This window comes from Acipenser ruthenus, chromosome 2 (assembly GCF_902713425.1).
Source record: "Acipenser ruthenus chromosome 2, fAciRut3.2 maternal haplotype, whole genome shotgun sequence".
NCBI classification, from domain to species: Eukaryota; Metazoa; Chordata; class Actinopteri; order Acipenseriformes; family Acipenseridae; genus Acipenser; species Acipenser ruthenus.
The window spans coordinates 25,168,572-25,312,750 of NC_081190.1; the positions used below are offsets into that span (position 1 = coordinate 25,168,572).

General features: G+C 36.0%; 3 protein-coding genes across 9 annotated transcripts in view; all 3 read right to left on the reverse strand.

Moving 5' to 3' along the window:
* Positions 1–5,826: 5,826 nt before the first annotated feature.
* On the reverse strand, positions 5,827–59,967 carry LOC117427495 (peroxisomal multifunctional enzyme type 2). Of its 2 annotated transcripts, none has more exons than XM_058992595.1 (24): positions 59,810–59,967; positions 58,937–58,990; positions 57,172–57,279; positions 56,208–56,267; positions 54,192–54,213; positions 52,863–52,909; positions 51,624–51,708; positions 51,062–51,249; positions 46,633–46,724; positions 45,761–45,785; positions 45,225–45,353; positions 41,053–41,159; positions 39,720–39,956; positions 39,153–39,204; positions 37,190–37,261; positions 35,667–35,770; positions 24,279–24,344; positions 18,847–18,916; positions 18,007–18,113; positions 17,152–17,238; positions 16,851–16,940; positions 14,773–14,911; positions 8,603–8,730; positions 5,827–7,244 (listed from the first exon to the last, which is right to left on the reverse strand). In XM_058992595.1, exons 1-24 carry the CDS (start codon positions 59,865–59,867, stop codon positions 7,155–7,157), a joined length of 2,217 nt encoding a protein of 738 aa, XP_058848578.1. In that variant the 5' UTR covers positions 59,868–59,967; the 3' UTR covers positions 5,827–7,154. The 2 variants fall into 2 exon arrangements, with proteins under 2 accessions (XP_058848578.1, XP_034759301.2); XM_034903410.2 differs by having other exon boundaries at positions 14,773–14,914; positions 59,810–59,965.
* A 2,620-nt stretch (positions 59,968–62,587) lies between these two features.
* Positions 62,588–96,979, reverse strand: LOC117426311 (tumor necrosis factor alpha-induced protein 8). 2 transcript variants are annotated; one of them, XM_058992601.1, is made up of 2 exons: positions 96,774–96,979; positions 62,588–64,578 (listed from the first exon to the last, which is right to left on the reverse strand). In XM_058992601.1, coding segments are annotated over exons 1-2 (567 nt in total). In that variant the 5' UTR covers positions 96,775–96,979; the 3' UTR covers positions 62,588–64,012. The 2 variants fall into 2 exon arrangements, with proteins under 2 accessions (XP_058848584.1, XP_058848582.1); XM_058992599.1 differs by lacking the exon at positions 96,774–96,979 and adding an exon at positions 75,270–75,779.
* A 3,174-nt stretch (positions 96,980–100,153) lies between these two features.
* The window catches only part of LOC117426775 (dmX-like protein 1), a 78,639-nt gene continuing 34,613 nt past the window's right edge, over positions 100,154–144,179 (reverse strand). The window contains exons 9-47 of one of the 5 annotated variants that reach the window (XM_058992610.1): positions 143,762–143,951; positions 142,396–142,564; positions 138,287–138,493; positions 137,589–137,824; positions 136,389–137,079; positions 133,507–133,628; positions 133,084–133,173; positions 132,477–132,588; positions 131,753–131,869; positions 131,198–131,413; positions 129,356–131,053; positions 129,085–129,195; positions 128,677–128,846; positions 128,110–128,207; positions 127,607–127,772; positions 126,467–126,737; positions 124,991–126,087; positions 124,261–124,452; positions 123,961–124,037; positions 122,846–122,973; positions 120,954–121,202; positions 117,488–117,556; positions 115,833–116,014; positions 115,519–115,661; positions 114,610–114,695; positions 114,161–114,362; positions 113,590–113,707; positions 113,148–113,210; positions 112,017–112,103; positions 110,993–111,114; positions 110,365–110,506; positions 106,445–106,495; positions 105,966–106,026; positions 105,633–105,760; positions 104,578–104,655; positions 104,400–104,491; positions 104,073–104,125; positions 103,351–103,568; positions 100,154–102,609 (exon numbers count right to left, since the gene is read on the reverse strand). In XM_058992610.1, the coding sequence (XP_058848593.1) occupies positions 102,385–102,609; positions 103,351–103,568; positions 104,073–104,125; positions 104,400–104,491; positions 104,578–104,655; positions 105,633–105,760; positions 105,966–106,026; positions 106,445–106,495; positions 110,365–110,506; positions 110,993–111,114; positions 112,017–112,103; positions 113,148–113,210; positions 113,590–113,707; positions 114,161–114,362; positions 114,610–114,695; positions 115,519–115,661; positions 115,833–116,014; positions 117,488–117,556; positions 120,954–121,202; positions 122,846–122,973; positions 123,961–124,037; positions 124,261–124,452; positions 124,991–126,087; positions 126,467–126,737; positions 127,607–127,772; positions 128,110–128,207; positions 128,677–128,846; positions 129,085–129,195; positions 129,356–131,053; positions 131,198–131,413; positions 131,753–131,869; positions 132,477–132,588; positions 133,084–133,173; positions 133,507–133,628; positions 136,389–137,079; positions 137,589–137,824; positions 138,287–138,493; positions 142,396–142,564; positions 143,762–143,951 (8,527 nt within the window). In that variant the 3' untranslated portion in view covers positions 100,154–102,384. The remainder of the gene's footprint in view (positions 102,610–103,350; positions 103,569–104,072; positions 104,126–104,399; positions 104,492–104,577; positions 104,656–105,632; positions 105,761–105,965; positions 106,027–106,444; positions 106,496–110,364; positions 110,507–110,992; positions 111,115–112,016; positions 112,104–113,147; positions 113,211–113,589; positions 113,708–114,160; positions 114,363–114,609; positions 114,696–115,518; positions 115,662–115,832; positions 116,015–117,487; positions 117,557–120,953; positions 121,203–122,845; positions 122,974–123,960; positions 124,038–124,260; positions 124,453–124,990; positions 126,088–126,466; positions 126,738–127,606; positions 127,773–128,109; positions 128,208–128,676; positions 128,847–129,084; positions 129,196–129,355; positions 131,054–131,197; positions 131,414–131,752; positions 131,870–132,476; positions 132,589–133,083; positions 133,174–133,506; positions 133,629–136,388; positions 137,080–137,588; positions 137,825–138,286; positions 138,494–142,395; positions 142,565–143,761; positions 143,952–144,179) is intronic. The other 4 variants (XM_058992613.1, XM_058992618.1, XM_058992614.1 and 1 more) reach the window with 4 other exon arrangements.

A 144,179-nucleotide genomic window follows, 5' to 3' on the forward strand; every position in this document is an offset into this window, starting at 1 on the left:
CTGAACTTAGTGGAAGTTGCCAACGCGTTTTTAGAAGGCTCGGAACACCGCCGATATGTCTTTGGCAAATTCACTGTGTGTACCGTGGACTAGACAAGCTAATTGGGCAAGTATCCGATTTACATTAAAGTTTCAGTTTCTATTTCAATAGTTTGAATGATATTTTATTTGGTATGAAAGCAATTTGATGTGCAGTGCTTTTTGATGCTGCCTCTTAAAAGGCGCTATATAAAATAAAGGTTGTTGTTTTGACTTGCGATTTCTGCTTATTATATCACTTTCCTTATTGAGATTCTAAAAAAAATACTAGTGCATATGTGCTTTTCAGCATTTCGGTTTTATAATAGAATAGAAATGGCACTCTCACTATATAACTATGGGAATGGGAACAAAATTGAAGTAAAACAAAATATACAAAAACAAGGTAACAAAACATTTCCAAAAATCTCAAAAGAGACACAAAACACTGTATTGGGAGACAATCACAATCACATTCAGTTAATAAAGGAGAATGAAATAGTAAATAATAAAAATATTAAATAGATAATAAATAATAAATGCAATTTTGAGTGCTTTGAAAATGACAATTCACAACAATAAATCTCCTTATTTCTTTTTCAGTTATTCTTAATATAAAATCGCCATTCTAACAGAAGAAACCCAGTATTGAACGGCACACTTTATTAGCTACATGGCTACATATTGCTATTGACTCACGTAGTATGGCCGTATCACTTTCAAAATGCTTCCTACGGGCCTGTGCTACAGTATATATGTAAATTATATAAATGTACTAATTAGAGATTTGGTAAAACAAGGTTTAATCCAGGCTTATGTTGTTGTATTTTACTACCCTGCACTAGCACTAATCTTAGACTACCTTACCTAAATTAACATTAGGTAGTCCAAGACCAGTGCTAACCAGAGTCTCTGAAACCAGCCATTACTGTTCAATTAATCACATAAAAAGAAATATATAATTTCTTTGTCTGTTTTTCTACTTGCAGACTCATAGTAAGCTCTTTGAAATCTATAAGAAAATGTATTTCGTTGATGTAACTGAATACGAAATAAGCCTTTTGTAAGAAACGAAAAATGATACACGATTCAAATATGTCAATGCTATTATACTGTAGGGTTTCATTTTAATTCAGCTTAGTAACACATACGGACACAGTATATTAAAACCATCCCCTGAAGGAAGCTTCAGAATATAAATATACCTAAAGAAAAAAAAAAGCACAGATTGCAGTGTTTAAATATGTGTGAATCAGAGGTACCTGGTGAAGATGGACTTTCTTTTGTATTATGGTAAGTATACAACAAACAAAATAGCCTAATAAATAGATCTGCAGTGTCACACTGAGTGCTTCTGGGGTTGTATTCACATCATCGGAGTACTTTTGCTGTATTACTACTGAATACTGTGCTGGGTCCTCTCCTGTTCTCTCTCTCTCTCTCTCTCTCTCTACACCCGCTCCCTGGGCCCCCTCATCGCATCCTATGGTTTCTCATACCATTTCTATGCTGATGATGCTCAGATTTCCCTCTCCCCCGACCCCACCATCCCTCACATATCTCTACCTGTCTGTCTGCTATCTCCTCCTGGATACACTCGCATCACCTCAAACTCAACCTCTCTAAATCTGACCTCCTTTTCTTCCTGTCCTCATCTTCCCACTCCTCAGATCTCTCTATTTCCATTCCTCTGGAATCTACCACACTCCCTCCTCCTCAGCCAAGAACCTCAGAGTAACACTGGACCCCTGCCTCTCCTAGAACCCAGCACATCTCCACTCTAGCATGCACCTGCCAATTCTTCCTGACCAACTACTCCACGCAACTCCTCGTCCAGGACCTGGTACTCTCCCGCCTAGACTACTGCATCTCCCTTCTGGCCGGCCTCCCTGCGTCTGCCACCTGCCCGCTCCAGCTCATCTAAAACTCTGCTGTTCACCTGCTGTTCTCTCTGCCTCGCTTCTCCCACGCTACTCCACTGCTCCACCCACATCCAGTTCAAGACTCTTGTACTTGCCTACCAATGCCTTGGGCAGACTGCACCCAGCTACCTCCAGACCCTCATCTCTCCCTACACCCCCACCCGACCTCTCCGCTCTGCCTGCACTAGAAGACTGGCCGTACCTCCTCTACGCTCCCCTGCCTCCAGAGTCGGCTCCTTCTCCACCCTCGCCCTGCAGTGGTGGAATGACCTTCCTACAGATGTCAGGACTGCCCAGTCCCTGACCACCTTCCGGTGCCTCCTCAAGACACACCTCTTCAAACAACACCTGTAAAACTCAACTCTTCCCTTCTGGACAATATAACACAGTGCCTTTAATGTACTGTAACTTGCACTTCTCCGCTCCCTATTTTACTGTATTTAATCCTGCACTTAATCCAATTTGTAGTATTTTATATTTCACTTGCACTCGTATCTAACCCTGATGTAACTAATAACACTGTTATCTGCTCCTGAATTGCCCTGATATCAAATCGTACTGTGTTTTGTATGTGCTCTTATTGGGCCTGAAGTCATTGTATTTTCTATCTTGCTCTGAATTGTACGGTAATTCTTGATATGTATTTTTCGTATACAACTGTAAGTCGCCCTGGGTAAGGCCATCTCTGCTAAGAAATAAATAAAATAAATATATAAATAAGTAAATATATAATAATAATACAATATCTTTATTTTTATGTAGCGCCTTTCATAGTGGACCACCATCACAAAGCGCTTTACAGAGGTAGGCTGTGAACTGTGCATTATATGCTGAGTCACTTACAATAGGACATTGATTGGTTTTGGACAATGTCATAACAGAATGTTACAAATGAATCTCCCAAAACATTAACGCATTAATCTGAAGATGTTAACTGCGATTAATTGGCAGCCCTAATTAATTATCTACAAAAATCTTAACCACCACCCCCCCGCAACAAAATTCTGGCTACGGAACTGCCTGAAGGATATATAGATGTGTTTATTCATGGAGCACATTGCAGCTTCTGACAGACACAGTGGTCATGGGAATAGTTCTACAATGTGCAGAGCTGTTCAATTTGTATCCAGTTGAGAATGAATCGCATTGAGTTCATACATGTAAAGATAGCTGGTGGTGGGGAAGAAGTTACAGCTGTATATTGAAATAGTATTTCTTCCAATTCCAACTAACATCTTTAAAAATCAAGCAAATATATCAAAAGAAAGGAATGCTTTGAAGTTGCAGCTCAATGCCAGCAAAACTCTGGCTGCCTTTAAATAGGCATTTATCTTAATGTCTGAAGAAGGACTGATCCCCTTAGGGTTTTGGTTGAAATGTGAAATTTTGTGAAGTACCTTGATGTCAAACATGGAAAATGTTTCTATTTTTCACTTGATATATCTTTACAGTGCATGAGACAATTCCCTTGGAGTTCTCAAAGTAATTAATTTTTATGAACATTAGAGCACAGTGTTCATTTACATATGTAATGCTATGACATAGGAATGAGTAATCTTTAAGCTAAAATTTGGAAGCTGAGTTTATTAAACCAGCTCTGTTAATGTCCACACACCTTGCCTGAACCTTCACTTGTTTTATCTTGATAATTTTTGCAAACTGCTAGCTCATATTTCACACCTTTTTAATGTTTGGATTTTTAGCTAAGTATAAATTGGTGTCTTGTATACAAAAGTGGTGTAATGCTTGTATTCTTCTTGTCATGAAAATACATGTTTCTGCACTAAAATGCTTTCTGCACTAAGGAACTACATGCAAACCTTTTACATAGATATGCATATTAGTACACTAGATGAGTTCACTTTTCTGCTCTTTTGAGTGGAGTTACCTGTTGAATGAGTTTGAAGAGTCTGGATTTGTGCTTTAATACAATCTTTTTACACACGAAGATCCAGTGGTTTATCATCAGAAGAAATACACGTCTACTGTCAATTGAATAGTTTAGAAGATGATCCCAGGCATTGATTTGGTATATTGTCACATCATTGTATTTTGACTCACTTTATAAGCTCTTGCTTCACGCTTGTGGCATTACATGAATACTTCTCTATAAACAGCACTGACAAGGACATTCTTTGAAACAATATGGGCCTCTGCAATGCTGCAATCTCTTATCAAGAACATAGCTGCAATATCTAATCAAGTGATTTACTGTTTAAAGTCTGGAAAATAGATAAATATAAGAACATAAAAAACATTGGTTGTAAAATGCCTTTCAGCCTTTGTATTTTTCATGGCCTACACACTCTTTGTTATGCAAATATGATGGCTAATACAAATACATTAATAAGCTCAGAATGGTATGCAGGTATTACTGTTTTTTTAGACAAAATACCATAAAGGTTTTGTATTATGCAGTCAATTTATATATATATAAAAAATACCCATCTCATTTGTTGGCTGCAAACATGAAATAAAAATGGATATGTTAAAAACCGATATTAATTATCCCCAGCGCATAATCTAAGGGGATGTCATATAGACTGTGGTTTGTACACCAACTGTAATAGAACCTTATTAGATAATCTAAGAATACAACAATGTACCAACTTTAAATATCTGTTTCATTGATATGGCAAGGTTTTTTTGGGTTTTTTTTTTTCTGGACGACACTGGTAATGGTAAAATCAAAGAATACAGCTGTGTGTAGCAAACAAAGACAATAACTAAATGTAGCACCCATCGAAGGTCACCGATCAAAGTGAGTAAGATTTGCAAATTCATACAATCTCCTTTCACTGAGATGATTAAGAACTCACACTATTAGTTACAAACAACCTTCTGTTATCTTTTACAGTAAAGGGTCGGGGGTTACATACCAGAGTTGATTTCCTCTTCATGAAAGTTCTTATTGGTATCTGCAGCCTTTGTGAAACAAAACTATGAACTTGGCAGTCAAGTTTTTGATTGGGCAAATCTTCAAATTACAATTGAAATATATGCATCTGGAACAGTCCGTTAACAGAACTAAAAGACAAGTATTATAAGGCTAAGGCTCTGACTATGACTACCGTCATAAGAGATGGGCTGAGTCGATGCACACTGCTGGGAAGATCACCAAAACCTGTTGAGAAGAGATTAGACCCCAGAGGTGTCATCCTTTCAAGATCACCAAACTTATCTTTAACCCTTTGCGTCGGACCTCCGACATTACAATTTTTCCTTTCCGGTCCTACATCATCAAAAAGACGTCAAGCACAGGTCCCAAGTCGTTTTTTTCTCCGGGAAAAGCCGAGAAAAGCTTTCGATGGCTGAGCAATACGCATAGTCCCTTCACCACAGACATAAACAAATTAGATAGCTGCTTCCGCATCCAGCGCTCAAAGACTATCACAGACATTTGTCAAGCTTTTTGAGATGTTATAGTAATAAAACAATGAGGAGTTTGGTGATAAAATGAGTGATCAGGAGATGATTTATCAGTATGGACTACTATGAAGAGATAAGTGATAAATACAGTGAACAAGGAGTGGGGCAGGGCTGGAGATGCAGTACGGAGTGTCCTGTTGATATGCAGTGCCCTTTAAACCTATTTTACTGTGAATAAAATTACTTTTAAAACAGATTATGTAAAATAAACCGCTCGTGTGAAAATAAATTGGGCCTGACAGGCGCTGAATAAATGGACCGCAAAGGGTTAAAGCGCACAAGTCTCATGTGCAAACTATCTGGATGAGACACTCTAACCCATCTAGGTGCTAGGTTTATGACATATACTGTACTTGGTGTCATGTTTTAAAAGGTATGTGTTGCTGCTTTTCGAAAACACTTTTCAACTTTATCGATATATAAAAAATAGCATTATGAATATCATGAAAAAGACACCTGATTTTAAGTAGATTTATTCTTGTCACAATTTTGTTATCAATTCCATTCAACTTTTCAAACATTAGACAATATAAAGTTAGTTACAGTAAGATATGTATTTTTTACACAACATTATAGCTTTAAAGTCTGTTTCAAAGCTATTTTCAAAATGGCTGCTCTAGTGCACTGGGGTTTGAGATCTGTCCTCTAAATCACTGGTTCCCAACCCTGGTTCTAGGGACCCCCTGTGTCTGCTGGTTTTCATTCCAAATGAGCTCTCAATTACTTAACTAGACCCTTAATTAAACTGATCATTTGCTTAATTAGACCTTAATTGTTTTCAGCTATTAAAACAGTTGCAGATTTCAAGTTAGCTATACCATTTTATAAGTAATTTGAACTCTGCAACTGTTTATGACCTGAAAACCAGCAGACACAGGGGGTCCCCAGGACCAGGTTTGGGAACCGCTGCTCTAAATCACTACAGGAAAAGCAACAAAGAAAAATAAAATAAAAACATAACAAGTGCTCTGGCTTTTCTTTTCCATAACACATAATGGATCGTTATTGCTGTGTTACCTGTTTGACGATGTGGGCAATAATCCTTACATGATCAGTGCACTATAGCGGCCATTTTGAAAAGAGCTTTGAAACAGACTTTAAGAGGTTTATGTGTAAAAAGTTGTAAGGATGTTAACAATGAAAAGAAAAAAATACAGGTACGTTATTGAAACAGTTGTAGCACACGTGGGGACGTGCAACGCTATATTTTTTGGAACCTGCTACTTGCTCGTTAATGCTTTGTAAAACATAACAGCATTTTTGTTTTGTGGATGCTCCACTCCACAGAATGTAATGAGGAAACTGGAATTCAAAGAAAGATGTTGGGGTTTTAATTATTTCTCCATGTTGGTGCAAATTGGCTGCCATTAATTGTATTCCATGTTCATTACGGCAACAACAAAACACAAAATTGTCCAACTATATAATGTAAATTGGACTACAAGCAACATCTATATTGTATAGAGGTCTGAAATTATTAATATATTCAATCTTCAGATTCACTCACAATTGCAGGTTATGTTTGCAGCCCAAAAGATCTAAATCTTTATGAGGGACTTTATTTTCTCTTTATTTACTTTATGACATTTTCAATTAAAGGTTTACAATAACAAAAAGAAAATGATGCTGTCCTTTCTGAAACTGTTAGTCAAGTTGATCATCCTGGTTGGTTACAGGTGAAATTAACAAGTATTTAACACAAACCCATTTGACTTGTTTCACTCAAGAAAACAAAGGCATGAGCGTTTTTTGCTAGCATCCGTAAGCAGTGGTCACAGTGTAGTCTCACAGTTTTGCATAGTCTTTCAGGATGGTCTCCAGTTTTTGGCTCAGCATTATATTACCTTTCACTTTCAACTTTCCTGCAAAGAATGCCTGCGGAATAAAAATGCGATGCTGTTTAACAGGAATATTTAATGATTGCAAATGTATTATTATTATTATTATTATTATTATTATTATTATTATTATTATTATTGTCACATATTACATCATTCAAATAATGTGGGAGTTTTCAGATTTAAAAAAAAAAAAATGGTGTTGCCAAGTCTTAAAGCTAAAGCCACATTTTTATATATTTACATTTCTTTATACGTATATGTAAATCAGATCCATTTACAATTAAAATGAATCCTGTTAGAACATAATTCTGTTAAGAACGTATTCAAGTGGTAGATCCCTGTACGTGTGTTTCAAATGGAAGCTCTTCTTGTTAAAACGGATTAGATTATAAAGTACACACCGTGTAAAACACATCATGTTTCTCATCCACAACAGATATTTGCTGCAAATAACACCTTTATAAATTGGCACAGAGGCAGCAATCTCATTGTCAAGTGTTTCAACCTGTGCAGAAATCAACATAGCCTGGAAGTTTCATTCTGCCTGACTTGGCATTAAACAAACGGTGACAAAGCCCTCTACTGCACTGACAGAACTGCACTAGTTTGTTAAGCAAAGGGCCAAGACTTTTTGCATTATGCTGATCTGCAGATTGTGCCTCAAGAAAAGCGATTACTCATTATTGAGAAACTTTTAAAGTAGGTCTTAATTGGAGAACTGATAAGCCACCCACAGGGTTAAATGTACACAATATATAACCAGTGGGAGGCTTTCTCTGTGCTTAAACAACTTTCTACAGGCAAATGAATCATCTTGGTGTAGTTTTCTTACACAGAAAAGGCTATTTTGTGCATGCAGAATACATTGTACCTAAACCTAATGTATTTCAGTACTACTGAAAGTCTCAATTAAAGTGTCTGATGGGTTTGATGGGTTTGAAGGGCTCCCTCTATTTGGATCACCCCCTGGGCTTGTTGTGAAAAGCATTCTTCTGGAAACAAAACCATACCCTTTATGAAAAAGTAAAACTGATCTATGAAACATCTCTCATTTATAAAAAAAATATCGTCTTGTGAAATTGTCAGCACCTGAAATGGTTAATGACATTTTAGCAGTTTATGTAGTGGAATGTGAATGCTGAATAAATACCAATAATTCATGATTTTACAACATGATGATTTCAATATTCTTTGTAGCAGTTTTAGGTATTTTGTAAAGGTTTTAAATCGCATGATATTATCCATCATTTAAGTTTAAGAAACACACGTGTGATGTCAACCAAGGAAACAATCTACTGATATAACAAACTACAATGTGGTTTCTATAATACTGTGTTAATTCAACACGTTACCAAAGCAAATCATTAAAAAAAAAAAAAGAGCTTTTTTTACCTTCTGTGGATTGAGCTTGCCCAGAACAACTTCCATGAAATCTTCATCCGAGAGGCTAAAGGTCACATCAGCTTTAGCTTGAGGGGCTCCCTTATACAGCAACCCTGACCCATTCTTCAGATCGATAGCTATCAAAGGAATACATGGCATTATGTTACATTTGCAGTAAATGTTATAAAATTAAGCTTACAGTATAATAAAACATTAAAAATGAAAGATGCGGTTCTTTGACACAGGTATTCACCTTTCTTACACTAAGGCAGGATACACTTTTATCCTGCCTTTAGCTTGGCATTTGGCACAGTGGCATGGATCACAGGTGAGAGATTATTTTTTAAACTGACATATAATTTGCATACACAACAATGCAATGTATTTCATGCACTGTTTAACATGTTCTTTAGGCTTTGTTCCTTTGCATACTTCACAAAGTCACGATAAACTGTTATAATTTTAGAAAAGGAACAAGGAATATGTTCTGGACCTTGCAGTAAAAAAAAAAAAAAATCCCCAAACTATAATTAAGAATTGAGGATTATCAAAAGAGAATACAATCAATTCTAGTAAAAGCCAGTACTGATTAGAGGAGAAACCTCAAAATGGAGTGAGGTAACCAGTGGTGTACCACAGGGATCAGTATTAGGTCCTCTGCTATTCCTAATCTACATTAATGATTTAGATTCTGGTATAGTAAGCAAACTCGTTAAATTTGCAGACGACACAAAAATAGGAGGAGTGGCAAACACTGTTGAAGCAGCAAAGGTCATTCAAAATGATCTAGACAGCATTCAGAATTGGGCAGACACATGGCAAATGAAATTTAATAGAGAAAAGTGTAAAGTATTGCATGCGGGCAATAAAAATGTGCATTATAAATATCATATGGGAGATAGTGAAATTGAAGAAGGGAACTATGAAAAAGACCTAGAAGTTTATGTTGACTCAGAAATGTCTTCATCTAGACAATGTGGGGAAGCTATAAAAAAGGCTAACAAGATGCTCGGATATATTGTGAGAAGTGTTGAATGTAAATCAAGGGAAGTAATGTTAAAACTCTACAATGCATTAGTAAGACCTCACCTAGAATATTGTGTTCAGTTCTGGTCACATCGTTACAAAATGGATATTGCTGCTCTAGAAAGAGTGCAAAGAAGAGCAACCAGAATTATCCCGGGTTTAAAAGGCATGTCGTATGCAGACAGGCTAAAAGAACTGAATCTACTCAGTCTTGAACAAAGAAGACTACGCAGTGATCTGATTCAAGCATTCAAAATTCTAAAAGGTACTGACAATGTCGACCCAAGGGACTTTTTTGACCTGAAAAAAGAAACGAGGACCAGGGGTCACAAATTGAGATTATATAAAAGGGCATTCAGAACAGAAAATAGGAGGCACCTTTTTACACAGGGAATTCTGGGAGAACCAACTCCCCAGTAATGTTGTTGAAGCCGACACCCTGGGATCCTTCAAGAAGCTGCTTGATGAGATTCTGGGATCAATAAGCTACTAACAACCAAACGAGCAAGATGGGCTGAAAGGCCTCCTCTCGTTTGTAAACTTTCTTATGTTCTTAAGGAAGCTAAGACAGTGGAGTTATTCCATTGCTACAGCCATACAGTAGTTAAGAGAAGTGTTTTTATACCACTCTTGATTATTCACTTGATAGTCATTAACTTAGTGATTGAAAGATATTCAAACCAGTTTAAGCAGTGGTGTCCAGCAAGTATGAAAGGTTTTACATCAAGATATTCATTGTTAGCATTTGCAGAACGTCTTGTGACTGTCCATTTTTTTTCCCCCAAAGCTGCATCTCAGCTCTGTAGTATTTCCTTTAGAATGGTTCATAAAACCCCCTTATTAAATATTTTAAAATAAGCACACGGCTCCTTTAACATAGCTGACATTTGGCATTAATACAGCAGAAAATTAATATTATATATATATATATATATATATATATATATATATATATATATATATATATATATATATATATATTATAAAAAAATCATGTCATAGTTCATTTTGGGGTCACCGTAATTCCATTAGGTAAAGAGTTTTCTAGGACCACATGATCTCAATATGGTTTTCTAAGTGAAATATTTTTGATAAAAGTAGCTCTCTTTCAGAGCTTCACACTCGCAACATATGAACAGTCTGTGGATTGTAATCCTTTGTTTGTCCAGTGCAAGCAGAACATGGGTTACAACAACAGGGGCCAGGATATTTCTGCAACGATGGATGCACTGCCTGATTCTGTTATCCGTCAAACTGAAGAGGTACCTAGTCATAGGTGTCAGGTATTCAGACTGAACAAATAAAACACTCTTGCCAGACATAATGAATAATATATGTGGAACCTCAAGGTGTTGCTGCTTTGTGACCTTCAAGGAAAAATTTAATTTTACACCTTGTCAAATTGTTTACGAATTCTACACTTGGATATAGCCTGATGAGGACGACTGCTATTGCATATCTCTCAAAAAAAACTGTGCAGTACACACATGCCTCAGACTGAACACAACCCAGTGCTACAGCAGAGTAGCTGAAACTCATTTTCCCAAATCTATGCTACTGCTACAATTTGTACAAAATCCTCCAAAACAGACACCTTGCGAGGTCCTCCCCATTTTTACTGTCTAACTGTGTATGCCTTAGCTGCAATATACATAGGCACTGTTAGTTTTATTTCGTACTGCACATCACAAACAAAAATGTACAAAACAAAGCATTAATATCATACTGTTATCATATACACACGTATTGCACAATACCACAAAGCAAATTAAATATCTAATGGCTGAAGCGGTTTTTATTTTAGTCAACAAGGTGTTCACGTGTGGCAGCAATGCACCAGCAAAAGTCGCAAGGCAATGATGTCAGCTCCCTAGCAACAAGCCTATGTTGGGAATTGATTCTTTCAATGCAGCGGTTTGTGCATTTGAGAAAGGAGAGGAAGACTCATGAAATTGGAGACTGAAGTTGATAAGAAGCAATTACCCTCCACAGTACGAATTAAAAGAGTGTGCTGCTTTTTATATGAAAAATGAGAAAAAGCGGGTTGCGTAGAGGATTTATATTGGACCCTGACACCTCTGATAAAACGAGGGAGTGGTTGTACAGTATTTGGTTTTCTATGGGTCTCTCGCTATATCGTGGTCCTCGATATATAGCGGATTTATATTGGACCCTGACACCCGCGATATATTGAGTGGGTGGGGTATTTGGTTTATTTTGAAAAGCTTAGGTGGCACAGAAGAAAGATCCTTCGTGAAAAAAAATAAAATAAATCTAAATCGAATAAAAAAAGCCTCAAGCACATAATGGCTGCTTAATGCTTTGTTGAGCACATTGAGATGCTTCAGTACCTAACAATCACTGTATCATTTGAAAATACAGCCATTGCTTTGTAATGGAACAGTCAAAACATTTGCCATTTCATTGTTTTATTCTCAATAAAGTGCATGTGTGGTCCAGTGGTTAAAGAAAAGGGCTTGTAACCAGGAGGTCCCTGGTTCAAATCCCACCTCAGCCACTCAGTCACTTAACCTCCTTGTGCTCTGTCTTTCAGGTGAGATGTAGTTTTAAGTGACTCTGCAGCTGATGCATAGTTCACATACCCTAGTCTCTGTAAGTCGCCTTGGATAAAGGCATCTGCTAAATAAACAAATAATAATAATAATTCAAGAGAGTGCAGTGAAGACCTTTGTTTTCAATTGATCCTCCCATTCACCTGTTTAACTCACCTGGATGAGTGCTGCTTTGTTTTTTTTTTAATTAAAAAATTCAAAGTAATTTAATCTCACCAAAATGCTTCAGCAAGAAATGCAATTTTCATATGACCAGTGACTTTGAGCCACAAGGCAAACTTGTAATACTTTGAAATGAAAAACACTAATTTCTTCCAACAGGCACGTCTGATAAACACCTGTCCGGAGCCCTCCGAGATGTCGGTCACGCCATTCAAGAGATATTTGATTTGCTATTGGAACCGAGCGGGTTTGTTGAATCATTGACTGTATGTTTCCTCTGTATACTTGCGAGATTGCAATCATCACACCCACCCGAGCTCAATACAAGTTTTAATTGTGGTGTCTGGTGGAATCTGCATGCTCTGTTAGCAAACGCAATCAGATGTTTCTGTGCATACGTATGTGCATTTGAATGCTGAACTGTAAATGTGAGTCACATTTGATTCCTGACCTTTAAAACCTTCTTTGGTGCAGGAAATACCAGCCAAAGGAATGCATGCATGGATTTTCTAAAGCAAACCGACATGTTTTACACATCTAAAAACCTTCCTGAATATATATTGTTATCTCTGTAGACTGGAGTAAGGCAAGGGACTGTGCTATTTAAAGAGGGACTGTAGCAGCATTACACTCAGGTCAGTTAATGCACAGCATGTTGAAAAAAAAATCTTTATAGTGGTGTTAATCAAACGATAGTGAATGTCAGTGTACAGTTTACTGCCTTCCTGCCAGCTGAAATTGAACTGGGATTTTTACTGCACAAATGCAGCACAAGGAAGCCAATATGAACAGGCAAAAATAATAAACATTTTAAAGATAGGAAAAAAATGAAAACTTTAATGTTGTGGGGTAGAATTTTTTTTAAGCAATGCAAAAGGAGCTGAAGCAAAATGCAAACTGAATGTTAACAATGCATCAAACTGACTTTTTTAGGTGGATACTCACACATTCATATATCACTTTACATAAATCTTGATGTCAACTTATCTTCAGCACTTCCAACTACAGATGCATTTTTAAATGTTGTACACTTTAAGGATTTTATTTTTTCATTCCAGGGTTTTTTCTTAAAACAAACCATCTGAATCGTCAGATTTAAGCATTCCTTTCAACCAATATGTAAACTTGGATTTGAACTAGTTTTGAAAATCCATATACACTTGTACCTTATTTTTATTGCATATTATAACCATGAGTTGAGTTAATAATTCCCCAACATTTAGTGATGGTAGTAAGAGGTGCAGTGCATTACCCCTGGCAAAACACAAACTGAACAAAACATTTCCATCTCTTGCGGTTTACATTATTATTATTATTATTTTTTTTTTTTTTACTCCTTTCTTGGTTGGCTTTTTAACTGACACCATGCTCAAGGATATTACCTGGAGATGCCAGAGATGTACATGACTGGAATAAGCTAAAAGTCACTCAGATTATTCCTGGGCCTGTCAATGTCTGCAGCCTATCTAAGGCAACCAACAATGAGTGAGGGTAATGTGTCATAGATTAAAAGATTGGACAGCAGAGAAAATTGAATAACCTGCCAGGGTTAGGCACAATAAGAATGATAAAACACAGCCATTGACAACCCTTTGGACTGAACCCGATTGTGACTTTTAGAGGAACAGGGAACAATAACAAGAAACAATAATGAAACAGACAGGCACACAATGCTATCAGTGTTAAATGAAATCTGTCAAATCCCACATTTTGCATGGTTTGCTGCTAGAAGAAATGTCAGCAGTTTAGTGGTCCAAGGCTGACTAAACTATTTGAAATATGCCACTTTGGTGGCAGTCACCCAAGAACACTTCCGAATGTTCATTACCTTGCACTCTTTCTTCAGCATAAATTACCATGTACCAAGCTCTCCCACTTCCACTTCAGTTGGTGACACTTCAGATTTATCCAATTTTGCGATTTGTATATATTTTAATATTTAATTACCATGTTCTACTTTCAACGTTTACCAAACAACTGTTAAACTCTGTCAGCCCCACCTACTCAACCAGACAAAGAGAGGAGGTGGAGCTAGCCCGGTTTAAAGGCCATATTGTCACATGATTTTTATGGAATGAAGGTGGCAGTTCAGCACAGGACCTAAGAATTCCCTAGAGATGCGCAAAGCCACGTACAGGCAGATTGAGAAGAACGATCAAAACAATACCGGATCAAAACAACCCAGAACCCCTTAAATTGATTGCAGCCTAGAAAATGCCATCAAAAAGTAAATAAATGTAAATGTGAACAATTAGATGAGACACACTACTTACTTTAAATGTACATATTCTATGAATAACACAGACATTTGTAAAATGTGCTCCTTGTACAGTACTGCAGTTCAATAATATTCCTAAGAGAATATATTTTGACTATATATATATAAAACATGTACATCAACAGTTTTGAAATACTTACTCCACTGTGCTGCATTATTCCCATCTTTAGTGATTTCCCATTGAAAGACAGCATTCACTGTCTTTACCAAATCTTTACCAACATCTTTAATGCGGCGGCCAATCTCTGCAAAGACAAGGTCACTCTGGAGACCCCCAGCCTGCTAAACATAGGAAATAAAGGGCATATATAAAATGATATAGGACTGTCAAGCGATAAAAAAATACTATGTTAAACTTTGTTTTAAATCACATAATTAATTTATTCAATTACTGCATTAATCTCATTTAAGTTAGTTTTATTACTGATGCTGCTATTATTATTATTATTATTATTAATAACAATAACAATAACAATTATTATTATTATTATTATTATTATTATTATTATTATTATTATTATTATTAATAAAAAATAAAAAAAACAGCATAAAAACCATGTTTTCCTATTTCTGCATTCTGGATCCTCTTTGTAGTTTTATATTTATTTACAATCCAGCATTTGTTAAATTGTTTGAACCAACTGCTAACTCACAATGGAGTCAGTTTATTACTCACTTTACAATTATCAGTTTCCTTTACTCAAACTGATGTTTTTCATTGCTGTTTAAAATAATAATAATAATAATAATAATAATAATAATAATAATAATAATAATAATAATAATAATAATAATAATAATAATAATAATAATCAACAACAACTTAAATTCTCTTTTATTAATAACTTAATTGCCGAAATAAAACAAAACATTCACTGAGTAACGGTTATATCCTCCATAATTGTAAATAATACCGTTTAAAAATAAATGTGGTTATTGAAATAAAACAAAGCTACAATGTTAACGTGTCTGCAGTTGGTATCTATCGAGTTTGCAACAGCACTGGTTATAGTATCAGATTGAGCATGATTCATGGGTTTGCAGCGATATTGAATTACTAAAAGAGTATTCTGTTGAAACTGACAGATTTCATTTGTTGTAATGTTGTTGTCTGTAGCAGAAGAACTACTAGAAAGTGTATTTTGAGAAGTGAAAACATGTTTAGCACGCAGGTGGTACAGCAGACTAGATGTGCTTCTGTGATACTGGAACTCACTTTGACAGTAGATACAAGTAACCCTCTTTCTATCTAATGAACCGTCAGACAGTTTTTAAATAAACATACCATTCACAAGTCCTTCAGTTTGAGTGCTTTACTACACAATGCGGTTCTGTGACTAATATTATATGCAAACAAAGACTACACTCATTCAATCCTGGCCTGCACTGGAGTGTATTAAAATGGTGCCGCAGGAAATGAATTACAGTATGCTAGTGGGAACGTGCGTTAAATTTTTTTGTGAGATACATTAACACGTTTAAATCACAGCAGTTAACTGCGATTAATTGACAGCCATATATATATATATATATATATATATATATATATATATATATATATATATATATATATACACACACACACACACACACACACACACACACACACACACTATATATTACATTTGCAAATGTTTTGTGATCTGCTTTTACCCCCACTTAATTTGCTGTAATAAACAACTTTTTAAAACTTAACTTGAACACCTACCCAGTGCAGCTGTAAGGGAGGGGAAGATCACAGGTGATCAGGTACCTCCATTTTTACAATTAAGAAAGTTTTATGTAAAAGCCAAAAAACGTTATGTTGCCTATGCACACGTCCAATGCCCTTGGCAACAATGGGAGATTCAATTGGACAGTTTGCAGGGTGGCTTATTGGGTTACCTTGTCACCTTTTTGGGGTGACAGTGTTTCCAATCAGGCTACATATGGGTGGAAGAGACAAACCTAAAATATCTTGAAGAAATCACTGGAGAGTGGAATTTAGAAGCATGGAATCGAGCATTCAGCTACGAAAAAGCTTTTTTTGGTCTATTGTGGTTTTTGAAGGAATAATTACACGTTTTCAATCAATTTTTGGTTTCTTTTCATTGTTCAAATGCAAAAGACTTATTTAGGGCACATATACAGTTCTGGTTGTGTGGGATTATAAACAGGTTATCAGACATAAGTCAAAAGCATGAACAATATTCACTCAGAACAGGTCATCATGTCCTACCACAGATGGTTCTTTAGCTGCAGTTTTATCCAGAGTGCCCTTCAGATCAACATATGCTCCTGCTAAAACAACATCTCCAGTCTCTTTAATCTACAGACAAAAAAAACAAAAATTATACAATAACTATGCAACAACAGTTTCCACAGGAAACAAATTCACATTGGTATTTACACAGATATAAAAGACAAAGAGGAGTCATTATTTTATTTTAATGTGAAATACAAATATAGATGTGAAATGACACAATACTATGTGGACTATGAATACATTAATAAAACAAATTAGTAAACGTTCTACTAACTTTTGTTTGAATGTGGACTCTGTTTCCTTCTTTCCACATTTCAGTCTGTAGTGATTGTCCTGGAATGACTGGTTTTACAAAGCGTACCTAAAACGTTCAAGCCCAGATGGGTAAAAATGTACATGCATTTTAGAATAAAACAGCATTAGATGCAAAGCATTTTCTTTTTAAAGCGAGTACAGAGGTAGTTTTACACATATTGGCAAATCCCTTGAGATAAAAGTTACATTAAATAAACTCTACTGGTCCACACCTATTATATTACACTACACTTCTGTTTCGTCTACAGATATATATTCAGGGTCAGTCCAGCAGTAAACCGAATTCTGGTACTCGACCCTCTTGAATTTAATAAAAAATATATATCTATATATCTATCTCTATATCTCTATATCTCTATATCTCTATATCTCTATATCTCTATATATATATATATGGGTGAAGTCCCCAAATTCAACTCGGACAGCAAGGTATATGATTACATTATTTAGAGCCCCATCCCATCAAAACATTCACTTTCATGGCTACACGGGAAAGCAATGACGTAGAAATTACATTGTATTTACTGTGCATACTTGAGACATGTCCTTCGTTCACCTGCTCTGTATCTTAAGCTAGGTAATGTTACAAAAACAATTCTGCAATAATGTTAGAAATATGTTATTAGAAAGAATATCTAGCTTACTGGATGCGATTGGGAAAACAACATCTAATTTATTAGGTATAAAGGTTTATAATGGCTATAAAAAAGATGGTCAAGTATGAGACAGAAATGTCCTCTAATCAGGGTTCTTGACAGCATATAGCAAACCATGTGGTATTGACTCTGTACTGCTGGTTAACTATGTTACTTACCTTAATTGCCTTGAATTGCAGTACATCATTGTCTGCATATTGCTTCAAAACATGTCTAGCAGCAAATCCAAAGGAACACAGCCCATGCAATATAGGCTTTTTGAAGCCTGAAAGAAAAATGCTTGCTTAGGCTTTACAAATCATTGTAAAACATATGGTAACAGAAAAATCAAGGAGGCTACTCTACATTGGGGGACTTTGTCTCCGAGGGAAGTGAGCTTTCAACCCTAGGCCCCAGCCGTTAAGATCATGATCATGTTACAGTAAAATATATGACCCACTTTTCAGCAATGATAGGTAACAAAAGCCTAGTGCGGGCTGGTAGGAGACCATGATTTGTAATCCCATTTCATCTACAGACTGAATTACTTTAATAAATGAAATGTGGCATCCAGATTCAGCTCTCCTGTATAATTATTTCTTTCAGGACAAAACAAAAATGACAATTCAACAGCCGCAATTGAATCAGGTCAAAATTACATTGTGTCCTGTTTTTTTTTTTTTTCCAGCAGAGAAACAAGTCGAGTAATTTTCTGTGGCTGAAGTTATTTTTTAAAGCCCAATATAATAAAGCTATTGTTGTAGTGGTATGAATGTTATATGATTTCTTGATGTCAACCATCAACTTGTCATTCCAGTTATTGCACATTCGTGACTGAGGTAAATTTCATGACCCCCCCCCCCCCCCCATTTCCAAAGCAGTCATTCCACAACAAAATGCATTGCATTTTAATGGGCATTTAATTGATGGATCTGGGCTCACAGCCATCACTTTTAAAGTGGAAATGTAATGCAAATGCCACCGCTGACTTCTCACTCAAAGCAGTACATTCATCTTACCTCCCATAGCTGCGAAACTGGGATCAATGTGCAGGGGGTTCCAATCCCCGCTGAGCCGATATAAAGCAGCCTGTTGAGGGAAATAACATAATGAGCCTTAGCTTTTCTTTTAATTACAAGGCATGCACACAGCTGAGCAAGAGTGAGTCATAATGAGTGTGTCATATAACCCAATTAATTAACGTTTTATTTTAATAAACAACTGACGGCAAACACAACTGTGTAGAATGAAAGTTCTGTTTGCAGCACCTGCTGCTACAATCTGCAAGTCTAAATCAAAACCACAAGGAAATCATCTCTTTAGTTTTGCAAAGTAAATCCAGAATGCAAATAGTGAAGCTGAGAATTATTTATTTATTTTTTAAAAAGGTACCACCTTCTAAACTTTAGGTGTATGTAAAATAAATGCTACTAAACCTCATTATGAAGCTGTTAAACAACATTATAATTCAAGTGGTCCAGAGGGCTGCTCAACTTATTTTGTAGGAAACAAATGGTGACACACTAGATGAAATGAAGACTTTGCTCAAGTTATAAATATATATTATCTTGTAAAAAAAACAAACATACAGATTAGAGATACATTTTTATCCTGTAGTATCTGTGTAAGAACAGTCTAAGATAAGAAAGTAGCAGTACCACAATGTTACAGTAAGGAATATTTTACAACTACGCTTGCAAGTTTGAATAGATTACTAAAAATAGCTGAGGATCTCTGTGGTATTTAAGCAATAGCATTGCCGGGGGCTATGGAAAAGAGTTTTGTGGTGTAGCGATTCCCATGTGAATTGGCTCATTAGCATGCAATGTGATGGAGTTTAGCCAATCGCGCACTGTGGTTTTTACACGCCTCACTACATGTGAGTAGCAATACCTTTAGGTAATGGTATTCATTCTACAGCTGGATTTTTAATCCACTTTTGGTTTTTGTGAACTTGGTTACTGAAAACCATGATTTGACTGTCAAAATACAGAAATAGCACAATATCAATCTGTGTTTTTGTTAAACAGATTTGACGAAGGTTTTCCATAGATGCTGAAATCCCTAAGATATCGTTGTTATTTAAAGTGCTGAAAATGTGCACTCAGGTTCAATTATTCAAATTCCCCTGCAAGTGGTTTCATACTAGTGCATGAGCTTCTAAGGTGGCTTATCATGGGTGACAGGAGGACTGTTATCCCTGGGGCAAAGAGAGATGGATTGTAAGATATTTCACAAAAGGTTAAGGAAAAGCACATTGGTGATTCGGGAACAGCCACAGCGGGTGAATTTTCAGTTTGTTCATTACCAGGCAGGTAATACAGGATAAATTGGCCATTACAATAGCTGGTGTACAGTACCCATTATATTGGCAACAAATAAAATGCTACTACCCTGAAAGAAAGAATCTCACATCACAATATGTATTCAGTGAACTTCATTTAGTACAATGATTTGTAAATTTGGTGCAAAAACTTTCCTAATCCCATGCAGAACTGGGTATGGAACGCAACAGTGGCTTTTGAGTGTTTGTATGCTCGCATATGCTTGTTTATTATTATTATTATTATTATTATTAATTATTAACTGATTTTTTGAATTCTTGACTTAAATCTCCTGTCCCAAGTAAACGTGTTTTACTGCCTGATGTTTAATATTTTACTGTTGTCAATGATTGTTTTAGATGTGGGAGCCATGCTATCTCACAGTGAACAGCAGTGAGGAACAGGGCAATAACCAGAGTAAGCACAGCTACAATGTGAAATGTGTTTTTCAACAAAATAAATAAATGATAAGGGCAGAAATACAGAGTTTAAAGTTAGTATGAGACTCTACCAACTGTCAAGAGTTCAGGACTTAACAGTCAAGAAAGTCTACATCCTTAGACAGTCAGCGAGGAAGAAAGAGCGAGATAAGAAAAGCAGTGAGGAGGGGGCCAACTGATGCAATCATACATATGTAAACGGACGGGGTATTGAATGCTGGAGAACAATGTCAGAAAGGTGGGGTAATTGGTTGGACATAGATCGTTAAATTGTTCCAGATGTATGCACAACCATTGCTCAACAATTACTGCGGTCAAGTCTGTTCTTTAACCCAGGCGCAATGCTTCATGTGAAAAATAAGTTAAATAGTGGCATAGAGAAGCATCTATCAAGCCAGCTCTGGCGATCAACCCCCTATCAAAGCTTTTCAGATTTGTTAGTGTGCCCATCTTAACTATAACAGACCTTCAGCGGTGCATGTAGCTTTTATATATTAAAGAATACATATAGGGGATGCAAGGTGTGTCTACTTTTTTGTCTATTATTATTATTATTTATTTCTTAGCAGACGCCCTTATCCAGGGCGACTTACAATCGTAAGCAAATACATTTCAAGTGTTACAATACAAGTAATACAATAACATCTGTATAAAGAACGTGAAGGGGCTTTTCAGTTTCTCCTCATTCACTAGAAAACCCACATATTTGCATGTACAGCATTCAAATTGAGCGCAGAAAATGTTAATCCACCTGTGGCCAAGTGAAAATAGTCTGGAATACAAAGATCAACAGTAAATGGTGTTGTTATGCTTCTTAGTGCATGTCTGTGTCATGCACGTATTCTTCTGGCCAGTATTCTGGATAGCCGTTTCATTTTCTCCTTTCCTGATACAAACACCATGGTCTATATTAAAACGCAAAAGGTGTTTTAGAAAGGTACTGTATGTTAAATAACTGTCTAATTTTAGAATTGTAGGCGACTCCATAAACTAAGCAAGCATTTTACATAAACGAGCGAGATTATGAGCAGGCCCATGATCGCTCTTTTCCTAAGCTTCACTCCCATCAACAACTACCCACACATTTAAACAACTTAACCAAAGTCATGTTAGATTCAATTCTATCATTCAAACAATATTGATGAAAATGCAATTTATGTTAAATTCCGAAAAATGCTTGTGACTAAAATATCCGGAACGATATTTTTTGTACACAAAAAAAAAAAAAAAAACAGGCTATTTGAAACAAATACCTCAAATCCCTAAAAACACATTCCTTTATTTGCTTCCCTGAAATTCAGTAACACATTACTGAGGAATAGTCATATGCTGTTCAAAATAACTCTTGATAAGAAGGTTGTTGTATTTTGCATCCAAACCTCCATCCGCATCAAAATCACAGAACACATTAATTTATATATTTACAATACCAAGACTTATACAGAACCACTGTCTCACACAATTAATAAATATAATTTAGGTCACCTCTGCTTGTGTGTTGGATTGCATGACAATAAGCAGGCAAGATTTGTATGACCATAAATCGGTAAAGTTAGGAATAACAGACGAGCAAATCCAATCTATGTGATAAAGTAGTATGTACACATTTTAATCAGGATGCAATTTGCCTGTGTGCTTAACGAGATTCCCATTACAGATATTTAACTAAATATATCTTGACCAGTTACACATCAGTATAGGATGAAAGTGAATGCTCTGGAATCTCAAACATACTCTCACTGCAGAAAAGCACTTTGTTCCACTGACAAGTACTCTAAACTGAAAATGTTAATCCCTCAGGTTTGTGGATAAGCTCCTTCACCACTGGATTGAAATGGTCAGGAATGCCTACCCCTTTTCACAACTCTCTTCTCCTATGGGAGGGCCTGTCTAATTGCTTTTTAACTTTCCTGTTGCATGAGACTCACAGGAGTGATGATTATCTCCAAGCCTGTTTATCTGAGCTTTTTTTTTTTCCAAATAAAAAAAAAAATCATTATGTTTTATATGTTCTTTTTTTTACCAAATTATTAACGTTAATGGTCACCCGTGGTTCTTAATTAAAAGTGTGAAAAAGAAAGCTAAAAGAAGATATCACTGATTCATTCCTCTTGATAAATGTTAATTTAAAAAAATCTTCAGCAATTGACTAAAGAATAGAACCTTTAACTAGTGAGTATTTGCCTTAAATACTTTTATTTAAAATATATTTTCTGATGTCACTGCCTGATTTATCACTAAGAGGACATCAATTACTGATTAGAGGATAAAACTCAAAATGGAGCGAGGTAACCAGTTCAGTATCACAGGGATGAGTACTAGATCCTCTGCTATTCCTAATCTACATTAATGACTTAGATTCTGGTATAGTAAGCAAACTTTTTAATTTGCAGACGACACAAAAAGAGGAGTGGCAAACACTGTTGCAGCAGCAAAGGTCATTCAAAATGATCTAGACAGCATTCAGAATTGGGCAGACACATGGCAAATTACATTTAATAGAGAAAAGTGTAAGGTACTGCACACAGGCAATAAAATGTACATTATCAATACCATATGGGAGATACTGAAATTGAAGAATGAATCTACAAAAAAGACCTTGGAGTTTATGATGAGTCAGAAATGTCTTCATCTAGAAAATGTGGGGAAGCTATAAAAAGGCCAACAAAATGCGCAGCTATATAGTGAACAGCGTTGAATTCAAATCAAGGGAAGTTATGTTAAAACTTTACAATGCATTTGTAAGACCTCATCTAGAATATTGTGTTCAGTTCTGGTAACCTCACTACAAAAAGGATATTGCTGCTCTAGAAAGAGTTCAAAGAAGAACGACCAGAATTATCCCGGGTTTAAAAGGCATGTCATATGCAGACAGCCTAAAAGAACTGAATCTACTCAGTCTTGAACAAAGAAGACTACGTGGTGATCTGATTCAAGCATTCAAAATTCTAAAAGGTACTGACAATGTCGACCCAAGGGACTTTTTTGACCTGAAAAAAGAAACGAGGACCGAGGGTCACAAATTGAGATTATATAAAAGGGCATTCAGAACAGAAAATAGGAGGCACCTTTTTACACAGGGAATTCTGGGAGAACCAACTCCCCAGTAATGTTGTTGAAGCTGACACCCTGGGATCCTTCAAGAAGCTGCTTGATGAGATTCTGGGATCAATAAGCTACTTACAACCAAACGAGCAAGATGGGCCGAATGGCCTCCTCTCGTTTATAAACTTTCTTATGTTCTAATATAAAAGTGCTTTATTTTTATTATTTTTAAGTCCAAGGGGATTTTGATGTTCATCATTTTAAATAAATTATTTTACATTTAATATATGGTATGGGGAAAAAAAAACAAGGAGACACACATTTTTAGTATTGAACACTAACAAGAAATTATTTTTTTGTTGTCTTGTTTTATATATACCCTTACCCCTAGGGTGGATTGCCCTCCGATGTGTATTTTTTAAATTTTTCTTAAACTGACAGTGCTTTTTAAAATAATTCACACACTAGAAAATCAATTCAGTTTTTCACAGAATCGCACACTTCATCTTACTGCTGTATGTACAAGAAAGGAAATCAAATACAAATGTTCACTATTGCTCTAGAGTTCACCGAACTGTACAGTATATGGGCTTATACCAGCTAAATGGGTAAATACTAATGAAAAGACTGTGAACACTCTACCTGATCCCTGCTTGTCTCATCAGTCATCACAGCATCTGGCGGTCTGTTTGGTGGATTTACTGTACCCTGGAGAAAGATAGAGAGCAATGATTTAAAACCAGAACAGCAAAAACTCATAGTCTGACTATTTATTAGGATTCTTATGGCCACATTGTGGAGCACTGTAAATGTACATTTTTAGACAAGAACATCTAAACCATCTTAAAAAAAACAAAAAAAAACTGTTAACATTCTTGTAAAAAAAATGTTAAAATTGTTGTATTCCTTCAAGAACAATTATCCTTTTTATCCTTGCTTTTAAATGTGCCCATGCATCATCCCTCAGCGTTTTTTTCTAGTTACTAAAAACTACATCAGTTGTAATAGCCTAAATTTTACAATTTTACAATTCTACAGCTTTACCAGCCATTGTAGACATCATCTGCCCTTGGGCAAGTGCTGTTTACAACTTTGATCTAAAACATAAAACACCACTTCCTGATTGAAAACGTACACAAATCTGCAGGAAGATCTTTTAAGCATTGTTCAATAAATTGTGACAGCTATCGAGACGTTTTTTTTCACTGGCTGCCCAGTGTTGTGGGGAGCTATCTGCATTAGAGGTTGCACGGATCTCATTGTGCTTCCAAGGAGTGGATTTACAGCTCTATGGTACATAGTCTTGGATCCTGTAAGAAGAGCATTTGCTGGTGCAATTGGCCCTGATAATGCCCGTTGCCATACTGCCAGGATTGTCATGGATTGTCTTGGGAGCAGGAGAAGTTACGGACTGGCCATCAAGAAGTCCGGACCTTAATCCCACAGAATTCCTTCTAGGTTTCCGTCAGCACTGTACCCACCAACGTCACATCAGAAAGCTTGGTGCTGAATGGGACAGATTCCCCAATACATCATCTGCCACCTGATTAAAACATGTTTTAGCAATGTAGTTATTGAATCACCAGAAGAGCTCATACTCTATACCGAGATGTATATATGGACCCTTTTCAAAACTGTATGAAAAATTTATCTACACAGACCAAGCCTATAAGCATTTTGATTTCCATTGGTCTTGTATTCAGATGCGTGTCACTGATGTAGCACACAAAATAATTTCAGATGTGTAAAGCGTGCTCCCTTAAAATACTCAAATTCGATTCTTCTGTTACTTGTGTTTTGAAACAATTCAAGTTTTACATGTTTCTCCTAATTTTGGAGTGATGTATTACGGATTTATTTTTATTTAACAGTTTGATGTTATTATATTTTAATAAGGCATTTAGTGTTCTCTAGTAATGCTATTAGATGTTGTTTTGTGGGTTACTGGTAACTCAGCTTTTGTATTCCAATGTATAGAAGCTGGTTGTTCTATAGGCACAAGGCAATATCAACTATCTGTGGCAGATAAACAAGCCATCCCTGGAACCAGAAATCATAGATTTGTCCCTTTAAGTGGGTTTTCAGATAGTTTTTTTATTTGAATACAAATCCCGAACCATTTTAATGTAATCACTTAAAGAAGTCTCCTGCAGATACACATTATAACTAGATTTAGTATCTGACAATGTGCAACAGACTACATTATAAAGGTAAATCTGGTTGAAGCTACAGAAACCACTTTTAAACACATTTTGGTATCCAGATATTTTCTCTGTTTAATATGGTAACATACCATGCGTTTCTCTGTGATATATTTGTAGATGTATCTCTGTATGTTTGGAAGACATTTGGTTGAAATTGGACAGGGTACTTTTATAGAACATATTACCATAAGCAGCTGGGCATTTGTTGCATGAGGGGATGCTCATCAATTATATATACACAAAAAAGCTTGGATTAATTAAAACTGTAAACTATCTTCGCTTCGTAAATGAGGTCCTTAGATTTATATAAAGTGGGCCAACTTTATAAAAAAAGCTGTTGTGTGAAGGCTTTTTTAGCCAAGTTATTTTTCAAGTAATTTGTTGGTACAGAAACCTTAATATGTATAAGCTGTGTTAAGATACAGTACATTTATCACTGAAGCTTCAACACTGGTGAACAAGTATTGTGTCTTCCTGCAAGCATTACATTCTACCAGAATTAACACATCAATGCTTTAATTAAACTGCTGACAGACCATTTCTCACTGTAGCATGCAAGACCGGTACTGTTGGCTATTGTGGTTTTAGGTTGACCTTTGGATTGGCTGTCACCCAAAAGTTCTTGAGAGTTGTTACTATGGCTCTTGGTCCCAAGTCTCCTCTGCTACCTTAGTTAATGCATTGCACCACATCCAATGAGCTTTTACCCCTTAGGGTGGGCTGGGACATAATGCATTAATCATTCATTTTAAAAAGCTGGGACTTGTCAACATCTGGCAAAGAAAGTAAATCTAATAGGTTGTACATAACTATAAAATACTCAATGGAAGTTATACTAAAATAAGCTTTTTAGTATAACTTTTTAGTGGAACATTTTTCAAAGAATTGTACTGTATTTCAACAAGAAAATTTAATATAATCAACTTTCCCCAGGCCCTTACTAGAACATGATAAATTCAAGTTTTTATATGTAAGGTATAAACCACGACAGGCCGTGCAGTTCCCATGAAATATATGCAAGCCTAGGTAAAGCCAAAAGGCCTTTAACCCTGGATGCGGAAGCAGCTATCTTGTTTGTGTATGTCCGTGTTATCTAGGTGGTGTCGAGTCTATCAGTATTCATGAGATACGCCCCCCCCCCCCCCCTTTTTTTTTGGCTTTTCTTGGCTCCTATTGGTCTCACTCGGCCATTGAATAGTTTTCTCAGCTTTTTCCGGAGAAAAAATGACTCGAGACCTGTTTTTTGCGTCTTTTTGATGATGTCGGACAGGGTCCGACATTGGACCAGAAAGGGAAAATTGCGATGTCGGACTGGGAAGCCTGCTTGTTAGTAAACTAACAGCCCTTGTTATGATGATGCGAAAGCTGTCACCAAAACGGCATCAAGATGCTGTGGGAGGGATTCCCTAAGCAACCATCTGCAATATTAGACAAAAGCAAAATGAGAATAAAATAACTCCAGCCGGGGTTATTGCGATCACAAGATGATCGCTTCTCAAGTATACTGTAGTAAAACAGCACTCTGCAGCCTTGAGTAACATAATCGTTATCATATAACAAGCTGCTTACCCCCTGAGGACTTATTTTGATTGTTTTGATGTATTGTCCTCAGTGATTGAGCACCATTGACATTTCTATACTGTATTTAAACTGCTGATGGGAGGAGGTCCTTTTGCTAATTGTAATTTGACATAGCAGAGGGCAGTGTAAATGACCAGGCTGGAGTCTTGATTTACAGTTTAAAACCGTGTTTTTTTTTTTTTTGTTTGTTTGTTTTTTTTACAGTGCGGTGGGGAAAACGAAAAACAAAATAAGCCTAGCTCTCAGCTGGAGCACTAACAGGACGGATAAGCCATTTACCCAACTAAACAAATACAAATCAAAACAGTTCATATGTTCCCCCCAGAACTACACATATACTGTGATTACTTTACTTAATTACACAGTATCGTACTGGAACAAACAGATCTCTTACTTTTTGGTTTTGGTTTCTTTCTCTTACTTCTGCAATTCACACATGTTTCCACTTCCTTACTCCAAAGCTACCTTTTTATCAAGGTGTCATTAACTTTAACAAGCAGTTAACCAACTGACCATTATCCTTAATTCGTTAAGGAAACAACTATAGATTTTCCAGAGGCGTGCATACATGCGGGAACCTATGACATCTAGTGGTCAACCCGTTACACTGCAGGGAACAAAGCTCTTATTCTCATACTGACATACTGATTCTGCAGCACTTCACCACAGTAATCATATTGGTCTGCTTTTAAGAATCAACCGCTTACAAGAATCAAATCATCTGGGATGGATGCGATTCTTATAAAACGGAGTGCAAGGTATTTTATTTTATTCAGGTTTCGGGTCTTTAGGAGGTAAATACCCATTTCGGTAATGGTTACATTTTGTACTTGAAAGAGAACTGTGTGTTTTCTCAAGAAAATAAAAAAATATTGAAATTCTATGCTGATTTAAAAATAATATTTATAAACAATTGCTTCTCTACTATAACCTGACATTTCCTCCTCTATAGTCTGAACTACGACATCTAGTACACCATAATAGAAGGTCCAATTTTATTCTACTTCAACATCACTGCCAGCAAACACCAATCAGATCTGACAACTTGCTATATGAATGCAACAATGAATGCAAAGGTATTTCTCTTTAGGCGATCACATAAAATGCTGTCACTTTTAGAATATAACATGCACCCTGTGTATAAAGAACATCCCTTTTAAACTGTGCAATCAAAAATACCATATTATACTATTTAAATGATAACAACCAAAGTATACTGTACATATCATTTGACATGCAACCTCTATAAACACAAAACATGCTTACAAAATGTGAAAAACTGTTATAGATTCTGAAAACTATGATTCATACTACAATCACAATACTAAAACAAGGAGCAACTGGAAATGAGAAGCAACGCATAACTGTAATGCTCTGTGTGACAGCAGACGGCTGCAAACTACCTCCATACGTCGTTTTCTTATATGCATAATTGAGGGTGCATCTTTGTAATGCATCTTTATGTGATGTTTTATTTTTTCCTCACATTGAGGGTGGGAAATGTGGGCTGCATCTTAAAATTCAAAGGAATATGGTATTTCTAAATAAAAGCAATATTCTATTGATAGACCATCAACATCATGGCCGGACTACAAGGCAAATCTGAAGGTATGGCTACACCTAGTGGTGGCTTCTGCGAGTCTAAGAATACGTATGCCAGTCCTCACTGGAACAAATGACAGGATGCATTCCAACTTATAATCTATTAGGCTACTCTGCCTTTCATTTTTTCTTATATATAGTACTAGTGCAGTTTTAATATATTTAAAAGATAGCCTTCTCTTTCTCTATGAAAAAAGGAACCTAAGCAGTCCCTGAAGACACCTGTAAATACTTCAGATAATTACACATAATACAGGATGTGATTGTTTTTCAGCAGCAATATTGAATCTATAGCAATTCTACAGCAATAAATTGATTATCCAAACAAATCAATGTTACACTACCTGGTCCAAATTAACAAATATACACACACACATATATAGAGAGATGGGTTGTGCAGCCAGTTACATCTAAATTATAAACAGAAAGGTCTGAGGGTGGAAAAACATGCCTTTAAGGCACTGCAGTTCACTGTCAAATCACAACACATCAGGAATGTATTTGCAAAACAGAATTGCTGTACACCATTTGAGATTCAAAATTGACAAGACAGTGTTAAATGCATGTTAAATGAGCTTTGCCCATGTCTGATCAGCAGTGTCTTTTTTCTTTTTTCTACAATAGTAAAATACATCAGGTTCAATGACCTTGAAGAAAACATCTCTGAAAAGAAACCACATAGAACAGTACAAAAGGGTACACTTGTCAGTAACCATTACCTTCCTGTTTTTTTTTCTACTCTTCAGCAGTTGAAAAGCATTAATGTTACTATTGACACTAAAAAAACTAAGGTTTTAGATGAAAAAACGTAGATCTACAAAGCAATGTCTAAATGGGATTTGACGCATTTAACCTCCTGTAAAAACCACATGAACCAGAAATCTACAAATTTCTCATGTGCTGTGATCTAAGTACATAGTATGTTCAATAATTAACTGTAACAACATACATAAAAAAAATTCAAGGAAACAGTTACCCAGATATTCCCTTCACTGTCTTCAGATTCTGACCCTTAAGAATTTTTGGCAAAGAATGTGTCCAGTATACGGGTACAAGGTTTCACAACAGTTCAATGAGTGGTTCACATGGGCTGACAGATCACGATCTACTTCCACACTATGTTAAATAACTTGACACAAATGCAGACTAGTCCAAACACATAATTAAAACAGAGATCCCTTGAGGGTCCCCGAGTGGCTCATCCAGTTAAAGCGCTGCTGCGGGGAGCGCAGGATGAGTCACACAGCTTGGACGGTGCCAGTTCACGTCCAGGGTTTGCAAAGAGGCTGAATTCTGCTGGGGACCCCGAGGAGGGCGTCACTTTGGCTCTCTCGCTCCCTGTGTGGGGGATGGGAAACCGGCAGGGATTGCTCCTCCTCATCGCGCAACAGCAAACCCTACTGGCCAGACACCGAGCACATTCAGAGTGGATAAGAGGCAGGGCTGCTCTCCGTTTTCCTGGATCGGTAGCCCGTCCACCTCGGCTCTGGACTGCTCTGTGTAAAAGCGATTCTGGCTTTAGGCTTGCGAGATCGGAGGACGCTAACACGCACTCATAATGTCTGTGCTGTGTGAGGACTCGCTGCTGTGAGGAGAAAAAGTATTCAGACCCCTATGTCTTGCAAAAGTATTCAGACCCCTGACCAATTTTCTCATATTACTGAATTACAAATGGTACATTGAAATTTCGTTCTGTTTGATATTTTATTTTAAAACACTGAAACTCAAAATCAATTATTGTAAGGTGACATTGGTTTTATGTTGGGAAATATTTTTAAGAAAAATCAAAAACTGAAATATCTTGCTTGCATAAGTATTCAACCCCTGTGCTGTGGAAGCTCCCAGTTTACACCGATGAAACAAATTGCCCTAACGAGGACACAATTACCTTACCATTGGCCTCCACCTGTGAACCATTAAAGTTGCTGTCACATTTTCTGGATAAAAACCCCACTGTTGAAGGATCATTGGTCAGGCTGTGAATCTGATGGAAAATGAAGACCAAAGAGCATTCTACAGAAGTTAGAGATAAAGTAATACAAATGCATAAATTAGGGAAAGGGCACAAAATAATATCCAAGTGTTTGGATATCCCAGTGAGCACAGTTGGATCAATAATCAGGAAGTGGAAGCTGCATCACACCACCCAGGCACTGCCAAGAAAAGGCCGTCCCTCAAAACTCAGCGCTCAAACAAGAAGGAGACTTGTGAGAGAAGCCACAGAGAGGCCAACAATCACTTTGAAGGAGCTACAGAGTTCAGTGGCTGGGAGTGGAGTAATGGTGCACCAGTCAACCATATCAAGAGCTCTGCATAACACTGGCCTGTATGGGAGGGTGGCAAGAAAGAAGCTGTTACTCAGAAAGTACCATCTGAAAGCACGTCTGGAGTTTGCCAGAAAGCATGAGAGTGACCCAGCTGCGATGTGGGAAAAGGTTTTGTGGTCAGATGAGACCAAGATAGAGCTTTTTGGCCAAAACTCAAAGCGCTATGTGTGGCGCAAACCTAACACTGCCCATGCCTCAAGACACACCATCCCTACAGTGAAGTATGGTGGTGGCAGCATCATGCTGTGGGGATGCTTCTCATCAGCAGGGACTGGGCATCTTGTTAAAATTGAAGGCAGAATGGATGGAGCAAAATACAGGGAAATACTGCAAGAGAACCTGCTTCAGTCTGCTAAAAAACTGAAGCTCGTGAGGAAATTCACCTTTCAGCAGGACAATGATCCCATGCACAAAGCCAAAGCAACATTGGAGTGGCTCAAGAACAAAAAGGTGAATGTCCTACAGTGGCCCAGTCAAAGTCCTGATCTCAATCCCATTGAGAATCTGTGGTACTATTTGAAAATTGCGGTCCACAAGCGTCGTCCAACCAACCTGAACAACCTGGAGCAAATCTGCCAAGAAGAATGGGCCAAAATCACTCCGACACTGTGTGCAAAGCTGGTACATACTTACCCCAAAAGACTTAAAGCTGTTATTGCAGCGAAAGGTGGCCCTACCAAATATTAATGTGTGAGGGTTGAATACTTATGCAAGCAAGATATTTCAATTTTTTATTTTTCTTAAAAATATTTCCCAACATAAAACCAATGTCACCTTACAATAATTGATTTTGAGTTTCAATGTTTTAAAATAAAATATCAAACAGAACGAAATTTCAATGTACCATTTGTAATTTGTAATTCAGTAATATGAGAAAATTGGTCAGGGGTCTGAATACTTTTGCAAGGCACTGTATATTATATATGTGTGTGATTGTCTATATATATATATATATATATATATATATATATATATATATATATATATATATATATATATATAGACACACACATACATACACACACACAGATCCTTTGAATCTGATATTTTCAAGAATTTTATCTAATGCATGTCAACACCGGGTTTCATCCCCATTGGGCAGCGAGTTTATTTTATATCAAAATGTGTTTAAGTGTCTCTACTACTGTATATGCCATTGCTTTTTCCACAGGGGACAGACAGACATTAAAGTCAACCTGTAATTAACTACATTTCCAATATTAAATATTCAGATACAGCCTCTAAATATTTCAGAATTAATGTATGACTTAGCACAGATTGAGTCACTGACCAGAGGGCCTTGACTCATCATTGCAGAAGATACCATTTTTCCTTGAGCAAGTATGTCTTGGAGCTATGAAGGTCATAATTTATATGGGTAAAAAAAAATACATTAGTAATCAAAGAAGAATACATATGCATGGATAAATGTACAGACAGACAGACACCCCCATATATGCAAAAAATGTCTGACAGACATACGACCGCCTCAACTATATCCCTGGGAAGGGATAATATAATATTAAAGTAGAATCCTGTTTGATTACACACACACAGCTGGTTTCAATGACCCCGACTATCTTGGTCTACCTAATATTACCTTAGTTAAGGTAATCCAACAAGCAAACACCGGGTTAACGAATTGATCAAAGGCACATATTGTATTGCTCCTCAGTTAAACTGCAATGGGTATCTAGCTCTCCAGTCTTTAGTTCTAACCGCCAAGTTATACAGCCTCTGAAGCTGCATCTTTCTTTTCAATTTTGTCATACAACTGCATAATAATAAAATATGATAATATCTTTATTTTTAGATCACGCCTTTCATAGTGTACCACCATCACAAAGCGCTTTACAGAGGTAGGCTGTGAACTGTGACTTGCTCAGGGTCACACAGTGAGTCAGTGGCAGAGGTGGGATTTCAACCGGTGACCATCAGTGGTAGAAGTGAGATTTGAACCAGTGACCTTCTGGTTACAACCACTGGACCACACTTCATCCTAAAGCAGGGATGTTTATAGAAGCCAGGAGCCGGGAAGAATCCATGGCTATTTTCATAAAATTCCAGCTATTTTTATGAGATGTTACTGGAAAAACACAAACTCTTCTCAACTGTCTTCTGTCTCTGTGGCGAAGACAAGCGTACGAGCGGTTCACTGATTGGTTGCTGGGGATTAGGCGAATTCAACTGGCTATCTCCGTTAACATTTACCGTCCCGCAAGTTTCAGTGGTGACAAGAAGGATGTCAAGATGTAATGAAAGCGGAAAACGAAAAATGAGAACTACATGCTTTTTTTTTTACCCTGTTTAAATTAGGAATATTTTAATCTATCTGATGTTGTGTCATCAAAAATGCAGACTTTTTAGAACTAAGCTATTTGGTACCTGCTTTTTGATAGTTCTGATATTTCTATACTATTATAATTAGTTTTTTGATAATTTTTAATATTTAATTTAATATTTGCTGTGCTTTTTTTTAAAGTTGCAATTCAGAATCCAGTGTACTGCACCCTCCACTTTATTATACCACCAGCTATGGTACACAAGCTGTATAACTAGGGCTTTCTAAAAATGTTTAGGTTTTACTGCTTAAGATGTACAAACCTCCAATATAAAAATGCCACTATGAAGATATGATTACAGCATACTGTACCATTGATGGCAGCCCTGCTGGTGTCATCACTCATTGCATTGGTCTAATAGTACTGTAAATGAACATTGATGATCAAAAATACACTTTGATAATAAGCCGTTTTTGTAATTTCAAAATAAACCTTTTACCCCACCCAAAAGAGATGATTCAAATGCTCGGTATATATTGAATATTTGTATGGTGAATTACCTGCCAAAATTTTGTGTTTACAAAGCACAAAAACAGTAACCTGAGCCACAGATTGACAGCAAAAATGAGGTTGCCTTGGCCTTGCATAGCTTTCCAGACTCCCCCAGCCTAGAAAAATGTTTCGCCTCGCTATGTTTAGCGGAAGTTTGCACCTTCTCCTTGCCCCCCTCCCTTCATCTTCTTTCAATCTCACAGTACACACAGCTCCTAATTATGAAAAACAGTCTGCATTCATAAAAGGAGGGAAAAAATATGATGAAAACATACCTCGAGAGCAGAGGAATACTAATTAGTCACACAGGACGATGTGACACCTTGAGGGAAATAGGACTGCTGTAATGTAGCCTCTGCTCATTCAGGAGGGATTAATGTTTTACTGAGTGAATGAATACAGCATGTAACCCTGGTATGACTCACACAGCAGGGGGCTGAAATTGGGAAAGTGACAGAATGCCTGTCAATGGCTGCATCTGCTAATATAGCCTGTGCCATGAGGCAGCATCTCCGAAACACGTTCTGTCATCCAGCTTGATTCGCTCATTTATAAAAGTGTGCTGCAGCAAGTAAATAATGCCACTGTCAATACATAAGCAAGAGCAGGTATGTATTTAACCACTTAAATGTCATCTGCTGTGTCACCGTAAAAAGTAAATTCACAATTTATTTAAAAAAAAAAAAAAGATTTTCAGACTAAACAACAATTACATATTTATATAATCCGTAAGAAAGCACACAAAGGTACCAGAAACAGTGGCTTACAAATATGCAGGCTGCTTGCAAAAAATGCAGCAGTCTGCAAAGTGATGTTCATGCATTGATTTATTTACTACATTGAGAAATCTGAAAATAATATTTTATTTGTATGTACTGTACTCAGCAGCCTGGCCCCAACTTGTCAATCACTGTGTGTAAATAATATGTTCATCAAGCCTGCTGGAAGTGAACCAGAGAGTTAAATAAAGATGGGTTGTTGTTGATGATCGCAGTTAATTTAATGATGGAAGCCAACACACCGAAATTTGACATGTGTGCCAGCATGTTTAAAATCAAGTTTGGCTTAAATCGATTTTTTTTTTTTGCATTAAGGACTTTCCCCAAGTTCTTGCTATGAGTCACAAATCAAGTATTCAGGGAATACAACAAATCTCATTTTAAAAGACCAACAATACATTACTTTAGGATCACCATCAGCAGCAACATCACAGATGAAGATGGCAACATCAAATCTGTCAGTCAGTGCAGGAATGATAAGATCTACTACCTTTAAGGTGATGCATGAATGTTTCCAGGTGTGATGTACAGCAATTGACTTTGGTTAATGATTACACCTGCTCAGCAAAAAAAAATATATATATACATTTGAAGCTAGAATGTCTTAGAATCAGTGTCCGGTTAAATGAGTCACACGTTCCTATTAATGATCAAAATTACAAAGACAAAGACAGGAAACCCCCACCCAGTTCAGATGCTTTACCTTTGCTTTTTCTGATGTCCTCTTTCCTCCAAATCCTCCAGCTCCCACTATAAACAAGGAGAACTGATTGTAGCACAGCAGGTCCTTCTCATCGTATGTGTGTACTGAAAAAAAAAATATATATATATCCCTGATTTCTAAGGATGTTGTTACACAACATAAAAAACATAAATAAACAAATACTGTACTATACTTTTTTTTTGGGGGGGGGGGGGGGGAGGGGGGGGGGGACACCGAGTAGTTTTGGTAGAATCTATGTGTATAATATACAGGTGGCACATTTTGTAAGAGATGCACAATATACTTACTGTAGGCAATACTATCCTACTATCCAGGATGTTTTTGAGAGGGTATACAATAGGTGTGTATTATACAAGGGATGTAACCCAAGACTGTGCTGTCAAGCACATTATACACAGAACGTGCTTTTGTGCACAGTGTTGATGTTGTATACCCAACATTACTGTATGCAAAATCGGATATGTCATTTGTTCAGGTATAGTGTTGGTGTGTTTACAAGAAACACATGACTTTACTTTTGCTGTATCTTTTTGCATTGTTTCAAGAAAGATAATTGGTATGCGAAATAGAGGACGAAAAAAAAAACCTCAATATGCTGAACCACAAAAAGGATATTTTATTAAACTTTATAGTAGATTCTTCTTTCAGAGAAAAGACTCATCAAATACAGCTAATAGATTCAGGGCTTACCACACACCGCCTACATCACTTATATTAATTCAGACTAGCCTTCAAAGATGTTTCAGATTCATTTGTAAATGTATTGTACATGCAAATGTATTCTTGAACCTATATATCCAAACAGGAGTTCAGAGTGTTTCCAGTCATTTAATTTGAATCAAATGGTACTCCTGTGTGACAAATTTAAATGGAACTAGTTTCATAACTAAAATTGATAGGAAGATTTCTGTGACTCAGGGTCAAAAACAAATGTAGATATAAACCTTAAAACCAATTCATTCCTTTTGTTAATCTATACTAAACACATTTTGCTTGCACTACAAAGAGATTATTATCACAGTAGTAGTGTATTTGCTATTTGTGAATGCCTCAGAACAGAAAGCAAACTTAAATCCGCTTTTTGAGTCATTAGTTTTTACACGGCCCTCTGAAAGACTGAGAAACTTTTCCAGTTATCACATCCTAAATATCCATTGTTTTCCCAATAAAATAATATATATTTTTTCTGAACATGATTTAAAAGACTCTTAAGTTCACCTAAGGTTGCTTCTTACAAGTTAGTAATAACCACTGCTGTGTTTTCCCTTTCACAACTAAATTGTGTAAATTGCTTCCAGGAGTACAAAGCCTTTGGATAAATAGGGACCACAGAATCAGAGCTGCGCGATAAATCTGCAGTGGTCTGGCAACTGTAGACACTCTAGGGATCTGAAATAACGGGACTTGCAGGAAATAAAGATTTCATGAAATCAAAAACCTACTGAAAAAAGTAAGCCATGGTTTAATATGTAGACAATATCCCACCTACTGGAAAAGCTTACCATCTAAGAGTATGACAGCTCCAGAGCCCTTATCAAGCACATCTGCAATCGTAGCTTGTGATGTCAGTTTGCCTGTGATAAACATGGGAAACACTTTGAAATTCAAATTATTCAGAGAATTTCTGGACATAGCATTAAAAAAAAAAAAAAACATTGAGCTTGATTCAGGGTTAGAAACTAACACTCGCCCGTTTGCCCGAGGCGAATTAAACCTGATGAGGACTAGATGTCTGGTGTCTCAGTAGTCCTGTGGGCGAGTGCCTAAAAAAAAATACAGATACAGTCTCACGTTCACAGGCTTGCCTTTAAAAAATGCAGGAAAAGTCAATTTTCTAACAGGGTGTAGCGGTGGTGAACAAACATTCATAATGCTTACAAAACTGTCACTCAGAACTGAAATGTACTTTCCTCGCCCCTTGTCATGCCAAATTTTGCATTATGCGTCTGCGTTTCATTAAATTTTGTCCATGTGACTACTTACACTATTCATCGGCATGGTTTAAATGTGAACATTCGGTATGAACAAAATTGACTTTTTAGACACCAAAACAGTATAAAAACGGCCATTTTCACAATTTACATTTCATTTTTAGATTATGTATTTCTTTTTTGAAAAAGCCCAATTGCTTGAACACAAGACGCTTATTTGGTTGGTCGGTCTTTAAAATCAGTGTAAAATATTAAGTATTTAAAACTATATAGATTTTAGGGATGATTGCTTAACTATGTCTTCTTACAAGATTTAGCATAAAATATCAGAACAACAATTTCATATAATCCGTTTCAAAGAAACGTAATGGGAGGAAATGGCTTTGTTTATAATACCAAAAGTTTACATTTAAACCACGGCGATGAACACAATTATTAACATATTGCATCTTTGAAGTAATTGTAAAGTACTTTTACAAAAATATGGATTTTTATACTGGGTTGCGACACCCCCAAAAAAATTTGGCTTTCACGATTTGACTGGCTGCAGGAAGTCTACGTCTTCAGAAAATAAGACGTACTACAAGGTGTGTGTCCAGTATGACAAAAGCCAGAGTGGCACATTTGTGACGGGGTCGTCTAGCTTTAAGACAGAGTCGATTTTAAAGCCCATGAAAAATCAAGTAATCATTATACTTTGTGAAACTGATGAAGGCAAAGACTGCCAAACAAGGCACACCAAAAGTGTAACAATTACTACACCCCATAAACACCTCTGTGATTTTAAAGATAAAAGTGCTTTTTAGAACCGCTCACACCCTTGCAAAGCATGCATGACCATATTCTGATTTTGAATGGAGGTGTGACCTGGAGGAGGCAAAAGGATTAAATGTGGGGAAAACCTATAGAAATTCTAAACAGGCACAGGAGTGTGTACACGCTATTGCGAGGACCCAGCGTCCAGCCCAGTTAACCAGAATCGCAACTGCTAAATATGTGTCGGCTATCTTGGAAGGTTCTACAGATAGTTCCATTACTGAGGCAGTGATATGCTATGTGAAGTATGCTGCCAGCGGTGTTGTTCACACAGACTTTATTGGGGTTCAGAATGTGGCAAAGGCAGAAGCAGAAACCCAATCCATGTATCTGGGAATGAGCATTAGTGTTTATTGTATCTGTTTTTTTTTTTTAATACAAATACAAAAAAATCTAAATTCTTAAGTTTATTTTTTAGGATAAAATTTAAGCCTAATATTTTAAGGACCCCAGCAGCTGTTGTTGATTCCGACCCAGGAACTTCACATGAGGACTAGCAAGTTTCAAAAGGTACTGGTCCTTAGGAGTAGTACCACCATTTTGTTAGTTTCTAACCTTGGCTTGATTTATCAATATTTTTACACCATTTTTGTAAATGGAAAATCAAATCTCCTTAGTCATTCCGTTAACTTGTTTGTTAAAATATTATTGTAACTTGTTACTAGCGTTATAAAATTGGACAGTTGAATTTTCCATATCCATATCTTGTGCTTTATACCTGAAGTTGGTAACGGCTTATACAGCTCCAGGTATTGCTCCCCATGCAAAAGCTATAGGGAGAAAAAAAAACACATTACAAATGCTTGACAGATATAAAATGTCTTTCAAGCATACCCAAATCAAGTTTCCTCCCTTCACACTTTCTTCCTTTGGTAAAATACATTTTTACATTTCAAAGCATCTGTCAATACCTTGTTATATAAAGCTAAAGGGGTTTGACAGGAGCACAAAAGGCTGTCCCTCACATGATTAATTAATTTTATTTTGTGAAATAGCAACAGCGACATGTATTTTGCAGTGTGTAAATCTGCATCTTTCTATTGTAAGTGAGTTTCATGATGGCCAGACGACATCTGATCACCTTTGATAGAGGGATGACAGAAGACACTCAGTTAAGAAATGGGACTGAATCCATCCAAATCAAGTTATAAATATCTTGCTGAATTGTCACATCAAATCATTGCTGACCTGGCTGGCCACGGTGACCCTACACCTTATTAATGTTATTCTTCCATGTGTGCACAAACAAAAAAAATACTGCCCATGAGAATGAGTTCACACTTACCTTGGTAAAATCAAAATTGAATCCAGGGACAGCAGCTAGCCCACCATCCATCATGGAGGCCTGGGATGGAATGACTCCAAAAGTAGGCAAGCAGCTAAATTCTTCATGCCCTTCAAAAAGAAACTTCATGTGATCTGGGTCTTTGGTTGACATGCCAACTCCAAGGGCATACAGAATACACTGAGTTTGTGAATAGGTAAAGACCATCTCAGGCAATTTCTGACCGACTGCCTGGGCCTGTGGAATCAGAAAACATGCATTTCATTTTAACGACAAATAACTTTGCAATTGCCTGGCAACTGGGTTTGAAATGACTTCGCTCTCTAAACAAGGAAATGTATTTTGAGGATAAGTACCCTATTAGCAAGATACAGATAGATTATCATATAAAAAATAGTAACACACACCAGTATAGTGTATTTGCCGCAGCATTATGTGTTTCTAGGGACCTGTGTAGTGTCAGGGAACTGATGGTTGATAACAGCATCGTCTGCAACGTTAGCACTCAATTCTCTATAAAGTTTGCACTGAAAACATCAATGGTGATTGTGTCATTATGTTATTGTATGTGCATTAATGTTATACATTCCCCCTGCTCAAAGCCGTAGTACTAATTAAGGAGAAAAATATTTCTCCCACTCCATCTGCAGAAGTGCTAAATAAAAAAAAGGGCAAAAGCACTCAATAATGTTTTTATGTCCTACTTGTACATTATTAGAACAAAAACAATCTTGCTACCCACAGGTACCATGGGACTGTTGCTAAATTAATGTCTTGGAATTGGATTGGTGTTCCGGGGTTGATTTTTAGTGTGCATTACACCTGCATAATAAGATTTATTTTCTGCTAAGGCGAAGTAGAGAAAATTAAATGGTTAGCCAAAAGTACAAAAAGGACTTTTAAAAATTAAAAATGTAAAAATTAGCCGCGTGAGCGTCAGTGACACCGCTCAGAATCACCACCTCTTTATTTCCCTGGTACTTAAACTAAATGTTCATGAACTGCACCTACACTGAATGCACTGCCATCAGGGAAAAATAGACAGCCTCGATATTTCTTGGATAAGCCTGAAATAGAAATGGGTAGGCAATTCTCATTATTGTGTGGGGCGGAATTTAGAAATTATACAATATTGGATTGCTAATCAAAGGTTTTTTACATTCCTTTATCAACACTTGCATGACACATCTTTCAAAGTAATGTACATAGTCTTCATGTAATAATTTGTTATGTTCAGAGTGCGTTTCAACTTGCTTGAAAGAAAGAACCCTAATTTGACCCTTTTTTTGTAATTCATTTTTCTGCGATTTTATTTTTTTAATATAGCACTTACTGGATCAATGCCTGTGGTGCTGGTGGATGCCATGGCGCTAGTAGGATTAGCTGAAAGGTTTTCAGTGTCGACTCTCGAAAGCACATCAACCAGAGTAGTTATTGACTCTTCAAAAGGGAAAAGAAGCAACAAATAGTTTGAGGACCTGTCACACTCCCTACCAGCTGCTAATGTTCTCCAGTAAAAGTGACTCCTTGAATAACACAGTTGCTCTACTTTTTCCAAATAGTTTTCTTACTTTAAATAAGAGAGACCGGAACAGTTTATTTGATTGAATTATTTTATAAGACGTAAGTAAGTAAAATAAAGCACATTTTAATTTGAATTATAGTAAGACAAGTCATACATTTTTAATTGATATGTATTCCCACAAAAACACAATTACTTTTTTCATGCTTTAAATCATTTTGGTGAACCATTTCCTGCGAATAACAGCTTGTTGAGAAACACAGTGCCCTCAAGTGATTACTAAGCCTGGTCACCTTTTGTTCATTTGGTGGCTAGTGAAGTTTAGTCTGTAGATTTTTTTTAGTAAGATCTGCAGTGAGTCAAGAATACCTTCTGAAAAGAAAACATGCTACACAGGAATGGTCACATTTATTTCAGTCCTTTCTTGGTGACTAAACTGAACAGTCATACCTTGCCAGAACAAGCTGTATTTTTTCACATCATATCCGAGAAAAACCTATCAAGTGATGTCAAAAGCAAATTGCCAGAAATCTGGATCACCTGTATGTTCTCTAAACAATGAATGCAAAGTAAAATCTTCAAAAGAAGGTCTTCCTTGGAGAAAGTACAAATGTCATGTCACCAAAACCAATGTTCTTCTGCTCCTAGTAATCTGAAGATAAACTCCACTTTGTCTGAAAAGTAATTTTAGGTCGAACTATCATCTATAATTGAGGTACTGTCACACAGCTCCTTTAAAAGACTAGCAAATGTATTTAGGTTTTTTTATTAGTTTAAAAAAATTATAAAAGGGAGCTTACCGTTGTTGTTTATTTTTTTATTATTATTTTTTTTTTAATAAATTTAGTCATCGCCAATTTTTTTACCCCGGTTTTCTCCCCAATTTAGTATGCCCAATTATTATCTGTATCCTCAGCTCACCGCTCGCAACCCCCCCGCCGACTCGGGAAACGGCAGCTGGAACACGCGTCCTCCGAAATGTGCTCCTGCCAAGCCGTCATTTTTCGCACTGCAGGTCCACAGCAATGCCACCAGACCTATAGTGCCGGAGGACAACACAGATCTGGCGGCTCCACTGCAGAACCACAGGCGCCCTATCGGTCACAGGAGTCGCTGATGCGCGGTGAGCCGTGGATTCCCCTGCCGACCTAAGCCCTCTCTACCCGGGCAGCGCTCAGCCAATTGTGCGCCGCCCCCTAGGAACTCCCGGTCACGGTCGGCTGTGACATAGCCTGAATTCGAACCTGCGATCTCCAGGCTACCGTTGTTGTTTTTAATACTCACATTACTTTTGAACAATTTATTTTGGTTAGTTTCCTTTTTTTAAAAAAAAAATCTCTACTAAATAAATGTAAACAAAATATCCCCATAAAGCATGACTGTGCATAGTGTCCTAATCTGGGATCTTGCTGACCGCATTAAATACAGTGATTGTGTTCATGAATCCTCTTAACGTTTTACATGCAAGTCTTAATAACTGAAATAGAAGCATGGTATTCGTGTTGAGAGCAAGCATCCTGCAGATAGTGATGTCATCTTATATTAAAGTACCACACAGGCAAGTTTCTAAACATTAACTTTTATTCAAGCAGCTCTGGTAGGCCTCACCGTCAAATTAATTATTTGCACATCCCAAACCAAAGTACAGTAAAATAATATACAGATTTAGTATTTAAATAACAGCTAGTTGCACAAGGCCTAAACTGTACGGGACTGAAAGGATGGTTAATAACCTCTATGGTACCTCAGTTTTGTGCACGCCCAACTGATCGCTATAGAGTCAATTTGCACGAGACCACCAGAGCTCTGCTTCTGGTCTGCAAAACATTGCATCAGAGGAAGCAACATCGCACAGCCATGCTTTACGGGGATATCTTTTTTACAGTCTTTTAGGAGAGATGCTTAAAAGGATTTTATTGTTAAAACTGCATATAAACGCAGAAACAAATTAATCAAAGTAATGAGAATATTAAACAAAGGTAAGCTGTTTTGTTAAACTTCCATGCCTATAAGCACCCACTTGAAAACAAATCAATATTATACACTTTTTACACATTCAATTAACAATATGCTTCTCCTTTTAAAACATCTGCATTTGTAAAACTCTAGGGAGAAATGTAAACATGTTTTATTAAATCCAGGGCTCGTCTTTAATCAGTCAGAGTACACTTTAATTAAGCATTGCTCCAAAAAGCAGAACTCCCACACATAATGGAAGTGTGGAAGTGCACTAACCCCGTTTCAGAAGATTGTAAATTAGATAGATCCCGGAATCTGGCTAGTGAGGTAGTACCTTCACTGACTAATCTGGATCACTGCTGGTATATCCAGTATGAGTTAATGAGGTGAATATGAGAATAAGAAGGATGGCAATGCATGAGGGGCAGAGACAATTATGAATGTGGCACTCAAGGAATTGAAATTACTTATGTTAGAAGGCGGCACATGTCTCAAAGAAAAGAAATGGCATTGCAGTCTTCAATAATATTCTCATGTTATTAAAATAAAACAAATATTACTTTGGTCGCTGTAAAAATTGTATTTTCTTTTTACTAGCATCTGCCAAGAGGGAGGACAGAATGTGTATTTTTTCTTTCTTTTGCTTTTGAAATCCCCCAACTATATCAAAATATGGTTAATAATGATGTTATACTTACTATTTATACACTAGTAGGTGTATAGTGTAATTTAATTTTTATCTATATTTATACAGCTCTTTTTGCAGGTACCTCCTCTAAGGTTATCAACAGGTTACAATATGTTCAAAATAGTGCTGCCTGTATTCTCAGGAAGACCAAGAAACATGAGCATGTATCTCCTGTCCTTGCTTCTCTCCAGTGGCTGCCAGTCAAATATAGGATTGATCTTAAGGTTTTGTTACTAACTTATAAATCCTTACATTCTCAAAGTCCTGCCTATCTTAGGGATCTCCTTCAGTACCACATACCAAAACGAAAATTGAGATCTGGTAACAATGTTCTTGTGTCTGTGCCTAGGACTCGTCTGCGCACTGTGGGTGATCAGGCTTTCTGCTCTTTAGCCCCACGCCTATGGAACGCTCTGCCGGGCTATTTGAAAAATTGTGACTCAGTTGATGTTTTTAAATCTAATCTTAAAACTTACTGTAAATGATTTGTTGTTCTTACTGTTTGTCTATTGAAAAGTCTGTTTTTATGCTGCTTTGTGATTTTTAAATGAAAAGCACTATATAAATAAAATGTATTATTATTATTATTATTATTATTATTATTATTATTATTATTATTATTATTATTATCAATGTATTTTCCATATATGCACAGATGCTGTACAAATGTAATAATTTATGAAGAAAAATATTGGGTTGCCTGATTCCAATATTTTTGTTTAAAACGTATTGATTTGTTATTAAAAGTTGAAAAATGTAGGAAATCAAACAGAACCCAAGTAAAAACATGTAATTTTGTTAATAATGAATATACCCTAAAATCCCAAGAATACAATTAAAATGCAAGCACAACTGCAGATATCCATACAAAAAGTAGTAAACAAAAACACAGTCCATTTTACAAAGTTTATTTCACAACTTCTATTTAAAACTGAAATGTTTAGTTTTTTTTTTCTTCTTTGGGGCATATGTGTAGAATCTAGATCATTGATATGGCAAGTGATTAAAACAGTTGTACAAGAGCAAGTAGCTGGGTTCCTAAACATACAGCGTTCCTGGAATTGTTCTTTTCATTGTTAACATCTCAGTGTTAACAAAACAGAAACAAAAAAAACAACTTCAAATGAAATGAAAAATACGTCTTTGCAATTCTGAAAACAAGCAGCAGCTTGGCAAAATATATTACAAAGCCAGATAAATGATAAGCCCAGGACAGGCATGTTAAAGGTTGGCAGAGGTGGTTACTCGATGGACGTATAGTGGTACCAACATCAGGAAGGAAAACGAAATGACAGACAATTCAAATGGAAAACAGTACAAAGTTGTTTTTATTTACCTTGGATATTTTGGGGTTTGTTTGCATTTCTGAAATCACAGACTGTCTCCCAATTATCTCGCACTGCCTCAGGAGTCATTTCCTGGTTCTTGTGCCTCACAATGGCACCCTGTGTTCTCTCCCAGCGCACTAATAACAAGACAGAGAACGGGAAATGTTCACTGAGATCACAGAAACCAGAGATTCAGAAACCAATGTTTTTCACAGAACCACAAAATACAATGCACCTGTGCTTAATGAGGAAAACACTGTTGTGCTCATAGAAAACTAAAATAACGTGAAATGTGGTATTGTTAGCGCTATTTTTATTTATTTACAGCCATGGCGTGGCAAGCATGTTCCTTTGCCTGTCATTACCATAAAACCTAGAGCACCGTGACCAACATCCACCACATGTATGTATGTATGACACTCTTACGTATGGAACGACAGACCTTGTCCCAGTAAAATATTATTTAATTGTTTTTTAAATGTTTTCTACATTGTTTAGCTATAATTCAGCAAGATACAGTAATTTTTTTTAATAAAGTACTTACATTTACCAATCCAGCCTGCACCCGCCTATTGAGACAGAGGAGAAAAAATATATATAAAGCAGTTTTCATTTAAATGACACTGAAGAAATTGCATTATTTTTGTTTTACACAACACCAGCTCAGTGTTAGGAACAGTAAATCCCTGCTGTCTAATATCATGCATGATTCAAAGTGCTACGTACCCCCCCACATATCAAAGCACTTGCAATTTGCATTTTTCCCTGAACTACGTGCACTTCTTTGTAAACAGAAAAAGCCAAAAAAGTAGTTCAGTTCTTGACTCTCTTTGTAGCCAAGGCGGTATAAAGATCACACAGCACAGTATAAAGAAAGCTGTTTTTAGATTTCAGATACGAGTGCAATTTTGAACACACTAGGTGGTTTAGATAAACTCTTCTTTTATACTCTGGAGGCAAAAAAGGAGAATATATATTTTCTGAAGTTTAGGCTTTGAAGATAATGGTCTAGTTCCTTAATTTTGTATCATGTACGTACCCTGCCAGTTTTTATTATTATTTAATTATGTATTTATTAAAATTGGTTTCACAGTTGTTAATTTAGTGCAAATAAATTAATACAAATTCTGAACAGGTAATTAAGAAGCCTACTGTAGTCTACACTAATTAATAAATATACCTTTTTTTGCAGTTATTGGGGGGGGGGGGGGGGGGGGGGGGGGGCTTTTTCTGTTTCTATGCCCATGTTTGAGCTTTTTCTTTTTTTTTTTTAAATATACCTGCACAGCTGTTTGGTCTATGGCGGTTTTGTGATGTGGAATACTAAGCACTCCGAGTGATGTTAATAAATGGAGCTAATTAATGCCAAACCAAAAATCTACTGGAATTGTATTCGCTGAATTGTTTTGTTTTTACCTCAAACAGGCTACCATTTTCCTCACAGCTCTCATGGCACAACCACAGAACAAGAGGAGCTACGTACTCTGCTTTAAGGGACTCCAACAGATCTAGGATATAAAAGACATACAAATATTTTACAATACAACCGTTCTATAGTATATCATCATCAACATGTACAATTTCAGACACTTGAAGACCTAAAGAAGTACAGTAACAGAAAAACATAAACCATAACTTGAACACTAAAATCATAACATTTGAGTAAAACAAAAGAAATGTCTTTGTCTTAAAGACTACTTGAAAAAAGCTGTATTTTCCATGTTTCACCTTTTATATCACTGTATGAATGTAAGAAAAGTTTGGGAATGAGAAGAGGTCGTTCCCTTGTTTGCACACAGTTTGCGCCTATTTCCTTACAGCTTGGTTTGGCCGTTGTATGGACAACCAAGTTCGCTTGGCAAACAAACTGCACTGAGAAAAACATCTGAAAAAGGGAGTCTTGGTTTCTTTAGCAAACTAACCAAAAACTGACATTCTTCAATTTACATTATAATATTTTATCAAAGCCTGGTCTAGCCTACATTACACACAGTATGACTAATGCTGGCAACAAGAACTGAAGAGCAGTTCATGTACTCATAGTAAAAGCTCCTTAACAATACTTACTCTTCATGGGTAAATACTGTAATCCTCAGGTATATTTTTGAATTTTAGTTTTTGGAGCACAGATTTTGCACTAGCTTTTAAAATACAGTACAGTTTTCCTTTGGGACATTTTTTTTCTTCTTTTAACTGCACTTTAGTCAAGTTGACATATAGCACCAATATTTCTGTATTAACTGTCAAACCAAGTAATGTGTAAATCAGACTGGAATGCAGGTAAATATTTATCTGTACACCCTCCGTTTACCCCCACATGCAGGAGTGCAATCCTATTACTGTGAATAAAATCATTCACAATGCAATGCGCTTTTGCTGCCTATTCTGTGTACCTTTTGTGGGACCTGAGAAGGTGGGTATGAATTGTCAGTAATTGAACACATGTTTCTGTAATTAAAAGATTACAGATGTCTTTAATTTCAATTACAATTAAATATTACAATGATGTTTTTGGGCGATTTCACAACTGTAATTACCATTAGAATTACAAAAAACTATAAATCAGTAACAATTACTCCAACCAAGAGTACAACAGAACATTGTGTGTACAGTATGACAACATTCTGTAAAAAAAAAAAGACAAATGTTATGCATTAAAACTAATGGATATTACACATTTCACAAACTACAGTACATTTAGTTAATGAGCAGTCATTTCCTGGTGTTCACAAAAGCATCAGAAAATGGCATAGTAAAGGAAAGTCTTAATGTACATCAATTATCTTCATTATATGATTGCTCAAAAGGATGCATAGCACTTTCTTTTTTACAAGTTACTCAATCCTGTTTACTGAAAAGCTATCCCAGATCATGCTCAATTTGAATACATTACATTTGCACAGGTGAAGAAATATGCTATTCTTAAGCTTAAATGGTTTCCAGAACCGAGTGATTGAGTTCTGTTGCAGGAACACATGACCAGGTACAGCAAATGCACTTTCACTGGCATTCATCTAAGGAGAAGATCTATTCAGATCTAATGGTTTGTAAAGTAACGGTCTCAAGACCAAGATTTACTTTTGACATAATACTTTATGCTCAAAAGACTTTTAGATTACACATCTTTATACTATATAAATGCAGAGATATAAATAATGGTTTAAACCCGATATGAGCCCATTTAACTGGGATTGGATACAGATTAAGATCGTTTCTTTTATTGTTTTATTAGGAGACTTATCTGCATTTTAAAAGCAATACAATTTAGTTAACTGGAAAGTGTATTCGAATGATTTTAAATATATTTTAAAATGTCAATAAATGACTTTCTTCAATTCACTTACTAGAGCAAGTGGTAGTATATATAAGGGGCAGCAGTGTGGAGTAGTGGTTAGGGCTCTGGACTCTTGACTGGAGGGTTGTGGGTTCAATCCCAGGTGGGGGACACTGCTGCTGTACCCTCGAGCAAGGTACTTTACCTAGATTCCTCCAGTAAAAACCCAACTGTATAAATGGGTAATTGTGTGTAAAAATAATGTGATATCTTGTAACAATTGTAAGTCGCCCTGGATAAGGGCATCTGCTAAGAAATAAATAATAATATATCATTAAAAATGCCCATAGAAAAATTGCTCAACACACAGATTGCTACTTGGCTAGTGTCAATAGGTGACCAATCTCTCAGTGCAGTACTCCATTAGGCTTGATGGCAAATGACTCGATTAATAATTGCAAGCCCTACTAAACCCCCCTTTATCAACTACAAATCAGCCATAATTAAACCAAAAAATGTATTGTTGTGACAACAGAAGTCTAGATTTTTTCTTTTAACTACATACAAAACAAATACTGAATTTAATTATTTCCACTCCTAGAGAGGCCTATTTTTGACTGCTTTCTTTTCACTGATTTACTACAAATGCAATAGGAAGCAAATGTTGTACAACATTTTAATCCTATCGACTTAACTACTCCTACATTACCTACACTTGTGATGATAGTCCTGCTATTCTGAGATCATGAGGAGTTTAAAGGTAAAAGGTTTACCATAATCCCTGTACTTCACTTAGTTTACTTTTGTGACAATTACCTCCATATCTCTGTGAGATATGGAGCATGAATTATATTACTTTGCATGACTGAAGATAGATACAGACCAGACCAGACCATATCCAATCCCAGAACTGCATGTTTGTCTCTATTCCCTTTCTATATGTTATGTAAATAAACAATAAATCATTTCCAGAATTCAGGAAAAGGTTAGTACAAACGCAGAGAAGATCACAGCTACTGTTCACACAAGTTCTCTGGTGGCTTTCAAACCTTGATTATAAACAGAATAGTTGAGTCTTGAATATCCAGAATACAACCAGAAGACATTGTTTAAATCTCATAAACTAGAACCTAAACCGAATTGGTTGCTTTTTGGTAGTAATTTAGGATTCCCTATAGGCAAAGCTCAGAGTTAAACTCTGGTGCGAGATGGTAAAAATCACACTACTGTAAAGCTGGAGATCTCATACAAAACTATCTAAAATTACACAGAAGTCATATTTGTTAAGGTGGCTAGCTGATAAAACCTGGATATGTTGTTATGTAAACTCATAAACCAGGAAAATACAGCTGGCTCGAAATACTGAACCATAGAACTATAGAAAGGTTCCTAAATGAAAATAAAAATAAAATACTAGCAGTACAGGGATGGAAGTAAGACTCCTATTGCATATCGGTTTCACCCATTCCACGTTTTACTATAAGCTTGAGTAGACACAGTGTATTGGAAAGAAGCTCAGGTGTGTCTTATTAAACTCATATTAAAACCAGGAAAGGATCAAACTGCTATGCAATGGGAGTCTTATTTCCATCCCTGAAGTAGCAGAACTATGTAGAAGCATTTGCAAGATATTCTCAAGCACAGCTAAATAGAAAATGACTGAAAGGATACAAATCTGTCACTTAGAAATTCTGAGCATGTAATACATTACCTGTAAATGATTTTATATATTTACTGTATTAACTCTTTTCACTGGTAAAGTGAAGGTATGTTTTTATATGATAAGATGTACTGTATATTTGTTATGTAAGCCCATGAAATGCATAATAAATACAGAAATGATGGTTTGAAACTAAACTACAGTAAATCCTAGAAATGGGATTTTATAATATTTACAAAAGATAATATGTCAGGGTAGCTACTTCTAAACTGGTTTTTCTGTGAAAAAGGGCTTGTTAAATTGAAATTTAGCACAACATTTCATGTCAAAAGCATGGAAAATCCCCATGTAATCCCATCTAACTGCATTTTATTTGACACCTGATTAGAATGTAATGAAGACATGGACATCCTTATTATATTGAGACATTATTTCATATTCACAGTTTGACACAAGTAGAAGGTTTAGAGTGGGAATGGCAGATTGAGAAATACTTTAGGATAACATTAAAACTGACAGCTACATTAACCTACTTCATGTTTAAATTATTTCTTATTTTATTCACAATGAAGTGCTTATTACTTTTTCTTACCCATTACCAATGGACATTCAAATCACCTGACTACATGACCATTCAACTCTGGAACTTAGGACCTTCAGCCAAGCTCAAAGCAAGCTCTAAAAAATATACAATTAAATAATGGAGCTACAGAACCAAGAACTACCCAGAATGACTTCAAAAATCATAAAATACTAAGGGAAATGCATAAAAAATAACACATTTTAAAATGTTTTGGGAATGTTTTATTTTGGAAATTTAAACATCACCACATTTGAGGGCACACATTTATACTTACTGTCAAACTGCAATAGTGCAATATAGTGAGACATGAAATTCTCCTTGTACCAACCTGGGGGCATGACAGTCTGTGTCAGTCTGGATCCTGCAGTCGGTGCGATAGTGTTGCAGTGGATGTTGTACTTGTTTCCTTCAATGGCCAATGTGTTAGAAAGGCCTAAAAGCCCTAATTTTGCTGCACTGTAGTTTGCTTGACCAAAGTTGCCATATATCCCGGCAGCAGATGATGTCATAATAATTCTTAAAGAAAAAAAAAAAAAAAGGTTCAGTATCTTCAATGAATACCGAATGTACATTTAGTTAACCTGCTCATGCCATTTTTTTTTTTTTTTTTTAAACAATTTTTAGGAGTAAATAGTGGTGCAAAATAACTGGGCTGTCCTTAGGCTAAATAAAGCTATTGCAATTACCTGCACAAGTCAAGCTGACATGTCCTAAAAATGAACAAAGCTTTTACTTCTTTGTATTTATAATCCCTCCACTAAACATGATTTAATCTGTCTGCTTAGACTGGAATCTAAGGTTTCCCTGTATACTAGATTAAATTGTTCCCCACGGACAACTCTGAGGTATTTAAAGTTTTAAAATAGTACACCAATAATCCACAATATTACCTTCCAAACCTCTGGCTTTTCATATGATTCCATGCAGCTCGTGTCACCATGAAAGATCCTCTCAGATGTACTCTGTGAATTAAATCTAAAATCGGAAGAAAACATAATGTAATAAGATGCGTGGAAATGTGTTAGAAAACACATATGTCAGTTTAAGAATGAAGAGGGCAATGTTCCCAGATAACTTAAAAAAGGAAGCACTTGAACGTGTCTCTCACAGGGTTAATTAGCTCATTGTAGATGAAGTTAAACTGGCTCCAATCTGGTAATCAAGGAACATATTGAAAGGGGTTCTTTGGTTGTGCTTGCTGTTGGCAAACAGGAGATGGTTTGGAGACATGTGTGTCGACTGGGTGAAAGGAGAACATTTTATTATTATTATTATTATTATTATTATTATTATTATTATTATTATTATTATTATTATTAATAATAATAATAATAATAATAATAATAATAATATAATTGTGGAAAAGAAGAATTATTAAGAATTATTTCTTTGGAAAAGTAGCCCTGTATGAGTACAAGCTGGCAGATAACCTGTGTAAATTAGAACAACATTGGTCACTTGGAAACTGCAACCAGTATCGATCAGTGTGTGTGTTTTCTGTTTATTTTTGTTTTGTTGGATAATCCAGTCAGGGAACATGGTGTTTACTTACTACTCTGGAGTGGAGTTAGGTTTTTCTTTTGATACCCTTTGGGGTGTTTTTTTTTGTTTTTGTTTTTTTTTACTGTAAATAATAAAGCACATGGTTTGTTTTGGAAGATCAACTTCAGCCTCCAAGCACTTTATTTGGATTTCTGTACAACAAATACAGACACTGTATTATAAGGCTGGGGGGATGCCTGATTTTTCACTATGTATATATCATTCTCCAAAAAAAGACGATGCATCAATTCATCAATGTTACGAAAGGGTTAAAAGCAGTAATACACGTGGAGCTGTGGATTACTGTTCAACTAAAACTATTATGCATATTAAAGTGATGCATATACAGTAGTAATTATATATATATATATATATATATATATATATATATATATAAAAATATTGAATACATTTAATCCCAATACTAGGTGTTATAGTAATCAGATATTAGACTTTAATATTGTAAGTTGCTTTATTTCTGTGCAACTGCAATCAAAGAAAATAATTAATAGCAACTAATTTAATATTTTTAGTTGTTGCCTATCCCATGGAAATATGAAATAAAAATAAAAAATGAAAACACTTACCCCAATCTAAGTCACTTGTTCTAGCAAAAGAACGGTCTCGCAGAATCCTACATAAGATGGAAAGATTATTAAAATAAAAAATCCAATTACATACTCGTCTTTTAGGATTCACATGATTTAATTATATTTATTATCAGAATTCTTTTTTTTTTTTTTTTTTTGCAAGATCAAGAGAAATTAACATTCATGCATATTTTCACTTCTTTATGTTGTGGGATTATGAGTCTTTGAAAAGCAAAAACTAGTTTGCCTGCTTCATAATTTCCTTGCTAGACAGCAAAAACATAAAAAAAAGTAACCAATTTCTATTTTTCAGGCTTTTTAGAAAACATGTGCATATAATGCCCAAATAACAGAGAAGTCATGCTTGTCAGCATTATTTAAACAGAGAAAAAATGACTATACAATAACATTTTTTTTATTTTTATGAAGCTTCATTTTCTGCACATGTAGCAGACTATTTATCAGAGCTCTAATCAAATCACGCTGTGAATGCCTCTCAGGGTATATTTCCCTACGCACTGAACCGACAAGTTTACCCGCTGTACTATTTGAGTAATTATTCATACTACAAGATGTCGCCGCCTTACATTGGGTCACTGGAATAGGCACTAATACAGTATGTCACCCTGTCATATTCACTTACTTGACAGACTAGTTTATCTTCCAAGGGGAAAATAGCTTTTCTCTGTGTTTATCTCCTACACGTTCAATTTATATGGCAGGATTAACATGCACAGATCCTACTGGGATAACTTCAGAGAAGCACTGCTGTGACCTAGATTGTGACTCTCTTCAATTTAAATACAAACAGGTGCTCTCAAAAAACAAAACAAACAAACAAACAAAAAAAACCTTATCAACTTTCATTGTCCCACACAAAAGAGTAGATTCACACACAACAAACTAACTAAATAAACAACTGCTAACTTGTGTCACCCCTACCTTCGTGGGGGCAATGAAAATAAGACATTAAAAATGAAGGCAACTTTGAAGACAAGACATACACCACCCAATTTAATTTACTGGATTGTAAATACTGCAAGTTGTTTGAAGGATGCAACGCTGGGAGTTTGGTCAATGTTCCAAAAGAAAGACCATCCCAGAGGCAAATGGCTTAGCAACACAACGTTTTAAGAACTCTGGTGTGAAGGCAAGATAAGACTGCCACAGCGAATTACAAATCATGAACATCCATTCAATTGTACTGATATTACTGGAACTCGACTCCACAGAACAGAAAGAATCTTTACATTTTTTGGACTTTTAATGTTTCCATTTGAAATGTAAGCAACTTCCCCATCAGGTATGCCACAAACGCTGACTTACCCTGCATTGTTAATTACAATATCTGAAAAACAAAACATTTACAAAAGCAATTTAGAAAACAATTTAAATGCCCTCTAAAGCTATGCACAACTTTCTAAGGCCTATTGTATGTAGAAATAAATTAAACACATTTATCAAAATACCTTAATTAATTCAAAGCAACTTTTGGCTTCCTAATATTACAGAAAATGTGATATTACCCTGACTGGGCATTGCTAGCTGTCTGATAATATTCATAAAGGACAAATGAGAAAAAAAGAACCATCGATCAAGATCAAGGCTTAAGGGGATAAGAATAAAGTAATTATCACCCTGATCTCCCTCTCCTTCGTTGCTTCTCCCCATCTCTGATTTATCCTCCCTTCACCTGGACTTAACCTCTGCCACCCTATCTACTGCGCTATCCTCTTCCCTCAACTCCCTAGCACCCCCACGTCCTTATTCGCCTTCACTTAGGCCTCCTCAACCATGGGTAACCCCTTCCCTTAAAACGGACCGACGTTCCTTGTGTCAGGCTAAGCGACTCTGGAAGCCCTCCCCCTCCCCTTTGAACTTCCAAGCCTACCACGCCCTCCTCTTCAATTTCCTCTCTGCTCTGGAACTAGCCAAACACTATTACTTCCTAACCCTCATCACTGCTCCGGCCCCCCATCCCCGACAGCTCTTCTCAACCCTCAATAAGCTACTCTGGCCCCCTCCCTCATCCCAATCTCCATCCCTCACTGCTAGTGATCTCTCTCACTATTTCACCACCAAAATCACCTGCCGTTTCCACAAAAACATCAGCAAAATACACCTCTCCATTTCCTTTTCTGCTACTAAACTCCTGGTGCACTCTCTCATTTTCACCCGCCTCGACTACTCTACCTTCTCCTTGGCCTCCCTTCCTACGCTTTTACACCATTACAACAAATTCAAAACGCCTCTGCCCGTATCATATTCAACCTCCCCCGCTCCTTCCATACCTCCCCTCTCCTCCTCCAGCTACACTGGCTCCGTCTATTATCGTTGCCTGTTCAAATTCCTTACCCTTGTGTACAAATCTCTCTATGGTCTTGCCCCACCTTATCTGGCTGCACTGATCACCTACTATGTTCCTCCATGTCCCTCCATGTCCCTTACGCTCTCAATCCCTATTGTCCCTCTCTGTCCTACCCTCGTCCTGTGCCCAATCCAGTTTCTGTTCCTTTTCCCTTCTTGCTCCCCTTCATTGGAATAAACTCCCACTTATCATAAAACAGTCACCCACACTGTGTAGTTTCCACTCCTCCCTCAAAATGCATCTCTTCTCCCTAACCCATCCTAGTGATAATCCTGGCCCCTGACCTCCTGTTATGACCCTGCTTGCCTGACCCTGACCTAGCCTCTGGCCCTCTGCTCTCAAAAGCAACTAATTTGTATCTGTGATACATTCTTTCTTCACCCATTTTTCTTGATAGTACCATTTTAATTAAAATTTTGTAAAGCGCCTTGGTTAAAAAGCGCTATAAAAACGTAAATAAATAAATCAGATATAGATATACACAGCCATTTTCTTATAATCCGACAGGTAAATGATATGTTAATTATATCATAAGTTAATATCTAAAGGCTAACATTTAATTATGATATGTCAGTTACTATAAAGCCCCCCCCCCCCCCCCCCCGCAGATTTCCACCCATAACAATTATTGGTGGTAAATCAACAGCACTGGTCACATCTCATTCATTTATTTACACCTTTCAGACTTGCAACAGTGCTGCCCAGGTTGGCTCTATACCCTCTTCACAGTGTTAGGCAAGTGTTGTTTATGTTTAACACTACCCTGCCTACCAATAGTTTTAAGTTTCAAAGACTGGACAAAAAAAGAAACAGATCCTTTTTTCTATTTCAGTTTTTCCTGCAAAATATAATCTTCACTTGATCTCCTGTGCATCAGTCACAACTGAAGAACTAGTTATTAGCCATACTGAAAATAAGATTTGCCGTCACCACAGCTTTACTGAATTAAAAATAAATTAAAATAAAATCTTTACCAATTCTCCCAAATGCATCAAGTGCCGTCTGAACCAGTTTGTCTCCATTCTCCACAGAATCTGTACAATACATTTAAATATTTGTTTAAACTGAAAAGAAAAAAGCATCACATCTTTCTTAACCTTCTTATCCTGGATACATCTGCAGGTACAGTTAGTGTTACAGCTGCTTTTGTAGCAAACAAGTTATTTTTGTTTGTCTGTACTATGCATCTATTGGGTAGATTTCTGCAGAATTTGAAAAGGGGTTAACATAAATTTTGTTATTTGATGCTTTCATAAACAAATTATTTGCATAGTGCTTATCAGTATAGCTGCAGAAATATTCTTTCTTCATTATTTTGTTAAGATCAATAAACTATTTAAATTGTATTATTTATTTGGACTTAGTTGTTTTCTCTACGACATCAATGTGATCCAGGAGAAAATTAAAAAAAAAAAAGAATACAGTATAAAACAATATAAAACAATCAGACTAAATGGGATTGTAAACATCCTGTTTAACTGATTTTAGGAAACCCTGAAGACCCCACCTGATAGCACAATGCTGTAATGTACCTTTGTTGCAAATCAATTTAAGCATGTTTGGGACCTGGCAGTAGTCAAAGGTGTTACTCATTTAAACAACACTCTTACTTTTACTAAGATCCAAACTAGGCAGACTGACATTTACATTACAGGGATAAACATTATTCTGTCAAATTAAATGTGGAACTATTAAAACAAAGCAGACTGTGGTTTTAAATTCAAACAAATAAGTACCTGCTTCACGCCATTTTGAAACAAGAAACTGTAAGCCCCATTCCACTCAGAACAGGTGAAACTAAACCATGTATTACAGATGTGTAATGTAGGATGTTTGGTTCACAATTTCTAGAACCATTACAAAAAAGCTCATCAAAACTAGGGAGGCTATGAACACCATGCATCAAACATAATACACTAAAGAAAACATAAACTGTACCATAATTTGCCACAGCTTTGCCTCCTTTAGCTTTTATTTCTTCAACAACTTTGTCAGCAGCCGATGAACTTTTGCCCTCTCCTTTAATATCACCCCCAAGGTCATTTACTGTAAAGGAAAAAAAAAAAGTATATATATATATATATATATATATATATATATATATATAAATAAAATCAAGCCTGGTGGGAAGGACCTTACAAGGTACTATAACAGAACTTGTGGGCATATTTTCAAAACTTTTTGTACTCCGGTTAATAATCGACTGAAAATAAAGGAAATAACCTGTTAAATAAAATAAAAAATAGGACCATGCATCTTAATAATCCAATTCAAGCTCTCGTCTAAGAACACGTAAGTATGCTTATCATTTATACATAATTAACATGAAATATGGCAATATATATCAGAGCCAAAACAACACTAACGAAAAATACTGTGTCTGGTGTGTCTACTGTTTTTTTTTTTTTTGGTTGAACCAATACCACCACCTAGTGGTTCATCCCGAGATACTTTTTTTTTTTTACCCCTAACAATATTTAGTTTCCTATTACTGTAGTTATGTTTTTTAAAATGCATTGTAAAGCAGCATAAAAAAAACACCCATATTTGAGGTCACATGAACTCTAGCCATTTAATAATGTATTACTTTTTTTGCAGCTGTTGGTTCTTGTCAGAAGCCAGAGATACATTAAACAACTCTTCTACGGTTATCCCCAGAGACATACAGCATTATACCCTGCAGCAGTTGAAGAGCGTGTTTGTGTGAACTGCTTTTTTTTTTTCCTTTGGTTTTCATGGTCATTATTTTGGAGGTTGTGGACATGTCATTTGTATACAGAGTGATTGTAATGTCAGTGTACCACTTTGCAATACTGTCGTTGGGGGTTGGACAGTCCTGTGTATCTTAATGTTCGTGACCTGTGGTGCCCTGTCGAATTTCAGGTAAAACTTATCACAGACTGTCTGTGAGCCTTTGAAAACACACACTGACCTAAAAGGCAATGCAGTTATTTCAAAGAAAATGCTGTAGAATTACACATGCTGCTGCTTCTGGATACCAAATCACTTCCTATGTTGTAGCTCAGTTTCTCTCAAATGGTCTCGATGCAATCAGATGCCTGTCACAAAGTAGGTGATTGACACAGGAAGAAGTGATAATGTTGGCAGTGCAAATACTGTTGGTAATAGATCTAATTTTATTTTGTTTGGCTCAACGAAAGGCCCAAGTTTAACAGATTTCTGGTATGACAACAAATTGTATGTTTCAGGATTATGTATTGAAAACTGTACTGAGATAAATTATCTGTTCATGTTGTTTCTTTGATTGTAGTAAAAATACATAGAAATGAGCGGTCCTTATAACACAAGGAAGAAATGAGAGTAAGCAGACTTGCCATGCTCCGACAACACAGTTTTTACCAGTGCATAATACAGCACTGACACAGCAATTCTGATTGACATGACACAGAGAAATTGCAATTAGAAATTAGAGGCTTTATAGGAAACTCAAATAACAGAGCTATACATTTGATATACAGGATATCGGTCTTAAAATGATGATTAAATACAAATTGTTGGTAAAAAATGGGCATGATTCTTCCAACTCAAAATGTTAACATTAACTAAACTGTTGGAACATTTACTGGAATTAATAACACTAAGAAAAATGCATGGTTGAGACAAATTTGATCTCAGCTAACTAGTATTAATCTCCATCTCTAAATCTGTCTATGAACCCAAGCACACACAATCAAAAACTTACCAACAACAGAGGCCCCTCTTTCTGCAAAAGCCAATGCATATTCTTTTCCCAGTCCTGCAGAAAATAATTAAAATGAATAAGAAGCAATTTTATGTCTCACTCAGAGTGTTAAGATAACCAGTGCTTCTGTATTACTCTATTGAAATTATTAGACGTTATGATTATGTACTTTTTTGAACTACACAACCATTTTTTTTTAATCCCATATTTTTTAAACTGTATTCAATGGTGCACTAATATTGTGACTACAACTAATAAATAAACACACAAAATCGTACCTTGAAAACTGGCTCCAAAAATCCATACTAAGGAACAACAAAACTTAGGTCTGGCCGAAACACAATTTAAATTTCTACAGTTTCCCAGTTCATCTTCAAGTTATGAAATCGTTGCCCTTTAACACAGTTTTTACGTGCACTTTGTTCTTTGTGGCAAAGGACAACGAGGGTATAGCAACTGTGTAACGTACTTGTTGTATTCAGAAATATGATAAAGTGAAGCAATTTAACATGTGATTAACACATTACATTATTTTGCTTATAAAACCATATGAAACACTTGCTGCATTTTGTCTGGGTCACTTACTGTTATGTTACTGCACAGTTACCAAATAACAGATCGTAACCTGTTATGGTGCATATTTTTTAAAAAAAACAACTGCTGATATCCATGTACTTAAGTTATATCTCGAAAAACAGTTTTGTGTATTTTATTCTTTATTTTAAATTAGTAAATATTCTTACTCTACTGTTTATCCGTCTCATGTGCCAGTAAAGTGCAATTTACCAATCTGGACACTGTACTAGGCCTCAAATTAAACAAGAATTAACTTCAAAGAACATTTTGCATTAGGTGATAATTTAATGTACTAACCTCCACCAGCCCCTGTGACCAGGACAACTTTTCCATCGAACCTGAGAAAAGGAGACATTTCGTTTCAGAATCTTTACACCAAGGTGGACGGGCTGTATTACAGCTGCGGAGTTCAGTGTCACAGCGTTCATACGGAGACTGCGCAAAGACGAGCGGAATTCTGGTAAATGTAGTTCATTTCTTGGAGCCATTGAAAAAGGCGTGTGAGAGTCACATTTCTTCTTTAATGAAAGGGTGGCTGCTCGAATCACTGATGTGACTCATTGATACCAACTACTGGTCATAAAAGAGAACAGAAATATTTATTTTATTTCTAAATGGAGTTGTATCTCCCTGTATCCTTTATGAACTTAATTATTGTGTTTTGTGATATTTGCTTTGTGGTAATATGTTTTAAAAAGTCTAAATATACAAGACTCTCCCTTTTTCATCAGTTTTCTATTGTTCTTGCCATTTTATCAAAACCTTCCTCTTGACAATACTGTGTACCTCTGTCCTACCCAATGAAATGTTCATGTCTATTGTATCCTGTTGTGTTGCATTTTTTTTTTTTTTTTTGCCATTAAATCTGCTCTTTCATTTCCCCTTATTCCAATATGTGCAGGAATCCAAATAAAACTCACACCAATCCCTTTATAAAATAACTAATTATACATATGTCTGATTTCCTATACTGAATCCTGTCTAGCTTTAGATACCCCTGATTCAATTGCCATAATAGAAGCCATAGAGTCTGAGAATATTATTACTCTGTCTGGTCTGACGTCATTTATCCATTCCATAGCTTCAAATCACATTTTAAAACCCCAGCACAGGTTTAAAGCAGTAATAGTATAGTATAGTATGATACACTAGAAGACTAGCTCTACCTCCGCTACGCTCCCCTGCCTCCAGAGCCCGCTCCTTCTCCACCCTTGCTCCGCAGTGGTGGAATGACCTTCCTACAGATGTCAGGACTGCCCAGTCCCTGACCACATTCCGGCGCCTCCTTAAGACTCACCTCTTCAAAGTAGAACTCCTCTGTTTGCATCCTGGGACACTATCACCCTTCATGTAAATGTGCTTTATTTTGCTCTTATCTGCCCCCTATTTTACTGCATTTAATCCTGTACTTCAGAATACTGTAATCTGCCAAGTGTTTAACCTGTAGTACTTTGTATTTAATCACATCCTGATGTAACTATCACTATTTAATCATATCCTGATGTAACTATCACTATTATCTGCTGTTTTATTGAATTGTGGTTTGTCACACTTGTACTTTGCTTGAACAGAAGTTATTGTATTTCTTGCTCTTATTGTATTACTTGTATTGTAACACTTGAAATGTATTTGCTTACGATTGAAGGGCGTCTGCTAAGAAATAAATAATAATAATAATAATAATAATACTTTAAATTGAGTGTTATTGTTGTTTCAACCTCATGTAACCCAGTGCTACAGAACTGTGACCAGTCCAGTTCTTGGCATTAGTGCAATTTGAAACAGGACAAGGTTTTGTTGCTGGATCACTAGTACTGGTTCCCCTGCAGTCCCTCCATTCTTTATGCACTACACAGAGTCCAGTTTATTACCACTGTTACATACTGTACAGAAAATGATTAGGTTACAGGAAGCAGCTGTTTAACTTTAATCTTCTGTAAGGAGTTACTGTTTTTGAACAAAACACATACCCAGAAAAAGCAAGCCCAAAAAATAAAAAAAATACCAGAATGGGACAGTTTGCTAATATGAAGTACAAATGATTGAAATATTTCCTAAACATGATGACTCTGTTCAGTGTTCTGGACATTAGAATTTGCTGCACATTTCCACCCTAAGTTTCCTTGATGGGGTTACTGGCAGGGATCTCCAAGGTACGACCACATATTCCTTCAGAACATTTAGAAAATCTGTGCTGTGCTGGCAAGCTCTGAACTAGTGTTATGGAAGAGATTGTCTACGTTACTGAATTTCAGCAGTACCATTCTGTAAGGTTTTTCTTTTTATATGTGAGGATTACATACACATACACAATTACTAGTTTGTTTTTTTTGTAATAGGCTACACAAGTGTCAATCTGACATTAAGTCTGCAAGTAGATATCTTATCCTAGACTTCTAAACGCAGCACTGAAAATGTGAATCATAAATCATTTGGTGTTAGACCCCAAATGCTCTAATCTTGGACTAACATAGTCCAAGATTGTAGTAACTTCTTCTAAAGTAAGCAAGCATATCTAAAACCTCTGTGAATCTGTGTTTTGTTAATAATAAGTATTGCTTCAATATCACTTATACAGCATGTTAAAATAGCTTGTAAAAAAAAAACTGGTGTGTAATATTATACAAAACAATAAATCTTTGTTACTGGTTTTCCACGGGACGCCTGCACCTTTACTCTTTGTTTGACAGCTCATAGGTCACACTAATTACATAATGTAGTGCTATAATGTAGAGAACAGAGTCGAGCTCTTTCTGGATATAAATGAAGACCTTGAAAGGTAAGATATGCATGTGTTTGTGTAATCGGCTTTTGTTTTCGGATAGCAAATATATATGCCAGATCAATTTACAGTTTATAACCTGTTTTTGAGTCATTAGAGGACTGGCTAGTGGCTGCTGTACATATTGTTGCAGAAAGGTGATGGGTGATAATACAGATTTTGAAAGTTATGACATTGACACATTTTCTGCCCCCTGCTGGATATTCAGCTCATTACTCCTGTATACACTTTAGGCATGTTTGAAACTGAGCAGGTCAGTGACATTACTCAGAGGTCTTAAGTAACTGACAAGGTTGCAACGGCAAAGGACTGGACTTTATTTTCTCTGGCAAATACAAAGTGATAATACTTGACAGAAATGTGTGTGGTATAAACAGAGACTGCAGTACAATGCCCTTTCTTACTCCAAACAGCTACAGTGTTTTTTTTTTGGTTTTTTTTCTAGGATATGCAATGGTGCTCCATTAGCCTGCTTTCAGGTGTCTGGTGTTTCTAAAACTTTCTGATTCTTAAACAAACAAACGCAATTTTACCACTCATAGTATAAAAGGTCTCTTGCCATCTACTACAAGAGCTAAAAAAAAAACGTAAAAGGGGACCAATCATAATTCTTAAATATTGTAGTAAAAACTAAACTGTGAAAGGCTCTTGACCTTTAGTATTGAATGTGGTGCATACACACACTTGGAAATAATCATGCTCCACTCTGTCTATGACATTTCACAATTAAGGTTAGCATTACTTCACATTGGGAGCTTTGATCACATTAAAAGAAAGAAAATGGCAAAAAAAAAAACAGGGTAAAAAAAAGATCAATTTAAAACATGAAATTAAGGAAAGAAACATATTAATCATTAAATAGCAAATATACTTTTTTTAATAGGTTAGGCCCCCGCAAAAAGCCCCCCCCCCCCCCAAAAAAAAGACATATGTTTTAAGTACAGATTTTGCTTTTATAAAAATGTATTAGCTTTACAGCATTGGCCAGCTGTGTTTTTATATATTTTTTGTTAGATAACATTTGAAAAACAAACAAACAAACAAACAAACATTCTAAGTTAAATACTCTCCTATTTGCAACATAATATTTAATATTACAGTATATGGTTTTTGTACTTGTTTTATTGCATCATACAGTATTTGCTTTCCACATTCAACAGATGGAGGTCAACAAGTTTCAAATCCCGAGTACTTATAAAAGGAATGTATTATTAAAACTCTTTATAAATATTTAAGTTTGTAACAACAAAATAGAATTTTGGAATCATAATGAATATTACACAACAATGTACTGTTTTAGATTTAGCAGGACACAAAATCTAACCATCTGTAAGACAGGGCAAATTAAACTGTACAGTAATACTGAGGCGTGTTATTTATTTTTGGTACTTTATGTTTTTGATGGATTATGAGTCAAGTTTGACCAGTTTTCCTCAGTGCTAGTCAGCCAAGACCCCCAGTCTAAACCACTGTTAAAGCAATGCAGTAAAATATATATATCTTTTCAGCATAGCACAGCAAAGGCATTCATGCTTCTGCACAACAATACACACATTAGCATATATAACCTCATCACAAAGAAAAATACAGCAAGTGATCAATTGTGACTGTGCACAGAATACATGTACTTTATTTCCTGCAAATGTCCCTTGCTCTCTCATAAGTCTGCAGTGTTACTTATGCAAGAAAAGTAAATCAGTAGAAAATATTGGAAGTGCTCATATGTGCCCCTCGTCTAGCATTTTGTTGACACCATCACAGAGTTTCAGCAAATGGGGTTTGTAAGGTCCAAAGGGGTTGTACAAAACAGCAAGAAACTCGCAATCTGAGAAATGATCAAAGACACTATTGACTCGCCCATGGGATTTTACTGTTAGATGGCGATTGATAACCTGGTGGAGTAACTCCCTGCATTCATTCAAAAGTTTGGACAAAACATTCCGGTCAAAAGTAAAATCAACTTGGTGGAAACTGACGACAGTCATGGCCAACCCATGGACTTTTTTCTTAAACTTCTCCATGAGTTCGAGCTCCTCTTGGTTGAACTGGTTGTTCCTGAAGAGAACGGCCAGTTTGATGACTATCTTGATGAGGTTTTTGGTGATCTTCTCCGCCTCCTTTTTGTTTTGCGTGAACTCTCTGGTTACTCTGTACAGCTCATCCAAGACCTCACTGCTGGTGTCGTCTATCAGTATTGTAGCGATCGACTTGGAGGCCATTTTCCCCAGTATCTTCTTCTGAGCCTGAACTGCCAGGCTCTTGGAACTGAAGACATCTGTGGCCACTGAAATACATAAATAAATAAAAACATTGTTCATATAATGTCCCACTGTTGTCTTTTCTTACAAAGCAAACTCTTGACTGTAAGGTCACAAAAAAAAGTGGCAAACTGTTAGCCATAATTACCATAACACTGAACGAAGTCCTGAATTAACAATCAAATGTTGTATTTACTGTAATAGATCACAGGGCTAACCTAATCTAAACTTCATTTCAAAATTACCTACAATTCATGAACACAACCTCCTGCTGAAGTTACAGAGATGCATTTTTGTCTGAGCAATATGTCTGTTTAAAATTGAGTCAGCAACCAGAACCAGAACTTTCTGCCAACTTCCATTTTGATCAACATTTACATTTTTTGAAAATCTATATTAAAAGGTTCACTGTATTGAGAAATAATTTATTTTTGTAAAGCACCAATGCAGATTCCAACCCAGTAACCTATACCAGATAGCATAATCACTGAACAAATGGAATTATAGGGCATTATTATTTAAGCTAATGATTTAAACATGCAGTGTTAGAGTCAATACCACATGTACAGTAAATATTTAAAAATAACGAACTACTTCAACTAGTTCATTCTAGTTCAACTACTTTGACATTTCAGCAGTTAGATACCCATGATAACCAAAATGATAAGATGTAGGCAAATTGAAGAGGTAATAATACAAAATGTAACAAAAAAAGTTCAGTCTAAAAAGAGAAACCAGGGTCTTCATAGAGTAATCGCATATTCAAATGTGTTGTAAAACGTGTATAACAATCATTCCCGTACGTTTACTGTGTTTTGTACAGCTACAGTGCTGTGCTGTTCTGTGTTACTCCACTGTACAAGCATGTTAACTGCAATCTGGACAGTACAAGATTCACTTGCTTATTCAACACTCTCAATATTTCAGTATTTTGATGTATATAGTAAGTTAGATAGCAAAATAACAAGTGGAGCAATGAAGATGGTATTGAAAGACTGCATTGTCTACAGTACCTCTTTACCAAATAGTTTTAACTGTAGAATTACGATGGCACTTAAGAGACAAGCAGTCATAGAAGTTACATGTAGTGTATTTATTCTCTGGAAACACGTGTGTTTAGCCCATTAGTGGGCTTACTTCAGTAACTGACACCTACTAAATCACCAGAAGTCTCTGCTTTGCAACATAACTCAGTATCACGATGCTCTAGGGATGCAACAGTTACGCATTTCCCAAACCGACACCTTTTGAATAATATTCCAAACTGAACAATACCAACAAAAGATAAGACCAAAAACGATTTTTTCTGTTCAATTAAAAAAAAGCGTTGGCACTAAGCTGGCAGCATTTTAGGGAGCTCTTTGCTGCATGTAGACAGATCATATTAACATCGTTTAATTTTAATATGGTAACATACATTAGAAGTTAGGACAAGACTTAACCGATTGATTCTGACTGCCCTCAGTGGGGATAAAAGTGTCTTTGTACTTAGTCTGAGCATTCAGGTTTGCTGATGAAAGGTGCTGGTGTTACTGTAGTACTACCAGACACAGAAACACTTGGCCTGCGTACCCAAACCTAAATATCTAAGAAGGGAAAAGCTGAAGCTGTATGTTTTTGAGTTTAATAAAAAAAAAAAAAAAAAAATGCTTACTGTAAGCGTCTGTTAAATTACAGTGTAGACCAAATACAAATTAAAATAATAATGCTAAACTGACAAAAACGGCCAAATACAAAAGTATTGAAAGAAAGTAACATGTTAGTTGTTGTTAGATGTCCTGATGACCTGAACCATTGTGAAGCTGGAAAAGCAGTAAACTGAGCAAAGCTGCAAAACAAGCGAAAGGATATCTGGAAACTGCTTTAAAATTAGATGCTTCTCTGAGCAGGTTAGTTTATTCATTTTAAGGAAGTTTCATTTACTGTGTATGTATTGAAATGAGTTTAGTTTGTCTGATTACTTTGTTGCTGCATTTTAAAATCGACATATTGATTTCATTAAAAGTGTAAGGGCATTATCCATAGAGTCGTGTGCATTATAATAACGGGCTATATATAATAAACCAGCATACTAAACAATAACTGCATATGTTTTTTTGAGGGGAGTTCTAACTTTAACTTGAGGCTAATATTTAAATAAATAAAAAAAAAAACTAAACGCATTTCTTTAACAGCAGCAATGAACTCAATCAGCTCATCACAAGGCAACTGTCAGTAAGGAAGCTTGCACAGGTGTTGAAGGCTAGACTAATAGTTACTTTCTCACCTTTTGTCACACGTTGAGGGTGCAAAATTAATTGTGGGATACTTGTGGCTGCCGTACTGAGCTTACACTGTTAAACAAAAAAAAATTCTACCTTTAAAGCTCTGTAAAAGGTTTCGATATTGCAGAACTGTTTTAGTGCCTAGTATAGAGAAAGGGAACACAGATTTATTGTTAAAACACAGACTTTATATGCTGGTCCTGTTAGAGATGACAAACTGGAACAGTTGTACACCACATAGCCTCAAGCTGGAGGAAAAAAGGGTTTCTGCAATATAGATATAACAAATAAAAATACAAAATCCTGTACGAAGGATCTAAAACACACAATAAAACGTGCACATTAGCGAGGGTATCTTTCCTCAAACTCATAGTATTCTGGACACTTAAAATTCATTATTAAATAGAACTGTGAATCCACTATCTTAACAGAGATATGTAGTACATAGACTTGGTGTTATCCAAATATTTATACAGAATTTCAATGTTTTTATGTGCAAATCCAACTTGATTTTTACAACCCCCGCCTTCATTTGTCTACAAGAAGTGTCTGACCTTTCGCGATACTTCAGCTGTTTTCCATGTATGGTGAAGTCTGATAATTAAGGAATTTTGTAAGAAAAACAGACTTATTTGGAAACCTACTTGAATATAAACCTTGTCATCTGAAATTTAACTGAAGACCACCCAATATACTTTGCCAACATTTCTATTGCATGGACAATTCCAAGGCACCTGGGATGTGCTAATCATATCCTGAAAGATTCATATATTTAAAAATGTGCTGTAATTAGCACACACCCTATTTTTACATTCAAGATATTTATATTAACCCACATTAGGGTTGCACTGAGTCTACAAGGGAAATAACCATCTTCTGCACTTAATGTTGGTGGAAGTACTAAAGGTTTTTTAAAAAATCATGACAACAGGAGGTCTTTATCGAAGGCCAGAACAAAGCTATGGAGGTCTAAACATGTAAAAAGCTAAAATGATATTGGGATCGAAAGAACTCTGTCCACTTCAGCGAATGCCAGACTGAGTAAAGGAGCATGGCAGGCAGCTCAGACACGGCAGTCATGAGTTTCTGAGCTGATATTTCTTATGAAAACAATGCCAATACAAAATAAAATGTCAACACAGAAACTGTGGCATGGAATATAAAACACACTTTAAACAGTATCATATAACACATAATCATTTGACAAATACACAGTCAGTTATGAGTACTGTTATCTTCAGCAAAGCATGCATATCCCAGGCAACAGAGATATACAGCAAGGAAGATGTCTATAAACACTGTACTGTACATATGTCATTATTACCCATTTTGTACTTCCTACTAGAGAATCAGTTATCCATTGTGATCAAACTTGAAAAAGGACATTATTTAATTTAGCATATGTCTTTAGCATACGTGATTTCACAGACCCCGATTAGCACTAATCTTGGTCGACTAAATGAGAAATCAGGGTCTGTGAAACCAGCCAGAAAACCTTTTGTGTAAACAAAGACTAGATGGGAGATTTTAGTATGATTCAGTTTATGATCAGAACAAATCATTAAATCTGAACAAGGTCTAGTGCCAACTGGTTTGGATTAGCAAGAGTAATTTACACAGTACTGATTCAATGTAATTTGATCCACACGTAATTTAAACCCACACGTGTGTGTTAATGTTCTAGCTGAGTTGCCGATCATGCGTACTTTCAATTACAGTTCAGTAAGACTGTACATTTAAATTCAAATGAATATGCTTTACAGCGAAATTCTTACACCAACTTCAAATTAGCGAAAAAGAAGAAAAAAATAGTAACTGCTTCTATATATATATATAATATATATAGTAACAGCAGGAAGGACGTTAATATCTTCTCTGCATGAAAAACATGTGCAAATGCACATTGGTTTAATTTAATTGTTTAATTTAATGTTTTATTGTTTATTTAGATTTGTTAATTGTTTTATTATTAATAGTCCCTTGCACCTGGTGATCATTGTAAATTAGAGCCAGGTGCAGGGTATTTGAGGAAAGCCGCCAGTCTGTTCTGGGCTGCTGGTGTGTATAGGAGCCTGCTTGATAGTGTGCTCAAGCGTAAAAAGAAAGGTAGTGTAAAACCTGTGTGGTTTGTTTTGTTTATTTGTCAGGTAAACGGCTTAGCCGTCCTGCAAGATAGTTTCGGTTCCTGTGTTTTAGTTATTGCTCGAATAGAGCTAGGTGTTTATTTTGTTTTTGTTATTATTAAAATAAATAGTGTAAAAGTGCTTTAAAACCTCCATTCCTATGTGTTGGGTCTGCTTTTAAAGGGGCAACGAACCGCAGAGAGTGCATCCGGTTCACATTATTTATATATATATACACACACACAAACACACGGAAAATAATAGAACTCAACTTCCTCATTATTAAAGCACAACATATGTCACTGCACAAACATGCTTGAAAAGTTTGTTTTTCTTACGAAAAAAAATGGAGAATCATGAATCCGGCACAATACAAGCATTGACTAGGGCTTTTCAGAAAACAAATACTAGGACCACCCTACTCACTTCTGACAAATTGCCAGACGAGGGGTAACTGGCAAGTTTTATTCGAACTTCAGTCTAACCCTTTACCCTGTAGGGGATGTGGGTCCAAAACTGTAAGTATTGCTGTAAGACCCTTGGGTACCAGTCTTACAAATTCTGTAAAAAACATTTGGTCCACTGGTCATTAAACCCCCTTGAAATTTGAATTTCTGCTATTTGTACCAAGTTTAGGCCGTAATAACTTGCGTGGGGGGGACTCCAAAAAATCATATGTTTGGATCTACAAGCATCAAGCAAAATATTATTGTATCCGGGGATTTGGGATTTTTGAAGTTGCATTTGTCATGCATTCAAGAATTGCTTATGGCCACTTTGGGGACGCTAAAGTGCCACATAGTTCTATCCAAACTGGCTATTTCTTCAATTGTGCATTCTGAGGATTGATCTAGAGGAAAAAGTAACAGTATGTGCTTCCACTGGCACTAGCTTGGAGCTGAGGGGTTATGAACTCGCATGGGACTTGGAAACCAAACGTTTTTCACAGAATTTGTAAGACTGGTTCCTAAGGTTCTTACAGCAATACTTACATTTTAGGACCCACATCCCCTACAGGGTAAAGGGTTAGGCTGAAGTTCGAATAAAACTTGTCAGTTACCCCTCGTCTGGCAATTTGCCAGAAGTGAGTAGGGTGCTCCTAGTATTTTTTTTTCCTGAAAAGCCCTATTCAATACAAGTAGAACGAGGTGCCACACATGATGGTAGCATCTAAATTGCACCCAGGGTGTTTTTTTCTGGTCAAGGTCCCTTTCTCACTTAAGGTTGACATTTGCAAGGTCACAGGTTGAAGGGGAAATAAAAAAAAGAATAATGGCTATCAGTTCTGAACTCAGCGTGTCTGAAAACCCTCAGGTGAATTTTTCTAGGAAAATCTGAGATGGACGGGCAACGGCACTGGTTGAGTTGGCATGGAATGACCCAAAATCATATAAAGGCCTAAAAACTTGGGGTGTGTCATGTATAATTTGTATGTTATCAAATTGTACATTTTGTTGTACAAACCCATTTTCTTTAAGATGCCTGATTTAAATAAGCACAGTTTAAAAGAATGGAGACATGCTGAAATGTTTCTGTCAAATGGTTAGACCAGCAAGTATTTTTTTTATATGAAATTCAAGGCCAATTATTATTTATTTCTGTCTGTCAAGTGTTCAGTTATATTCTGTTTTCATTGTTCACCTTTTTTGTTCCATGGTTCCAACTATCAGTGTAAAAACAAACAAACAAACAAACAAACAAACAAACAAACAAACAAACAAAAATATTAACATATGAACAAACCCATTATTTATAGGCATCAAACAGATCTAGACCTTTTATAAAATCTGCTGGCTTTTTTTTTTTTTTTTTTTTAAATAGTTGGCCGTCACCTACACAGCACTGAGCCTTTGTGACATACATAATATGTTATCAAAACTGTACTGGGGCCTGTTATCGCAGGATATCTGGATTTCAAATTCCATTTCAAAAGGTTTCTTGTCATATAATTAAGAACACTATGTTTATTTCCCTCTATATAAAACAGACAGCTCCACAAAACAGGGGCTCAGAGGGTATTGTATGCTGCACAAACAATACAAACTGGAGTGGGGCTAATTCAGTCTCTTCTTGGCTTTAGCAGTGTGGTCAGATGGTGTATGGCTACTAAAATAAAACATCCAAACAGCACATCATACACTAACAGAAATCAAAATATGCATTTTAGTTAAAGCATGATCATGTTCTGTTTCCCTTACCACGGTCCCATTAGAGTTGCCCTATATTTTTCAAATCTGGTCCTTTTTGCACTGGCTTGGTGTTTAGAGTAATATCCCAGATACTGTACAAGGCTGACCAAAACTGCAAGTTTATCTACAATAAAAGTAAAATGAATTATGAGTACTGTATATAAAAAATGATGTCCTTCCTCTCCATATTAATCCTGCCAGTGGTTTCCCCAACTTTTCAGAAGTCTTCATCATCTTTATTTATTTATTTATTTATTTATAATAAATAAATAAAAATAAATACATAAACAAGCTTGCTAAGTTCAACTAATACAAAACTACAAACAAAAAAGTGCTGTATGAATTGAATTGTATCACATAGATACAAACACTAACTATTACTGGAGAAATATCCAGAATTACAAAAAAGGTCTACTTTACACATACCGGTAGTTATTTTTCACAGTGACTGTGTACTTTGGTTTGAATTACAAGTGAACACATGCCTGTGCTAGAAATCAACACATAAATCAAGTTCTATCTGTGGTCATCTGTTTTAGCAATACAGCCACAAGCACCATCACACAAAAAAGCAGGCCTCTGACACATTTACTGTTTCGGTACATGAATATGTTTAAGCAGAACTTGAATCTGTTACTCAAAAACAAATAACGTGCAGTATATTGGAGGGATAATTACTTGTCCATGTTTTTTTCCCCCTCAACAATGTTCAAAGCTTTACACCAACTAGTCATTACTCTGTCACAGGAACCACTTTTTTCTTGGAATGATGTTCATTTTCAATTATTGTCAAGTTTCTCGACTGCAACTAAACTTTAGAAGAGATCTCAGCTTGCAGTCTATAGTGTAGACAAAAACAGATATTTTCAGAGGTCAGACTGTAAATTCAATTCAGCAGTTAACCTTGTCTGCCTGCATTATCGTTTCAGGAAATTCACATGTATAAGAACAGAAGTATATTTGTATATGCTGTTGTAAGGCCCCCCGGATTAAGACTGGTCTGCGCCCTTGAAATGTTACCCATACTAAAAAACTGTGGTTTAAGTGCTCTTCTTCATTCATCTTTCTCCACTCTCTTCACCAGGGGTGTCAAACACCAGTCCGAAGGCTGCAGGGTCTTCTGGTTTTCATTCAAACTTAACCTCTCAATTAACACCATTGATCTAATTATTTGTTCAATTTGACTTTTTTTTAATATTTACAGTTGATGGTTTTAAACATGCACTTGATTCAACGTACGCTACCTATGAAACATTTTGAGACCTGAAGAGAAAAGTGTTAAACATGTCCAGTTAATCAAATAATTAGACCAGTTAAGCAATTTAGAGCTTGGGTGGAACGTAAGCCACAAGACACTGTGGCCCTCCAGGAGTTTGACACCCCTGTTCTTCACTCTCGGTCTCTCGTCACTCTTCATCTCTCTCCTACACGCTCACAAACAAGCACTCTTGTTCTTTTTATACCATGAGGCCAGGGGTTGATCGACAATGAACCAATCAATCACTCACCACCTGGCCACATTCCACACTCTCCCAATCAACTAATAAAACAAATCTAACAAAATACCAATCACACAATTTATCACTTAAACAATTAAACAATCAAACAATGCAATGGGCTGTGCAAATGCAGCCATCTTGGCCCCAGGCTGTTTCTCTGCATCCGAGTCAAGATGGCTGCCAAACACACACCCACACCCACACCTGTGTCCAGAGCCTCTGCTCTCACATATACAGTAACATAAAAAACGCTGCCACCATTATTTATTTATTTCTTTTTTTTTAAGCCTGGCTGATTGCTAACCTTGCTTGATCTGTGGCACTGTGAGACAAACCAACCCCAGGTGATTTTCCTCCCTAGCCCACAGGAGCGCAAAAGGCCAATTACAGCACTCTGTGGTTCCCTAGACAAGATCAGATAGAGCAGCAAGCTCCAGATCAACTGTAGTGCCTTTACTACTGTAGGCCAGCCCCAATCAAATGTATTGCAACAATTAGGCCTAGTTCTCGATAAATGTAACATGGGAAACACTTCTGACATGCAATACAATATTTCATGTTAATTATGCATAAATGATAAACTTCTGTGTTCTTAGACGTGAGCTTGAATTGGATTATTAAGATGTTTGGTTCTTTTTTTAAAATTTTACTTAACAGGTTATTTCCTTTATTTTCAGTCGATTATTAACTGGAGTACAAAAAAGTTTTGAAAATATGCCCAGAAGTTCTGTTATATCCAGTACCTTGTAAGATCCTCCCCACCAGGTTTGAGATTATATATATATATATATATATATATAGTAAACGAGCTGCAACTCACTCACGGTTTGTTGCCCCTTTAAAAACAGACCCGGGACACAAAGATGAAGTTTTCCAGCGCTATTTTTAATAAACACAAAAACAAAATAAACAAAACAAACACCTAGCTCCTTCAGGTCCCTGACTAACTCGCAGGACGGCTAGGCCGTTTACCTGGCATAAACAAAATAAACTGCACAGTTGTACCACAACACCTACTTTTTCAATCAACTGCGCGGACACAGAATCCACCATCTGTCTCCGTCTACTCAGCAGCCTCGAGCAGACTGACTGCCTCTCTTAAATACCCTGCACCTGGTTCTAATTTACAATTACCACCAGGTGCAGGGGATAATAAACAATAAAACAATTAACAATTAAAAAGAACGTGCATACGCACATGTTTTATGCAGGGAGGCTATTACCCCCTCCCTGCTGTCTTACTAATATATATATATATATATATATATATATATATATATATATATATATATATATATATATATATATACACATACATATACACACACACATATACATACATATATATATATATGTATGTATATGTGTGTGTGTGTGTGTATGTATGTGTGTGTGTGTGTGTGTGTGTGTGTATATATATATATATATATATTATATATATATATATATATATATATACACACACACACACACACACACACACTCCTTTTAGCACATATAAAAGAATAATCTTTTCTTAGGCCAGTGTTATTTAATTTCAACACATAATATTTTACTATTCATAACTACCTCCTTACTTCTGCAAAAATAAAAAAAGGCATGTTACCGGAAACGCAAAAGTTTAATGTTAAGAACTCTGCAACTATAATGTTCTGAATCTTTCTTTCAGCAATGTATCGCTACTTCCTCAGAATGAAACAGCATTTCCCCAAAATGTTCCCTCACTCTCTCTTACACAAATACAAGCTCCCTTTGTACATCAAAATACTTCCAAAATATTAAAAAAGTCACTAGCCTTGAACAACTGTGTTTTTGTTGGACATACTCCAACAAGCTCTTTTTACTATCACAGTAAATTCAGTCTTTTTTTGGTACACAGCTGTGGCCAAAAGCTTTGCATCACCTAGAATTTTACTACATGAACATCATTTACATATTTTATTTACCATCATGTATTCAAATCAACTGCAAAATAATATCGCAAAAAGTCCTAATAGCAGTGCAGCATTTCATGTACTACTATGTCGCATTTTTCAATTTGTTAGCTTTTTCGTTAAGTATATGGAATACTACAAAGCGGTATGCAATTCAATATGTTAAAGTAACATTCTTCACTTGGTTTCATTTAACTTTATGAAGCAAAATTAGTTAATTCAATAGGGTAATGCAAAACTTTTGGCCATAGCTGTACATTAAGATAAATGTCAGCACCTAAAACATATGTTAAAGCTGAAAACTACACAGAAATCCCTTGAGCTTTTACCTTTCCTTGCTCCTACCCTTGATATATAAAATACATAATAATAATAATAATAATAATAATAATAATAATAATAATAATAATATAGCATTAATACATAATCCTAGGCTATCAAGTACTGTACACTTTTCTTTAAAACAGATTTATTACAATAGCGTTCAATTCACTGCCAGGCTAGAGCAAAATATGATGTGGAAGTGCTTTCTGAAAATAAATACAGCTTCAGACCAATAGAAACAATATAGTTGGTCTGATTCAATAGCTACATACACGTTTGCTTTTGAAACGCAGCAGTAACTATAAGAACATTCTTAACACAAAACAGACTTACCTACAGGTACTTATTCCTGCTTCAAACAAGTTTACAACATTGCAAACATACCTTCTTTTGATTCCTCAGCTTCTGAGCCCATGGTTTCAATGTAACTCACTGGAGATTGGATTACAGCTTATGTGCACTTAAAGCAAAAACAGACAACTTCTCAAAAAAGAAAGAAAACAAAGCCTGAGCTGGATAGTTCTGTAATGTCAGCAAATGAGAAATTAGCTCAGGAAAACGGATTCCACTTCCCCTCAATTCAACTTCCAGGCAAGTGCCTGAGACACAGTCTGCTGTTTTCACGTGAAGGCCAAATGGCAGCAGATACTATTTCTTTATCCTTCTGCTACTCCGGCTCCTGGATAGGGTGGAGTTAATTTGTCGGTGCTTTTTTTTTCTGGAGTAAGTCATCACTATGAAAGTAATGTATTAAGTAGAATGGTACGGACGCTCAGCAGGGAGTGCCTTCCTCGCAGTTTAATTAGGGTCAGCACAAAAAGACCTCTGACTGCAAGGGAAATACATTAAATACTTTCAGTCAAATTGCACCTCTCAGCACCACCAACTATCTGGAAATGTGTGGCATCTGCCAACAGCAGACTTTTAAAAAGGAGAGACATTGTGAAGTGTCTAAAATGCATTAAAAAAAAAAGCCAGCAGAGATCATTATCATGAAAAACAAACAAGGAAGTCTGCATATAATTGTTTTGTTTTGTCTACAGCGGATTACCTTCTTTTTAAAAGTTGATCAAAACATATTCTGATACGTAAACCATAAAAAATTACTTTAATAAAAATAAAATATACAAAACACTATGAAAACAACTGAAAATGCTGAAGCCTTTACATTTGTTAACTAAATACACAAACAGAATGCACCTCCTCACTGCAACATGGAGAGAAAAAAAATCTCTGAAATACTTATACTATAAGTGGTTTGCAAATACATAGACAGCTATTAAGTAACTTCTGGCTGTTGGTGGTTTCCACTCTGGAAGTTCTCCACTGCCATTTTACATTTCTAAATGACTGGTTAGAAACATTATCTTTTAATGGTGCAAGGAAAGGTGTTGTGTGGATTCTCAAGGTCACAGAAGGGATTAAAATATAAACATTAAATATGGTGGTTGTTGGAAGCTTATGTGTTCACTGGATTTTCCAAATTGCAAGTTACAGAAAATGTAGCTGGTCACTAAGATCACCATGGTAACATTTCAGTACAGTTTACCTGGATAAATAATGGTTGCTATAATTTCTGCCTCGTCCCCATAGAGTACATTGGCTGGACTGTGTTGGTATGCCGCCATACCTGCTCTGTTGATAAACAAAGGACTTCAGTCTAAAAAGCAGTCGCTCTGGCACCAATCAAGAACACAACATTAAATCACCGAGATGGAATGTGAAGTTTCTGTTTCATCGTAACAGGGTTCCCTCAGCTTACAATCTTAGATTGGCTACCTGTTAGCCTTTAGTCATGAATTAACAATTGGTGAGAATTGTTTTGTAATAACGACAATACATGAGCATACTGACACTGCTAAATATAGCCCTTCCTGAAGGGGAAGTAGCAGAAAAACAAATGTTCCTTACTATTGCAGTCAGCCTTCAGCTTGCAAGCATTTGTCAAACTGACATTTCATTCCAAAATATACTTGTGCTGCAGTACATTAGTATAAAAAAAATTACAGTATGTGTTGTTCAGAAAGGCAGACCCAAGGTCAATTATAGTTACAGTACCTTCCAAATGTCTTTGCGTTACTGACAGCACAAACTGTACAGTACTATTCATCCTTGCCAAGTAACTACAATATTGCACCACCCTGTACATTCTACAACCTACGTCACGGTTGTGTCATAAACAGCATTGTATTTTTACTTTTTGATAACCTAGCATGTTTTTATTATTATTATTAACAACAATGAGATATAGTCAGATATTCTTAATTTTGAAACATTTCATTTGCACTGTACTTTACCAGACCAGAAGATGTATTTTTCACCACTTTGATTACTGATGGGATGACCAGTTACTGTTCAGGCTGCTTTTCCCCAGATTACTCAAATCTCAAACACTAAGTTATTACACAATCACTTTATTGGTCGTTCCATTTTCAAGGTTTTATCAAGATTACAAGTTAATTTAAACATCCATAGGACCAAAAACAATTGATCTCACTGGAAAATCTGGATCAACCTGCATCGCAGTTGTTTCAGCTAAATAATAACAATGGTTCCAAACAATTTCTTAGTAACAATAAAGTGATTTAGTGGAACATACTGTCCTCCTTTTAAAGGCTATACAAACACGTCAGTCTTGCAACACTTAGTGCCTTGGCCTGAGCCACCATGGGCAGTCAGGAAGGCATCAATTCAAAACGCAACTCCATCCTCAGCATTACTGATTCTCAGTTCTTCATGAAAGTTGGGACTAAAACCAAGCACCTACAATCAGAATCAAAGCCTGTCAGAATAGATCTCTCTCATAGTGAATGAAACTGGCTAAACAGGGTGATGCAGTTTCTAAATAATACACAATGCATTCAAGTAGCACACATCCAAGACACATTTGACCTTCCACAGTCAGTACTGTGTTACTGGACATCAAACAGGACTAACACTATAAAACAGTCACACTGTCAACCATCTTCCATGAGAACACTTTGAAGAAAGGCTCAACCTTAAATGCAAAAACATTTGAAGACAAATCACCAGCATATGTCTAGCAATAATAATAATAATAATAATAATAATAATAATAATAATAATAATAATAATAATAATAATAATAATAATAATAATAACAACAATAACAATACCACTACTACTACTACTAATAATAATAATATCAAACTATAACCATAGTTTCTATGGTTTGACATACTCTACTACGTTTAAGCTTTAAACACGAACACACATTTTAGTGGGCTTAATTTCACTTTTTTTTCTAGTTGAGTGATAACTATATTTATAAAAAATGGTCCCTTGCTTCATCAGAAATTGGAGTGAACAATTAAATAAAATTCAGCTAAACTATTACATTGAGAATAATTACATATATTCTTGAAGCCTTTTTTTAATGTTGATACAAAAACATATTTGGTGTAAAGCCGTAGAAAACACACACACACACACACACACACACATTATATATATATATATATATATATATATATATATATATATATATATATATATATATATAATGCCATAGTGTTTTCAGAATGAGCACAGTTTACGGATTGTTTTATTAAACCTCTTAGAAGGCATCAGCCTTACTTTTTTGTACTTGAAACCAACGTTTTCTAATTGATTGCATGTTAAACCTCTTTACGCTAGCACAAAAACTCCTTTCTGATAAATATCTTTAGAAAACCAGAATAAAGTGTACCGGTACCTACTTATTTCCAGACGTCACGCATATAAATGTGAATAAAACAAATGTAACAAAAGTAGATTTGTTTCTGACTTTGCTATGGAGGGCATGTAGGGCGGGGAATTCAAAAACCAGACATCCTGCTATGGGCTCCCTAATTTGTTACGTGATTTGTAGGGTGGGGAATACAGGCTGTCAGTTTTTATGCCCCAGACCAGTGGTTCCCAACCTGTGGTCCATAAGTAAACTCCAGGTGGTCCTCAAACATCTCCCAAAGCAGTATTACACAATCACATGTACTGCTGCAAGATCTGTATTACTAAGCAACACAAAACACAGCTTTAACCACATCATGGGGCAGCAGTGTGGAGTAGTGGTTAGGGCTCTGGACTCTTGACCGGAGGGTCGTGGGTTCAATCCCAGGTGGGGGACATTGCTGCTGTACCCTTGAGCAAGGTACTTTACCTAGATTGCTCCAGTAAAAACCCAACTGTATAAATGGGTAATTGTATGTAAAAAATAATGTGATATCTTGTAACAATTGTAAGTCGCCCTGGATAAGGGCATCTGCTAAGAAATAAATAATAGAATTATAAGACATGTATGTAGTCCCCCCCGCCCCCCCTTAACGGTTTTATTTAAATACAGGTGACTTTATAATTTATATTAGCTGCCTTTGATACAATACCAAACATCGTCTTCAAAGCCGCCATTAACTGAAACATCTTTTTAATGTGAAACAAATACTGAATAACTGGCACACTTGTCTTATGCATTTATGTGACCAGTAAGTCATGTAAATGCACATCTTTCTATCCTGTGCTCTCATTCTACTGCTTGTTTTCACTGTTCAGAAAAAAAAAGAAAAAAGAAAAAGAAATCTGTCTCCAGCCTTTTCGCACAGCAAAAGGAGTGCACCGCATGCAATATTCCTAACTTGGTTGGAATGACTAAATTAATAATAATAATAATAATAATAATAATAATAATAAATAATAATAATAATAATAATAAAATTAAAACCAGTGTTTTTACATTTTCAAACATATAAATGATGTGCTACACTGTTGCCATATAGGACTATTCCTATTATTTCCATATTAGACATTTTTGTAGAAGTTAATGTGAAACAAAAAGAGGCTGTATTTGTTGCTTGACTTGTGAGTTGTACCGTAGTGTGAATGATTGATTTCATGTTTAATTTCCAAGTTTAATATCTCACAACACTATACGTCAAAAGGAAATTCTCTAAACACTACCTCTGGAAATAATGTGTACAGTCTGTTCTTGACACCGTCATATTTAACAAAAACAGGAATTGATGAATCTCAGCCACAAGAAAATAAAGCCTCTGTGTCAAATACAATCCAGAATATTTAGCACTTGTATTTACATTTACTGGATCCGAGGACAACCCAAAGCCCCAGTGTGTTATTTGTCAGGAGGTTTTATCAAACAAAGCTCTTAAATCTGCAAAACTGAGACGTCATTTATCTACAAAGCACTCAGATTGTGAAAAAAAACCAACAACTGGACTTCTTTAAACAAAAGAAAACAGGAACTTTGCTATCAGCAACTTTCAGTACGCAAAATGACAACATTGCTTAATGAACTGGTAGCAAAGATTCCACCACAGGGATCTCATTAAGTTAGGTTATAAGATAGGTTATATAATACTTTACTGTCTACATGTACTTATACATGTACACATACAAATGAGTTTAAAAATGCTGTTGTGAAATAATACGGGGCGCATGCTCTGTTGGAAAAATCCAAACACCAAGATGGTCCCTACATTGAAAAAGGTTGGGAACCACTGCCCCAGACCAATGGTACTACTCTGTCCCATGACATATACAGGAGTCCAACTCACTGTATATGTTCCAATCAACATTTAAAAGACACTCATGATTGCTCAGGTCCTTTGCTGTGCTCAGTGATTTGGGGGGTTTGTTTCACATTGTCATTCCATCCTGTAACAGATACAATAGGCAGTTCTCTTTTATTGCTTCACAGTAGGTCTCTGTGGTGCCAGGGTATGCTCACATCAAATGAGCTAATCCAGATATTTTCTGGTAACTGCATGGTAGTTGCATGTGACATTTTCAAGCAAAGTGACTCAGATGAGGACTTCTGAATTTCACCTACAATAACTAAATTCCTTCAACAGGTGTCTGAAGGTTCCACTTAATAATTACTAGATTTTCTGTAACATGTTGTAGGTTCACTGAAATATTCAGAATAAATGGCAAGGTGTAAGCGAAGATCTTTTCATCATTCTTCTGACAAAAAATGTTTCCAAAACCTCACTTCAGTTTTGCCAAATACACAGGAAAAGATGAGAAGATGTACAATCATAGCTAAAGTACACATAGAGGACTTGGCCACATGATGACACAATTAGTGACACAATTTCCCCTGGGAGCTATTTCTCAACAAAATGAAAACACTAGTTATTATTAACTTAAATATAAATAGCACAGCTACCAGAGCAACGCTGTTAGTCAAACACAAGATACGTTTACAGTACAGTATTTATTTATTCAGTTAACCTGGAGATTTGCCCATTGAGACTAAGGAGTTATTTATAAGGGTGTCCAGGAAAACGATCAAGGCAATGTAATCAAAAACAACAAACCCATTAAAACCAGTATGATTGAAACTTAAAAAACAACAACTTCATAAGGAGATCAAAAGGTCAGAAAAACAAGATTGGCAAAATCCATTTAACAATGTGGACTGAGGAAGAAGCATTGGCAAGAGGTTCTGAGCAATTTCCAAATGCAATCTTTAAACTCAGAAGAAAAGATGGTTAAATTCCATATTCAAACTATGATGACAATAATTTCACGACTTCATGAGTTAATCTGCCAAAGATAATTCTCTCTCATACCGGTTCGAACCCTGGGAACCTAAACCACACCCAGTGCTAGTCCGTACCACTTACTGTAGATACGATGGTGCCAGGCCTTCAAAAGGTAGAACAAATATGGCAAAAGGTGTCCAATCAGTCCTCGAGGGCCATTCTACTCCAGGTTTAACAGGTACAATTATAAAACTACTTCAAGGTCTGGATGAAGGTTCATTCAATGAGACAATTTAGAACACTGTTGTGCCAAAGACCAGGACTGGAAGGGCCCACTTTGGCCACTTCAGAAATAAGGTGCACAACATTAGATAATTTTCTCAGAGGTATCACTCATGCTATTTGGTTTCCAGTTCTGTTTTCTTCACATTCTTGAAACTATGTTTTTTAAAAGTCTGGGTTTAGCAAGGTTCATAGCTTTCTGTAAAGAGCACAACGTGCTGCTTCTAGTTAAATTACTCAAATACAGTTTACATCAATGTGAAACTAAAGGTAGTAACGTGAGACTCATTTGATTACTAGTCTCACCTTCTACAGCTGTGTGAGCCTCCTGCTGACAACGGCATTCCAATGGGCTAGCCGAGTTAATTTCAGCTTCTAGCGAGATGCAATGAGTCTGTTTTATTTTTTCATTACAGGTAAGCTTGCACAGGTGTTGAAGGTGAGACTAAAATACGTTTCAAGCGTGTAATGAATACTGAATCAAAGCAATGGAAGAAGTGGAAACCAAAAAATATAATATTATGCAGGTGTGAGAATTATTTAATTTTGTACAACCTATTTATTCTACCTTTAAGTTATTATTATTATTATTATTATTATTATTATTATTATTATTATTATTATTTATTTCTTAGCAGACGCCCTTATCCAGGGCGACTTACAATCGTAAGCAAATGCATTTCAAGTGTTACAATACAAGTAATACAATAAGAGCCTTAAACATGAAACAATGCCAATAAAACAGCCAACACCTTAAAAAGGTGAGGGGGGTAATCTGAGTACACATCACTGAAGATACATCAGAATCAATATTAACTAATTATACAGAACCCTCAAAGATAGTAAGCCTATGAAACTATTTGTATGCTTCATCTCTGTAAAGAAAACATTTTTTGGGGGGGAAACTTAAAAGTAGAGCATCAACAGCAGAACTGGTGGCATCGCCCAGGATTACAGTACTGTATATGGCAGTAGAGCCCTGGATAGATGCAATGCAAAAAAAAATGAAAGAAAAATAATAATAAAAAAAATACAGAAAATTAGAAACATCATTTTGGCTATGTTGTCTCTTCTTTCCTGGAACAAGTAACTACTAAAGCTAGTAGGAGTCTACAAGGGTCTCAATATTTTAAACCATTAAACAGAAACTCCCTTTTTAAACTGCGCATCTGTTTTTAATACATGCTGGTCTCCATGTGGTACTGTATTGAATAAGTGAATTAGGAGGGTTTTTTTTTTTATTATTTTGCAGCAGCAGCAGCATGATGAAACACACTTTACTGATGAAAATAAATAAGAAAATACATTCACATTTTGTATTATAATTATTTTAGAATTTAGAATTAAAGTGATGGATTTTATATAGCGTGGTAAAAAGGTGAGACTTAATTTTTACATGCAAACAAAGCTTATATCACAGTTTATCCCAATGTGTAAAAAAATGTGTTTAATTTACATTATGCTAGTTAATTCAATGAAGCATTTGAGATTTTTTATAACATTACATTTTACTGTGTCAGCTTTAATGCGGAGTTGATGTGGAGCAAGTCTGAATATTTATTATTTTCCAAAAAATGCCATTTCAGTTGCAGTCTTACTTAATTCCAAACGGGGGAGCCATAAACACAGGCTCAAAAGGGATCAATGACAAAAACAATGGATGCATCTGCAGTAAGTGTACACACTTTTGTGTACTGGGAATGGGCTTTCCCTAACATTCATTTGTGTTGTAAATGACATCCCCCCTTGGCTAATTTAAGACATCAAAGCTGCATCTTGCTGTTGCAACTCAGTTTCAATCACAATGGACACACCCTTCACTGCATAAAAGAGGAGTTAACATGTGATCATTTGATTTACATTTACAGAAGATAGTTAGATAGTATAAACTACATGTGTTGTAAATCACTAAATGTACCACTTCCTTCTGCCAAAGAAAGGTTTGGACTTTATTACAACAGAGGTACAAACAAGAGAAAGCATACTATTGCATACTGTTGTCAGTATACTTACTATATAATCATTTAAAATCTATAATGCATTTGCTAGTACAATGATACCTGAAAGACATGCATCTTATTTGTTTCACCTTCTCAAATGAATTATTGTAGTACCATATCTCAAAATGTCTATAAAATGGTATTTGAGAAAACAAGAGTCAAAGGATTATTTTCTGACGCAGATATTTTACCAGCACTCAGACAACTCAGGCTGTAATTAACTGCCAATTGAAGCTCTTACACAAGCTAGCTCATTAAAAGTAACTTAATGCAAAATAAACATGTGTTACGCCTAATATCAATGCTTTAGCTAATGATATTGTTTTGTTTTACTTAATCAATGGGGTATGGCTGTTACCTGATTGATAAAATGTTCTTGTGCACAAAACCTAAATCACCTAGTGATTAAAAAAACAAACAGATGTGGGTTAAAATCAACTTCCATACTTTTTGTTTGCCAAATGATCACCACTATAATCAGATTCATGACTGACACAACTGCTTTGATAACTTTACAGTCAGAGAATCCATAAATGTTATTATTATTTGTATTGTTCTGTTGTCTAGTTTGACCTTTCATGTCATCCAACACCTTCAACTGCAATCATGTTCCGAATGTGATGTCAGTAGAAGGGAGCTGAAGGGTTAGATAATGTATGGAAACTGAAATAGTGAAAAAGGGGGGGGGGGTTAATAATTCTATTATAATAGTAAATAAACTAATTGAGGAGTGAGAGATCTGAAATGATAAAAGTTTATGGTAAATCCTGGTGCTTCTTTATTAGCACAAATCAAGAGTGGATATTTGATCTCTGCCAGACATAGGGAGATGTAATTATATAGTGTAGGAAATTGCTAAACCAAACGTTTGTATTTTTGTTAACAAAAACACAGAATTCCCCATCTCCCAGTATTAAGTGCATTAACCCACTGCATCACCTATTGAAGGCCTCTGCATGCCCGATTCTCATAACACTTTAGTTTTTGTTACAAACCTGACTGACAGTTTTTACTTGATTCACTCACTGTACCCCACTCTTAGTTACCTACATAGTGTATAATTAGGTGATACTGTAGAATCAGTAAACATTTATGGTAAGCAATTCATTTCATGGTCACAAATCAGTTTTGACTGCTTATTTTAGTTTCACATTGGTTAAGCTTCAGGTCTTTCTGTCAAAATGTCTTCTGAATTTATAACATCTGCTGCTAAAATCCAGACGGTTCAATCAGAAACATTACATTAGTTCCCGACTCCTCTCCCAAAGTTCAGCATTTTGATTGGTTCATCTGTCCAACCTGCTCGCTCCGGCACTGATTCAGAGGGGCAGGAACAGGTTTATGAATATGCACCTCTTTCAAGCTACAGTCTTTGCGTCAGTGTCTGAATTTACAAGTCACTGGATAAACTCTTGAACAGTACAATCACTTCTTGGCATACCGTCTTAAACTGGTTCTGCAACTCTGACTCACAAACATTTACAGAAGCAGGTGTTAGAAGATTTGCTGTTTGTAATATTTTTATATTTTAGGTGTTATGCTTTTGTATCTATCTTGCATTTGAAATGTTTAAGTTCTCAATGTAGGCAAGCTTATGAAAAGCGATTGATCAGAACACATTCCTTATCTGGGAATAATATACAGTATGGAGGTTGTCTGTGCCTTGTACTCTTCTGTTGCAATCTCTTGTAGCAATATATCTTATTAGCAGGATGTGTGTATCAAATGCATGAATTGTAAATTTATTAGAAGGACCAAAATGATACCCAGCTGCAATGGAGAAAAGTTACAAAAGAAAAGTGTCGAAGAATGATGTAACCACAGGTTTGGTATAAAAAAAAGCTTATTTTTAGATATGTTTTTAGACCAGAGAAGAAATTAAGGCTGCACACTCTGTCTCTGATATTGGTAATTACACACATTAATACATTTTTCATATTACATGCTGACATTGAAGTTTAATAAAGCATTAGTTTTAAACTGACCAATTGTTATATTGAGCGAATCATACCCAGGTTAATCCACAAAGCCAGGTAAATACAGGCAAAGAAAAACAGAACACGGACTGTCCCATACCATTCTATTTGTCCCACTGTTCACGATTATATTCAAATAAAATTCCTGAGTTATTAGTTACTAAACAACTCCCACAATTACCCTTTGTGCATCAGAAGCCAGGCCAGTCCACTGTCCAGACTGTTTATAAATTCTCAAAATACACTCTTCACTGTGGGATTTATTTTTCACCCCCAATGGACATTTGCCTTGCAAGAAAAAAAAAAAAAACAAACAAACAAAAAAAAAAAAGACGACACCTTTGAATGTTTAGCTGAATGTTGATTTTTAGTCTGGAAATGTTCTACTGACCCAAAGGGCAACATGTGGAACTATTACTGTTCATGCTGTTTTACAATAAATAATATTTTAACCCTCACCTTTAGCTGTAGTGCTAAGCTTAACAAATAGACACGGTTTCTACAGAAACAACAGCAGTGTTGCCAGACAGGCAGTAATTATGGATGGCAATGTCAAAAGTCAAATGGAAGGCACACTTAGGAGGAATAAGCAAAACAGTAAGGTAATGAGTAAAAACTCAGTGTGAACATTAAGCCCTGTAATAATATACATATAGACTTCTTTAACTTAAAGTCACTTGTACTTGTCTGCAAAACCTTAAAAAGAAAAAAGATGTATTCGATATTTAACCCTTTTACTTTTACATTCCGGACTGTAGCATTCATCTGAAATGCCCAGCTTGAACAAGGCATGATTCATTAGAGAAACATTGCTACTGTTTATGTGTTCACTGCTGCAGTGTGCAGATAGGTTAGGGGGTTTAGTCAAAATCAAATTACTTTTAAGAATGTACACTAGCAGGGGACAAACGGCATATTTGGCCCCTTCGTCCAGCAAAGCTGGCAGTTCTGTTAGTTATGCTATGATGTCTAAATATAAACAGACCCAACTCCCTTTCTCTGAGACAGCGCAAATAATGTAAAATAAAAATGACTGCAGATACTTAAATCATATACACACTGTAATGAGGAATAATTCCATATCTGGCAACCATTCCATCAATCATGCTTCTAGCATGTGATCCCTGGGGATACTGTGTTTTTTTATTCACAAGAAAAAAATACAATGCTGTATATTTTTAGGACAAAAAATAAACTAAATAAATAAATAAATAAATAAATAAATAAATAAATGAATGAACTTGCAAATTAACAATTAGAAAAAATGAAAATGGTGGGTTTAAACTGGGGTTGAATAATGTTCTGGAGAAAACAAAGGGGGTTTAAACCCAAGCCAAGACATCCATTACCAACGTAGCCCATGGCTGTAGATCTAGCTAGAAAAGCTATAGGGAGATAGGAGGGGTTTAATGTGCCGCAGTCTACAGACTAAAGAGGCAGAGTTCATACACAAGAAGGCCCGATTTTAAAACAAATGTACAGACACATTTTCTGAGAGGAATTAAACAATATAACATCTAATTAAGAAGAAGAAACTAGACAAACTAGAAATGTTTTTTTTTCGTTCATGAACAACAAATTATCCCCAGGTAAAACACGTTAGGGCGGCAACATCATTTATGGAATAGTTTGTAAAAAAGATCTGTATCATTGACATGGCCAAGTTGTTGAACAAGTCAAATGGTTAATGTGTACTGGATAACAGTTTGTGGCCTGTTTTTTTTATGTGACCAAAAGTTAAGTCAATGTGGCAGTAAACCATTCCAAGTCTGATATTGATGATGACTTGCTGTATCATGGAATGCCCCCCTGTCCTATTAGTAATTTATACTGCATAGGCTACTGTCTACCACACAAAAACAGCTTTAGGTGGAAAGTGCAATTTCAAAGTACTGTAATCGGCTCCTCTACAAACCCAAAGTCAAGCTCTGATTTCCTGTTTGCTTGTTGCCACTAGTATTTTACCCATTTCTGCTTTTTTTTTTTTTTTAACACAAAATCCACCTGTATAACATAGTGTGAAAATATGTTTTTGTTTTGTTAAGTATACAAGATAAAAACATATTCATAAAACATTCATTTGTGAGTGATTCAAGAATGTTTTTTATTGTATTTATCCTTTTAAGAATACAATACAGTTTAGTATTCATAAAACTGTTCTGGGCTGTTGTTAAAAGAAGCTATCAACAGTTATTAAAATAAAAAAAAAAACAGACAAAGAAAATGATTTAAGTAAATCAAAGCTTTGTAAATAGGGATCTTTAACACTTTTAAACATACTGCATTGAATGGCCTTGTTTCACTTTAGCTTTCACTAGTGTTTAATTACCAAACAATAGGACACCACCGCCGACAGTTTATGATTTACTGTTGTAGCAGTTGTTGCTCTGAATTTGACACAGAGCAAAAATAATGCCCCTGCAAAAGCACCATTCTGTTTTCAAGAGAGAAACTTGTTTTTAAATGGAGGGGTCTTCCACACCCATACCTAACAATACCTCCTCCGAACGCTTACATTTGTGTTCCTCTTTTATGGTTTCTTGGTAATGAAGATGGCTCAACGCTATGAACTGGTCACAGGATATCCAATCAACAACACATTCATATTTTGTTTCAAATACAGAGCTCACAATTCTACAGCTCTTTTCTGCAGTGTATATTTATGTATGTCTCATAAATCTCCTCTGAACAACTCAGCAGACAAAATACTTTTTTGCCATATGCAAAGACCACAGCACCACGTGTATATTCAAAGGTAAATATGAAAATACATTATTATTGTACATTAGTACAGGACATCTATGGTCTCAGCCTGGAACCATTGTCATAATGCCATATTCAGATATTTAAAAAAAAGACACTTCTCTATGCATTTGTCTTCCTCAAGTTTCACACAGACTCAGAAGTGGTTTCTCATCTAAGACAGGACCTCACGAGTATGGCACAGAACCCTGCCTCTCTCAAAGGGGTGTTACCATGATGGAGAAAGTTCTCGTAAATGCTAAATCAAAAATTGACTTCTATATCTAAACCAGTGTCACCATTTTAAAAACTTTAAGCAAACCACCAGTTAAAACTATATCTGAAAACGGGTGCCTTCTAATTGGAGAATATGTATCCCACACCGACACAGAAACAGAGAAATCAAGCACCACTGTGTCACACGGTTTGGAATGACAAAACAAGACAACTACTGATCAATTTACATATATATCGAAGCGTTATGCTACCTGTACCAAAAAAGTGGACAGGAAATTAAAGTTTCACACAATATGTTAATTCAATTAACCTTTTGGATTTAGCACCTCAAACCATTACTGGCTGTATAGGCAAAACGAATAGTTCAGCGTTCCTTTTTCTAAAACAAGATATTTGCTGACTATAAGCCCAAGTGAGATTACTATAGTGCTGTTCTTGTTCATATAAGCCTGCTACAGCAGCTGACTCATTAGCTGTCACATTCCATACAGTGCATGCTGCACCAGCACCACTGTCAATACATTCCTTTCGACCACCATCCTACACATGTCAAAATGACATACTGACAGGTTGCAACAAGATCATCTTTATATACTTTCATAAACAGGCTGTGTAAAAACTCCTATGTGCTCAGCTTTATTGGAATATTAGGGTTTACGGTGAGTGTAAAGATAATTTAATGCATCTGAAATGTAATTTAATAGGTGCCCCGAATAAGCTTTCAACTACCAGATGGGCAAGTGGATTATGAACAGACCGTGAATTGATAACATTCTTCCAAAATGGAACGAGTTTAAATGTAAAAACTTTCAAAAGATCTTTCTTTATGACAAAAAAGCACACAATGAGTTTCTAGTCTTGTGACCCAGATAAAGAGTTTGCTTCTAGGATGTTGAAAGCTCCCTAGTACAGCCATTAAAGAAGTCATTCAGAAATATTATATAGTCCAATAATGCATGTTGGTCAACTGCGAAGGACATAGCAGTGGATTCTTAACATCTAGCCATAGAATGCTCAAAATATTTCACTTTACTGTACTAGTGTTTTGGCCACTGCTATAGAATACAATCATTATTTATTTTTATTTCACTTTCAATCTGTATATGTGACACTGACATAATGAAAGGATACTAAACATGAGACCTGATCCATCATTTACCCTCTGTATGCATGTAAAAACGGATGTGATTGAAACAAATCCATAACCAACACATCATCCTAAGGTATTTGTTGTTACTGATTATTGGTTAGGGCAACAGCAACACTGATTATTAAAATATTTGTCAATTTGTGAAACCTGACATACATTTAAAGACTAATGGCTCAGTGAGTTAATATATAAATGTGTTTATAATTGTGATATTTTTGCTGATTATCTAACTAAAACATCACTGCACAACACCAACATTAATAAGAATGCATGTATGGTTTTGTGATACCATATTTTAAAACTTTTAATATATTGCATGGAGGAAATACCTACAGTACATGTTTAAACTACTTTGCTCTGGGCATTCAAATGACAGCAGGACACAAAGGGATTTATGCTGTAAATATTGTATTAATATCAAATATTAACTACTATTGTAACATATTTCAATGCAAGAAAATGTAAAAAAATGATTTAATGAGATGCCATCACTTCATTATTTGATTACTTGGGGCACAAGATTAACCATTTAAAGAACAATTCTCTTAAAGGAGTGCTAACAGACATTTAAAAATGATTTTTCTTTCCTCCTTTTTCAACATTATTACTGGTACTCATGTTACTGTGGACCAGTGTTCATATTGCTAGTACTAATTAGATTTTAAAGTCTGTAGCAGTCCTTTACCATTCATTTGACATTGTAATCAATCTAATTTATTACCTTTGTCAGTGACTGACCTTAACTTAACATATTCATTTCAATGGAGAGCCTTCTTTTGTGTCTAAGATCCACCCAGACCCCTGGAGGGACCGCATAACTCACTTCATGTATGGCCACCGTGGGCTGGCAGGAAGGCACCAATCTGACATCGAAGCGGGTCTGAAGGTGTCCTCTTAATCCTTTCAGGGAGGTTGATGCTTTCATGCATTATGATATAAATACAAAAAAGTAGACTCTTGTGTTGCTGAATGGCTGCTAAAGTGACACGATAAATAAACACAAAAAACCCTGACACCCACTTGAAATATTTAACAAAGAATGGTGCAGCATCTGCTCCTACCACCTTTTGCTTTCTTTTGTTGTCGAGCACCTAGGCATTGCACAATGGGAACCTGAGGGGCTGGGATGTTTGCAGTTGAACAGCAAACACAGCTGACATCCCTCTCACTGCTGCAATGACCCTCCTCCAAGAGAACAAGGTTTTTCTTTGTTTGCATTGACTTTTTAGTCTGTACTTTGTTAGGATTTGACACCACAGTGGTGTTCAATTGTGTACCAAAACGGAATAAAAACTTGCTGTTTATTTACAAAATCCATCTCTGATTTACATTCAGGTAACAGACCAGTTTGTTTTATACCCGCTTGCCACTCACCTTCAAAATCTGATACACTGTACTCTGTGGGAGATTACAATAATAATACGACTGCAGCGTTCATAAAAGAAAGCAAATATGTTTAATTATTAATTATTGTAGTTGTTCCACTGTGACAGAAATATAATGAATCTTGGTGGTAAATCTCCCTCCCGACCTGTGAGGGTGCTAAGCAGCGAGGACAGAGTTCTTTTGACGGGCTGGACTGACTGTTCTTTCCTGGGTCGGAAGTCGGCCAGTCTGGAAGGTGGCGAGACTCTGTTGCAGAAATGTATTGACCCGGAAGGAAAACAATGTAGCAGCCGCTGATTGTAAAGGCAGCTGCATTCGTTTACCAACGGGTCATTCATGACAGCATAAAAAGGGGGTGGTGACTCGTAATCAGTTCCTTCGTTTTTGGTTATTAAGAAGTGACCAGGAAGGACCTGTGTTTTTTTGGTTGAAATTGTGAGTGTTTGTCTTGTTCTGTCTATTTGTTTGTTTGTATTCACTAGACAGCTAACACGTTCCGGAGCTGTCGCCAGAGGCCAGCACAAACCCGGAACAGCACTGCACTCGTATCACTATAAACTGTATTTTACACCACTAGCACTAATTCACACACTAACAGACTTGTGTATGTGTTTTGTGTTTTGTGCGGGTGTATAATAAAAACAGGACTGTTATTTGCAGGGCAAACCCGGGGATTATAAATTAAGTAATACACGCTGCTGTAGTACTTACCTTCATTACTGTTTACTGTTTGTTTTGCCGTCAGGCACTGGACAAAAACAAATAAAATAAACCTGGATTACAATTGTCTGTCTGTTCTTTAATCACCTGCAAACGCACACTATTAACCACTTTGCCACATCCACATATAAAAATTTATCTGAAAGCTGTAACCGTGGCAAGTTATAGGTGTTGAATATGAGTGTCTCTGTTTAATACAACTGAGGAAGGAAGTTGTCCAGGATGTGGGAGGTCTGCAGTAAATTCTTACTTCAGAAAAGACACCTTTATCATGATACTTATCTTTAGTCATAAGCACTTACTAAAATATTGCACACTGTATATCTTTTATAGAATATTATATCTTGATAAAAGGAATGTATGTAAAATACTTACTCGAGCATGAAGAAAATATTAAACACATAGTTTCATTGTACAATTAATTTCTGAATTGTCTAAAATAAATTGTATACCATATTCAAAAACTGTCTGTTAGCTGTCCTAACAGGGAAACCCAAGTTGCCCCTTAGAAACTTTTGACTTTCAGTTGGGCTTTGGATCTTGGTTCTATCTGACTTTTTTTTACCAAGTATCAGGTGGTTCAATGAAAATGAAACTCAGATAGTGTTTTTTTTTTTTTTTTTATGGTAACGTTGCTAGTGGCCCAGATCTTTTTTTTTTTCCATGCACACTGCACAGCCGCACAGTGGAAATGTTTTTGCATTAGTACAATGTAGGGCCGTACAGAAAAGAATAGTTTTTACCTCTTCTCACAACAGGATTTTTTAATTAAAAAGCAAAGAAATATTATTTGTTCAATTAGCAAAACACAATTTACATTACATCTGTCTTGCAAAGGGCATTTTTCAGGCTTTATTTTATTTGAAGGAGTTGAAATGCACACTCTAACGGGTATACTGATGGAATACAGAGTCATGAGTGGTCACAGTGGCTCAATACAAAACAGTCTTTGTATGAGAGATTCTGCATCACAAGATGTGCCTATTTATTTTGTTTCTCAGTTGTGTTGCCGACTGGAGTCTGAATTTATACCAAACATTTTCTGATGCAGTGATTTTGGATCAAAGCCTTTTTTGACAATACAAAGCTGCCTGATAAACAAAAGCTGGTTGTGTCCAGAGCTAGAGATATAGCTTGCATAAAAGAAAGTGAAAGTTAAATATTGTAGATACTTCGACTACCTACTAAATTTGGAAGAGAAAGGCTCAAAGACCTAATCTTACATCCTTTGAGTTCCAGTGTTGGGGTAGTTTAACGCCTCTAAAATGTAAATGTGCTAGCAACTATAAAACTTTCAAAATAAATCATTATTATGATTTCACATAGATTTTTACACGTACTCTATTTATAGTACACTGTATGTGACAATTATGACACGGTTTAGGTTTATTTATCATGAAATACATTTGCATGTGACCACCACAATTGTAAAACAACCCATGTCACATTACTGTGGGTTTAACTTCATGCCTGACTCTGAACTCCCACCTCCTTGGTTGAACCCGATAAAAACTCACCAATTTTCAGGTGATTTGACACATCACTTTATTCTAGGGCTGTCAAGCGATTAAAAAAATGAATCGTGATTAATCTTGAGATTAAAAAAAAAATCTAAATTAATCTTGGTTTTAATCGCATATTTAATTGACACAATTACTGCATTCATCTGTTGTTTAAATAATAATAACAACAACAATAACAATAATAATAATTTTAAATTATCTTCTATTAATAACTTAAAATTGCCTAAATAAAACAAAACATTCCTTGAGTAACGGTTATATTCTCCATATTTGTAAAAATATTGTTTAAAATATTAAATTTGGTTGAAATAAAACAAAGCTACAATTTTAATGGGTCTGCAGTTGGTACCTATCCAACAGCACTGTTGTTGTCTGTAGCAGAAGAACTACTAGAGTGTATTTTGAGAAGTGAAAGCATGTTTAGCACGCAGGTGGTACAGCAGACTAGATGCACTTCTGTGATACTGGAACTCACAGTGACAGTAGATACAAGTAACCCTCTTTCTATCTAATGAACCGTCAGTTTTTAAAAAATAAACTTCCCATTCACAAGTCCTTCAGTTTGAGTGCTTTGCTACATAATGTGGTTCTGTGACTCATTTTATATTCAAACGATGACTGCAATCATTCAATCCTGGCATGCACTAAAATGGTAGTGCAGGAAATTAATTACGGCATGCTAAGAGGGACAAGACAGGAGTCAAAAAATTCACGTGTTAATCACAGAAGTTAACTGCGATTAATTGACTTACTTTATTCAGTTTTGACATGGCAGTGACTAATACATTTAAATTGGGCCCTGTTGTTTCCAATCTGTTTAATTAACCCGGCTGATTATATTGTTTGTTGTTTTGACAATGGAACGTGTGATTAGATGCCTGTATTCCGTAGTTAGAACAGTTGCCAGTGCCAGCTACAAGGCCTTTCATTCAGGATCGCTGCAAACCCATGAATCAAGCTAATTACGACACTAAGTATAACCAGTGCTGTTGGATAGGTACCCACTGCACAAGTTTCCAATTAATATATTTAACTGTAGAAAGTTAAGCTACGGTAAACATTTTCTTTTCTAATACTAGGGCAGCTTGCAGCCTACAGTACCACCACACACACATACACATGTTTTTTCAGATATTTGTTCTAGTAACTGTATAAAGCATTGCTGGTCGAAACTGAGAAGTTTGGTGAACAGAAGCTAGGCTTTAATAACAGTTTTGTCTCGTGTTTGGAAGTGTTATCTGAGGCTTATAGTCTTGCAATATTCTTAATGAAAGCTTTTTTTAAAATTATGTACACCATGTAATGTAACAGAGCACTAATGCAATGAGTAGTACAGTCATTGTGATGCTCTATTTATTCAACTTCTATATTACTTTTACCATTAATTTAGCTACAGGTGACTTTGCTTAGCAACTGGGGTCATGTCACTATCGCTAAGATGGGGGATCTCACATTTTATTAATAAAGAATTTTATAGAATCTTGTAATTCAAAATATATCTCAAGACTGAAACCATAAACTGCCACAAATTAAACTTTACAATGCCTATTTTTGATTAAGACTGCAACTAGGCCAATCAAGTGTTCAGAAATATTGATTTGTAAATGGTTACAGTATTCCATTAGGGTTTTTTTTTCTCTTCCTGATGTTTATGTTAACTGTACTTTCATAATAAAAGAACACAACTAACTAAATAAATTAATATGTATTTCTCTCAGAGGACCAGGTGCAGCACATTCTAAAACGCCATTCATTTTAGTCTCTGCTGGGCAAGGTAGTAACAACTGATGCAACTTCAAGCCTATGTGTGTTGAAGACTCATACTTTCCAGAACATAAATTATACAATCACGTGTCTAGAGGGAAAACACTCCCTGAGTGTTAAGTACGTTTATAGTCTCAACATGTAAATGCCTTTCTGCATCAACTAGAGCTATTAGACCACAAACCACCCATTTAATCCGTTTGGATATCCCTGTTACTTTGACATCAGTACTCTATCCTTAGAAAATATAGTTAATTTGATATCCTTCATACCATTTCCACGCTGATCTGAATGCTCTGAAATACTGTATAACATTTCAAACAAGGACAAAAAATACAAGGGGGGAAAAAGCAAGCATTTTGTGATTCATTTTAAATCTCACCAGTGGGAAAAGGGTGTAGTGGACTACTGTGAAATATTTTGCTTTACCAAGCTTTAACTGGGAACAATAGCAGCATCTACTGAATCACATGCTCACTACAACTGTACCCATTGAAAAGAGCATCACCAGTATCATAATCTCAGCACATCGAGGACCCTGCAGTTACAGCACAAATACAATATGCAAATCCTTTTAAAACAAGAGGCAATCCCCATAGCCTTATGCAAGCAAAAACGCATACGTTATGAGCGTGGTCGGTCTGTCCAAGCGATCTGGTAAAAAAAAAAAAACACACACACACACAATCGTTTCATTGTTACAATGGTTACAGGAAGAAAAAAAAAACCCTAAAGGTAAACACACCTAAATGAACTGCACAGCTGTCCATACACGTTTTTAACATTCCCCATGCAAGACACATCTGTATTACACAATACCGGGTTTTAGTCATGCAGGTTATCTAACCCACTACCCAAAAGCTAAACTGACCTGCGTGAGGTAGCAATTGAAACTACAGTTTGTTTTTTTTTCATTCATAAAGTTAGCATTTGTCAATCAAAAAGTATTCTACTTACATATTGCTATGCATGATATTGAAAGGTCAATATTGTTACATGCCGAACAGATTTAGCCTCACATTGAGTATGGTTCTAGTTCTTTTCAATCAACTTTTCGAACAGAACATCGGTCTCAATAAACCACATGCCTCAATAGGTCAGTTACATTGTCGATGATGCTGGCAAACAATCTCATTGCAACTAGCCACGGCGCAACAAACAGCAATCTACAGCAGTCCGAGTTATTTTACATTTATCCGTATAGTGTCAATATCTTAAACACACATTTATAAAGCATACGACATTCTTTACTCAAATAACCTTTCACGATACATTTTGCATTGCAATTGAGAACTTTTATTTTACCAGCACAATTAGAAACCTCACGTTTCTGAAGTATCTGGCAGGTATACACATCTACTTTGATCACAGTATTTCTGACACAGAGCATTCACACTTACAGACACTACTTTGCAAAGCTAGATGTGTGTTCGCGTTACTTGTTATTGCAATAGTTATCACGCTAAAAATACGACATGAGACACTGTTTTCCAACACTGAAAACATACTCCTTTTATATTTAAATTTAAAAAAAGATAGGAGTAATAATAATAATTATAAAAAAAAAAAAAGAAAAAAAAAAAGAAATTACATTTGGTAAGTACTTACTCTGCGTGAGTTTAATCCAATTAACAACAGCACAAATCACACCGATTGAAATAAGTATAACGTGCCACTTCTGGAGCCCGACGTTACAAATATGAACGGCTGTGTAACTTCGGATTGTTTAACTAGAAAGGCATTGGGCGATACTGATATAACTGAAGTTTGACAGCGGAAATGCCACCCCTCTGCTGAAGCCCAATAGTACCCGACTGACAATCAACATCACCAATCGGCGTTTGGAATGTACTTATTTAAACCAATAAGCAGACACAGTGGGTTAGATACAGAGAGTTACAGGCACTTAACGATTTAAAGGGCTTGTGGTCAGAGTTTACCGGGGCTTTCTGGCTACAACATGGAAGAGTTGTGATATATAACGTGAATGTTTTACAAGCATAGTAGTTTACTAAAAAAAAAAAAAAAAAAAAAAAAAAAAAAAAACGTTACTATTACCACAAACTGTTTGTAACCGACTGAACAGACTTGGAAAATGTATCACAAATACAGTAGATCATATGAAAATGAAAAACTTAAGAAGTGTTTCTGTATTGTAATTTAAACATGGCTTTAAATAGCCCCTCCAAACCAACTCTGTACTGTAAATACTTTGTAGCCGTTTCAGAAGTATGATTATGCTTCATTATCAGAGTAGGACTGCAATCAGGATATTTGAAATAAATATACATTAAGGTTAACAGTTTACTCATGAGCGTGCACAAGCCAGATACCACTTAGCTGTGGAATAATTGCTATATCCTAGCTGTGGAATTATTGCTCTTAGTTCAGGGCCTCGTTATCAATCCATGCTTCATTGAGGTGAATACATTTTTAAATATTTGCCTTTTTTTTTGCATAGGCCTACATGTATAATTAATATTAAAAAGAATGAGATAGTTTGACTTTTTCATGAGGGTTGTTTTAGAACGGTCCACATTAATTGATATTTGTAAATAGTAATTACTAATGTATGAAATAAGCGGTCAAATATAAATTCAGATCTGAACACCCAGATCCAACTTGCATTTTTTGTTTCCATTGTTTTACTTACATTTTCAAAACAGACTCTCAGACCCATTATAAAATAAACCCCCTATAAAGCCATGCCATGCCAAATATTATTTTGCCACCTGAAAGCTTGTGTTCAGCTTTGGTCCAGTAATGCTGACAAATCCACTTTTAGCTGTACAGATGAGGTCCCCACATTTTTTAAAGCCAATTCAAACAACCGTGTCTTCCCTTCCAAAGTGGCAGCCTGTTTTGGCTTCTGCTTTCTCTGCAGTTGAGCGACTTGTCCAATGTGACCTTTAATTATAGGTTTTGTGGGCTGGAATAAATCTTTCAAGCAGTAAACGGAACCATACCTTAAATGTGTCTTATGAAATATTTTTAGCATAGTATGTACCAATATTCTTCAAGACCATTTTTTTGTTGTTGTTGCCATGCTAGTTAGTAGTTATGTTTACCTGTTTGCTTTAGCCTTTTTTAAATGACACTTTGGAGATAGGCTTGTATGTATTTCAGATGAATATATTGCTAAGAATTGTTCACCCATCAGTAGGAATGAAAAAGGTCTGAATGAGGCAGGGTTAAGCCATGTGGATTTGATCCTGGAATCAAACTCCTAAGACTTATGAATGGTCCTTTGTATTAGGCCTCAAAATATTAAACATGTGTCCTCGTTATATACTCAATTACCAGATGTCAGCAGAATAGAATCAACAAGTAGTTTAGTCTGGTAAAGTATTGATTGACTGCCTTGAATCATTGCAAGATGTGATCATCACTCTCTATTTCTCAGGTAGTGAAAGTGAGGACGTTTATACATACTGTCTATAGTAGCAGCTGTTTTTCAGACGACCACAGGATCAAAGTGGAGGAGGGTTCGTGTAGCACTCGCAATGTAAGCGGCTTATAGTTCCGCTTGTCCCACAGTACTGTATGTCAGACTCATATCCATAGAATAATAGCAGAAAGGAAAACATTATCTCATCCCTAGTATTACAGACAAGCTTAAAATACCTGTCATTATATATGAAGACATTACCAGGATTTCAAAAACAAGAAATAGGAGAATGCTCATCTCCCAGACCTTTATCATGTTAATCTGAATTGCAACTGCCAGCCAGTTTAAGAACCGAGCTTGGCAAGTTTTATTGTTTAAATATCACAATCACACTTAATGTATGTATTTTCAAAATGTTCACTAATTTGGAGATTGTACACAAGGGCCATCTGAATGAACCTTTTAGCTGGATAATAATGTTTATGAAATGATATGGTATAATTAGAGTAAGTAGCTTCTTATTTGAAAAAAAAGTCTGCTTTTTATGTTTGTAATCATTCTTGACATGCATTACAATTACTCAAAGGTAAAGAAGCTCTTTTTTTTTAATGATTTGCTTTGGTAACGTGTTTAATTAACACGGTATTATAGAAACCACATTGTAGTTTGTTATATCAGTAGATTGTTTCCTTGGTTGACATCATACGTGTGTTTCTTAAACTTAAATGATAGACAATATCATGCGATTTAAAATCTTTACAAAATACCTAAAACTGCTACAAAGAATATTGAAATCAATCATGTTGTAAAATCATGAATTATTAGTATTTATTCAGCATTCACATTCCACTACATAAACTGCTAAAATGTCATTAACCATTTCAGGTGCTAACAATTTCAGAAGACGGTATTTTTTTATAAATGAGAGATGTTTCATAGATCAGTTTTACTTTTTCGATCCGTCAATCAGATATGCCGTTCTTCTTGCATTATTCTCTTGGGAATGGTTTGTTCTCAAAAGATCTTATTTCTAGTTGTTGGTCTTGTGATCTAAAATTACAAATCTTAAGATACTAATATATATATATATATATATATATATATATATATATGCATGCAACATAGGCTAGATCAGACAAAGGGCTAGATTTTCAAAGTTATTTACTCCAACTGGACTTTTGAAAAATGAAGGAAAAAAAACACAATTGAATTCTAAAAGGAGTAGGAAAAATAAAAATGTAGGACTACTTACACACCCCTATGTTTAATCAATGTATTAATTATTTCTGGTTTGACAACTTTATTGGGTGTGTTTTTCCTTTCTTAAACTGAGCCAATGACAATTTAGAGTATAAAGCTGAAAGAATCTTGCCGAAGTGTCTTTATAGAAGTGCCTTCTGCTGACCTGCCTCTAGATCACGTTTCCTTTGGAGTTCCTGTTTCTATGGACATATACCCTATTCTTTACAAAGGATAACTGAAGAAATCTGGTAAGGATCAATTAACCATTTTTGTTATTTTTTGTTGTTTTGCTGCATGCAACACAAAAAGAACAAAACAAACTAAAACAAAACAACACAACACTACAACATAACATGTATAAATGTAAAACAACTTTTGTATTTTTTTTATTTAAATGAATGTGATCTTGATTTTTGAACACCAATCACTTACAATATCATTTACAAGATGATACTTTTTAAAATGAAAATTCGTACTTGTGATTAAAAAGCATTATCAGTTGCATTTCATAAGGTAAATATCAGCACAAAGTTACTTTATATTTTATACTACACCCCCGCCCCCCCCTTTTGAATGATCTATATTGTATGTTTATACACATTATTTAGAATGCAGAAAGCAGGCTCACAGCAAATATATTCTGTTCAAGAGTTATGTATTTACAAGGTCAAAATATTCTTCAATCTCTATTTTAAATGCAGTTTACTACAAGAATTATTCTTTCAGACGACTCATTTTCAACATTTAAATATTGTAACCCTATCTTACACATTTGAATAAATGCTTGTCTAGGTTCAATATATTATTCATGTACAAACTTTTTCCTCATTTATAGTGTAGTCTTTACATATACAAATACAATTTGTATTCTAGTGATGAATTTACAAAATGTATTTAACTCAAATGATTTAGTAAAAAAAAAAAGCAACAGCCTGAGACTGCTTACATAAAACGTACTTTCAATGCAGCAAGCCATTCACATATTTAATAAACACCTGTAGCTTTGTTTTCTAAATATTGTAAATCAAACAGTTACTCCTTCAATAAAAACAAACCTCACCAAGTATTTCCATTAATCAAAATGACAAAAAAATGTTAAATTTGTTGTATAATAAAGTGACTATTAAATTATTCAATGTGTTGTTAATGTCTTTGTATTTTACACTGGTTCATCCCAATTGGATTAGCGGTTTCTAGGTATATGTATTCAGTACAAGTCTAAATTGTGACATACTGTAAGTAGAGTTGTACAGTATGTCCTACTCTACTATATACCTATCACAGGCAAGATAAATCCCTAGCGAGGTCTAAAAACTGAAGATAGCCCACTTTGATCATAAAAAATACTAGCAACACTGAATTATGAATTATTGAAATAAATGAAGGAAAATATATCTAATGTAGTAAGAAATCTAAATGAAAGCTGTGTTGGTCAAAACTCTCAATAAACAAAACAAAAAGCAAAATCATTGCTTGTAGCACTTGCCAAAACTTACATTACAAGCTGACTGTTTGTACAGAAAACCAATGTCACTTTCCTAATTAAAACTAATATAAGTATCCAAGACAAAGACGTTTTACAGTGTTATATACTGTATATATCTGTTTATAATTATATTGAATGTGCTGTGGAGATTTAATACATCATCTCAATGGACTTTGCTCAGAAACGTGCTCAAGAATCATTGTCATTTCCTGTCAGTTTAAAGGCCTTGGACTTAATCTTCAGGCTTTCTGATACAATGTCTCACGTTAGAAAATAAATTAAAACAAAACAATAAACAAATACATGATTGAAATATTTTTAAAAACCACTCAACATCATCTTGCGACTGCCTACCATCATGATGAACATACTAATAAGGTATCTAATAAGGAGATATATACTTATAGGAGGTTTATTTTTCCATTTCCCCAAACATTCAAACATACTTCTCTACACACCTTTGTCAGTTGGCTGATATACACCCTATATAAAATAGCTGTAAGCATTCAAACAGCACAAGGTCAAAACAAAGTATATTCTCAGCCAGAAGTGAACAAAACTGTTCTGGAAACTGGACCCGTAGACTAGAAGAATAAACAAATGTTGTTTTATGTTAGTTTTGTATCATTGCATTTTGTGGGCTGTTTTTTACAAATTAAAATGGCAAGCTCAAAAGGTGTAATAATTTCAGTACGTTCTTCAAAGTAAGACTGTAAAACTGTCAAATAAAACTGAATCTTATAATAGTACATATATTACACAAGTTATTTTTACACTTTCTAATTAAAAATATATTTATAATCAATGTGCATATTCCTTGACACCATTAAACATAAAAAGTCAGCAGCAAAAACATTTTATTTGCAAGTTTTGTGTTGTTTTTTTAGAGCTGTACTAGTCTTATAATCAAATGTACCCTTAACAATCATCTTAAGGCATCAGTGTTTTAAGGACAAAACACCTTACTTCAAACTAAACTTTAGCTTTAAATGTTTCTTAATTATGTGGCACAAGTGTATGGTACATAATAAAACACATTACATGTGTGCATACTACGAAGATCAGATTTCTCTTTAATATATTACAGAGAGCATTATGCATAATTAGATTATACATTTCACATCATTTTTCCAGACACCATTCATTGTGCTAAAGCGGTCTGGCAGAATCCTCATCTTCATTGTGCCGTCTGCTCCGCAAGAGAAGATGTGGTTTGCAAGGCCAGCCTCTATCTGCATTACCCCAGTTCCTATGTTTCTAAAGATGGACTGCCGAGCATGCTCATTGACGAAAGTGTGAATCAGACTGTGGGTGGATAAGCTCCATACCTGTAATAAAAAGTCAAATAAAAACAATAATATTAAAAAAATAAACCAACTAACCACTGTATGCCATATGTCTGGGCCCCTGAGAGTGGCTGCTTTCCTGAAGATTAATATGGTTAAATTGGAAGAAAAAAAACAAACTCTAATGCAGACAAAAGTTTGAAGCATATTTAAAAAAAATAAAAAAATAATTTTATTTATATATATATATATATATATATATATATATATATATATATATATATATATATATATATATATATATATAGTATATATATGTGTGTGTATATATATATATATATATATATATATATGTGTATATATATATGGGTATATATATATATATGTGTGTGTGTGTATATATATATATATATATATATATATATGAGGAGTGAACATATTTTACATCTTCAGAAGTCATAGCAGTACAGTATTTCATTATAGATTTCAAAATGTCACAAAAACTACAAAGCGGTATGTAATTCAATATGTATTCAGCAGGTATTCATGACTGTATGTATGTGTGTGTGTGTGTGTTTTGTTCTTCAGAGAATATAACAGTGGAAAATGTTAGGGTTTTTAATAAACATTTTGAAATACTGTGCAACATATTAAAGAGTTGTACCTGAAATTATGCTGGTCTGTGTTTCAAATAATATAATTACAACGGCCCTTTATTTCCACTTATCTTATACAAACTGCTTAAAAGCTCTCAGAGACTCTGTCTAGGTAAAGTAATCTTACCTTCATGCTCCCCTCTGCAGAACCAGTAATAAAGTACTCCTCTGTTGGATCTACAGCAACAGCTTTAACAGGAGAGTCATGGGCCTGAAAAATCTGCCTCTGCTGCCTCTGATGGAGATCAAATACACAGATGAAACCCTTTCTTCCACCAGAGATTAACAACTGGTGCTTTGGAGCATAGGTTAGCACTGTGGCCCCACTATCATGGCAGGTAAACGCTGGAACAGAGAAAGAAAAGATGAGATTCAGCTTTATTGAAGCTCCAAATATAACACAACACATCATCCCAACAGCAAAAGCTAACTGCAATATTGTAACCCTCACTGTGGCCCACAACCATTATAATTTCCTGCCTATGCAGAATCAGATTGCTCTAATGTGTTTTTAATACCTATTGGTTTAGCCTTGAAATCCAAGGAACTACTAGTAAAAGACACACAGAACACATATTGATAGATACTGTGGATGGATTTTGTCTCCAAACCACCCAAAAGTGTAGCAAACAGGCTGAAAACATGTCTAATATTAAAACATCTTTTACCAATATTGTATGAAATGTCTGCCTTATCATGAATTATGGGTAACATGCTTCACATGAATACTGGGTACTCCAAGAAAAAAAAAATACAAAATGTTCAGTGTAGATTAATTCAGTCCTCAACTTCACACAGAGAACTAGAGAGCAAGACTAACTAACACATATCCGGGATAAATTGACCTACCGTGTACCAGACTGTTGGCTGGTGTCACCAGAGTATCCCACAGACATACATTTCTAAAAAAAAGAAAATAGAATATTTAAACCAAAATAAAATACAAATTATACCTGTAATGTGTATCACTTTCTAATATCCTATACCACTGTGTGCTACACTAAATAATGGATCTTCTGTGAATTGATGTTGATATTGAAGATACAATAATCTTTTGTTGACATTTGTATGTGTTGAATGTTTTTTTTTTTTTGTTAGTATACTAATACTAATTGCCTGTATTCGTTTTGTCTGAGGTTGCTAGGCTATGATGTCTTCTTAATTAAATGAGCTTACCTGTTATCACTAGATTGTCCTGCAGTTGCTATTAAGGAGGATGAACCCACAAAAACAAAGTCATTGGCTGTTTTGTTATGACACTGCAAGGTCTGGAAAACAAAGAAACAGTTCCAGTGTCACTTTTTTATTACAATTATTATTAAACAAAGGCATCTGAAATCCATAATATGCTTACCAGATATGGTTTTGGTGTGTTTCCTATTGTGTTGGTCTGCCAAAAGCTCAAACACCCATCAGCATCAACAATGCCAAACTACATTAAGAAAAGAAATATAAATAAAAAAATGCACTCTGCTTCGTAAAACTGATATATGTGTTTGTTATTTGAGTTCAAAATGCTTTTCTAATTAACAGATGTAACCATTTGCATAACATGAAATACATATTTCATTTTTGACACTTGTGATACATTATTATTATTATTTATTATTATTTATTTCTTAGCAGACGCCCTTATCCAGGGTGACTTACAATTGTTACAAGATTACATACAATTACGTTTTTTGGGGGTTTTTTTTACACATTATTTTTACATACAATTACCCATTTATACAGTTGGGTTTTTACTGGAGCAATCTAGGTAAAGTACCTTGCTCAAGGGTACAGCAGCAGTGTCCCCCACCTGGGATTGAACCCACGACCCTTCGGTCCAGAGTCCACAGCCCTAACCACTACACCACACTGCTGCCCATCGGTACATTGGTAAGCGTTTAGTTCAAGGATCAAACCATTCGAGGTTATGTGAATTGTGAGCTAGTATAAAGCAGGACATAGTTCCATATCTTCATTCAAGTTTATGAACCTACCTGAACTAACAGTAGGTGTTTGCAAGCCAAGTTAACAAAAGATTGTGGATAATGTAATCTTATATTTCTGTCAATCTATTAGAGACATGTGGGCTGGGACTACTTATTATTTAAAGTGAAATACTACAGGCATCAAGAGCACAATGTTTGAACAGGATGTGTAATAGACACATACTTCCTGAGTTTTTTGACATCACCGAGACACTTATTGTAAAGTAAAAGCAAAACATAGACTGTCTACTGTACAAGCAAAGGTGTTTTCTCTACCAAAGTTTCATCCATATCAGACAAGGCACAGATTTAAAACTAAGATACAGGGTAACAGTGAGGAAAGCACTGACTTTTTTTTTTTTACCACTCAAGCTAAAGTTTGCATCAGTTAATCAAAGTGATATTCAAAGAAGTGCAAAAAGAGGGAGTGTACCTTGTTACCCTGATAATTAAACCGTATCCTTGTGACCCTTGAATTTCCTGGAGGTCGAAAGCAAATGATCTGTTGCGAGTGACCCCACTCAAACATCCGAACACTGCCATCTTGTGCACCTGTGAGATCTAAAACAATAAAGTGCCAAGAAGTTAAAGCTAGGAAGAAAAGCATGATATGCAGTTATAACCACACACACACACACACACACCGAATTAAAAAAGTATACAGCATTGCAAAATAAACTACAGTTTTGAGCAGGCAGGAATGTTTTTCATAATTAATGAAAAGCTACACACACACACACACACAAGGGTAATCAATCCAACTCACAGTACGGTAATGTTGGATGAGAGGCCATCCTTCTTGCATTGTTTATATTCCTTTTGATCATCTGTTTAAAAACAAAAACATCTTTATAATTGCTTAACGCAACAGATATACATTGCTTGCATAGCTAGTCAAGGGTGATGGGATTTTTTTTTTTTTTTTGATGTTATCACAAAATACTGTAGTGATCAAATGAGGCAAAACACAATCACATGTTGGCACTTGAAAATGCAGGTGAAAAACAAAACAAAAACTATCCCCCCAAAAAAACAACATCAACACAAAATAAAAATGAATTCCACAACAGTCAAGCGCACAATGTTGTACCAATTGCAGCCTTATCACCCTTCACTAGTATGACCCTAGAAAACAGAAGCAGAATTACCTCACCGTACACATAACAAGTGGCCAAACCTCTTCACTTACTGTACAACACTGTCTACACATACCTGAATGGCAAGTGCTCCTGGCTACAAGCTTACCTCCTTCTTTGTCAAATCCTTTCTGATCCCATTTAATTTAGCTGAATATTCCTGAATATTGAATGATTAGCGCAACACAGAGGAAGAGGCATGTAAAGAAAACAGAGGTAAACAGAAGTGGTTTAACTAAAAGGGATGAGGGAAGACAAGGCATAGAATGTGGAAGGAAGCAGCTAACAGTACATGCCGTCATTCCTGTAGGAGCACAGTTAACAAGGATATAAAGGGAAGTAATGAGAACTGAGAAACAGGGAATTTAAAATGTTCTAATTCTGCATACAGAAGCTTAAGGAAATTTCAAAAAATGTTCTTATTCTACACAGATTTAGTTGCACAAATCAATAATACTTTCAATACTGACTTTAATTGGCCCAGACACCGAAGTTATAGGGTATGAAATATCATTTATCTTAACTATGTATTCTTGTTATTCAAATTGACATACTTTTTAAAAAGTTTAGAGTGTAACCATTAGATGTCACTAGGATTTGACGGTTGAAATTATATACACTGAATCTAAACAAGACAACATTAGTTCAGATAACTGATATTTCTCTGTTTTTTGTTTAAGAATTTATAACAAATGTCACTTGTTTCTCATTCTGGATAGGCTACACCTACATTACCTATTTCTATATGGCACCTCCTAGTAGATGCTTTATAAATACTATGACCTAACTGTACTCTTGCTCACACACGCAAAGCAAAAACATATTGGGGGACATGTATCAAGATCGACCGACACAGCACTAAAATTGGCTGAGTGTAAAGCAGTGCTCTGCCATGGCACACATTGTACCCCATCCTGAATGTATTAACTGGCTCAAAATGAATGAGGCATGGCGTAAGCTGTCACATTTAAATGCATAAATGCCATGTGCCGATGTTCTGAAACCTTCAAAATGGGCTACCAGTAGCACAGACTAACAGACTAATCTGATAAATAGCACCTCCCCTCCAAATGGGCTACCTCAACTGAACAATAGGTAGGTCATTTGGAGAGGCTATGACCCGTGTTGACTAAGTGTCTTGACTTTATATTGTATTATTATTATATGACGGACAAAAACAAATATACATAATGAAAAGGATATAATGAACCAACTTTATTACACAACTATACAAACAATTGTACATAATGAAATAGCCGGTATTGAGCTATAATTTCATCCTCAGGGAGATCAGAAAGGGTAATGCGGACCCTAAATACTCTCCCTTCTTCTCAGTACTCTCCTTCTGTTCATGGGTTGGCTAAATATTAAAATGTTTCAGCCTTGATTTTTTGGTATTGTTCTCGATGAACTATCAATGATAATACATATTAGGCAACTTACATCAGTAGAATATAATGTAAACAGAAAATGTGTTTTTCTTTTAAATAAAATGTCGGTTTCGTGATACTCCATGATTTTTTTTTTCTTTTTTTATTGTCATTCATGAATTTCTTTTAAAAATACAGTGAATTTTCCGGGCCCATATGACTGCTGCCATAATACCCTTTTCCTATCAGCTGTTTTCTGACTTTTTCTTTGCGCCCATATAAGATGGTATAATCGGTCTAATTTGTGGACCTTTTAATGGCCGGTGCTGCTGTTCTGCTGCTTCATAAATCTAATTTTAATATCACAGACTTCATTTACAAATAAGCCCCACCTACAATTTTTCCATGCATATAATTAAGGCTTGACACACCTTAAAATCCATGGCTAATGAGCGGCAGAGTGCATTTTGGTGGTGCTAACACAGACTTAACTTGCCAAAAGTGCCATGATACATACGGGGCACTTTTAAGGCCGATGTAAACTTGCCACTATGGTCTTAATGCTTGATACCTGTCCCCCATTATATTAAAAAAAAAAAAAAAAAATAATCCAGAGTACATTGTCAAACAATGTAATATCCTGTATGATTAATTGTTGTTTCCAATTCAAGGTATCACCTCCACTCCTCTTTGTCTAAGCAATTTCCCTAAAATATTTCAGTTTATCCTCCTTATAAACATGATCATTCATCATACATCATTTATCATACATTTGTTGCTTGTCTGGAAAAAAAAATACTTGTAAATCCTATTTCACAAAATGTCGGTGATGCTGAACAACGTTTTTTGTAACAAACTAAAAATAATATTTACACAATTTACACAAGTCCTTAAGAGTAAGTAGTAAGGTTCTGCAAAATAGAGTGTCCCCACATGTTTAAATAACTGTTTAAATAACGTACATCCTGACAACTTTTTACACTTTAAAGTCTGCTTCAAAGCTCTTTTCAAAATTATTATTTATGTATTTCTTAGCCGACGCCCTTATCCAGGGCGACTTACAATTGTTACAAGATATCACATTATTTTTACATACAATTACCCATTTATACAGTTGTTTTTTTACTGGAGCAATCTAGGTAAAGTACCTTGCTAAAGGGTACAGCAGCAGTGTCCCCCAACTGGTGAACCCACGACCCTCCGGTCAAGAGTCCAGAGCCCTAACCACTACTCCACACTGCTGGCCAAAATGTCCACTCTAGTGCACTGGGGTTTGAGATCTGTCCTCTATCACTGCAGGAATAGCGATTTATTATTATTTTTTTTAAACATAACAACAAGTGCTCTTGCTTTTCTGTTCCATACCACATCATGGTTCGTTATTGCTGTGTTACCGGTTTGACAATATGGGCAATAATCCTTACATGATCACTGCACTAGAGCGGCCATTTTGAAAATAACTTTGAAACAGACTTTAAATTATAAGTGTAAAAAGTTGTCAGGATGTTAACAATGAAAATAACAGTTGTAGCAACACGAGGGGACGTATAACGCTATCTTTATCAGAAACCCTGCTACTTAATCTTTAAATGACCGCTGTACCATAACAAGTGATTAAATGAATGCAACAGTATGTGCAGTTCTGTAAAATACTTAACGAACAGCAACACCGTTCTGTTAAATTGTGATGTTGTTTTAATAAAACAAAAATATATAATACACTCCAGACCAACTGTTCACTGGTTTAATTTTTTTCAGTACAAGGTACAGGAACTTTTTGTTAAAGTTTCCAACGTCTCTATGCATCTACTGTTTACGTGTTTCAGTGGTTTACATTATCAGTGGAGTGGTTTCACAATACATGCATGCAACAGTTCTGTAAACTCTTCTTGAATATACTGGTTTACACCTGTTGCAACCACATATGTCTTTAAAGACAGTTTGTCATTTAATTTAAGTTTCATTTAGTATTTGTAAAATTTATTATAATATATATTTTTTTTACTGTTTATGTGTTGTATCTGTCTCAGTACTATTTCTCATTTTTACCTACCAAAGGACACTTTATGTAAATAGAATCTGACTAATGTAATATCCTGTATGACAATGAGATGGTCTTTTGGATAAACCAACTCCAAAAATGTGTTACTGCTGTTGGTTGCTAGGGTGCTAGATGTACTTAGTCCAAAACAGATGTTTTTTTTTTTTTTACTTAATAGTTCACTATGGAATAGTACCATCCAATTGAGGATTTTGAAAATAAATAAAATAAGACAATCTTGGCCCTAAGCTCTACTATTTTAAAGAAAGTATCCTTTCATCATTTGAGAAATATAGCTAAGCTTAGACCTATTATCTCTGTACCTGATGCTGAAACATTAATGGATACCTTTGTTTCATCTATAATTCATTATTGTAATGCACTTTTCTCTGGTCTGCCAAAATGTGTGGGGTCTCACTTACAGCTCGTTCAGAACACTGCCGCTAGAATTCTGGCTGTAACCAGAAAAAGTGTTCTCTTTGGAATCCCCTCTTGTTGTCTTTGCTTTCCTCATTCCACAAAATAATGTGTGATTGGGAACTGCTGCTCACACCTGCTCTATAATACATTCAACCAATATGCTAATCTTCATTCAATTCTGATATTAAGAACCCTTACCACAGATGCTCCTCTGCCAGTCTGCATGCTGCCAAGCCAGGGCATATTGATGGGTGTTCCAGGACTGCTGTGTGTATATGGGGTAGTACCTTGGATACAGCTGAAATCATCACGTGCATGAATCATCAAGAAATCCTCACTGCTGAGAAACAATGCAGCAAACACACAGCGGACACAATTCAATAAATATGCCATTAGATGCCTAAAATTGAGCTGTGATGATTGTGGATGGCCAACAGGTGGCACTATAAGGGACTGTACACATTTTGGTTTCTCAATTTTCTTACGGAAATAAATATCCACATTACTCAATAGATTTTTTTTTTTATTAAACTGTATTTATAAAGAAAGGAAACTCATTAAGAAACCACGTTTACAAGGGAAAAGACAAAGTCCTATAGATACTCTTTTATCCAAACTGCTCTGGAAACATTAAAGCGGCTTGTATAAAAGGACATTCAGAATTATTCAGAAATATACAGTTCAAGATAGGATAAGTTAGTTCAGATAAATGGGTTAAACTAATAATGGTACAGCAGCATGTTTAGATACAGTTAAGAAACAGTGAAGAAAAACTATTCACAGTGCATGTTGTAACATTAACAGTCAGTTACATTTCAGTACTCACCCTTTATTTTCCAATTCCACCTCATCGTCAACCCACGTCAATATCTGAGTTGCGAGGATTGCAGACACATCCAGCTCCTGAATGTCATGAGTGGAAGCTATTGCTATGCAATTGCGGTTAGCCTGGCAAAACATAAGGACACGTTCAGCATTCAAATCATTAACATGTCAAAACATACTGTGGGGTTTATTCAACTGATCTAAACAGCAGAGGTATTGCAATCTAAATACCGCCCCTGTGTAGAAAGAGCAAACTTTCAACAGATAGTTAATCTCTTAAGTTTACTGATGTCTACAAAAATTATTATTTAAATGATGACAGTATTTAGATTTGCCACTGTTAATTGAATAAACCTATGTGTGTTAACAGAGACATCTGCACAACATGTAGATGTGCACATGTGATTTCTTGGTTATTTTACAGTGACACATTTATTATGTGAACTGGGACCAGTGGGTGTTTGTAAAATTGATTTGTTCTGATAATCAAATTACTGTGTTAATATGGCATTCCAATTTACCAGAACATCACAAATAACTTCAATACAACTGTACCTTTAAATATAAAATGCACTGTTCTGTACAGTATTTTAAATAGAGGGCTGATTAGGCAGCAGTGTGGAGTAGCGGTTAGGGCTCTGGACTCTTGACCGGAGGGTCGTGGGTTCAATCCCAGGTGGGGGGACACTGCTGCTGTACCCTTGAGCAAGGTACTTTACCTAGATTGCTCCAGTAAAAACCCAACTGTACAAATGGGTAATTGTATGTAAAATTAATGTGTAAAAAATAATGTAATTGTATGTAAAAATAATGTGATATCTTGTAACAATTGTAAGTCGCCATGGATAAGGGCGTCTGCTAAGAAATAAATACTGATTAGTGCACTCTCTATGATAACAGGGCAAAACAGCATTGCACATCAAGTGACAGGTTACCAAAGGGCTGTTAGGAAAACAGGCAATCTTTATGTTGATACACACACCCAGCTTCTTTCTCATTTTTTTTTTTTTTTAGAAAGTTCTTACCTTATTAATAGCAAATGCTGTAATGATGTCTGACTCTTTATGGATAATTCTTGCCTTTCCACCAGGATATCCAAGATCTGCTTCTATCTGTGGTTAAACAAACACAACCACAAAATGTAACTAGCAACAACAAGTAAAAGCCGTTAAAAATAGCTTTTTGTTAAATTCTGAAATTGCAGAATATAATGAAAACAATCTTCCTTGTGGAGCTACAACAATGAGACTGGCAACTGCACAAGGAAACAATAGCAAATATTGGGTCAAATGCACAAAGCCTTTACTGGGGAAAACAAAAAACAGGGCTCTTGAAATAACACACTGAATTATTAATTTTAAGTTTTACACACCCACACCCCCAATTTCTACAAACCCACTGTAAATTAAGAAAGGTTACAAACGCTGTATCCTCTTCAAAGAAAGAATTGAAATAAAAAAAAAGAACTGGTACAAATGCAGGGCTGGATTAATACTTTGTGAATGTACCCAATATGTTTATATAAAATGTTCTGTAACAGTCATTCATCTATTGTTTGGTTCTGTACACGATGGATGGATGAAGGAATACCCACCAGTTACTACTTCTCTAGATGAATGAAAGCTCAGTCACCACACGGTTTGTCCTACTGTTATTTCTTTTTCTCATGGATATGTAACAGTTCAAATATCCAACACACATGTAATCCTTTTTAATTATGACAACTGCACAGTACTTTAACAGTTAATGTGTCTGTTAGATATACTTTATTTCCATGTATATGACATGTATGATGTCACACAATTATATGCAAAACAAAACACCAGAACATATTTACAAATAACATACTTATATCTTAAAAGGATTAAATGTATTGTTGTATGAACATAACACTCTGCCACTTAACTACACTTAAAATTTCCAATAAATCCATGAATAGAATTCTTATTATACTGTCATTTATTACAATTAGTTTTAATACCTGCAATTGTGCCCAGTTAGTTGATATTGAAGTAAGGCATTCATTGTTAATCTACAAACTAAACTTTAAAAGCAGCACTGGCAAATCAAATACATTACACTGCTGCCTCAATACTGTATCTTATTGGAAATTGTAAGCTTTTGACATCTACTTGAAAATTATCATCAGGTTGTACCTTATTGATGTTAAGTTCCTCCATCACAGTATTTTTGGCATTCTCATTGTGGTCCTCTATCAACTATATCATAGGAAGAATAGCCACATTGTATAAAAGAATGAGATGAATCATGCAAAGCAAACAGGAAATAATTCAATCACTCAGATTTTATTAATGTTAACTTTTTTTTAAGCATGCAATGTCTGGATGTGAAAGAGAAAAGATCTTGTTTAAGCTTCATCACAAATGATATAAAGGTGTACACAAGCAAAACACTTAAATCACAGGAAAGAGGAAGTGATCAAATGGTGAGCATAATTTCTCTAGAGAGAATGGCATTCATATTTAACTTGAAACTTAATGCATGCTATTTAGAAAAGCGTAAGGACCATGCAACATAACTGTTAAATGACACGAGACAGAAGGTACCCATGTAATTAAAACATGCTTTCATAGGTACCTCATTTTGACCCCTTTTCTTGGTAAATATGTTTCGAATGAAGGTCTCCTGCACCTCGTCCTGCTTCACCAGGTATTGCCAAAGCCTTTTCACCGGGAGTGCAGAGCGTTGCTTTGACCTGAAGTAAAGCAAAATAAAACGTTAGCTTGCACTATTCAACAGATTATACTGCGTCACAAAGGGATTTACAAAGACAAATGCAATAATTAGCGTACAAGATATAGAACACTGTCTATTGGTGATGGTCATTCATTCTGACTAATTCCCTGTCAGTAAGAATCCCTTCTTTTTTTTAAATGGAGGGAAAAAAACCACCTGCAGACTAATTCACTAGCCCATACCCTTTAGACACCCAAGTGATCTCAATTTGGCTCCCAGTGATCATAAGTCCAAGCTAAATGGCACCATTTTATGGCAGCGTTTGCTTGAGAGAGGCCCGAGAGTGATCAGATTTCACATGTCCACAACTGCACAATACCTCCATCACATTTTCAAAGTATAAATCAGACCCTGCAATATCACAAGAAAGAATATGAACATTGGGAATGCAATAAAATGAAAGCTTACTCACTGGAAAGGAGTGTTAGTGGGCTCCAACAGTGCTTTGTGGCGGAGGATGGCAGGGCCAGATGATACTGTATCTTCAAGAGTGTGTGATGAGATGAATTTGGAGGGTGGGCCACCAAAAATCTCCAACCTCTTAAGAAGCACTTGCTCCCACCTCTGCAGTGTCTTCAGAATTGAATGGCAAAGTGGGGAGCCAACTGGCAGCTCTGCATGTTAAAGGACAAAGATTTTACAGCATATCCAGCTGAGAGAGTAATAAGAATCCTGTGGAGGAAATGAGCGTGCCAGCTACTATGCAATCACTGACAGAAGAATTATGAGATCATTGACAGAAGACATACAGATAAAATTGATTTATTAAACAAAACAATACATTCTATCTTTAAAAACGTGTGTAAATTAATGCCAAAACATCATTTCAATTATATGGCACAAAGGAGTCATGGATATTACCTGAAAGATCATGTCCTGCTATAGGGTAGAAAGTCTTCAGGTTGTAAAGAACCATTTGCACCATGGCCAAACGCATAAGTGACCAGCTGAAATAAAGCCATTAATTAGCAACACTCATATGTGTAACCATTAAACAGAAGCAACCTAATCCTGAGCTATGAAAGAAAATAATTCCAAATATACACTTGCAGAAATAAAACGGATTGGTAAAATTAAAAATCGTTTTAGCATAATTTCTCCCAGCACAATTAACTAGATTAGATCATGTCTGCCTAAAAAAACTAATGAGAGACAAAGACTTAAGTCCAAAAAAAAACAAAAACTTATCAGACAGTACAAGCTGAAATATAATAAAATCCCTGTCTGTGTTAGTACCTCCTATGTTTCATAATCCAAATTAAATCAGAACATCTTTTCTCAGTTTTATAGTATCAACACAATTATTATTATTATTATTATTATTATTATTATTATTATTATTATTATTATTATTTATTTCTTAGCAGACACCCTTATCCAGGGCGACTTACAATTGTTACAAGATATCACATTATTTTTACATACAATTACCCATTTATACAGTTGGGTTTTTACTGGAGCAACCTAGGTAAAGTACCTTGCTGAAGGGTACAGCAGCAGTGTCCCCCACCTGGGATTGAACCAACGACCCTCCGGTCAAGAGGCCAGAGCCCTAACCACTACACCACACTCCTGCCCTATAATATTCAGCCTTATATGTAGTTTATTGTACTTAAACCACTGCAGACATTTCTTATAATATTAGTGAAAATGTTGATCTTGTTAGATTACTCAGCTGCACTGTATTGTAATTGTCCTTTTTTCACTAAAGCAGCAAATGATGAGCAAACTCCAGTTCCATTGAAGAACTCCCACCCCCCACCCAAATACCTATATGAGTTGGGATTGGAATGTTCTTGAAGCTGGGTTTCTGAAACATAAACATCTTCTTCTTCATCATCATCTTCATCGTCACTACCTTGGCTCTCCTCCGAGTCATACTCCACCCTGCTTTCCGATGGTGGAAGAAAAGGCTAACAGAGAAACAGACAGAACTCCCTTTAAGACTGGCCTTTGCTTTCTGGGCAATTAGGATGATGCCATTTTTACATCACTATTTTATATCAAGAAATACTATACATAAACAAAAACGTCCTACAAAAAAAAAACCACACACACACACAATTTGTAAACGCTATCAATACCTTTGCTATGAAGAAGTCCCAGATACTAAGTTCAGGTGGAATGAATTTCTCTCTGAAAACAGGCATTTCCTGGTTCACAACTGGCGAGGTTGGGCTCTGTAGACTTTCTCTGCTTGCCCCTTTTGTTGACAAGAGCTTGAAACGCTTGTGGTGCTTCTCCGATTCATCACTAACAGTAGTGACTAAAAACAAACAGTAACAATGGAATATTCACATTAAATACCATCATGCAAAGCAAAACAATCTGCTTTCACATCCTGGTAGTTGCATACACACTTGCATATGTACATTAACTTCCTGTTATACAACAATTAGGTGTCTGAAATAAAGCACAATTCTACTTCTACATGCTTACCCATGTAAAACTAGGATGCTGTCCAATGTAAAGCATTTTGTAAAATATGAATTTGCTATTAGCCAAATACCAATGAAGGGCATATTTCCTTATTACTGTATTTGAAAACTTTAAGAATTACGTCTTTTTGCAGTAAGAAACTGCAAGGGGCAGCTAGGTTTAATAAACCTGTTTTTGATTATCCAAAATTTGTAATTCTTAATTGTCCTTACTGTGAGTAATTTGTACTTTTCTGTTTTGCATTTCTGCAATTTTGTTTTACAGAACTGGAAGTATCAATGTATCTATATATTAATACTAGAAGTAATTATTTGCAACTTTCTCTACTATACTTTGTCTGAGTTTCTTCAACTCTTTTATAGCTATGGTGGGATGGGAAGATAACAGAATTCTCTCAAAAAGGAAAGGTGTTGATTTCAAGATTCTGTTGTATTACAACTTTCATGGCAATGAGGACTGATGAATCTCTTAACATTAACCGGGAGTACAGTGGCTTACCTGCTTTATTTGCTCAATGTTAGTTTGAATGCATTTTCTGCTTACTTCAATTTTTACATTTTTTTTAATTAGTTGATAAAATGACAGCATTTTATTAATAAAAGAAGGAATAGAAAAATGAAACAAAAATATGAAACGTTTAAAATCACAATATTTTCACAGCACTGCTTATCATGTCAGGAATTTATACTTTTGATTTCCTTGGGGAGAAAAATAACAAATGCTAATAATGTTCTAGGATTTCCTAGTTTACTTTTAGCCTGTTCAGAAGAAATGAAAAAATATTTTACACAATGATGGAGATGACCAACATATTTAAAATGCATGCACATGCAACAGGAGAGTTCAGTGTATGAATACAAAGGATGACAACATTGCATGTTTAAAAACAATGATTTTACAAAATACACGGACAAAACACCTGATAGTATTCAGCCTGGAAGCTTTTAGCCCACCAAAAATAATACTGAATCTGAAATTTGCAGAAACACAGTACTACAGTATCTGACCAATTCTGATGAATAATGTAAGCCAAGTGAAAAACATTTTTCTATATAATTTGCAGATTCTGTAAACAAACATAAACCCTTCATAAAAATCATGCGTCTTTAACTGATATTTGTATTACACTGTAGTGTGTGGCAAAATGTGTTTTAAAACTGTGAACAAAGTCCATTAAATTAAAGATACTGTTGTGCTACAAGTTTTCTCTCATTAACTAAATTCGGCAAGGCAGAACGCAATAGAGTGTATTATTTTCCTAAATCTCTGTGCAAAATGGTAATCCCGACAGCCTACTCACCAGCATCTCCAAAACCCTGTGCTATATCAGTCTGAGAGAGATCCCAGGCAACTTCACTGTCTACTTCTTCTTTAAAAGTAACAGAAAGTAAGAAAGTAAGGATGAAGAAAGCACGAACGGGAGGTTATAGATACAGTCGGCGCTGCCTAATCGGGATACTGACAATGGGATACAACTCTGGGTGATGGTTCTTCCCAATGCTATTTATGTTGTTTAATTGGAATGTCACTTCATTTAACTGGGATACAGTATTTTCAAATGATGACCGGAAATCGCTTTCAGAGCAAGACAGGTTCGCGTATCACAGTGCAGTGAGTACATGATTACGCTGTGACTTGCGTAAATTACGTAGAAGTCCTGAAGGAGTTCCCTGTGGTTTCTCAGGCTGCTGTGGCAAAGAAAGTTGTTGTGTCAACATCACAGGTGCCTTGGCTCGTGATAAGATATGATTTCATTCTATTCATTTCACATATAAAAAACAGTAATTAATTTTATTGAGGTATAAAAATAAAAACAATTGACTTGTATTTTAAAATTATGCATTTAACATTCAATTATTTTTCTTTTCATTTAGAAACAAAAAAGCATGACTAAGGTCGTCTCAAATGGCTCTTGTTTAATTGGGACAGCCGCTTATTTGGGATATTTTTACTTCTCCCGAGGCGTCCCGATAAAGCAGTGTCGACTGTTCGAAGAGCACAGTCTGTGATTCCAGAAAACATTCAAAAACATTAAGTTACACGTATTTTGCACAGTTCAAATATTAAAATAAATGAATCACTAAACATAATGGTCACTATTCACAAACTAACTTTTTTGTTTTTTTAATTTAGCTTTGATTTATTCAATAAAGGCTATAGGCTAACCCTTATGGTGACTGTTCTTTCATAAATAAACAGAAGTCTACAACAGCTTCATGAAATTCAAATGGTATTTAAACAGTAAACAGTTAAATAGTTAACTAATTAAATAGTTATGGGTCAATTCAATTGCTCTAAGGCAGCAGTGTGGAGTAGTGGTTAGGGCTCTGGACTTCTGACCGGAGGGTCGTGGGTTCAATCCCTTGTGGGGGACACTGCTGCTGTACCCTTGAGCAAGGTACTTTACCTAGATTGCTCCAGTAAAAACCCAACTGTATAAATGGGTAATTGTATGTAAAAATAATGTGATATCTTGTAACAATTGTAAGTCGCCCTGGATAAGGGCGTCTGCTAAGAAATAAATAATAATAATAATAATAACATAGACAGATATACAGTAAATGCCACTGTCCTTTAAATCACGAAATTGCACCCTTTCTGACATCTGACACTTTTTCAGACAGAAATGCACTACAGATATGCACTGTTTGGTTTTTATAACCTTGGTACAGAAATTCCAATCAAGTGGCGGTATTTAGATCTGCCACTATTAAAATCAATTGAATGGACCAGTCAGTGTCTTTTATGCTTCAGTCATACAACCTGTAAATTGTGCACAAGTCTGTAATGTTGAGTGTAGTCCTAGACTATATATTACATACTTTAGACCTCTTTAGATGTTTGTGTGTGTTTAACTCGTGAGTTAAAACTTTGTGGATTGGTTCCAATGATGACAGGTTTTCAATTAAACTCAACAGAAAAATAAATCTAAAACCAGAACAAAACCAACAGCAACTAATTCTACATCAAGATAAATATTTTAAAGTCAAGAATGGTATAGCTAACTAATTTAACAATGCTTCCTCCTCAATACTCCAGCCTTTAAAAATGTCAAACTAATACAGTATGTGTTCTATATTCTTGTCACTTTTTAGAAAAGGTATCTGGATTCACAGAAAGTATTTTTAAATTGCGCAAAAAGACACATGCCAAAAAGAAACATGCCACAGGTCGCATGCAATCACACAGACACAAGCCTTCAATGGGATCAACACGACAAAGACTAGCAGCCATTCCATAGCAAGCATGGGAAGAATTATTTTGTAACTGGTAAGATTTCTTCATTCCATTCCAAAATAATTCTGGTACATAATGCTGTAACATTAGTTTTTTCTCTTAATGAATTCCCATGTGTTTCTCGCCTTGTCAATCTGCATTTAGGCACTCAAAAGTCTTGGAATTGATCTAAATCTTACATTTTTAAATGGTAATAAATTAAAAATGTGCATGTTTTTATTTATATAAAAAACACACCATAAAGAATTGCTACTAAAATATATATTCAATGTATGCTCATTTCAATAACTATTACTTTTAGCTTTTAAACAGTGAAATGCAATAAAAGAATGCCTTAAATGTTAAATAGGTGTCTTTTAATGAGTGTTGTATGATGCTAGACTTTCAAGAAACACTGAGAAATCCTGTAATGAATTCACATAGGGTCATGCACACAATGGGTAACCAGCTTTCAGCAAGCAAAAGGAGGTCTCTCAATACTGGTTCAATCGTTCAAAGCATTGGTTTAGCAAAGCTGTCCTCTTTCTACACACGCACAACACACACACACACAGGAGTGCTAAGACCTATATCTGTGATCTAAAGTCTTGCCTGTGGGACTTGTTGGTCTATGAGTACTGATGGCTGTAAGGGATTTAGAAAACCCCACACATTCCATGGAGAACACTACTATCTGATGAGGGCTAGGGATAGAAAAGTGCCTTCCTGCCAAAACAGAAAATACATTCTTACAATATATGGTGTTACAGATTCGCTACTAGTGGCAAGCACCTTATCAAAGGTTAGCATCACATAATGTTAAGACAGTGTTTTGTAATACTATGTGTTATAGAGTTTAACATGTAAAGCAAAGACTGAAGAGAGAGTACCATTACAATGCATTTTTTTAAGCCTTGGTTATTACAAATCTGATTCTTTCTTAGTCAGTAATTTCCTGTTTAAGGCTCCGTAGCTTTTAAAACAAAAGGCTAGTCCAAACTATTTCAAGGAAATACTTGAACACTGTGCTGTGGTAATGAATGAATTGTAAACGTTTATGACCAGTCCTTACAGGGATACAAGCATGATATTTCTTGCCCTCAACAAACAAATTCAACACTAGATTTACTAAGCCTTAACTGATGTGGAAAAAAGAATGGTTAAGATTCAAAACCTCAATTAAGAATATTCATTTGGGGCTCCTTTGTAGATTTACAAAAAATGTCTCAGCAAAAAAAACTTAAGTGTGCAAAGCATGCAGCATTATTTCAAAAAGGAAAACAAACTGGTCATGTTACTGTACATTATACAAATAAACACGAATAAGCATATTACTAGCATTATATATTGTTGAAAAAGAGCGGTGCAAAGTATGTACTGAAGCAAAACTTTAGTAAAGATTTACTCTAACCTTTTTAAGAGGTATGTTTTGCTGTACATATTTATTTCACTTTCTGTTCTTTAACTGTTAATACCAAACAAGTACTTAAAACATAGCTAAAGACTTAACTTCATAAAAACTTACAAATATAGAAAAGAACGGTACCAACCTGTAACAGGCTTTTTCGGGCTCTGTTCCTTCACAGGAATCCGGGCTCCACCCCCAAACACTGCAGCCCACATCTTGCTGTTGAGTGGATGGGCTACAATGCGAAAGAGCTCATTGCTGGAATGTGTTGCAAGCCCATGGACAAAGAGACTCAGAAAAACTGCTGTTAAAATCTCACAAAGCAAAACAGTTAATCCAGGCTGGTCTTCCTCTCCAGAAGAATTTAGAAGACGAATCAGAGCCACAATACCTGGAAAATAAAACAAACATTTTTAAATTAATCAAATATAAACAGTATTTATAATTAGAAAAGTACACCATTGGCTATCTTTACAATGACTTCTGGCACCCAGAATAGAACGTTCTATTACAGATTCATGAGACCATCATCGTACTTTTCTAGATTTTTGGAAAAGTGTTCCAAGTGTAGGTGAGTGCCAGTAATCTGTAATCCCATTGCAAATCTTGCGTTAAGGAATGCATATCGCTCTACATCAAAATAAATAACACAAGGGCCAATGAAGGGTATAAAAAATGCCAAACAGGGACAGTGCACAGATCTACATCAGTCATCAGTGCTTGCACATGATTGTCAAAAGTGCATTCTCAGGAATTTCATACTGTGTCAGAACAGGTTAATCTGTTTATTCTGTACATTAGTTTATACATATAAATGATAAATGCAATATACAAGTTGACATACAGACTGTGGCTAATAAATCAGTGAAAATCACAGCAACGAGCTGAACTCTCAATTTAAGACCATAGCATTGAATCCTGTTGTTGAAAAATATTTTAATACAAAATACTTCTCACAATAATTACAGTAGTTCTAGCCTTTCTTTTGGAAAGTTAAGAATTGGACATCTTTTACCAGACACATTTTTATATTTGTAATGCTGAATAAACTTAATTTAATTAGTAGTAGCGGCAGCATGTTGGCACAACTTTAGCACAGCACATTAAGGAATCCCTTTTGTGCGATGAGACATTTAACAAATACTTACATTTAACCATCCTTGGAGATACAAAAGAACAGAGGAGATGACCGGTAGATCTGTTGTAAACTCGGATCGCCACAATTAGGTAAGCAGAATTGGAAAGTTTCTTTAATATCATTCTAATATCTTGCTCGTTTAACTATCGGTATGTTCTTAAGATGTGTGCTATATAAAATATTAGCATAGCCCCTCCTTTATTATAAAATGGCACCCACTGTCACGGCATGTGCTGTAAACCCTTGTCAAAATAAAAAGGACAGGGTCAAGAGGTCAAGGGGTCAAGGGGTCAAGGGGTCAAGGGCCCCCCTCCCCCCCCCCCCCCCCCTCCCCCATGAATAATAGCGCGACAATCATGCTAGTAGAGGGATTCTGAAAAATATAGCATAACATGTCCTCAGGTATTGCTTCACTGTTTAAATAGCATACCTGTCATTTTTCTTTTCATTGCTAACATCCTGACAACTTTTCACAATTACAACTTTAAAGTTTGTTTTAAAGCTATTTTCAAAATGTCTGCTCTAGTGCACTGATAGTGTAAAGATTATTGCCCACATTGTCAAAGAGCACAGCAATAACGATCCATGATGTGGTACGGAAGAGAAAAGCCAGTGCACTGGTTATTTTTTGTTTTTTTAAATCGCTCTTTCTCCAGTGATTTATAAGACTGATCTCAAACCCCAGTGCACTAGAGCAGCCATTTTGAAAAGAGCTTTGAAACAGACTTTAAAGTTATAAGTGTAAAAAGTTGTCAGGATGTTAATTAAAAGAAAAATTACAGGTACCTTATTCACTTTTATATGTATGCATTTAATATACAAAGTTAGACTAAAGAATAGTATTCCTTTAGGAGGTATATAGACATTTTTTTGTGAATCGTGTATTTGGTATTTACCTGGCCACTGGGCTGGGGATGTATTGGGTGTTACAGTCTCATCCAAACTCATTGTTCTCATAGGATGCTGATGTGTCAGCAGAAAGCTCTGGTAGATGATTCCTGTGAACTGGTTTGCATGTGAGGCACTGAATAAATAATAGAGATAGTCAGCCATAACAGATAACTGGGTTTATCATGAAATCCAGTCTGGGCAGAATTTCTATATTACTCATTAGTCATTCTAACATCCCTCATCAATCCCAGGTCTATCTGTGGTCTACCGCTTAAGCAAAGAAATGCAGGAATACACATAATTTTCTTTTCTTTTAAAAATAAACATAACAATGAATACAGATTGAAATCACTTTGTTTTCTTATGGGTTTCATTTACTTGTCACTATTGTGCCAAGAACAGGAGCACCATTATTTTAGCTGTTCCAGCAAAATGGGATTTTGTGAACATCTTTGGCCTCAGATGGTGTTACCTGTATCTACACTGCATATGATTCTGCCCAGCAATAAACATATGTAGTTCAGCGAGAGAGTGCTAGAGAAACTGCAGACCAGAGCGAGATGCAGAGCGAGAGTGAGAGTGAGAGTGAGTGAGTTTTATCCATTGTGTCTTGTGCCAGACAGGAACTGCTTTACAGAGTGGCACAGAAAGTAATGGGACATGGTCTGAGCATGTACAATTGCAAATAGTTCTCTTCAGTGTTCCATATTCTGTTTTGTTCAAAAAAAAGTTGTGATTATGCTCGGTTGGTAAAAGTGTTAATAAAACAGTTGTTTTTCACCCAATTTGCTTCATTTTCCCCCATGTTCATTTCATATTGAAGTTAAATGGTGCAGTGTGTTTTTTTTTTTAGCCAGCTATGATTGCAATATATATATACACTGACCAAACATGATTTTTTTGGAAAAGCGGTTTTTTTTTTTTTCATATATTCTCATCTCTACCACATATAGTGGTCTTTCATTTGATATAAGTTACCTGCATCCAGCACATACTATCCAGTAGTTATACATACATAAATGAAAACAGTGAAAAGCAAGCAGAAATAAGGCTGAATGTAAAGAGTTAATGACAGTGTGCACAAATCTGAAAAAAATGAAGCGTGCAAAGAAACAATTACCTGTAGCTTTGGCTATTACAAAGACACTGGTAGATACAGGCAGAAAGTGATGCTGCTAAGGTGTGCATTACATAGATCTGAAAAAAATACAGGTTTTAAATAGTTAGAAGACTAATTTTGCTTTCTGTAACTGAAATACATGTACTAGAATATGTAATTGCAGTTAAACATAAAACATCATCTGAAATAACTTCCATGGCATCCACTGTACTCTTCATCTGAAGTCACCCTTCCTTTTCAGATAGGAGGAGGTCTGGGTTGTATACAGTGTTAATAAGGAATGAATTACATAGCACTCACCTTGTTATTTTGAATGTCTGGATGTGGTGGAGAGTCCAGGTCTATTATCGTATGTAGTATGTCGTGAGTGAGGTTGGTCAGGTATACTACAGGATTGGCAACAACTGTTTTTGCACTGGCAGTACATGCTAATAGTAGAGGTATAGATGTTTGGTGATGTATAGGGTTAAGGGCAGTTTGTGTTGCGCTTTCCTAGAAAAAGAAGGGAAATTGTTTTTGTTACTGCTGATAGAATAGCTACAGTACTCCACCCCAAAATAGCACCTTAGCAGAAACAAGTTTATACTGTCCAAAAGTCACTTGTGCAGTACATCCTCCACCTACTTTTGACATGTTAATACTTAATCATGTGTATTTACTACATTAAGAATACAAAAAAAAACCTGAAACTGCAATACTGTATTTTAGTGGTTTGTACCATGGTAGACCATGGTAAGCCCACTCACCCAGCCTGCTCTGACCTCTCGAGGAGTGGATATTAGCTTGTATCATACTTAACCCTATACAAAGCTGAACTATCATTAAAGGGTTCTACAACTATCCAGTGCATATTGCATAAAGGCCCATGCATTATCACGAGCCAAAAACCATGTATATGAGCTACAGAGAATGAGAGTGTTTATACAAAGTGTCATCACAATTCAATTAGCAGTGCTGAAGACACCTAAAGTGTGAAATGCATCCTCCTGCATGTTAATACATTATTAAAACAGAGTGCACGGTACAGTACCTGCTGGGACTCTTGTAAAAGCAGAATTAATTCCATTCTGACTGATCCAAGCCCTCCACCATGAGACCCATGGAGACTGCAGTAGCTGAGAAACATCCTAAAGAGAGGCTGGTTCTTAAGAAGCCACAGTCTCCTTTTTTGAAGATACTCCTTTTGCTGTACGGCTCTCTGTTGGTGAACAAGATCCTCTGCTGACTGTTCTGTGTCAGTTTCATCAGCATTTCCAGCTATCCCTTCTTCAAGATCCTCCAAATCAGGGTTGTAATCACAAGCCTTTTGCAAGGCCACAACCTCCCTCTCTAACCAGTGGTATAGTTGGTACCTAAGCTTACCGCCATCAACCTCGTAGCCAGTGGATAATGTTCGGAGCTCTGTGGTAAGGATCTTAAGACATGCACTAAATTTCAACTGGGCAGCTATAGTGTCTTCTGAAGGTGTTATAACGTCAACCTCACCAACTGTGCTAGAATCTGTGTAGGCAGAACTATTGTCCAGTTCCCCTTTCATGATTATGTTGTTATTTTCAGTTTTGATGTCTTTCATTGACAAGCCAGATTCTTCGTCATCAGTCTCCTGTTCCTTATCACTGTCCCAATTTAAATCCAAAGCTTCATCCTGAATAATCAAAGAAGACTGGCTCCAATCCAAACTGAGAACAGATTCTGACTGGCCATTTGTCAAGCAATGAGAAACTGATCCAAAACCATTTACCACTGTCTGAGACCAATCACAATCAGAGTCTTTTTCCTGTTTTATTTCTGCTGAGAGCAAAGAGTCTTTGGTGCTCTCAGAGTGGGTGGAACTTTCTTTACTCAGCAGCGGTTTGGATTTCTTGACCACCTTTGGCATCTTAGACAAGACCTCTAGTGCCAGCATAGGGCATCCTGCTTTAAAGTGAGCGTGTGCGGCTGTAAAGAACAACCTCCTCTCAACCAAGTTGATTGTATCTGCAAAGCTGTTTTCAGCAGTTAGCCCCATCTTGGTAGAAGGCTTTTCTGAAGAAGCAAAATGGCGACGCAGTAGAAGAGGGTGGGTCCGTAAGTAATTGTAAAAGTTGAACACCATGGGGTTACAAGAGGAGGACATGGCACCAACACCTAAAAGTAGTAAACACGAGGGGTTTTACTTATCCATTGTGGGTTAAACACACCTACATTTTTGAAAAGGTTAAAAACATGAAACATGGGATAATATTTTGCTGATATAAATACAAACACACGCAGTATGTTAGTAACATACATCCCCCGACATGTATGTACTTAATGGTGGGCCAAGTATATGTTCTCAGATTTGAATACGAACAGTAGCTTGTGAAAAAGAGTATCCTAAGCAATAACGATTGCATTTGTAATTCTTGAGAGGCAAGCCAAACTCTTAATGTGTGAAATTCCTATTTATCTCCAGTGGGGGATAATAAATAAATAAATAAATAAATAAAAACAGAACAAGCAAAACCATGTTTGTTGTCTAGTTTACCAGTGGGTCCTGCATCATCTTCCTCTCTTACAGGTTGCTCCAGTAGAGTATCAAGAGCCTTGCTATAATCCTCCAGTATCCAGTAAGCCATGCTGCGGAAAAAAGGGTCCTGGTGCATCTGGGAGAGGGTGAATGTTCTCTCATGAGAATCATATCCCAAGATCCGTTTCTGCAGTATATTCTTGTATGTGGAGGACACCTCAAATTCAGACTCATACAACCTTGATATCACCAGAGCCAGCTGAATATCATTCATTTTCTCAAGGCAAACCTGAAAAATAAATTAAAATGAAAAAGTTCACATACTGAATGTTGATGCAGGTTGTGAAAATTATTAGCTTCTTCCAGGCATCTGCTAAGATACGGTCAATGTTTATTGCAACCTCTTAAAATCACCACCAAACCACCAATTTTTTTTTTTTTATTATTTCTGAAGTAAAAGCTAGCTGTCAATCTGAGAAACCCTCTTAAGTCTTGCTATCTCATCTAGGGATAGAGGAAGGGAAAACATACATTCTAAAGATTGGTAAATAAATATATTAACCTATTTACTAAATAATGCTTGCAGTCCTGCTTTTTGTTACCAGTATAATGCACTGGTGAGTCCGCACTTGAAATCCTGTGTCCAATTCTGGTGACAACAGCACCAAAGGGGCATTGTGGCCTTGGAGAGAGTCCAAAGAAGAGCAACCAGACTAATCTCAGAATGTAAAGGACACAAAAAAAGCCTGAAAGAACAGCCTATTTGACACTGCTGCTGTACCCTTGAGCAAGATACTTCACCTAGATTGCTCCAGTAAAAACCCAACTGTATAAATGGGTCATTGTATGTAAAAATAATGTGTAAAAAATTATGTAATTGTATGTAAAAAGAATGTGATATCTTCTAACAATTGTAAGTCGACCTGGATAAGGGCGTCTGCTAAGAAATAAATACAAATAATAATAATAATAATAATAATAATAATAATAATAATAATAATAATAATAATAATAATAATAATAATAAATAATATCCTGGTGTAGCCAGATTCATGACAGGTGAAATTCCTCAGTTAACAAAATGAGACAACTTGGTTTTGAACACTGCCCTTACTTCTACACCAGTATTACAATCTGTATTATGGATTATTAATTTACCTCAACTGCATCCTTTAAGGAACCAGCCAGAAGGAAGAAAGCTGCAGAGTGCTCAAAGCGCTGCTTTCCCAACAGTGCAAAGGCATTCTTTAGTGCTGCCTTCCTCCACCTGTCTTCACTGAAGTTGTTGTTGAAAAATGGAGTCATCTTTGAGTCCCTCTGAGCCCTGAATGTTAATGTTAACATAGTGTAAATTAATGCAGAACAATAGTATACCTTTTCAAGTTAATCATTTTGCCTGCATTCCTGTACTGTCTTTGCACCAAAAATAATAAGTATAGCTGACTACTTGGCAGGATTCACACACAGCCCAATGACACCTAAGGTAAGGTCGATCAAGATTAGTTTGAATCAGGGTCTATGAAACCAGCCTGTAGTTTCCCATACTATAGTCATAAATTAGTACTTAAGTTAAGCAAGAATAAATAAAATGAATTTGAAAAAAAACAGCTTAGCTATCTGGTATTTGAACATTGTAATCTGCTGCCTGTCTGGAAACGTACCTGTAAAGACCCCAAACCACAGCCTTCTTTTTCATAGCGAGATAATAAATAGCTGCATCCAAGGGATCATTATTTCTCTGGAATGCTGCTTTTGCTACCTGTTGGAAGAAAACAAATGACTAAAGTAAGTGTCTGAAGGATCATATTTGCTATGAGTAATATATATTATCATTATAGAGCATGTATTATTCTGGTCCACAGGGAAGACAAACATTATAATATATATATATATATATATATATATATATATATATATATATATATATATATATATATATATATATATATATATATTACTCTAAGCATGACAGCACTCAGAAACTTAATTTGGATAGCAGTGATTATTGGGACAATGCCACACAGTTTTGTTCTTTTTCCCACTCATATGACTGATTAATTTATTATGCAAATACCATACATTTATTCTGTAACATATGAAAGCTACATCTCCTTGTTGCAAGCCACATTCAGTCAAGCAAGAATGACTTTGATATAACTTTGTTATATTTTTAATTAAGTCTTTATTATAGAAATAATATTACAGTACCGCCACCCCCAACAGCATACCTTTTCTATGCATCTTCGCAGTGTGTTGGTATTTCGTACCCACCAGCCTATTCCCATAGCTCTCAGCTCTGACCAAGTAGGGTTTCCCTTCTGCATTGCAGGCAGCATGTTGAGCAGCTCCTCCTCTGCCTCAGAATGGAAGGCCCAGGAAAAGTGGCAAGTAGACAAGCCTGGAGCCAAATATTTGAGCAAAGACAATCTTTAATGTGAAAGACCATCATATTAATTCTACACAATGCAACATACAGAGCATGTCAACATCTAAAAACCACAACATATTGATTATGATTAAAATCAAGAAATACACATCTATAACAAACCTGACTTCCCCATAGTACGGACATAATGTCCAGGTTACATTAAGTCAGGACATGTTGCAAAAATGTAATTTCTCTTGGTATAAATTACCATAGTGAAGAAGCTGGGATCGATGGGCAGGGGGCAGAGATGTTAGAAGAAAGGTATGAAGCCGCATGGCTAAAATGAACTTTAGACCACATTCATCAAGAGTCTCACCACCTTCAAACCAACAAACACAAAAATATATTAATCCATGTTGTTTCAATATAATGGTTGTTGTTAACAATAATAATAATAATAATAATAATAATAATAATAATAATAATAATAATAATAATAATAATAATAATAATAAAAAAATATTATTATTATTCTTTACCTGTACTTTTGTATCTGCTTTCTCCAACATCAGTACTGGTGGTTGCAATTGTATCAGCCAAAGCCATTAAAGACATCTGCTCCATTCGAGTAAGTCCAGGTAGACTGGAATGCAAGAGATGACTGGAGAGAACTTGAGCATGCTCTGGGCCAAAGTAGGTGGGGCTGTACTGGGAAAGGTCAATGACCTTTGCATCTGTATCTTCTTCATCAGTATCCAGGAGTCCAAAGTCATCAGTGCCCAGACTAGGAGTCTGGAACAGCTCATCATAATCATCACCTTCTTCACGGTTTTTCTTGCTTAAGATGGAGTTGGTGGACTTATCTATTGCCTTATGAGAAGTATCCTCATCTGCTGCTAGCAGTGCATAAAGTGGGAGTGGAGGAATTGAGTCAATCTCTGTGTAATCAGAGTTTTCTGTTTTGCTAAATGTTTTGGGGTCCCTGGCTGTACTGCCGCTGGCACTGATTGACAGAGACCGGAGGCGCCGTTCATGATTTGTGCTGTCGTCCTTTAGAGCCACTACTTCTCCTGCAATGCACTTGACCAAGTGAGAGAGGATGGCCTTGGCCCTACGAACCTTGCCCAAGTCCATCAGCTCCATCAGCTGAACAGGGTGGTACTGAGGTAAAGTGGGGAATAGGTCATGGGCTGCTTCAAAAAGGCCATTGTCTTCCATCTCATCAGGAAGATCATACATGGTCTTCTTGCCACTTAGCTTTTGAGCAAGGCTTGTCATTGATCTTGTCAGAGTCTTCTTGGCAGGCTTTTGGTTTACTCCATTGGCATGACCTTGTCTTATTGAAGTTATTAATGATGTGGTGCTACCACAGTCAATCTCTGTAGTTGTTAGCTCCGATTTGGCAGGTGGTTGCCACTGAGAATAAACGTGCATTTCACAGTCCATACCAACCACAAGGATACCGTCTCGTACCCATGAAAGAGAAACAGGCAAGGCAAGAGATCCCTCAAATGAGGCAACAAGATCTACAGACCGAAGAAGTACAAATCTGGAGTAAGAATGGTCTTTTGCTCCCTCCCATAAAGGCAAAGCTGAAGCTGCAGGCCCTTCTTTACTGCCTTTCTCTGGCATTTTGCCAGAGAGCTGTCCATACATCAGGAGTTTGGAGCCAATCCCCACTGTTAAAATGTGTGATCCATCTTCTCTTGAAACCCAGTCTAAGTTAATCAGATGCTTGGCACTGGGCATCACATGGATGTCACTTGACAAATACACATCTTGTTTGTTATAAACTGTTAAATTACTATCAATGCTTATTCTGGGGTCCAGCATTGTGCTTGGTTCATCAAGGCTAAGTGTCTGTTCAAGGATCCACTGTGACCCACCAGTAGATTCACATTCAAAAATACCCACGTGCATTGTAAAGTCTTTGCCGCAGTACTGAGAGGACGTCTGTTTGTATGCCACTGCTATGCGGCTTGTGTTGCAACAGCTGACCTCAATCGGTCTTCCCATCACAGTTACTGTACTACTGCTTAGAAAACCATCCTCAATCAGCAGTGGCCACTCTTCCCAAATGTACGTATAGCTGCACTGTCCACTGTCCTCTGCTTTGGAATATAAGGACTCAGGGTCAACTCTGCACCTCCAGAAGCGAACTTTTCCATCAGAACAAGAAGTGGCCAAAAGATAGGGTGCAAGGCCTGTTGGATGTATGGAACAGGAACTCAGGTGTCCTGAAAAAAAAAAAATGTTAACATTTAATGCAATACAATACAATAAATATATCCTGTGTGCTTCACACACTGCACAAGTGTTTGCAATGAATTTGTCCAATCCATGCACATTTACTTTTTGGTGCAATACAAGCATATTCTAACCTGCTGAAGGTGTAGCTCGAATAATTTCCACTCCATCTGGCAGCTTCATTTCTTGACTGTAAACTCTTTCTGAGATGAGAGTTAGCCTGCTGGCACTATGTAAGTTAGTCTTGTACTTTTGAGAGAGGGGAGAAGAGGACTTTTCGGGAGATAAGCTATTCTGGCCATCTTGTGGGGTCAGGAGAGATTCAGGCTCAGTTTTGTCATGTTGGTCATCTGAAAGGAAAAAAGACCTGTCACTCATTTACAGGTTTAAAACATACACCCGGGTAATAACTCTTAGGGGTTTCGCTACACAAAGTGGGCTGTTGTTCTGGATATTACCACATTGGCCTATAACTACAGTATCTGTTGTGCTGCTGCTGATGCTAGCACCCCTCCCCTTTAGCTGAAGAACATCACATGGTATTTTGTTTGTCAATAATTCAATTATAGGATAGCAGTGGCCAATGTGTTAATACACCATAAACTGCAGTTTTTTGATGAATGTGGCCTATTGTGTTAGAACATGCAAATTAAAAAGGCCTTTAAAAGAATATGGAAAATGTAACTTGCCTGCAGTGATCTGGACTGACTTCAGGTGCAGGTGCCACATGTGTAGTAAAGAGCATCCACTCTGAGTGTATTCAATAACAACCAAGTAGAACTTCTGAGAGAATCCCTTCTGGGAACCTGTGACGAGCACAAAGCAGGCACCATACAGCAAAAACAAAAGACAATTATATTATGAATAATGAATAGTATTGTTCCTAACAGTCTAAAACAAAATAACCATCTTTTTTGGTTCTAGCCATGCACCGGTGTACACAATGCTGTCAAAATGTATTAACTTTGGGAGATAACGTATTGCACTCATTTTAGCATGTCATTCCTGTTATGAGTTTGTTGAATTACATGCTCCTATGGAAAACATGAATTGCTTCTTTAGACTACATTCCTTTGCATACTTGACATAGCAATGAGATGTAATGCACAACAGGTGAGCCTGAAGAAATTGTTTATCAAATGTAATGGTTTGCTACTGAAACATTGAACAATACTGAACAAAATGAGATTTCAAACTCTGTGAAAAAGACTTGCTTAAAGTAAGCCCCTCTGAATTGCATAGTAAAAGCAAGCTTTTTGATATTTTCTCATCTCTCTCCCTGCACAGCTTCAGGAAACATTAAACAGTATATTTTGTTTAATTTTGTGTTTAGCGTTTCATATCAATAATTCTCGGGTTTAATGGTTTTTCATTTTGTTATCAAGTTGGATAATATTCGTGTGAAATGTATACCAGTTTCAGACGGCGTGCTTTCCTCAGTTTCTTGAATCCCATCTCCTTTCATCTTTTTACCCAAGATAAAGTCTTCTTCATAGACATGGAGGAGCTGCGTTTCTCTCCCATGCTGAAAAAAGCAAATTATAAAACACACTATGTCAGCGTCTTTGTGAACAATATGAACTTCAAAATAGCAGAAGATGAGCATTTATCCTGTACTGTACATGTCAGACATTTTCTGGACTTGCTGCTAAATTCTGAAAGAAAAAGTGCAGTCTTATCAGAATTACAAGACCTTAAAATAAGAAATGTGGTTAACAGTATGTTACTAGTACATTTTACATTGAGATGATTATTAATACAGTCAAACTATAATAAACAGTAATGTATTCAACTGGAAATTGGATTACTAGTAAGATTAATTAAATGAATTCAACATCTTCCAGTTGTTTATTGTTAAAAAAAATATATATAATAATAATAATAATAATAATAATAATAATAATAATAATAATAATAATAATAATAAATAAATAAATATATATAATACACACATACACATTTAAATGATTAGAGTTTAGCATAATATTAAAAAAGGATATTAACCAATATTTGTACTTACAAGATCTGTGATGGCATCTAGTTCTATTATGCATCCTGGCCTTGCAGTTGATTGTTGACTTACGATGTTAAAAACCTCGCCAACATATTTCTAAAATGAAAAGAAAAGAAGTATAAATACCCCATTCAACTGACTCGCTGAAATACAAAAACAAACAAAAACTCAGTTACTTGGTTAATGATAGAGATAGCAAAAACAAAGATTACTTAAAATACTATGTGCATTTTATATACCAAAATTAGTCACTTTAGTCATTTTTTTTTATGTAGTGAATATTTCAAAATTAAGATTTACTGAATACATTATAAGACTAAGAACACTTACAAACACAATAAACTAAAATGATTGTACATTATAAGTAACAGTTCTTCAAACAAACATAAAAAAAATAGTTTACAAGAATAAAAACAAAGCTTTTCTTACTGAAATGTCTGGGTTAGAGAGCTCACTTAACAGCTTTTTGGCTTCAATGACAGCCTGGTATAACCTCAGTGAATGTCCATCACTTGCAACAAAGCAGGCAGATGGAGAGTTACTGTAAGCACCTACAAAAACAGAGCAAAACTGAATTAACTGTAAAACAGTATTTCTTTGTCCATGGTCCCCAAGATCCCCACAGTAGATGCAGCACTTCCATTTTCATCCTCTGCAAAGTGGATATAGCGGAGGCGGTCGTACATGTATCACATTTCATAAATCTTTCCATATATCTGGAGAATTGCTTATCCAAATGTCATGAAATGTGGTTTTAACATTATCAGAGATTATTTATTTTTGAATACCAGATTCTATGGATATACGGGGCCTCTGTCTTCCATCCACCCATCTGCATGCCACACTTACAGTTTTTCATACGCCCAAAGAAACCCTCAGTTTGACACCAGTGGCAGGGGATGCGTGTTACAATACAGACATAGGCATACTTGTTTCTGCTGTAACTGCAAAGAACCAAGTTTGGGTAGCAAGGCAACGAATACAGAAATATCTTTCCATTTCTCATAAACCAATAAGGTTTTCCCTATGCATACTGTACTTAATCTCTAGCAAATGACAGGCTAAATTAATTACTGAACATTAAAGTACATTTAATTTATATGCATTCACACCCAAATCCGTTTTAAGAATGAATGACAGTCACAGTATCAGGCACTTCAATAAAACACGGTTTGCAGAAGTATTCACCCCCCTGCAAAGTTTTCACATTTTGTTGGCACCTGAGCATACAAAACGACGCTTTCAAATTAAACTTTACATGTAGAATCTACACAAACTACTCCACATTGATAAAGTTGCATATAGAATATAAATAATTAAGATTTACAGAGATTTGCAGAGAAAAACATATTAACAGTTGCATAAGTATTCAACCCCTTTGCTACTGCGGCCCTACATCAGCTCAGGTGCAAATGATTTGTTTGAAAGGTCAATTAGTGAAATGGTTTCAGCCTGTGTGTACTCAAAGTGATTTAACTTGTAGATAATTTCCCTCAGGTTTATAAAGACTTTCAAGCTGCAATTCACATAGTGATCCAACAAAACAACCATGAAGACCAAGGAGCTTTCGAAACAAGTCAGGGATAAAGTGGTAGAGAGGCACAGAGCAGTTGAAGGGTACAAGCAAATTTCAAAAGGCACAGATTATTCCTCTCAGCACAGTGAAGTCCATCATTAAGAAGTGGAAGATGCATCATACCACCCAGACACTACCCTCCCAAACTGAGCAGCTGGACAAGCAGGAAACAGGTTTGGGATGTCACTCTGAAGCCAACAATGACCTTAAGAGATGTGCAAAGTTCTGTGTCTGAGATGGGAGTCAGTGTTCACACATCAACAATAAGCCGGTCCCTACACAAAGTTGGCCTGTATGGACGGGTGGCAAGAAAGAAGCCATTACTCAAAAAGCCTCATCTTAAAGCACATATAGAGTTTGCGAAAAAGCATGTAGATGATACTGCAGACATGTGGAAAAAGGTTTTGTGGTCAGACGAGACAAAAATTGAACTTTTCGATCTAAATTCCAAGCGTTATGTCTGGCGCAAGCCCAACACTGCACATCACCCAGTCAACACCAACCCAACTGTCAAGCATGGTGGTGGCAGCATCATGTTATGAGGATGCTTCTCTTCAGCAGGGACTGGGAAGCTTGTCAGGATAGAGGTGAGAATGGATGGTGCAAAGTACAGGCAAATCCTTGAGGAAAACCTGTTTGAGTCAGCCAAGACTATGAAACTGGGGAGGAAATTCACATTTCAACAGGGCAATGACCTGAAGCACAAAGCCAAAGCCACACTGGAGTGGTTGAATAATGGAGTGGTTGAGAATTAATGTTCTTGAGACGCCAGTCAAAGTCCTGACTTAAATCCAATCGAAAATTTATGGCGAGACTTGAAGATTGCAGTCCATCGACGATCCCCAACAAACTTATTAGAACTGGAGCAATTTTCCCCTGAAGAATGGGCAAAAATTTCACCATCCTACTGTGCAAAGCTAGTAGAGACCTATCCAAAAAGACTGCTTCTATCAAGTACTGACTTAAGAGGCTGAATACTTATGCAACCAGTAAATTTCATTTTCTACATTTTCTTTGCAAGTTTTGCTGACATTTAACCTCCTCCTCATATAAGTGTTCAGTTTAACCACTACAGCTTTGAATAAAAAAAATGTGTTTGAAAAACTGTGCATATATTATTTGTAATTCAACAAAGTGTGAAAACTTTGCAGAGAGGTGAATACTTCTGTGTGTGTGTGTGTGTGTGTCTATATATATATATATATATATATATATATATATATATATATATATATATATATATATATATATATATAATCATGAGTGAGTGATTAACATGATGGATGTTAAGTTCCTTTGACCTCAGAGTGATCAGTAAAACATTGCCATTTTGTTTTATCAGTGTCCTTTCCTGTTTCAGTAACACTCGTGAAAATTCCAAAGCACAAAAGTTCTACTCAGACATTTTGTCAAATATATAATACTACCATGTGACATTTCATTAATTTGTAAAACGTCTGGGGACACTATATCTACATTTCACATCAGTACTGTACCTCAAACCCCTGTTTAACAAATAGGTTTTTGTTCCAGGGAACCTTCCTCATAGTATAGTAAAGTTTCTGGAATTCAAATTCAGTTCTAAAAATATAACAGCTATTAAGAATGCAGCTTAACTCTGTTCTCAAAATCCTCCTAATATAACAGTTTACAACAACAGCAGCTTTAAGTGACCACATTTGTATTATGAAGCCATAACTGCAATCATTTTTTTTTTTTTTAGACAAACACTCACCTAAACAATTGCTAGGGATCAATGTAGGGAGCCAGGCCACATTGGAGAAGGCAGAAACGTGCAGTGAGTTTATCCTGGCTAGCTCTGAAACTCCTCCGGAGAATGACAGTGGTCCAACTGGATCCACTCTCCAAAGGATCAGCTCACTGTATATCGCATGGGGGTCCTGGAATGTTGCATCCACAGATACTCTGCTAAGCCTCTTTGAAAGTGGGTCACGGGGCATCGTATTGTCAAGACCCTTGTTATCATTCATACTGTCCACCTCTGGGGTCCTGAGTGCATTGTGATGGGACGTTGTTAGCAGCAAAGGTAACACCGAGTGGCAGGCCAAATCATTGAGGTGAAAACGATGACCACAGTATCTAGATTTGTGTGAAACACTCAGAACTGTAGAAAAGGCAGACTCCTCTGCAAAGCTGACAGCCCACTGGTTCAGAGACCCATCTGCATGCTTTGAGATCATGAGAACGTTGGGAGTGAAGATACTGAGTTTTAGACTGCTGGAAGATTTATTGTTGCCAAAAGATATCAACATTGAAGAGGAGCGGATCATGCCAGGGGGCTTCTGTTTGCCCTGCTGAATAGCAAGGTCCACGTTCTTGGTGCCGGCGTACATTACTATGCTTCTGCTTAGGGAATTGGCATCACCAGTTGGAAATGCTACTGGGATTCTAGAGACGAATGAGACCTTAAAACAAATGAAAGAGAAAAGCCATGAACATTTGACATACATACCTCAACTGTTTAAATAAAAAAATGACATTTGTGGAATTCAACATCTATAAAAGTCAGCAAAAAGGCAGGTTTGGTCCTATTTTTTTATATTTATAGTCTTTAAATTGTCAACTGTCTAGATCTATTGAAGAGAACCCTATGATTAAAGTGTCCAAAAAAAGTCTGCTAAATTACTTTTTTTTTTTTTTAATCTGCTCTTCCATTTTAAGCAGGTATGAATTTCATTTTTTTTAAACTGTTTTTCAGGCTTTTGTTTTTACTGTCATGGATATAAATTAGGGGAAGGAAGTACAAGAGTTACACACTGTAAAACTGTAGGCAAATTAAATGTTTATTTGCCATAATTATTCCAGGAATATTCTGTTGCATATTAAAAATACATTTTTTTTAAAAAAATCAACATTTGCTTGTTCTACATGATTCAGCCAAAACAGTTATTTTTTAAGCCTTTGGTCACAGTACCTGAACTTGGCGAAACATGCCAGGCTGGTACTCATCAAGCCAGTCGACATGCCATACTAATAAAGAACCATCCATGGGATGAATACTGAACATCATGTCTGCATTCTTGTTCCACTCCGCAAGCAGTATTTCAATCTCGTGATCAATAGCGGCAGCAGGTAAAGGCAAGGCGCCAGCATTCGAATAGTCGCTCTTCCCTGAAGATCCTTTCTGTTCATCCTTGTTGTAGATTGCTTCTAAAACAAAAGGCTGATAAACTCCAAAATACCATGGCATGACAACTGAATACAATCTACTTTTCTTTTTACTTTAAGGGGCAGATTCATACAAAGTAGTTAAACATTTGAGGTTTAACATTGTTAAACCAATCCTTATCTCTCAAAACCTGGCTCATAACACAACAAATGTAGATTTCCATCCAATTTAAAGTCAACATTTTTTGAGAAAATGCTGAGATGATCAAGAAAAAATTCACAACCCACCCCCCTGCCCCGCCCATAAGTTGGGACATCACTTTGCTATGTGCAGTTACCATATATCTTTTTAGTATATATTTTTATTACAACATCTGTTCTCAAAGGTAGTATGGTACATGTTAATTAAAGGTAATATAAATCCGGTGGTGGATAAAAAAGACTGTGACTAAACAGGTTTAGAAAACACTGAATTTGACGTTGAACTTTTGCCACATACTTTACCTTCATCTGGCTGATGGGTCTCCTCTGTGCTGGTCTCAGGAGACTGCTGGTCAAGACTCTTTCGTAGCTGCTGTAAGAACACTTCCATGGACAATGTGAAGTGTAACTCTTTGTTATTCAGCCAGTGCACTACAAAGGGCCCATTTTGGTCTTCATCATCGTCATCATCAAGGCTCATGGATGTTATGGAGGGAAGCAGCGGAATGTCTACACAAAACAAAACACATGCACAATGTAAGATGTAAATGCCCAACACACATGCAAAAACAGAAAATCAGAATGATCTGAAATCAAGGTATTTAAAAAGGGAAATACCATATACATTTTACATTACCTGTCTATTACCCTATTACTGCAATTCTCTGCTTAGGTCGTTATTTAGCAGGCCTATAAAATCATGTCTTTCCTTTTCTGAAAAGACCTTTAAAAAGCTGATCTTCTAAAGACCTTTAGAATTGTTTTCAGCTCTTAAACCGTTGCAGAGTTACTTATAAAATGGTATAGCTAACTTGAAATCTGCAACTGTTTAAAAGCTGAAAACAATTCAAAAGGTCTAATTAAGCAAATGATCAGTTCAATTAAGGGTCTAGTTAAGTAATTGAGAACTCAGTTTAATTGAAAACCAGCAGACACAGAAGGTCCCAGGACTGGGGTTGGGAATCACTGAGCTAAGCAGAGACAAACACTGAGCAAAAACTGTTAGAAAATAAAATGTAGATGACAGAAAATATACCTTTAAAGCAGGGCTTCTCAAACTCGGTCCTGGGGATGCCGTGGCTGCTGGTTTTCATTCCAACTGAGCTCTCAATTACTTAACTAGACCCTTAATTGAACTGATAACTTGCTTAATTCAACCTTTTTACTTGTTTTCAGCTCAAACAGTTGCAGTTCAAGTTACTTATCAAATGTTATAGCTAACTTGAAATCTAGTATGTTACTTAAATTTACTAGCAAATGTGTTCCAAACTGCACTGAAAGGAGCATTTCCTTAAAGTATGTTATAAATTTGTTGAGGTGAGGTCACAGGGAACCTTTTGTGCATCTTGAAGAATTTAGTGAACCCGTCAAGCTACAAGGCTAGATCCACCCCTATTAATCACTAATTGATTGTTTGTGTTCACTGTTAAATAAAACCAAAATGGTGTGTGTTTTGTGCGACAGGGAGGGAGCAAGTAGATTTTTCTAGCATTTTGTCCCTTAGACAATAAGTTATTTTCAAAAATTCCACACCCATGATATACTGAAATCAGTCAGCCCCATTAATTTGATAATATTTAGGTTGGTCATTTGTAATAGTTGATTTAATAGAATATAGTTGCAGTATATAGATTGATGATGCCTTTAAAATTTCTAGATACATTATTTTGCATGCATTAACAAAAACTTGCAGATTTATAATAATAATAATAATAATAATAATAATAATAATAATAATAGCAGCTTATTCTAAAATCAGTTTTAAACTCTCTGCACTGTGAAACTGTAAACAGCAACAAAACAGTTTATGCATGCGCCCTATTTATTTTAATCAAAGATGTAATCTTGAAATTATCCTTTTCATATCCATGTCTCTGATCAACAGTTTTTCATTAATAATGTGAGTGTACAGTATTGTGTTGCAGCAGTGAGTGAAAACGGCTTGCCTTGGTTTGAGTGTCCATAAACACAATGAAATTCTCCTGTTCCTGGAATATCTGAGAGAGAGGAGCTCATTAATATTTAAAAACGGTCTAGTTTATTTTAAGCACAACAGTAGAACTTTATGCTGCACAGGCACACATCACATCAGTGGTTCCTGCTCATACATGGTTACTACTGACGGAATAAGTGTGTGTCATGGTGTTGCCATGTAATTACATCAGGTAACTTGATTTTGTTATTTCCAGGTAATTACACTACAGTGATCAGGAATTACATGGCTATTACCCTGTAATCTGATGTGATACCTAAAAATCTTATTGATAGCAATTCACATGACCTTCCATATATATATATATATATATATATATATATATATATATATATATATATATATATATATATATATATAGTACTGTGCAAAAGTTTTAGGCAGGTGTGAAAAAATGCTGTAAAGTAAGAATGCTTTCAAAAATAGACATGTTAATAGATTATATTTATCAATTAACTAAATGCAAAGTGAGTGAACAGAAGAAAAATCTAAATCAAATCCATATTTGGTGTGACCACCCTTTGCCTTCAAAACAGCATCAATTCTTCTAGGTACACTTGCACAAAGTCAGGGATTTTGTAGGCATATAGTCAGGTGTATGATTAAACAGTTATACCAAACAGGTGCTAATGATCATCAATTCAATATGTAGGTTGAAACACAATCATTAACTGAAACAGAAACAGCTGTGTAGGAGGAATAAAACTGGGTGAGGAACAGCCAAACTCAGCTAACAAGGTGAGGTTGCTGAAGACAGTTTACTGTCAAAAGTCATACACCATGGCAAGACTGAGCACAGCAACAAGACACAAGGTAGTTATGCTGCATCAGCAAGGTCTCTCCCAGGCAGAAATTTCAAGGCAGACAGGGGTTTCCAGATGTGCTGGCCAAGCTCTTTTGAAGAAGCACAAAGAAACGGGCAACGTTGAGGACCGTAGACGCAGTGGTCGGCCAAGGAAACTTACTGCAGCAGATGAAAGACACATCATGCTTACTTCCCTTCGCAATCGGAAGATGTCCAGCAGTGCCATCAGCTCAGAATTGGCAGTAAACAGTAGGACCCTGGTACACCCATCTACTGTCCGGAGAAGTCTGGTCAGAAGTGGCCTTCATGGAAGACTTGTGGCCAAAAAGCCATACCTCCGACGTGGAAACAAGGCCAAGCGACTCAACTATGCACGAAAACACAGGAACTGGGGTGCAGAAAAATGGCAGCAGGTGCTCTAGACTGATGAGTCAAAATTTGAAATATTTGGCTGTAGCAGAAGGCAGTTTGTTTGCCGAAGGGCTGGAGAGAGGTACATGAATGAGTGTTTGCAGGCAACAGTGAAGCATGGTGGAGGTTCCTTGCAAGTTTGGGACTGTATTTCTGCAAATGGAGTTGGGGATTTGGTCAGAATTAATGGTGTCCTCAATGCTGAGAAGTACAGGCAGATACTTATCCATCATGCAATACCATCAGGGAGGCATCTGATTGGCCCCAGATTTATTCTGCAGCATGACAACGACCCCAAACATACAGCGAAAGTCATTAAGAACTATCTTCAGCGTAAAGAAGAACAAGGAGTCCTGGAAGTGATGGTATGGCCCTCACAGAGCCCTGATCTCAACATCATCGAGTCTGTCTGGGATTACATGAAGAGAGAGAAGCAACTGAGGCTGCCTAAATCCACAGAAGAACTGTGGTTAGTTCTCCAAGATGTTTGGGCCAACCTACCTGCCGAGTTCCTTCAAAAACTGTGTGCAAGTGTACCTAGAAGAATTGATGCTGTTTTGAAGGCAAAGGGTGGTCACACCAAATATTGATTTGATGTAGATTTTTCTTCTGTTCACTCACTTTGCATTTAGTTAATTGATAAATATAAACTATTAACATGTCTATTTTTGAAAGCTTTCTTACTTTACAGCATTTTTTCACACCTGCCTAAAACTTTTGCACAGTACTGTATATAAAAATAAAACATTATTAGTGGATCAAAGTGTTCTTTCTGAACTTCTGAATCACAACCGGAATCCTGTTCTCTCCAGTAATAAATAGATGATTTGCCATGGGAAGCCATTCCTTTATGTACTGGAAATCCATGTCCAAGATTACAGATGCCAATGCTGTTTTATTTAAAAGTTGAAACTAATTTATTTCCCTTTGTTTTAACAGACAGCTTTTCTGTGAGGTGCTTCAGTAAGATAAGACACTATATAATCCTAAAATGATGTTTATAACAGTTTGTCACAATGAGGATCGGGGTGTAAATACAGCTACAATAAACAGTTAAAGAAGAAAGTGGTTGAAGCAGCCATATTTATGGACTTTGAGACTATCTGTCTTAGATAATAAATGTTTTACTAGCACAGACAAAGAGTACTTTCTTTGACAAATAAATACTTTCAAAATGAGAAATGAAAATGCCTTTTTTTTTACCTGTTGCAGGGTTGATGCTAGCAGCTATGTGAAAGTGACAAAGTGCATTTGCATGTAGGCTTGAGTTGTTCCTATGGGCCTCATGGGTGTCTTGTTGGTGAGGCAGATAGCCTGTGTGAGCAGCAATGGCAGGAGATCTCCTCCCTCTCCTGAACTGCTTAAGGTTGAGCTACAAGGCAAATCATTTGTATAAAACATAATTTGCAAGAATCATTTGCCAGCAATATTTTTCCCTAAAATGAGTAATACAAAAATAAAAAATAAATAAATAGATGCTTCTAAATATTCTGCTTTTGTTACCGATATAGTTCAGACAATGACAAAACAAATGCTAGAGGAAGTTATTAAAAAAAAAAGAAGAATAGTCTTATGTATATTTAAGTGGGTATCTAACATTTTAATTCCATAAATCGTACCTGTTGTGCAATTGTTACATAGGTCTCCAAATGTGCAGAAACATATGTTATACAGCAAACATGTATTTTCCTTTTAAAACAACATGAAGTTTGCAAGCCATGCTTTCAGATAGTGTTCCACCCGTTCAACAGATTCTTTCTTGCAGGTGACATGATGCTAAGAAGTGCAAGAGTAACAGACTTCCTGTCATGGAAATTGAGAACTTTCTTAAACCTAATGTAGTATCACATATCAAATGAAATACAGTCGGCACCGCCTAATCGGAATAGTGATAAATTGGGATGTCTGTTTAAATGGGATACAACTCTGGGAGACGGTTCTTCCCAATGCTATTTATGTCATTTAATTGGGACGTCAGTTCATTTAATTGGGATACAGTATTTTCAAATGATGAACGGAGATCGCTTTTCAAAGCAAGACAGGTTCACGTAGCACAGTGCAGTGAGTATGTGATTACGCTGTGACTTGCATAAATTGCGTAAACCACGTTGAACTCTTGAAGGAGGAGGAGTCTCCTGTGGTTTCTCAGGCTGCTGTTGCAAAGTTGCCGTGTCAACATTGCAGGTGCCTCACCTTGTCATAAAATGCGATTCGATTATTTTTTCATTTCATGTAGAAATAAAAAACAGTGATTAATTTTGTTTAGGAATAAAAAAAAAAACATTGACTTGAATTTAAATGATGTATTTAACATTTAATCATAATGTGATGTGATTTCATTCTTTTTCTTTTCATTAAGAAACAAAAAAAGTGTGACTAAGGTTGTCTCAACTGCCTCTCGTTTAACGGACAGCTGATATTCGGGATATTCATGTATTTCTTTCAAGACCGCACCATTGAGACTTATGCATCTAATGGAAGTGCAAAACTGGAAAGATTTGTGGAATTCATTTGTTTGCTACCATCACTTTTTGTGCACAAATCTTATTTCTGCTAGACATGTGCTTACCTCCAAAGCATTCTGTACACGCTGTTTGTTGGGGGCATGCCTTTTCAGACCACTTGTTGCTGGAACGGGGTCATTACTTTGGCTGTGGCCATGTCCAGACAACAAGCTGTCACTGGGCAACAATGTCTCTGCCCACAGCCGACAGACACTATCCTTGCAGCAAGTGACCAGGACATTACATACAGAGCCCCTGGAGGGAAGGAGAATGTTATTAAACCCCTTATGAAACAGATAAGCATTATATAATTATGGTGACGTACATTTTAAGACAATTCCAAAATGACTAATTGTTTCCCAGTTCAAAGCACTATAGTACATAAGGCCTAAAGGCGTCAAATGGGCAAAAGCAAAGATTTATCAGACTGAAACAGTGTGTGCCTTACAGTACCAAAAGCTGCACCTGTACTGGACAGCCATA

What these genes read in the sequence shown, in the direction of transcription:
- LOC117427495 (XM_034903410.2), bottom strand. Translation starts at nt 59,867, where the DNA reads ATGTCTCCTTTTCTCAGGTTCGATGGAAAAGTTGTCCTGGTCACAGGG. An exon ending in CAAAGCTGTGGCAAATTATG is followed by an intron (nt 56,268 to 57,171) that starts GTACAGTTTATG and finishes TGTATTGTACAG; the next exon opens with ATTCTGTGGAGAATGGAGAC. An exon ending in AACAAGTGACTTAGATTGGG is followed by an intron (nt 51,709 to 52,862) that starts GTAAGTGTTTTC and finishes TTCCGATTTTAG; the next exon opens with ATTTAATTCACAGAGTACAT.
- LOC117426311 (XM_058992599.1), bottom strand. Translation starts at nt 75,300, where the DNA reads ATGGGCTCAGAAGCTGAGGAATCAAAAGAAG. An exon ending in AGCTGAGGAATCAAAAGAAG is followed by an intron (nt 64,579 to 75,269) that starts GTATGTTTGCAA and finishes TATGTATTTCAG; the next exon opens with TGGCCACAGATGTCTTCAGT.